General features: G+C 60.6%; 6 protein-coding genes and 1 long non-coding RNA gene across 10 annotated transcripts; 3 read left to right on the forward strand and 4 right to left on the reverse strand.

The window, feature by feature from the left end:
* The first annotated feature begins 4,363 nt into the window (after window positions 1-4,363).
* Window positions 4,364-12,898, forward strand: TRAPPC1 (trafficking protein particle complex subunit 1). 3 transcript variants are annotated; one of them, XM_080364474.1, is made up of 5 exons: window positions 4,364-4,449; window positions 5,943-6,041; window positions 7,104-7,174; window positions 9,352-9,490; window positions 12,399-12,898. In XM_080364474.1, the coding sequence occupies exons 2-5, from the start codon at window positions 5,943-5,945 to the stop codon at window positions 12,525-12,527; spliced, it is 438 nt and encodes a 145-aa protein (XP_080220600.1). In that variant the 5' UTR covers window positions 4,364-4,449; the 3' UTR covers window positions 12,528-12,898. The 3 variants fall into 3 exon arrangements, with proteins under 3 accessions (XP_080220600.1, XP_080220602.1, XP_080220601.1); XM_080364476.1 differs by having other exon boundaries at window positions 7,158-7,174; XM_080364475.1 differs by having other exon boundaries at window positions 4,378-4,457.
* A 1,123-nt stretch (window positions 12,899-14,021) lies between these two features.
* Window positions 14,022-29,794, reverse strand: GRK1 (G protein-coupled receptor kinase 1; the record flags this gene model as incomplete). The annotated part of the gene is made up of 8 exons (XM_080364472.1): window positions 14,022-14,314; window positions 16,276-16,477; window positions 17,578-17,702; window positions 18,135-18,218; window positions 19,196-19,353; window positions 21,450-21,577; window positions 24,352-24,638; window positions 29,245-29,794. 8 exons carry the CDS (start codon window positions 29,792-29,794, stop codon window positions 14,022-14,024), a joined length of 1,827 nt encoding a protein of 608 aa, XP_080220598.1.
* A 3,122-nt stretch (window positions 29,795-32,916) lies between these two features.
* ATP1B2 (ATPase Na+/K+ transporting subunit beta 2) lies at window positions 32,917-47,234 on the forward strand (the record flags this gene model as incomplete). 2 transcript variants are annotated; one of them, XM_080364479.1, is made up of 7 exons in its annotated part: window positions 32,917-33,028; window positions 35,313-35,441; window positions 38,095-38,199; window positions 40,295-40,503; window positions 41,997-42,053; window positions 45,206-45,304; window positions 45,874-47,234. In XM_080364479.1, 7 exons carry the CDS (start codon window positions 32,917-32,919, stop codon window positions 46,036-46,038), a joined length of 876 nt encoding a protein of 291 aa, XP_080220605.1. In that variant the 3' UTR covers window positions 46,039-47,234. The 2 variants fall into 2 exon arrangements, with proteins under 2 accessions (XP_080220605.1, XP_080220606.1); XM_080364480.1 differs by lacking the exon at window positions 38,095-38,199 and having other exon boundaries at window positions 32,931-33,028.
* A 4,212-nt stretch (window positions 47,235-51,446) lies between these two features.
* Window positions 51,447-102,721, reverse strand: CHD3 (chromodomain helicase DNA binding protein 3; the record flags this gene model as incomplete). The annotated part of the gene is given in 44 exon segments (XM_080364470.1): window positions 51,447-51,553; window positions 52,737-52,863; window positions 53,921-54,084; window positions 56,254-56,449; window positions 58,117-58,249; window positions 59,139-59,247; window positions 59,342-59,455; window positions 60,027-60,116; window positions 60,209-60,320; window positions 61,243-61,355; window positions 62,391-62,553; window positions 63,083-63,227; window positions 65,357-65,490; window positions 66,165-66,250; window positions 67,192-67,257; window positions 68,063-68,240; window positions 69,178-69,344; window positions 70,583-70,814; window positions 72,673-72,797; window positions 73,718-73,835; window positions 75,378-75,509; window positions 76,284-76,425; window positions 77,496-77,669; window positions 78,406-78,527; window positions 79,395-79,532; window positions 80,521-80,721; window positions 82,188-82,379; window positions 83,197-83,296; window positions 84,039-84,170; window positions 85,676-85,764; window positions 85,766-85,894; window positions 86,716-86,830; window positions 86,832-86,917; window positions 87,822-88,052; window positions 88,979-89,151; window positions 90,092-90,227; window positions 90,975-91,105; window positions 91,872-92,110; window positions 92,869-92,974; window positions 92,977-92,992; window positions 94,153-94,274; window positions 94,277-94,313; window positions 95,121-95,234; window positions 102,714-102,721. Coding segments are annotated over 43 exon segments (5,736 nt in total). The 5' UTR covers window positions 102,714-102,721.
* LOC308052395 (uncharacterized protein) lies at window positions 99,933-102,986 on the reverse strand (the record flags this gene model as incomplete). The annotated part of the gene is made up of 2 exons (XM_080364473.1): window positions 99,933-99,971; window positions 102,714-102,986. The coding sequence occupies 2 exons, from the start codon at window positions 102,984-102,986 to the stop codon at window positions 99,933-99,935; spliced, it is 312 nt and encodes a 103-aa protein (XP_080220599.1).
* A 3,588-nt stretch (window positions 102,987-106,574) lies between these two features.
* Window positions 106,575-114,270, reverse strand: LOC308052401. Its single transcript, XR_013923560.1, has 5 exons — window positions 114,169-114,270; window positions 113,182-113,258; window positions 109,281-109,484; window positions 107,938-108,149; window positions 106,575-106,650 (listed from the first exon to the last, which is right to left on the reverse strand). It is a non-coding gene; the product is annotated as an uncharacterized lncRNA (long non-coding RNA).
* A 1,132-nt stretch (window positions 114,271-115,402) lies between these two features.
* On the forward strand, window positions 115,403-119,226 carry NAA38 (N-alpha-acetyltransferase 38, NatC auxiliary subunit). The gene is made up of 3 exons (XM_080364481.1): window positions 115,403-115,441; window positions 117,205-117,370; window positions 118,690-119,226. The coding sequence occupies exons 1-3, from the start codon at window positions 115,409-115,411 to the stop codon at window positions 118,800-118,802; spliced, it is 312 nt and encodes a 103-aa protein (XP_080220607.1). The 5' UTR covers window positions 115,403-115,408; the 3' UTR covers window positions 118,803-119,226.
* Window positions 119,227-119,333: the final 107 nt, after the last annotated feature.

Genomic DNA, 119,333 nt, shown 5'->3' on the forward strand with positions numbered 1-119,333 from the left:
ATTATGGGAGATGTCACCACCACAGGAGACGTCATCATGGGAGATGTCACCATCATGGGAGATGTCACCATCATGGGAGATGCCACCACTGTAGGAGTCACCATCATGGGAGATGTCACCATAGGAAATGTCACCATGGGAGATGCCATCACTGTGGGAGATGTCACTGGTGGAGGTGCCAGCACTGTAGATGTCACCATCATGGGAGACGCCACCACGATGAGAGATGTCACCATGAGAAGACATGTCACCATGGGAGGTGTCACTATGGGAGATGTCACTGGAGGAGATGTCACCACCATGGGAGATGCCACCACCGTGGGAGATGCCACCACTGTGGGAGATGCCACCATGACAAGAGATGTCGCCATGAGAGATGATGTCACCTTGGAAGATGTCACCACTATGGACGACGTCTCTATTCTGAGAGATGCCATCATCGCGGGAGATGCCACCACTGTGGGAAATGTCACCGGAGATGCCACCACCATGGGATGTGACATTACAGGAGATGCCACCACTTGGGGAGACGATGACGATGTCACAGGAGGTGCCGCAATGCCAGGAAATGTTACCATGGGAGATGCCACCATGTCCAAAGCCACCACAGGTCCCATCCCTGTGGCTGGTGCCACCACAGGGCCACACGGTCATGGGGATGTTGGGGACGTCATTGTGGACATCATTGGGGCTGTTGGGGACCTTCAGGATGTTGGGGATGTCATTTGAGTCATTGGGGACGTCGTTGGGGTCGTTGGGACCATTGGGGACATCGTTGGGGTCATTGGGGCCATTGGGGACGTCGCTGTGGTCACTTGGGACATTGTTGGGGACGTTGTCGGGGACATTGGGGCCATTGGGGCCATCGTTGAGGACGTTGGGGACATCGTTGGGGACATTGGGGACATTGTTGGGGTCCTTGGGGACATTGTTGGGGACATTGGGGACATTGTTGGGGACATTGGAGATGTTGTTGGGGTCCTTGGGGACATCGTTGGGGACATTGGGGACATTGGGTCGGGGGGTCCTCACGCCCGGGGGGGTCCGGTGGCCTCGGGCGATGTCACCACGGTGGGACGGCGGGGACGATGTCACCATGGTGGGACGTCACCTGGGGGAGAGAGCGGGGGTCAGGGGGGCGCCTGGACGCCTGGGTCCCTTATGGGGTTCCCGGATGCCTGGGTCCCTTTTTGGAGGGTCCCCGGACACCTGGGGGGGGTCCTTGGATGCCTGGGATCCATATGGGGATCCCCGGACGCCTGGGTCCCTTATGGGGTTCCCGGACGCCTGGGTCCCATATGGGGGTCCTTGGATGCCTGGGTCCCATATGGGGATCCTCGGACGCCTGGGTCCCTTATGGGGTTCCCAGACGCCTGGGATCCATATGGGGGTCCCTGCATGCCTGGGTCCCTTTTGGAGGGTCCCCGGACGCCTGGGTCCCTTATGGGGTTCCCGGACGTCTGGGTCCCTTATGGAGGTCCTTGGATGCGTGGGTCCCATATGGGGATTCCCGGACGCCTGGGTCCCTTATAGGGTTCCCAGATGCCTGGGATCCATATGGGGGTCCCTGCATGCCTGGGTCCCTTTTGGAGGGTCCCCGGACGCCTGGGTCCCTTTTTGGAGGGTCCCCGGACTCCTGGGTCCCGTGTGGGGGTCCTTGGATGCCTGGGTCCCATCTGGGGATCCCCGGACGCCTGGGTCCCTTATGGGGTTCCTGGACACTTCGGTCCCTTATGGGGGTCCCCGGACGCCTGGGTCCTCACAAGGGGGGGAGGGGGCGGAGCCAGCTCAGCCCCTCCCCCTCCCTTTCCCATCATCCCCCGCGGCTTCTTTAATCCCTCCGGGGGGGTTAAAACCGGGATTATCCGCCCCTCCCCCACCCCCTTCCCCCCCGAGGCCACGTGCGGGGACGGGGTGGGGGGAGGGGAGGGGACACGTCACCCCCCCAATAATCCCCTCCCCCTCCCCCTCCCCCCCCCCCGGTTATTTCTGTCACCTTCATCCCCCGCGGACGGGTCACCCCGTGTGACACCAACGTTGTCACACACGCGTGTGAACGGGACACGTGTCGCACACACACGGGGGACAGGGACCCAGGCGTCCGGGAGGGACCCAGGCATCCGGGGGGGGACACTAATAGGGGAGCCTAATACCCCAATAAGGGACCCAGGTGTCCAGGAGGGACCCAGGCGTCCGGGAGAGGACCTTAATAGGGGACCCGAATATCCCAGAAAAGGACCCAGGCGTCCGGGAGGGACCCAGGTGTCCGGGGGACAGGGAACCTAACACCCCAATAAAGGACCCAGGTGTCCGGGTGGGGACCCTAAAAAGGGACCCAGGCATCCGGGAGGGACCCAGATATCTGGGAAAGGACCCAGGTGTCCGGGAGAGGACCTTAATAGGGGACCCTAATACCCCAGGAAGGGACCCAGGCGTCCGGGTGGGGACCCAGGCGTCCGGGAGGGGACACCAATAACTCAATAAGGGACCCAGGCATCCGGAAGGTCAGAACCCCAGGACTCCAATAGGGGACCCAGGCGTCCGGAGGGGGGAACCCCAATAGGGGACCCTAATGCACCAGGGAGGGACCCAGGCGTTCTGGTGGACGGAACCCCAGGACCCCAATAGGGGACACAGGTGTCTAGGAAGGGACCCAGGCGTCCGGGGTGGGGGACCCCAATAGGGAACCCTAATACCCCAAAAGAGGACCCAGGCGTCCAGGTGGGGACCTCAATACCGAAGAAGGGACCCAGGCATCCGGGAGGGGGGGACCCCAATAAGGGACTCACGTGTTTGGGAGGGGACATTAATAGGGGACCCAGGCATCCAGGGGGGGACCCCAATACCCCAGGAAGGGACCCAGGTGTCTGGGAGGGGACCCCAATAAGGGACCCAGGTGTTTGGGAAGGAACCCTAATAGGGGACCCAGGCATCCGGGGGGGGTGATACACACCTCAATAGAGGACCCAGGCGTCCGGGTGGGGACCCTAATACCCCGGGAAGGGACCCAGGCATCCCGGTGGGGACCCCAAAGGAGGACCCAGGCGTCCGGGAAGGGACCCCCTCAATAACCCAATAGGGGACCCAGGCGTCCAGGAGGGGACGCCCAATAACCCAATTGGGGACCCAGGCATTCGGGAAGGGACCCAGGTGTCCGGGTGGGGACCCCAAAGGAGGACCCAGGCATCCGGGAAGCGACCCCCCAAATAACCCAATAGGGGTCCTAGGCGTCCAGGAAGGGACCCAGGTGTCCGGGTGGGGACCCCCCAATAACCCAATAGGGGACCCAGGTGTCCGGGTGGGGACCCCAATGTGTGACCCTAATACCTCAGGAAGGGACCCAGGCGTCTAGGTGGGGACCCCAAAGGAGGACCCAGGCATCCGGGAAGGGACCCCCTCAATAACCCAATAGGGGTCCCAGGCGTCCAGGAAGGGACCCAGGTGTCCGGGTGGGGACCCCAATATGTGACCCGAATACCCCAGGAAGGGACCCAGGCGTCCGGGTGGGGACCCCCCAATAACCCAATAGGGGACCCAGGTGTCCGGGTGGGGACCCCAATATGTGACCCGAATACCCCAGGAAGGGACCCAGGCGTCCGGGTGGGGACCCCCCAATAACCCAATAGGGGACCCAGGTGTCCGGGTGGGGACCCCAATATGTGACCCAAATACCTCAGGAAGGGACCCAGGCGTCCGGGTGGGGACCCAGGCATCCGGGTGGGGGCCCAGGGGAGGGGTGGGGGGTCCCTTACCTGTCCCCAGGCCCCGCTGGGTGGGTGCTGGGGGGGGGGGAGGGTTGGGGGAGGGAGGATCCGTTGCCCCCCCCCAGACGCCTGGGTCCCCCCCGGACGCCTGGGTCCCCAGGGTGCCCCCACGGCCACCAGCTCCGTGTGCGGCCTGAGCCGGGGGGGGGGGCCCTAATCCCCCCCCCCAACCAGCCAACCAACCCCCCCCCATGTGGGTGTTAATCAGCTTAATGAGACGGGGATTGGGGGGGGTGGGGACAGACGGTGGCACCTGTCGGGGGGACATGGGGACAATGGGGGGGACACAGGGACCTCGCCCCCCGCCTTGTGTGATCCCGCCCCCCAATTCCCAGCAGAAGCCCCAAAATCGCCGTTTTCAGCCCTAAAATCGCTGATTTCAGCCCCCAAACGCCCCCGCCTGTCACTCAAGACCCGACCACGCCCCCTCAGCGCCCCGACCACGCCCCCTCGCTGCCAGACCACGCCCCCACGCAGGCAGCGCGCCAATCACCGCCCTGACCACATCGCCTCCTTGCGGCCGCCACGCCCCCCTCCGCTCGACCCCGCCCCCCCGAGGGCTACGCTCACGCCCCCTCCGTGTGACCACGCCCCTTCCAGCCCGACGCGGCCGCGGCGCCATGTTGGGTAGGGGCGGAAGCGAAAGCGGCGGCGGCGACGGGGCCGGGCGGAAGTGAGGGTGGAGGTGAGGAGGTGCGGGAACTGGGGGATACTGGGGGGATACTGGGGGAACTGGGAGGGGCTGGGGGGGTATTGGGAGCACTGGGAGATACTATTGGGCGCTGGGAGATACTGGGGGGCACTGGGATATACTGAGAGGCACTGGGATATACTGGGAGGTACTGGGGGGCACTGGGAGGTACTGGGGGACTCTGGAGGATACGGGGGGGTACTGGGATATGCTGAGGGGCACTGGGAGATACTGGGGGTCTCTGGAGGATACTGGGGGGTGCTGGGATATACTGGGAGGCACTGGGAGATACTGGGGGTCTCTGGAGGATACTGGGGGGTACTGGGATATACTGGGGGGCACTGGGAGATACTGGGGGACTCTGGAGGATACTGGGAGGCACTGGGATATACTGGGGGGCACTGGGAGATACTGGGGGTCTCTGGAGGATACTGGGGGGTACTGGGATATACTGGGGGGCACTGGGAGATACTGGGGGACTCTGGAGGATACTGGGGGGTACTGGGATATACTGGGGGGCACTGGGAGATACTGGGGGACTCTGGAGGATACTGGGGGGTACTGGGATATACTGGGGGGCACTGGGAGATACTGGGGGACTCTGGAGGATACTGGGGGGTACTGGGATATACTGGGGGGCACTGGGAGATACTGGGGGACTTTGGAGTATACTGGGAGGTACTGGGAGGCATAATGGGAGGCACTGGGAGATACTGGGGGACTCTGGAGGATACTGGGGGGTACTGGGATATACTGGGGGGCACTGGGAGTCGCTGGGGGGCACTGGGAGGCACTGGGAGATACTGGGAGGCACTGGGAGCTACTGGGGGACTTTGGAGGATACTGGGAGGTACTGGGATATACTGGGAGGCACTGGGAGGTACTGGGAGATACTGGGGGACTCTGGAGGATACTGGGAGGCACTGGGATATACTGGGGGGCACTGGGAGGCACTGGGAGATACTGGGGGACTCTGGAGGATACTGGGGGGTACTGGGATATACTGGGGTGCACTGGGAGGTACTGGGAGGTACTGGGAGATACTGGGAGGTACTGGGATATACTGGGGGACTCTGGAGGATACTGGGATATACTGGGAGGCACTGGGAGGTACTGGGGGACTCTGGAGGATACTGGGGGTAGTGGGATATACTGGGAGGCACTGGGAGGTACTGGGAGGTTCTGGGGGACACAGACTGGGGCATAATGGGAGGTATTGGGGGTGATGGTACTGGGAGCACTGGGAGGCAATGTCAGTGGATATACTGGGAGCAATGGGAATGGGGGGTACTGGGGGGCACTGGGAGGTATTGGGGGTGTTGGTACTGGGAGTGCTGGGGGATACTGGGAGCACTGGGACTGGGAGCACTGGGGGGCAATGTGAGTGGATATACTGGGAGCAATGGGAATGGGGGATACTGGGAGGTACTGGGGTGGACTGGGGGTGCTGGGACTGGTCCATACTGGTCCATACTGGTGTCTCGCAGATGACGATCCACAACCTGTACATCTTTGACCGGGGGGGGACGTGTCTGCACTACAGCGAGTGGCACCGGAGGAGGGGGACGGGGATCCCCCGGGAGGAGGTGACGGGGGGGACAGGGGGACATTGGGGGGGCAGGGGGACATTGGGGGGGTGGGGGGACATTGGGGGGGTGGGGGGGCAGGGGGGACAAGGGGACATTGGGGGGACAAGGGGGCATGGGGGGATATGGGGACATGGGACATGGGGACGTGACTTGGGTCACTGGGAGGGCTCTAGGACCCTGGGGTCCTAACCCTCCCCCTCGAGTGACCCCCAGGGTCCTAACCCCCCCCCCCGCCAAGTGACCCCCAGGGTCCTAAGACCCCCCCGAGTGACCCCCAGGGTCCTAAGACCCCCCCGAGTGACCCCCAGGGTCCTAAAGCCCCTCCCAGTGACCCCCAGGGTCCTAAAACCCCTCCCAGTGACCCCCAGGGTCCTAAAGCCCCCTGAATGACCCCCAGGGTCCTAAAACCCCTCCCAAGTGACCCCCAGGGTCCTAAAGCCCCTCCCAAGTGACCCCCAGGGTCCTAAAGCCCCCCAAGTGACCCCCAGGGTCCTAAATCCCCCCCCAAAGTGACCCCCAGGGTCCTAAACCCCCCCTCGCCAAGTGACCCCCAGGGTCCTAAACCCCCCCCCGCCAAGTGACCCCCAGGGTCCCAAAACACCCCTGAGTGATCCCCAGGGTCCTAAAATCCCCACAGTGACCTCCAGGGTCCTAAAGCCCCTTCCAGTGACCCCCAGGGTCCTAAAACCCCCTCCCAGTGACCCCCCCCCAGGGTCCTAAATCCCCTCCCAGTGATCCTCAGGGTCCTAAAACCCCTCCCAGTGACCCTCAGGGTCCTAAAGCCCCCTGAATGATCCCCAGGGTCCTAAACCCCCTCCCAGTGACCCCCCCCAGGGTCCTAAAACCCTCCCAGTGACCCCCAGGGTCCTAAAGCCCCCTGAATGACCCCCAGGGTCCTAAAGCCCCTCCCAGTGACCCACAGGGTCCTAGAGCCCCCCTGTCCCCATATCCCCCAGTGTCCCCCTGTCCCCCCAGTGTCCCCCTGTTCCCAAAATGTCCCCATGTCCCCCCAATGTCCCCATGTCCCCCCAATGTCCCCAATGTCCCTGATGTCCCCAGGAGTTCAAGCTCATGTTCGGGATGCTTTTCTCCCTCCGTTCCTTTGTGGCCAAGATGAGCCCAACCGACATGTATCCACTTTTTGGGGACCCCCCCCCCCGCATTGGATTTGGGGGTGTCCTCCCAATTGGGGGGACACCAGGGACTTGGGGGACCCCGGGGGTGTTGGGGACACAGAGGGGACGTCAAGGAATTGGGTCCCCAAAGGGGGATTTGGGGGAACCCCAAGGTTTTTCATCTTGGGGGTTTTGGGGGAGAATCCCATAGATATGGGGGGACCCTGGTGGTTTGGGGTGACCCTGTGGGTTTTGGGATGACCCTGGGGACTTGGGGGACCCCCTGTAGGTTTTGGGGTGACCCCCAGGGTTTAGGGGTCCTTGGGGAATTTGGGGGGGACCCCGTGAATTTGGGGCATCCCTGAAACATTTTGGGGGGTACCCCAAGGATTTGGGAGTTCCCTGAGGCATTTGGGTGGCTCTGGGGGGTTTGGGGGGGACCCCAGAGCTTTGGGGTGACCCTGTGGGTCTTGGGGTGTCCCCATGGGTTTAGGGGACCCCCTGTAGGTTTGGAGGCTCCTGTTGTTGGGATTCTTGGGGAATATTGGGGGGGGGACCCCAAAGATTTAGGGGGACCCCAAGGATTTGGGAGTTCCCTGAGGCATTTGGATGGCTCTGGGGGGTTTGGGGGGGACCCCAGAGCTTTGGGGTGACCGTGTGGGCTTTGGGGTGACCCCATGGGTTTGGGGGACCCCCTGTAGGTTTTGAGGTGACCCCCAGGGTTTATGGGTCTCTGAAATATTTGGAGGGGGGACCCCAAAGATTTAGGGGCACCCCAAGGCATTTGGAACATCCCTGAGGCACTTGGGGTGACCCTGTGGGTCTTGAGTTGACCCCATGGGTTTGGGGGACCCCCTGTGGGTCTTGGGTTGACCCCAGGGATTTGGGGGACCCCCTGTAGGTTTGGGGGCCCCTGTTTGTTGTTGGGGTTCTTGGGGAATATTGGGGGGATACCCCAAGGATTTGGGAGTTCCCTGAGGCATTTGGGTGGCTCTGGGGGGTTTGGGGGGGACCCCAGAGCTTTGGGGTTACCCTGTGGGCTTTGGGGTGACCCCATGGGTTTGGGGGACCCCCTGTAGGTTTGGGGGCCCCTGTTTGTTGTTGGAATTCTTGGGGAATATTGGGGGGATACCCCAAGGATTTGGGAGTTCCCTGAGGCATTTGGGTGGCTCTGGGGGGTTTGGGGGGAACCCCAGAGCTTTGGGGTGACCCTGTGGGCTTTGGGGTGACCCCATGGGTTTGGGGGACCCCCTGTAGGTTTTGAGGTGACCCCCAGGGTTTAGGGATCCCTGGGGAATATTGGAGGGGACCCCAAGGATTTGGGAGTTCCCTGAGGCATTTGGGTGGCTCTGGGGGGTTTGGGGGGGACCCCAGAGCTTTGGGGTGACCCTGTGAGTTTTGGGGTGACCCCAGGGATTTGGGGGACCCCCTGTAGGTTTGGGGGCCCCTGTTTGTTGTTGGGATTCTTGGGGAATATTGGGGGGATACCCCAAGGATTTGGGAGTTCCCTGAGGCATTTGGGCGGCTCTGGGGGGCTTGGGGGGGACCCCAGAGCTTTGGGGTGACCCTGTGGGCTTTGGGGTGACCCCATGGGTTTGGGGGACCCCCTGTAGGTTTGGGGGCCCCTGTTTGTTGTTGGGGTTCTTGGGGAATATTGGGGGGATACCCCAAGGATTTGGGAGTTCCCTGAGGCATTTGGGTGACTCTGGGGGGTTTGGGGGGGCCCTCAGAGCTTTGGGGTTACCCTGTGGGCTTTGGGGTGACCCCATAGATTTGGGGAACCCCCTGTAGGTTTTGGGGTGACTCCCAGGGTTTATGGGTCCCTGAAACATTTGGAGGGGGGACCCCAAGGATTTGGGAGTTCCCTGAGGCATTTGGGTGGCTCTGGGGGGTTTGGGGGGAACCCCAGAGCTTTGGGGTGACCATGTGGGCTTTGGGGTGACCCCATGGGTTTGGGGGACCCCCTGTAGGTTTTGAGGTGACCCCCAGGGTTTAGAGATCCCTGGGGAATATTGGGGGGGACCCCAAGGATTTGGGAGTTCCCTGAGGCATTTGGGTGGCTCTGGGGAGTTTGGGGGGGCCCTCAGAGCTTTGGGGTTACCCTGTGGGCTTTGGGGTGACCCCATGGATTTGGGGGACCCCCTGTGAGTTTTGGGGACCCCCCGTGTGCCGTTGGGGTCCTTAATACGCAGGCGGGACGGCTTCGTGTCCTTCCTCACCAGCAAGTACCGGCTCCATTACTACGAGACGCCCACGGGGCTGCGGTTGGTCCTCAATACGGACCCGGGGGTCACATCGGCCCGGGAGGCGTTACAGCACATCTACAGCCATGTGAGGGGACCCCCAAAACCCCCGGACCCCAAAAGAGTGCACCCCAAAAAGAGCCTGTACCCCCAAAGCCAAAAAGCTCCCCAAAAACAGGCACAAAATCTGCCCTCAAACTGGCCCTTGGGCACCAAAAACAGCCCAAAAATCAGCGTTTGGACCCAAAAATTAACCCCAAAATCAACCCCCCATCTACAGTCATGTGAGGGGACCCTAAAAAGGATGAACCCCAAAGATCTGCACCCAAAAATTGCCCTGAACCCCAAAAATCTGCACCCCCAAAAACAGGACATGAATCTGCCCCCAAATCAGCCCCTGGGCACCAAAAACAGCCCAAAAATCAGCGTTTGGACCCAAAAATTAACCCCAAAATCAACCCCACGTCTACAGTCATGTGGGGGGATCCTAAAAAGCATGAACCCCAAAGATGTGCACCCCAAAAGCACCTGTACCCCAAAACCAGGCCCAAAATAGGCCCCAAATCTGCCCTCAAACTGGCCCTTGGGCACCAAAACCAGCCCAAAAATCAGCGTTTGGACCCAAAAATTAACCCCAAAATCAACCCCCATATCTACAGGCATGTGGGGGGATCCTAAAAAGCATGAACCCCAATAATCTGCACCCAAAAATTGTCCTGAACCCCAAAAATCTGCACCCCCAAAAACAGGACATGAATCTGCCCCCAAATCAGCCCCTGGGCACCAAAAACAGCCCAAAAATCAGCGTTTGGACCCAAAAATTAACCCCAAAATCAACCCCACGTCTACAGTCATGTGGGGGGACCCTAAAAAACATGAACCCCAATAATCTGCACCCAAAAATTGCCCTGAACCCCAAAAATCTGCACCCCAAAGAACAGGCCTAAAAATCAGCCCTTGGGCACCAAAAACAGCCCAAAAATCAGCATTTGAACCCAAAAATCAGCCCCAAACCTGCCCCACATCTCCAGCCCTATGAGGGGACCCCAAAACCACCCGAACCCCCAAAATCTGCGCCTTGAATTGTCCTGAACCCCCCACATTTCACCCCAAAATCTTCTGACCCCAAACCCCCCAAAATCACCCCAAAAATCAGCCCCTGAGCCCCCAAATCTGCCCCGAGGCCTAAAATTGGGCCTGGACACTGGGGTCCCCCCAGGTGGGATTTTGGGGGGGTCTCTGGGTTCTGGGGGGGTCCCCAAAATCAGGGTCCCCTTGGGTGACATTTTGGGGGGGTCCCCAATATCAGGGTCCATTGAGGTGACATTTTGGGGGGGGTCTGTGGGTTCTGGGGGCGTCCCCAATATCAAGGTCCATTGAGGTGACATTTTGGGGGGGTCTCTGTGTTCTGGGGGGGTCCCCAATATCAGGGTCCCCTTGGGTGACATTTTGGGGGTGTCTCTGGGTTCTGGGGGGTCCCCAATATCAGGGTCCATTGAGGTGACATTTTGGGGGGGTCTCTGGGTTCTGGGGGGGTCCCCAATATCAGGGTCCCCTTGGGTGACATTTTGGGGGGTCCTTGGATTCTAGGGGAGGTCTCTGGGTTCTGGGAGGGTCCCCAATATCAGGGTCCCCCCAGGTGACATTTTGGGGGGTCTGTGGGTTCTGGGGGGGTCCCCAATATCAGAGTCCCCTTGGGTGACATTTTGGGGGGATCTCTGTATTCTGGGGGGGTCCCCAATATGAGCGTCCATTGAGGTGACATTTTAGGGGGTCTGTGAGTTCTGGGGGGGTCCCCAATATCAGGGTCCCCTTGGGTGACATTTTGGGGGGGTCCCCAATATCAGGGTCCATTGAGGTGACATTTTGGGGGGGTCTGTGGGTTCTGGGGGGGTCCCCAATATCAAGGTCCATTGAGGTGACATTTTGGGGGGGTCTCTGTGTTCTGGGGGGGTCCCCAATATCAGGGTCCCCTTGGGTGACATTTTGGGGGGGTCTCTGGGTTCTGGAGGGGTCCCCAATATCAGGGTCCCCTTGGGTGACATTTTGGGGGGTCCTTGGATTCTAGGGGAGGTCTCTGGGTTCTGGGAGGGTCCCCAATATCAGGGTCCCCCCAGGTGACATTTTGGGGGGTCTGTGGGTTCTGGGGGGGTCCCCAATATCAGAGTCCCCTTGGGTGACATTTTGGGGGGATCTCTGTATTCTGGGGGGGTCCCCAATATGAGCGTCCATTGAGGTGACATTTTAGGGGGTCTGTGAGTTCTGGGGGGGTCCCCAATATCAGGGTCCCCTTGGGTGACATTTTGGGGGGGTCCCCAATATCAGGGTCCATTGAGGTGACATTTTGGGGGGGTCTGTGGGTTCTGGGGGGGTCCCCAATATCAAGGTCCATTGAGGTGACATTTTGGGGGGGTCTCTGTGTTCTGGGGGGGTCCCCAATATCAGGGTCCCCTTGGGTGACATTTTGGGGGGGTCTCTGGGTTCTGGAGGGGTCCCCAATATCAGGGTCCCCTTGGGTGACATTTTGGGGGGTCCTTGGATTCTAGGGGGGGTCTCTGGGTTCTGGGAGGGTCCCCAATATCAGGGTCCCCCCAGGTGACATTTTGGGGGGTCTGTGGGTTCTGGGGGGGTCCCCAATATCAGGGTCCCCTTGGGTGACATTTTGGGGGGGTCTCTGTATTCTGGGGGGGTCCCCAATATGAGCGTCCATTGAGGTGACATTTTAGGGGGTCTGTGGGTTCTGGGGGGGTCCCCAATATCAAGGTCCCGTTGGGTGACATTTTGGGGCGTCTGTGGGTTCTGGGGAGTCCCCAATATCAGGATCCCCTTGGGTGACATTTTGGGGGGGTCTCTGGGTTCTGGGGGGGTCCCCAATATCAGGGTCCATTGAGGTGACATTTTGGGGGGTTCTCTGTATTCTGGGGGGGTCCCCGAAGTGACACAGGGGATCGGGGACCCCCCCAAGTGACATTTTTGGGGTGTCCCCCCCCCAACAGCTGTTTGTGGAGCTGGTGGTGAAGAACCCCCTGTGCCCCCCCCGGCAGCCGGTGCAGAGCGACCTGTTCCGCTCCCGCCTCGACGCCTTCATTCGGGGGCTCCCCTATTTCAACCCTCGCCCCACATGAACCCCAAAACCCCCCCATCGTGTCCCCCCGACTCCCCTGAACCCCCCTTGGGAGCCCCAAATCTCTGCGACCCCCCAAATTTCAATGGGACCCCCCAAAATGCGCTGCCCCCCCCTCCCCTTGTTCAGCTCCCACCTCAACACCTTCATTTGGGGCCTCCCCTAATTCAACGCCCCCCCCCAACTGAACCCCAAAACTTGAGGGGGGTCCCAATACACCCCTGAACCCCTCAGACACCCCTGAACCCCCCCTGGGAGGCCCAAATCTCTGCGACCCCCCAAATTTCAATGGGACCCCCCAAAATGCGCTGCCCCCCCCCGCCATGAACCCCAAACCCCCATGAACCTTCATTTGGGGGTTCCCCTATTTCAACCCCCCAAACCCCAAAACTTGGGGGGGGGGGTCCCCCCAAAACCCCCCAGGACCCCCAAACCTTGTCAGGGGGTCCCACCCCCCCCAAAAATTGAATAAAAAGGGTTTTGATGGTTTTGGGGTGTCCGGGATATTGGGGGACATGGGGGGGGGGTCCCCAAAATCAACACGGACCCACAACAACCACGATTTATTTATACACGGGGGGGGTCCCCCTTTTTTTTTTGGGGACCCCCCACAAGTGACAAGTGTAGGGGGTTAAATTGGGGGGACTCATGTTTTGGGACCCCCCCCCCTAACTTTTGGGGTGTCCCCCCAGCTTTCCCTGGTCGGGGGGGGGGGAATGTGTTGGCTTTTGGGGGGTCCCCCCACTTTCCAGCCCCCCCATACCCCAATTTTACCCCCCCCAATCCCATATATTCTATGGGGACCCCCTAATTTTGAGCCCCCCCACACCCCAATTTTGAGCTCCCCCCTTCCATATATTCAATGGGGACCCCCACATTTTACCCCACCCCCATTCCATATATTCTATAGGGACCCCCAATTTCCAGCCCCAACCCCCCCCCCTAATTTAGGGACCCCCCAGTATTAAACTTCCCCCCTATTCCCCAATTTAGGGCACCCCAATTTTAAGCCCCCCCCCCATTCCATATATTCAATAGGGACCCCCCAATTTGAGCCCCCACATCCATCTATTCAATGGGGACCCCCAATTGTAAGACCCCCCTCCCATACCCCAATTTAGGGACCCCCCCAATACCCCAATTTAGGGCACCTCAATTTTGCCCCCCCCCCCTATATTCTATAGGGACCCCCAATTTCCAGCCCCCCATACCCCAATTTTACCCCCCCCATTCCATATATTCAATGGGGACCCCCAATTGTGAGACCCCCCCATACCCCAATTTAGGGCACCCCAATTTTGCCCCCCTATTCCATCTATTCAATGGGACCCCCCCATACCCTAATGTAGGGGACCCCTTAATTCTGAGCACCCCCCCCATACCCCAATTTGGGGGTCCCCTACATCCAATCCCCCCCATTCCATATAATGTTGGGGTCCCCCAAACTTCAGCCCCCAACCCCCGCCCCCCCCTAGTTTTGGGGTCCCCCCCCCACTCAGAGCACAACACACGTCCCCGACTTCACCCCCCCCCCGGGGGCGCTATTGGGGTCCAGATCCGGGGGGAGGGTCCCGGGGGGTCCCCAAACGTTGAGCTCCCCGAACACCCCGGTTTCGATCAGCTCCTCCTGCCAGGGGATGGGGACGGTCCCGGTGGCGAAGGTCGCCCCGAAATCCGCGTCCCCCCCGTCTAGTTCCACCCCCCGCACGGTCGAGAACGCCCCCACGTCCCCCAGGTCCTTGGCGTAAACCCGGCGGGGGTCCGGGACGAACGGGGGGGGCACCAAACCTGGGGGGACATGTGAAAATGGGGGGTCCCCTAAGTCCCCCGTTGAGGGCCCCAAATCATCTCTTGAGCACCCAAAATCCAATGGAGACCCCAACTCTTGAGCACCCAACGCCCATTGGAGACCCCAACTCTTGAGCACCCAACGCCCATTGGGACCCACCTCTTGAGCACCCAACATACAATGGAGACCCCAACTCTTGAGCACCCAACGCTCATTGGCACCCAACTCTTGAGCACCCAATGGTCAATGAAGACCCCATCTCTTGACCACCCAACGCCCTTTGGAGACCCCAACTCTTGAGCACCCAAAGGTCATTGTAAACCCCATTGTTGAGCACCCAACGCCCATTGGGACCCAACTCTTGAGCACCCAACGCCCATTGGGACCCAACTCTTGAGCACCCAACATCCAATGGAGACGCCATCTCTTGAGCACCCAATGGTCAATGAAGACCCCAACTCTTGAGCACCCAACACCCATTGAGACCCCAACTCCTGAGCACCCAATGGTCAATGAAGACCCCAACTCTTGAGCACCCAACACTCATTGGGACCCAACTCTTGAGCACCCAACACCCATTGGGACCCAACTCTTGAGCACCCAACATACAATGGAGACCCCAACTCTTGAGCACCCAACGCTCATTGGAGACCCCAACTCTTGAGCACCCAATGGGCAATGAAGACCCAACTCTTGAGCACCCAACGCCCATTGGGACCCACCTCTTGAGCACCCAACATACAATGGAGACCCCAAATCTTGAGCACCCAATGCCCATTGGGACCCAACTCTTGAGCACCCAACATCCAATGGAGACGCCATCTCTTGAGCACCCAATGGTCAATGAAGACCCCATCTCTTGAGCACCCAACGCCCATTGGGACCCAACTCTTGAGCACCCAACGCCCATTGGGACCCAACTCTTGAGCACCCAACGCTCATTGGAGACCCCAACTCTTGAGCACCCAACGCCCATTGGAGACCCCAACTCTTGAGCACCCAACGCCCATTGGGACCCACCTCTTGAGCACCCAACATACAATGGAGACCCCAACTCTTGAGCACCCAACGCTCATTGGCACCCAACTCTTGAGCACCCAATGGTCAATGAAGACCCCATCTCTTGACCACCCAACGCCCTTTGGAGACCCCAACTCTTGAGCACCCAAAGGTCATTGTAAACCCCATTGTTGAGCACCCAACGCCCATTGGGACCCAACTCTTGAGCACCCAACGCCCATTGGGACCCAACTCTTGAGCACCCAACATCCAATGGAGACGCCATCTCTTGAGCACCCAATGGTCAATGAAGACCCCAACTCTTGAGCACCCAACACCCATTGAGACCCCAACTCCTGAGCACCCAATGGTCAATGAAGACCCCAACTCTTGAGCACCCAACACTCATTGGGACCCAACTCTTGAGCACCCAACACCCATTGGGACCCAACTCTTGAGCACCCAACATACAATGGAGACCCCAACTCTTGAGCACCCAACACCCATTGAGACCCCAACTCCTGAGCACCCAAAGGTCATTGTAGACCCCATTGTTGAGCACCCAACGCTCATTGAGACCCAACTCTTGAGCACCCAACACCCATTGGGACCCAACTCTTGAGCACCCAACATACAATGGAGACCCCAAATCTTGAGGACCCAGTGCCCATTGGAGACTCCAACTCCTGAACACCCAACGCTCATTGGGACCCAACTCTTGAGCACCCAATGGTCAATGAAGACCCCCACTCTTGACCACCCAAAGGTCATTGTAGACCCCATTGTTGAGCACCCAATGCCCATTGGGACTCAACTCTTGAGCACCCAAAGGTCATTGTAGACGCCATTGTTGAGCACCCAACGCCCATTGGGACCCCAACTCTTGAGCACCCCCCACCCATTGGACCCCCCTCACCCTCCCACCCCGTCCCCCCCTTGTTGGTCCCCGGGGTGGCGTTACCGGCCTCCAGTCTCCCCCAGTTGACGGCCCCGAACACGGGGTGGGCCTTGAGCTGGGCGCAGTCGTGGCCGCGGAAGCCGAGCCGGTCGCCGGGGTCCTTGGCCAGGAGCCCCTCGCACGCCGCCCGCGCTGCCGGGCCCACCCGCTCCGAGTAGGCGACGGCGTCGTGGAGGATGCGCCGCGTCACCTCCTTGTTCTCCACCTGCCGTTTGGGGGGGGTTTCTGGAGGGTCTTGGGGGTTCTAGAAGGTTCTTGGGGTCTCCTTGGGGTTCCTGGGGGTTCTGGAAGGGTCTTGAGGGGGTTCTTGGGGGGGGTTGAGTTGGTTCTTGGGGGTTCTGGAAGGTTCTTGGGGGGCTCCTGGAAGGTTCTTGGGTGGTTTTGAGGTGGTTCTTGGGGGTTCTAGAAGGTTCTTGGGTGGTTTTGAGGTGGTTCTTGGGGGTTACAGAAGGTTCTTGGGGGGTTCCAGAAGGTTCTTGGGGGTCTCTAGAAGGGTCTTGAGGGGGTTCTTGGGGGGCTTTGAGGTGGTTCTTGAGGGGGGTTGAGGTGGTTCTTGGGGTTCTGGAAGGTTCTTGGTGGGATCCTGGAAGGTTCTTGGGGGTTCTAGAAGGTTCTTGGGGTCTCCTTGGGGTTCTTGGGGGTTCTAGAAGGGTCTTGGGGGGTTTTGAGGGGGTTCTTGAGGGGGTTGAGGTGGTTCTTGGGGGTTCTAGAAGGTTCTTGGGGTCCTTGAGGGTTACTGGGATTACTGGGGGATACTGGGAGTCCCTGGGGGTTACTGGGGTTACTGGGGGCTACTGGTGGTTACTGGGATGATATTTGGGGAGTCCCTGGGGGTTACTGGGGTTACTGGGGGTTACTGGGAGTTACTGGGGTTACTAGGGGTTACTGGGAGTTACTGGGATGATACTTGGGGAGTCCCTGGGGGTTACTGTGGTTACTGGTGGTTACTGGTTGTTACTGGGGGTTACTGGGATGATACTTGGGGAGTCTCTGGGGGTTACTGGGAGTTACTGGGAAGTACTGGGATGATATGTGGGGAGTCCCTGGGGGTTACTGGGGGTTACTGGGAGTTACTGGGGTTACTGGGGGTTACTGGGGGATACTGGGATGATACTTGGGGAGTCCCTGGGGGTTACTGGGAGTTACTGGGGTTACTGGGAGTTACTGGGATGATATTTGGGGAGTCCCTAGGGGATACTGTGGGTTACTGAGGTTACTGGGAGTTACTGGGAAGTACTGGGATGATACGTGGGGAGTCCCTAGGGGATACTGGGGGATACTGGGGGTTACTGGGGTTACTGGGACCTTCTCCCCCCGCCGCCGGAAGGGGCCCTTGGCCTCCAGCATCTCGTAGAGCGTCACCCCCAGCGTGAAGTAATCGACGGCCCAATCGTATTCCTCGTCCTTCAGCACCTCGGGCGCCATGAACCCTGCAGGGACCCAGGCGTCCGGGAGGGACCCAGGCGTCCGGGAGGGATCCAGGAGTTCAGGGGGGGGACCCAGGTGTTCAGGAGGGGACCCAGGCATCCGGGAGGGACCCAGGAGTTCAGGAGGGGACCCAGGAGTCTGGGAGGGACCCAGGCGTCCGGGGGGGAAACCAGGTTTCCAGAAGGACCCAGGTGTCCAGGGGACCCAGGAGTTTGGGGGGACCCAGAAGTTCGGGAGGGACCCAGGAGTTCAGGAGGGGACCCAGGCGTCCGGGAGGGACCCAGGAGTTCAGGGGGGGACCCATGCATCCAGGAGGGACCCAGGTGTCCGGGAGGGACCTGGGAGTTCAGGGTGTGGGGGACCCAGGTGTTCAGGAGAGGACCCAGGCATCCGGGGGGGACCCAGGTGACCAGGGTGTCCCCCATGTCCCCTACCCGGGGTCCCGGCGTAGCCGCGGGTTTTGTTCTGTCCGTCCTTGAGCTCCACGGCCAGACCCATGTCAGACAGACGGACGTGGCCTGTGGCACCAGTATGCACCAGTAACCACCAGTATCCACCAGTAACCACCAGTATCCACCAGTAACCACCAGTATCTCCTGTGTACCTCCATGTCCCTCTATAGCCTTCTCTGTCCCTCCATGTCCCCCTGTCCCCATATCCCCCTGTCCCCATATCCCCATATCCACCTGTCCCCCTGTCCCCATGTCCCCCTGTCCCCCTGTCCCCATGTCCCCATATCCCCATATCCCCCTGTCCCCATGTCCCCATATCCCCCGTCCCCCTGTCCCCATATCCCCATATCCCCATGTCCCCCTGTCCCCATGTCCCCATATCCCCATATCCCCATGTCCCCCTGTCCCCATGTCCCCATATCCCCATATTCTCCTGTCCCCATATCCCCATGTCCCATTGTCCCCCTGTCCCCATTATCCCCATGTCCCCATATCCCCATGTCCCCATGTCCCCCTGTCCCCCTGTCCCCATATCCCCATGTCCCCATATCCCCATGTCCCCCTGTCCCCCTGTCCCTCTGTCCCCATGTCCCCCTGTCCCCATATCCCCATGTCCCCCTGTCCCCATGTCCCCATGTCCCCATATCCCCATGTCCCCATGTCCCCCTGTCCCCCTGTCCCCCTCCCCATATCTCCATGTCCCCATATCCCCCTGTCCTCATATCCCCATATCCCCATGTCCCCCTGTCCCCCTGTCCCCATATCCCCATGTCCCCATATCCCCATATCGCCCTGTCCCCACATCCCCCTGTCCCCATGTCCCTGTCCCCATGCCTCCTGTCCCCATATCCCCAATGTCCCCCATGTCCCCATATCCCCCCATCCCCATATGCCCATATCCCCCATCCCCACAGTGTCCCCACAATGTCCCCATGTCCCCCCATCCCCACAATGTCCCCATGTCCCCATATCCCCACAACGTCCCCATGTCCCCCCATCCCCACAACGTCCCCACAATGTCCCCACAATGTCCCCAGCGTCACCGGCGTCGTCCAGCAGGACGTTCTCTGGTTTCAGGTCGCGGTAGATGATGCGGTGCTGGTGCAGGTGCTCCAGACCCAGCAGGATTTGTGCCGTGTAGAACACGGCGCGCGGCTCCGCGAACCCGGGGTTCTCCTCGTCCACGTTGTAGATGTGGTACCTGACACGCCAACAACACGCTAAGGACACGCCAGGGACCTGGGGACACTTGGGGACACCTCGGGGACACCTTGGGGACACGTTTGGGACACTTGGGGACACCATGACTTGGGGGGAACCCAAGGGGTGGCCTCGTCCTTGTGGCCTCAATGTGGCATCTGGACATGCTAAGAACATTATAAGGACACGCTAAGGACACGCCAGGACTTGGGGACACCTGGGGACCCTTGGGGACTCTTGGGGACACTTGGGGACATCACGACTTGGGGGGGACTCAAGGGGTGGCCTCGTCCTCATGGCTTGAATGCGACATCTGGACATGCTAAGGACATGATAAGGACACGCTAAGGACACGCCAGGGCTTGGGGACACCTGGGGACCCTTGGGGACTCTTGGGGACACGTTGGGGACACTTGGGGACATCATGACTTGGGGGGAACCCAAGGGGTGGCCTTGTCCTCATGGCCTCAATATGGCATCTGGACACACTAAGGACATGATAAGGACACGCTAAGGACACGCCAGGACTTGGGGACACCTGGGGACACTTGGGGACTCTTGGGGACACACTGGGGACACTTGGGGACATCACAACTTGGGGGGAACCCAAGGGGTGGCCTTGTCCTCATGGCCTCAATGTGGCATCTGGACATGCTAAGAACATTATAAGGACACGCTAAGGACACGCCAGGACTTGGCGACACCTGGGGACCCTTGGGGACTCTTGGGGACACGCTGAGGACACTTGGGGACATCACGACTTGGGGGGGACTCAAGGGGTGGCCTCGTCCTCATGGCTTGAATGCGACATCTGGACATGCTAAGGACATGATAAGGACACGCTAAGGACACGCCAGGGCTTGGGGACACCTGGGGACACTTGGGGACACTTGGGGACATGTTGGGGATGCATTGGGGACACTTGGGGACATCATGACTTGGGGGGAACCCAAGGGGTGGCCTTGTCCTCATGGCCTCAATGTGGCATCTGGACACGCTAAGGACATGATAAGGACATGCTAAGGACACGCCAGGGCTTGGGGACACCTGGGGACCCTTGGGGACTCTTGGGGACACGTTGGGGACACTTGGGGACATCACGACTTGGGGGGAACCCAAGGGATGGCCTCGTCCTCATGGCCTCAATGTGGCATCTGGACACGCTAAGGACATGATAAGGACATGCTAAGGACACGCCAGGGCTTGGGGACACTTGGGGACACATTGGGGACATGTCAGGGACACCTGGGGACACTTGGGGACACATTGGAGACATGTCAGGGATATGTTAGGGACACATCGGGGACACGTCAGGGACACTTGGGGATACATTGGGGTCATTTGGGGACACATTGGGGACACACATATGACACATCGGGGACACTTGGGGACCCCTGGGAACACATCAGGGACACTTGGGGACCCTCAGGGACACTTGGAGACTTGGGGCTACATTGGGGACCTGTTGGGAACCCCTGGGGACCATTGGGGACACATTTGGGACCCTTGGGGGTACATTGGGGTCACTTGGGGACCATGAGGGACACATTGGGGATGCACATGTGACATATTGGGAACCCCTGGGGACACTTGGGGATATATTAGGGACACTTGGGGACACATTGGGGACACATCAGGGACACACATGTGACACATCGGGGTCACTTGGGGACCCTCAGAGACATATCGGGGCCACATTGGGGACCCCTGGAGACCCTTGGGGACACATTGAGGACACTTGGGGACACATCAGGGACACACATGTGACACATCAGGGTCACTTGGGGACACCTGGAGACCCTCAGAGACACAATGGGACCATATTGGGACCACATTGGGGACCTGTTGGGGACCCCTGGGGACCCTTGGGGACACATTGGGGACACTTGGGGACAGTTGGGGACCCTTGGGGACAGTTGGGGACACATCAGGGACACACATGTGACACAGCGGGGTCACATGGGGACCCTCAGAGACATATCGGGGCCATATTGGGGCCACACTGGGGACCTGTTGGGGACCCTTGGGGACCGTTGTGGACCCTTGGGGACCCTTGGGGACCCTTGGGGACAGTTGGGGACCGCGGGTGGCACGGACCTGAGGTCCCCGCCGTTCATGATCGTCATGACCAGGCAGAGGTCGCTCTTGGTCTGGAAGGCGCAGGCCAGCGAGACGATGAAGCGGCTGTGGACCCGGGCCAGGATGCGCTTCTCCACCAGCGCCGCCTGCGCCGCACACGGACACGGGATGGACACGGACACGGGATGGACACGGCACGTGACATGGGATGGACACGGGATGGACACGGACACGGGATGGACACGGCACGTGACATGAGATGGACACAGGATGGACACGGGATGGACACGAGATGGACACGGACACGGGATGGACACGGCACGTGACATGGGATGGACACGGCACGGACACGGACACGGCACGTGACATGGGATGCACACGGACACAGGATGGACACGGACACGGGACGGACACGGCACGGGACGGACACAAGACGGAAACGGACACGGCATGTGACACAGCACGGACACGGCACGGACACAGACACGGCACTGACACGGGATGAACACGGACACGGGATGGACACGGCACGGTGACACGGGACGGACACGGACACAGCACGGACATGGGATGGACACGGGATGGACAAGGGATGGACACGGGAGGGACACAGACACGGGGCGTGACACGGCACGGACACGGGATGGACACGGGACGGACACGAGACGGACACGGGATGGACACGGACACGGGATGGACACGGGATGGACACGGCACGGACACGGGACGGACACGGACACGACACGGACACGGCACGGACACGGCACGGACACGGACACGGCGTGTGACACAGGATGGACACGGGACGGACACGGGATGGACACGCGACGGACATGGGACGGACACGGACACGGGACGGACACGGGAAGGACACAGACACAGCACGTGACACGGGACGGACATGGGACGGTGACACGGGACGGACACGGCACGGACACGGACACGGGATGGACACGGACACAGGACGGACACGGGACAGACATGGGACGGACATGGGATGGATACGGCACGGACACGGCACGGACACGGACACGGCATGTGACATGGGACGGACATGGGACGGTGACACGGGACGGACATGGCACGGACACGGACACGGGACGGACACGGACATGGGACGGACACGGGATGGACACGGGACGGTGTGACGGTGACACGGGATGGACACGGCACGGTGACACGGGACGGACACGGGATGGACACGGGAAGGACACGGGACGGTGTGACAATGACGCGAGGTGGACATGGGACCACGTGACTGTGACACGGGATGGACATGGGATGGTGTGACAGTGACACAAGGTGGACACAGGCACGGGATGGTGATTTGGGGCCAGATTTGGGGACACGGGGCTGGATTCGGGGACACGGGGCTGGATTTGGGGACATAGGGATGGGTTTGGGGACACAGGGATAGATTTGGGCTCAGATTCAGGGACACAAGGCTGGATTTGGGGACACAGGGATGGATTTGGGACCAGATTTGGGGACACAGGGCTGGATTTGGGGACACGGGGATGGATTTGGGTCCAGATTCAGGGACACAGGGCTGGATTTGGGGACACAGGGCTGAATTTGGGACCAGGTTTGGGGACACAGGGATGGATTTGGGGCCAGATTTGGGGACACACGGCTGGATTTGGGACCAGATTTGGGAACATAGGGATGGATTTGGGCTCAGATTCAGGGACATAGTGCTGGATATGGGGACACGGGGCTGGATTTGGGACCAGATATAGGGACACAGGGCTGGATGTGGGACCAGATTCAGGGACATAGGGATGGATTTGGGGACACAGGGATGAATTTGGGGACACAGGGATGCATTTGGGACCAGAGTTGGGTACACAGGGCTGAATTTGGGGACACAGGGCTGGATTTGGGACCAGATATGGGGACACAGGGATGAATCTGGGGACACGGGGCCGGATTTGGGGCTCAGATTTGGGGACACAGGGCTGGATTTACAGCCCCAGGGATGGATTTGGGACCAGATTTGGGGACATACGGATGAATCTGGGGACACAGGGATAGATTTGGGACCAGATTTGGGGATACAGGGATGGATTTGGGGAAACAGGGATAGATTTGGGCTCAGATATGGGGACACAAAGCTGGATTTGGGGACACAGGGATGAATTTGGGGACACAGGGCTGGATTTGGGACCAGATTTGGGAACATAGGGATGGATTTGGGCTCAGATTCAGGGACATAGTGCTGGATATGGGGACACAGGGCTGGATTTGGGATCAGATTCAGGGACACAAGGCTGGATGTGGGACCAGATTCAGGGACATAGGGATGGATTTGGAGACACAGGGATAGATTTGGGGACATAGGGCTGGATTTGGGACCAGATATGGGGACACAGGGCTGGATTTGGGGCCACAGGGCTGGATTTGGGGCTCAGATTTGGGGCCACAGGGCTGGATTTGGGGACACAGGGCTGGATTTGGGGGCACAGGGCTGGATTTGGGACCAGATATGGGGACACAGGGCTGGATTTGGGGACACAGGGCTGGATTTGGGACCAGATATGGGGACACAGGGATGGATTTGGGGACACTGGGATGGATTTGGGGCTCAGATTTGGGGACACAGGGCTGGATTTGGGACCAGATTTGGGGACACAGCGATAGACTTGGGACCAGATTCGGAGACACAGGGCTGGATTTGGGACCAGATTCGGGGACACAGCGATAGACTTGGGACCAGATTTGGGGACACAGGGCTGGATTTGGGACCAGATTTGGGGACAAAGCGATAGATTTGGGACCAGATTCGGGGACACAGCGATAGACTTGGGACCAGATTTGGAGACACAGTGCTGGATTTGGGACCAGATTCGGGGACACAGCGATAGATCTGGGACCCCACGCACACCCCCCTTCCCGTCCCCGCGCGTCCCCGTGCCCCCACCTCGTATCCGCGCCGCTTCTTGAGCCTCTTCTTGTTGAGGCGCTTGTTGGCGTACATCTTGCCGGTGGCGCGGCGCTGGCAGGCGCACACCTCGCCGAAGCCGCCCTTGCCCAGCACGCGGAACTCGGCGAAGGCCTCGGCGCCCACCGGCTGCTCCTCCAGCCACTTGAACTGCACGAAGCGCCCGAACTCGGGGGACGCGCGGTACGGACCCCACGCCGCCGCCTCCAGGTGCTGCAGCAGCTCCCGGCGCGCCAGAGAGAAGTCGTGGGGGGACGCGGCGTCGCCTTTTTGGGGGGGATGGGGGGGTGACAGGGAGATGGGCGTGGGGAGAAGATATGGGGAGATGATGAGAATGTATCATGGACACCATTTGGGTGTCATGGCCGCCATTGGAACCATCTCAGCCGCCATTTCGGCCTCATGGCCTCCATGGAGGTATCATGGCCGCCATGGAGGTATTATGGCTGTCCTAGAGGTGTCATGGCCACCATTGGGGTGTCATGGCCGCCGTGGACGTGTCATGGCCACCACTGGGGTGTCATGGCCTCCCTGGAGGTATCATGGCCGCCCTGGAGGTATCATGGCCACCATTGGGGTGTCATGGCCGCCCTGGAGGTATCATGGCCACCATTGGGGTGTCATGGCCACCATTGAGGTGTCATGGCCACCCTGGAGGTGTCAGGGAGATGGGGGTGGGGAGAAGATATGAGGAGATGGTGAGAACGTATCACGGATGCCATTTGGGTGTCATGGCTGCCATTGGAACCATCTCAGCCGCCATTTCGGCCTCGTGGCCTCCCTGGAGGTATCATGGCTGCCATGGAGGTATCATGGCCGCCATGGAGGTATTATGGCCGCCCTAGAGGTGTCATGGCCACCATTGGGGTGTCATGGCCGCCCTGGAGGTATCATGGCCGCCCTGGAGATGTCATGGCCACCATTGGGGTGTCATTGCCACCATTGGGGTGTCATGGCCGCCCTGGAGGTATCATGGTTGCCCTGGAGGTATCATGGCCACCCTGGAGGTGTCATGGCCACCATTGGGGTGTCATGGCCGCCCTGGAGGTATCATGGCCGCCCTGGAGATGTCATGGCCACCATTGGGGTGTCATGGCCACCATTGGGGTGTCATGGCCGCCCTGGAGGTATCATGGCCAACACTGGAGTGTCATGGCCACCATTGGGGTGTCATGGCCACTCTGGAGGTATCATGGCCACCATTGGGGTGTCATGGCCACCTTGGAGGTGTCATGGCCGCCCTGGAGGTATCATGGCTGCCACTAGGCCTCACAGCAGCCATTTTGGCCTCACGGCCTCCCTGGAGGTATCATGGCCACCCTGGAGGTATCATGGCCACCATTGGAGTGTCATGGCCGCCCTGGAGGTGTCATGGCCACTCTGAAGGTATCATGGCCACCATTGGGGTGTCATGGCCGCCCTGGAGGTATCATGGTTGCCCTGGAGGTATCATGGCCACCCTGGAGGTGTCATGGCCGCCCTGGAGGTATCATGGCCACCATTAGGGTGTCATGGCCGCCCTGGAAGTATCATGGCTGCCCTGGAGGTATCATGGCTGCCATTGGGGTGTCATGGCCACCATTTTGGTCTCCTGGCCACCACTGGAACCATCATGGCCGCCATTTTGGCCTCACGGCCACCATGGAGTGTCATGGCGGCCATTTTGGCCTCTTGGCCACCATGGAGTGTCATGGCTGCCATTCTGTCTTCATGGCAGCCATTTTGTTCTCACGGCCACCACAGAGTGTCATGGCGGCCATTGTGGCCTCATGGCGGCCATTTTGGCCTCTTGGCCATCATGGAGTGTCATGGCGGCCATTTTGTTCTCACAGCCGCCCTCGAGGTATCATGGCCTCCCTGGAGGTGTCATGGCCGCCCTGGAGGTATCATGGCCACCATCAGATTCCTCATGGCGGCCATTTTGGCCTCATGGTGGCCATTTTGGCCTCTTGGCCACCATGGAGTGCCATGGCGGCCATTTTGTTCTCACGGCCACCACAGAGTGTCATGGCTGCCATTTTGGCCTCATGGCGGCCATTTTGGCCTCATGGCCACCACAAAGTGTCATGGTGGCCATTTTGGCCTCATGGCGGCCATTTTGGCCTCTTGGCCACCATGGAGTGTCATGGCGGCCATTTTGTTCTCACGGCCTCCCTGGAGGTGTCATGGCCGCCCTGGAGGTGTCATGGCCGCCACCAGATTCCTCATGGCGGCCATTTTGGCCTCATGGTGGCCGTTTTGGCCTCATGGCCACCAGGGAGTGTCATGGCGGCCATTTTGTTCTCACGGCCGCCCTGGAGGTATCATGGCCACCCTGGAGGTATCATGGCCACCACTGGGGTGTCATGGCCGCCATCAGATTCCTCATGGCTGCCATTCTGTCCTCATGGCAGCCATTTTGACTTCATGGCCACCATGGAGTGTCATGGCTGCCATTTTGGCCTCATGGCGGCCATTTTGACCTCATGGCCACCATGGAGTGCCATGGCGGCCATTTTGTTCTCACGACCTCCCTGGAGGTATCATGGCCGCCCTGGAGGTGTCATGGCCACCATCAGATTCCTCATGGCGGCCATTTTGGCCTCATGGTGGCTATTTTGGCCTCATGGCCACCAGGGAGTGTCATGGCGGCCATTTTGTTCTCACGGCCGCCCTGGAGGTATCATGGCCACCCTGGAGGTATCATGGCCACCACTGGGGTGTCATGGCCGCCATCAGATTCCTCATGGCTGCCATTCTGTCCTCATGGCAGCCATTTTGGCCTCATGGCCACCATGGAGTGTCATGGCTGCCATTTTGGCCTCATGGCGGCCATTTTGACCTCATGGCCACCATGGAGTGTCATGGCTGCCATTTTGGCCTCATGGCGGCCATTTTGACCTCATGACCACCATGGAGTGTCATGGTGGCCATTTTGTTCTCATGGCCTCCCAGGAGGTGTCATGGCCGCCCTGGAGGTGTCATGGCCACCACTAGATTCCTCATGGCGGCCATTTTGGCCTCATGGTGGCCATTTTGGCCTCTTGGCCACCATGGAGTGTCATGGAGGCCATTTTGGTGTCATGGCGGTCATTTTGGCCTCATGGCGGCCATTTTGGCCTCTTGGCCACCATAGAGTGTCATGGCGGCCATTTTGTTCTCACGGCCTCCCTGGAGGTGTCATGGCCGCCCTGGAGGTGTCATGGCCGCCACCAGACTCCTCATGGCGGCCATTTTGGCCTCATGGTGGCCATTTTGGCCTCTTGGCCACCATGGAGTGTCATGGAGGCCATTTTGGTGTCATGGCGGCCATTTTGGCCTCATGGCGGCCATTTTGGCCTCATGGCCACCATGGAGTGTCATGGCGGCCATTTTGTTCTCACGGCCTCCCTGGAGGTGTCATGGCCGCCCTGGAGGTGTCATGGCCGCCACCAGATTCCTCATGGCGGCCATTTTGGCCTCATGGTGGCCGTTTTGGCCTCATGGCCACCAGGGAGTGTCATGGCGGCCATTTTGTTCTCACGGCCGCCCTGGAGGTATCATGGCCACCCTGGAGGTATCATGGCCACCACTGGGGTGTCATGGTCGCCATCAGATTCCTCATGGCTGCCATTCTGTCCTCATGGCAGCCATTTTGACTTCATGGCCACCATGGAGTGTCATGGCGGCCATTTTGGCCTCATGGCGGCCATTTTGGCCTCTTGGCCACCATGGAGTGTCATGGCGGCCATTTTGTTCTCACGGCCTCCCTGGAGGTATCATGGCCGCCCTGGAGGTGTCATGGCCACCATCAGATTCCTCATGGCGGCCATTTTGGCCTCATGGTGGCCGTTTTGGCCTCATGGCCACCAGGGAGTGTCATGGCGGCCATTTCGTTCTCACGGCCGCCCTGGAGGTATCATGGCCACCCTGGAGGTATCATGGCCACCACTGGGGTGTCATGGCCGCCATCAGATTCCTCATGGCTGCCATTCTGTCCTCATGGCAGCCATTTTGACTTCATGGCCACCATGGAGTGTCATGGCGGCCATTTTGGTCTCATGGCGGCCATTTTGGCCTCTTGGCCACCATGGAGTGTCATGGTGGCCATTTTGTTCTCACGGCCTCCCTGGAGGTATCATGGCCGCCCTGGAGGTGTCATGGCCACCATCAGATTCCTCATGGAGGCCATTTTGGCCTCATGGCCACCATGGAGTGTCATGGCGGCCATTTTGTTCTCACGGCCGCCCTCGAGGTATCATGGCCACCCTGGAGGTATCATGGCCACCACTGGGGTGTCATGGCCGCCATCAGATTCCTCATGGCTGCCATTCTGTCCTCATGGCAGCCATTTTGACTTCATGGCCACCATGGAGTGTCATGGCTGCCATTCTGTCCTCATGGCGGCCATTTTGTTCTCACGGCCACCACAGAGTGTCATGGCTGCCATTTTGGTCTCATGGCGGCCATTTAGGCCTCTTGGCCACCATGGAGTGTCATGGCGGCCATATTGTTCTCACAGCCTCCCAGGAGGTATCATGGCCTCCCTGGAGGTATCATGGCCACCACTGGGGTGTCATGGCCGCCATCAGATTCTGTCCTCATGGCAGCCATTTTGGCCTCATGGCCACCATGGAGTGTCATGGCGGCCATTTTGTTCTCACGGCCTTCCTGGAGGTATCATGGCCACCCTGGAGGTATCATGGCCACCACTGGGGTGTCATGGCCGCCATCAGATTCTGTCCTCATGGCAGCCATTTTGGCCTCATGGCCACCATGGAGTGTCATGGCTGCCATTTTGGCCTCATGGCGGCCATTTTGACCTCATGGCCACCATGGAGTGTCATGGCGGCCATTTTGTTCTCACGGCCGCCCTGGAGGTATCATGGCCGCCATGATGGGCGCGTCGCTCACCTGCGGGCGCGGTGGCGGCGGCGCTGAGGAAGCCGCAGTGCTGGGCCCCTCCCGGCGTGAAGAAGCGATCGCGGATGGCGGCGGCCATGACACTCCGCTCCCCCTCCTCACAGCGCTCCAGCTCCTCCAGCTCCGCCCACAGCGCCCCGGCCGCAGCCAATCCCGGCTCTCCTTCCAAGAACCGCCGAAACAGCAGCTTCCCGATTGGCTGCTCCACGCACTGCCACCGGAAGGAAGTGTCCTCCCCAAGATGGCCGCCCCCACTCACGCCGCCATCTTGGGAACCGCCGCCATTTTGGGTCCCCCCGACGCCATTTTGGGCCCCGCCACCGCCGCCATCTTGCCCCCCGACGCCGCCATTTTGAGCGCCCCCGACGCCATTTTGGGCCCCCCCGGCCAATCGGGCGCGCAGGACCTGGCACTGGGAGATGTGGGGCAGGCGCAGGCGCTGCCGCCGGTCGCGGTTCGAGCCCCCGGCGCCGCCGCCGCCCCCCCGGGCCGACACGTAGGCCGAGTTGGCCACCACCGTCTCCAGGCCGCCGATGTCCATTCTGGGGGGGGACATGGGGGAAATGGGGGGGGTTGAGTGTCCATGCGACGCACGAGGGGGTTAATGGGGGTCTATGGGGCGGGGGGACCCTCGTGTAACACATGGGAGGGGTTAACGGGGGGGTGGGGGGACACGTGTGCGATGCACGAGGAGGATCCAATAGGGGGACGCACGTGTGACGCGGGGGGTGGTGTGAGGAGTTTGGGGATGGGGGCATTCCCGGATGCCTGGGTCCCTTTGTGGGGTCGGGGGTCCCAGACATCTGGGTCCCCCGTGGGGTTTAAAGGGAGAATGGGAGCTTCCCGGACACCTGGGTCCCTTTTTGGGGGCGGTTCCCGGACGCCTGGGTCCTTTTAGGGGTGGGGGGTCCCGGACGCCTGGGTCCCCCAAGGTCAAGGATCAGGGGTCTCCTGAATGCCTGAGACCCCTGTGGGGGGTTAAGGGAGAGTGGGGGGTCCCGGACGCCTGGGTCCTTTTAGGGGGGGGGTGGGGGGAAGGGGTGTGGGATTAACCCCAAGGTCATGGCTCTTAAAGGGCCAGCGCTATAATTAGCGGCCAAAGCGGCTTCTCGTGAATTAAGCGGCTTCGCACGAGTGACACCCCCCCACCCCGACTCCCCACTATCCCATAATGCACCGGGGCCGGGGGGGTGGTGGGGGGGTGGGAGAGACACACCAGCGCCCCCTGTAGGATGAAAATGGGGCCGCAAAGGATTCTGGGAGAAAACACCACCCCCTCATCCTCCCCCCCCCCCCCATCCCAAGGGGCTTTGGAGCAAAATGGGGGGGGAGGGACCCAGGCGTCCGGGTGAGCACAACCCCCCCCCCAACCAGGGGACCCAGGCATCCGGGAGACCCCATCCCTAAAGGGACCCAGGTGTCTGGGACCCCCCACTCCACCTTTAACCCCCACCAGGGGACCCAGGCATCCGGGACCACCCACCACCAGGGGACCCAGGAGTCTGGGAACCCCTCCTCTAAAGGGACCCAGGTGTCCGGGAGCCCCCTGACCCTTGACCCTTGGGGACCCAGGCATCCGGGACCTCCCCCAATTGACCCCAGGAAACCCAGGTATCCGGGACCCCCCCCTACTCTCCCTTTAACCCTCAACAGGGGACCCAGGTGTCCGGGAGACCCCACCCCTAAAAGGACCCCGGTGTTTGGGACAAACCCTCCCAAAGGGACCCAGGCATCCAGGAGACCCCCATTCTTGACCCCAGGGGACCAAGATGTTCAGGACCCCCCAATCTAAAGGGACCAAGGCATCCAGAAGACCCCTGACCCTTGACCCCAGGGGACCCAGGCATCCGGGAGACCTCCACCCCTAAAAGGACCCTGGCATCCGGGACCCCGCACCCTAAAGGGACCCAGGCGTCCGGGACACCCCCACTCTCCCTAACCCTCCCACAGGGGACCCAGGCATCCAGGAGACCCCACCCTCAAAGGGACCCAGGAGTCCGGGACCCCCCAAAGGGGACCCAGGCATCTGGGACCACCCACCCTAAAGGGACCCAGGCATCTGGGACCCCCCACCCTAAAGGGACCCAGGCATCAGGGAGCCCCCTGACCCTTGACCCCAGGGTACCGAGGCATCCGGGACCCCCCCCCCCCCCACTCCCCAAGACGGGGACCCAGGCGTTCGGGGACCCTTCAGCCCCCCCCCATCACCTGCTCGGCTCCGCTGTCCCCGGTGGGTCCCGGTGGCCCCGGGCCCGGATTAAGCCCCGCCCGGGATTAACCAAATCCCCCTGGGGGGGTGGAACCAGGGGGGGGACCCAGGCGTCCGGGGAGCCCCCCCTCCATTCACCACAGGGGACCCAGGCGTCCGGGAACTCCCCCAAGGGACTCAGGCGTCCGGGAACACCCCCCATTGACTCCGAGGGACCCAGGCGTCCGGGACACCCCCCACATTGACTATGGGGGACCCAGGCGTCCGGGACTCCCCCACATTGACTTCGGGGGACCCAAGCGTCCGGAGGACTCAGGCGTCCGAGGACCCCTCCCCACATCCACCATGGGGGACCCAGGCGTCCGGGACCCCCGACCTCCATTGCCTCCGAAGGACCCAGGTGTCCGGGATGTCACCCCTAAACTGTTCCCAGGGGACCCAGGAGTCCGGTCCCCCTTCTCCCTCCCTCCCCACTGTCCCCAGGGGACCCAGGCGTCCGGGGAGGGACCCAGGCGTCCGAGGGACCCAGGCGTCCGGGGGAAGGCGGGGGGGTTTGACTGGCGCTGCCCGGTGGGACGAGCCGTTACCGGGGAGCCCGGAGCGATCGGCCGGGAACGCCTGGGTCCCCCGGACGCCTGGGTCCCCCCCCGCCGGACGCCTGGGTCCTTCCCCGGACGCTTGGGTGCCCCCCCGAACTCCTGGGTCCCTCCTGAATTCCAGAGTCCCTTCAAACTTCTGTGACCCCTCCCGAACTCCTGGGTCCCTCCCGAAGTCCTAGGTGTCCCCCCCGGACGCCTGGGTCCCCTGCGGGTGGAGGAACGGAGTGGGGGGGTGTCTCCCCACATCATTGACCCCGAGTGACCTCACAGGCTCCGCCCCCTCTTTAAGCCCCGCCCCCTCATTAAGAAATAGGCGAGGAGTCCCCAGTGCTTCCAGTAACCGCCCAAATGATCCCCGGTGCTCCCAGTAACGTCCCCAGTAACCCCTAGTATCCCCCCCGCCCCCCTCTTCCCCGCGCGGGCCCTTTAAGACCCCCCCCTTTCCAAATCTCTCAATGGGAACCGGTGGGAACTGCCGCGGGACGCTCCGCCCCCCTCATTAGCATAAGTAGGCGGGGCGAGGTGGATCCAATGCGTTCAATTGGCCGGGGGCCGTGGCGACGCGCGGGGGCGTGGCGAATCGGCTTCACAGCGCCCTATTTGCATAAGGGGAGTGGCCAAGTGGCTTTGCAAGGCGCTGTTTGCATAAGGGGCGTGACCGAGCGGGAGTGGGCGTGGCCTCCGAGCCCATATAAGGCGGCGCGGCGGCGGCGGCTGCGAATCGAGGGTTCGAGTCCCAGCGCGGGCGGAGCGAAGCGAAGCGACACCGGCTTAATTTGGGGGGGGGTGTGACAGCGAATTGAGCGAGAGGGTGACACCGAATTAACGGGGGGGGTTACAGGGGAACCCCCCATCATGGCTCGGGACAAGGAGAAGCGGAGCTGCGGGCAAATCATGGCCGAATGGCGGGAGTTTATCTGGGACCCCCGGAGCCGCCAGTTCCTGGGGAGAACTGGGACCAGTTGGGGTAGGTCTGGGCGGGGAGGGGGTGGGGGGGGGGGATATTGGGGTTTCCCCTCTATAATTTTAAAGGGTGCAAATGGGGAAACACCCTTTGGGGTGCATAGAGACCCCCCTTGTTAAGCGGGGTGCAAAGTGCGCTCCTATAGGGGGCGCAATGATGGGGGGGGGGGCGGGATTTGGGGTCCCCGCTTATTTAAGGGGGGTTTAGGCAGATCCTATAGGGGGCAGTGCGGAGGGGACACCCCCATATGGCTCCAATAGGTGATTAATTTAGGGGGGGGTTATAGCCCCCCCCCCCCAAATATCGATGCAAAATGAGTGGGGGGGTTAAATAAAGCTCCCCCCCCCCATAATGTCAGGGGGTTCCCCGCTATGGGGGGGTTATTAGGGGGGGACAGGGGGTGGGTTTATATCCCCCCCCCCCCCATCTGTCGCGTTCCGGCCGCTTAAGTAGGTCATGGGCGGGGGGGGGAGGGGCGCGACGGGACCCCCCCGAGTGCGGGGGGTGACCCGCTAGGGGGCGGTTCTGCCCTTGGGTTTTACCCCTTTTTGGGGTGTTTTGTCCCATTTTGGGGGTATTTTTGCATTTTGGGGCATTTTCCCCCATATTTTACACCCCCCCGGGGCTGTTTCTTGTTCTTATAAAGTGAATTTTGGGGTCAATTTGGAACAATTTTGGGGCTTTTCACTCAGTAGGGGGCAGTTTATCGGTCTGTTTTACCCCCCTGGGGGTATTTTGTCCCAATTTGGGGCATTTTGTCCCATTTTGGGGCATTTTGTCCCATATTTTACACCCCCCCGGGGCTGTTTCTTGTCCTTATAAAGTGAATTTTGGGGTCAATTTGGAGCAATTTTGGGGCTTTTCACCCAGTAGGGGGCAGTTTATGGGTCTTTTTTATCCCCTTGGGGGTATTTTGTCCCATTTTGGGGCATTTTGTCGCATTTTGGGGCATTTTCCCCCATTTTTGTGCTATTTTCCCCCATATTTTACCCCTCCAGGGCTGTTTCTTGTTCTTATAAAGTGAATTTTGGGGTCAATTCGGAGCAATTTTGGGGCTTTTCACCCAATAGGAGGCAATTTATGGGTCTTTTTTACCCCCTTGTGGGTATTTTGTCCCATTTTTGGTGTGTTTTTCCCATTTTGGGGCATTTTCCCCCATTTTCCAGGCCTGATCCTGTTCTTCCAAATCTATTTATTTGGGGGTTTTCTTGCCATTTTTGACGCATTTTTGCCCCATTAACCTGAGAATTATAATTACTTTAATTATTATTATTGTCCCTGAGGGGTTATTTTGTGTTGGGGGCTGGTTTTTTGGGGTATTTTCCCCATTTTCCCCCATTTTCCAGGCCTGAACCTGCTGTCCTACCTGCTCTTCCAAATCAATACATTCTGAGGTTTTATTCCTATTTTTGTGGCATTTTTCCCCATTAACATGAAAATTATAATTCTTTTTAATTTCCTGGGCGGTTATTTTTGGTCAGGGGGGTCATTTTTGGGGGTATTTTCCCCTTTTTCCCCCATTTTCCCTCCATTTTCCAGGCCTGACCCCGCTCTTCTAAACTAATGTCTCTGACAGGATTTTGCTCATTTTTGAGGCATTTTTGACCCTAATGAGGGAAGTTTTTAATTATTATTATTATATTTTTGTTCCTGGGGGTTTATTTTGGTCCAAGAGCTGATTTTTTGGGGTATTTTCCCTCATTTTCCCTAATTTTCCCGCTTTTCCCCATCTTCCCGCCATTTTCCAGGCCTGACCCTACTCTTCTAAACTGGCTTTTCTGGGTGGATTTTGCCCATTTTTGAGGCATTTTTGGCCCTAAAGAGGAAAGTTTTCAATTTTTATGATTCTATATTTGTTCCTGGGGGTTTATTTTGGGGAGGGGGGTGTCATTTTTGGGGTGTTTTCCCCCCTTTTCCCCATTTTCCCGCCATTTTCCAAGCCTGACCCTACTCCTCTAAACCGACTTTTCTGGGCGGATTTTGCCCATTTTTGAGCCATTTTTGGCCCTAAAGAGGAAAGTTTTCAATTTTTATGATTCTATATTTGTTCCTGGGGGTTTATTTTGTGGGGGGGGTGTCATTTTTGGGGTGTTTTCCCCCCTTTTCCCCATTTTCCCGCCATTTTCCAAGCCTGACCCTACTCCTCTAAACCGACATTTCTGGGTGGATTTTGCCTATTTTTGAGGCATTTTTGGCCCTAACGAGGGAGGATTTTGAACTTTTTAACATGATTTCATCTCGACGGGTCGTTTTTTGGGGTGTTTTACGTGATTTTCCCCGTTTTCAGGGCTGATCCTGCTGTTCTACCTGGTGTTCTATGGCTTCCTGGCTGGACTCTTTGCTCTCACCATGTGGGTTTTGCTGCAAAGCGTCGACCCCCACAAACCCACCTACCAGGACCGGCTGCACACGCCTGGTGAGCGCACGGCTTGCACGAGGGTTTGCACGAGGGTTTGCACGAGGGGTCATTTGCACAAGGGTTTGCATGAATGAAACATAAAGGTTCACACGAGGGGGGGTTCCTTTGCACGAGGGTTTGCACGAGGATCCCTTTGCACGAGGGTTTGCACAAGGCATCTTTTGCACGAGGGTTTGCACAAGAGGTAACATGAGGGGTCTTTTGCACGAGGGTTTGCACAAGGGTTTGCACGAGGGGGCGTTTGCACAAGTGTTTGCACAGAGGAAACATAAAGGTTCACACAAGGGGGTTCCTTTGCACGAGGGTTTGCACGAGGATCCCTTTGCACGAGGGTTTGCACAAGGGGTAACATGAGGGGTCTTTTGCACGAGGGGTCGTTTGCACGAGGGTTTGCATGAAGGAAACATAAAGGTTCACACAAGGGGGGTCCTTTGCACGAGGGTTTGCACAAGGCATCTTTTGCACAAGGATTTGCACGAGGGGTCATTTGCACAAGTGTTTGCACAGAGGAAACATAAAGATTCACACAAGGGGAACACAAGATGGGGAAGGTCCTTTGCACGAGGGTTTGCATGAGGATCCCTTTGCACGAGGGTTTGCACAAGGAGTAACATGAGGAGTCTTTTGCACGAGGGTTTGCACGAGGGGTCGTTTGCATGAGGGTTTGCACGAAGGAAACGTAAAGGTTCACACAAGGGGAACACAAGGGGAGGAGGGGGGTCCTTTGCACGAGGGTTTGCACAAGGCATCTTTTGCACAAGGGTTTGCACAAGGGGTAACATGAGGGGTCTTTTGCACGAGGATCCCTTTGCACGAGGGTTTGCACTATGATTTGCACGAAGGTTTGCACAAGGGTTTGCACGAGGGGTCATTTGCACAAGTGTTTGCACAGAGGAAACGTAAAGGTTCACACAAAGGGGAAACACAAGGGGAGGAGGGGGGTCCTTTGCACGAGGGTTTGCACGAGGATCCCTTTGCACGAGGGTTTGCACAAGGCATCTTTTGCACAAGGGGTAGCATGAGGGGTCCTTTGCACGAGGGTTTGCACAAGGATCCCTTTGCAAAAGGGTTTGCACGAGGATCCCTTTGCACAAGTGGCAGCATGAGGGGTCTTTTGCATGAGGTTTTGCACAAGGATGCCTTTGCACAAGGATTTGCACGAGGCATCCTTTTGCACAAGGGGTAGCATGAGGGGTCTTTTGCACGAGGATCCCTTTGCACGAGGGTTTGCATGAGGTTCCCTTTGCATGAGGTTTTGCACGAGGATCCCTTTGCACAAGGGTTTGCATGAGGAACCCTTTGCACAAGGATTTGCACGAGGCATCTTCTGCACAAGGGGCAGCATGCAGGGTCTTTTGCACGAGGGAAACACAGGGATTTGCACAAAGAAGGCACAAGGAAGTCATTTGCACGAGGGTTTGCGCAAGGGGGTATTTGCACAAGGGGTCCTTTGCACGAGGTTTTGCACAAGAGGCTCTTTGCACGAGGGTTTGCACGAGGGAAATCCAAGGGGCCCGTTGCATGAGGGGTCGTTTGCACGAGGGGTGGCATGATGGCTCTTTCGCACGCGAGTTTGCACAAGGGCTTCTTGCACGTTGCTGCTCGTGTGACGGGTGCGCACGGGGCATGTCCTCGTGTGAGCCGTGTCCTTTCTCAAGGTCCCCGTGCGAGGTGTCTCCCCATGTAAGGAAGGCCCGTCCTCGTGCAAGGCGTGTCCCCGCACGAGGTCCCCATGCAAGGTGCGTCCTCGTGTGATGCGTGTCCTTGTGCAAGGCCCTCGTGTGAGCGCCATGCCAGCTGGGCCTCTGTGAGTGTCCTTGTGCAAATCGCACCATTGTGTGAGCCCTCGTGCAAGCCCCACCCCCATCCTCGTGCAACGCTTGTGCTCGTGCGACCCCGTCCTTTTGCAAGGTCCATGTGCAACACCCATCCTTGTGCAAATCCCATCCTCGTGCAACCCCCATCTTCGTGCAAATCCCATCCTTGTGCAAGGTCCGCGTGCAACCCTCATCCTCCTGTGAGCCCTTGTGCAACCCCCGTCCCCGTGCAAATCCCGTTCTCGTGCAAATCCTGTCCTTGTGCAAACCCTTGTGCAACCCCCATCCTCGTGCAAATCCCATTCTCGTGCAACCCCCCATCCTTGTGCAAGCTCTTGTGCAACCCCATCTCCGTGCAAGGCCCGTCCTTGTGCAACCCCCGTCCTTTTGCAAATCCTGTCCTTGTGCAAATCCAGTCCTCGTGCAACCCCCGTCCCCGTGTAACCCCCATCCCCGTGCAAAGCCCATCCTTGTAAAACCCCCATCCTCGTGCAACCCCTGTCCTCGTGCAAACCCTCGTGCAAATCCCATCCTTGTGCAAATCCCGTCCTTGTGCACGCCTTGTCCTTTTGCAACCCCCATCCTCGTGCAAGGGCCATCCTTGTGCACCCCCCATCCTCGTGCAAACCCTCGTGCAAATCCCGTCCTTGTGCACGCCTTGTCCTTTTGCAACCCCCGTCCTCGTGCAAGGACCATCCTTGTGCACCCCTATTCTCATGCAACCCCAATCCTCGTGCAAACCCTCGTGCAAGGGCCATCCTTGTGCACCCCCCATCCTCGTGCACCCCCCATCCTCGTGCAAACCCTCGTGCAAATCCCGTCCTGGTGCGCAGGGATGATGATCCGGCCCCGGGCCGAGGGTCTGGACGTCACGTTCAACGTCACCCAGAGCCAGACCTGGAGCCACCTCGTGCGCGGCCTCCACCAGTTCCTGGAGCGTGAGCAACTGGGAGCACTGGGGGGGACTGGGAGGGACTGGGAGGGAACTGGGGGGCAACTGGGGGGCAACTAGGGGGACTGGGAGGGGAATGGGAGGGACTGGGAGCAACTGGGGTGGAACTGGGAGGGACTGGGAAGGAACTGGGGGGCAACTGGGGGTCAACTGGGGGGAGTGGGAGGGGAATGGGAGGGACTAGGGGGGAACTGGGATGGAACTGGGGGTCAACTGGGGTGGAACTGGGAAGGACTTGGAGGGAACTGGGGGGCAACTGGGAGGGACTGGGAGGGAACTGGGAGGGAACTGGGGATCAACTGGGGTGGAACTGGGAGGGAACTGGGGGGGACTGGGAGGGAACTGGGGGGCAACTGGGGGGAGTGGGAGGGGAATGGGAGGGACTGGGGGGGAACTGGGGGCAACTGGGGTGGAACTGGGAGGGACTTGGAGGGACTGGGAAGGAACTGGGGGGCAACTGGGGGGAGAGGGAGGGGAATGGGAGGGACTGGGGGGGAACTGGGGGCAACTGGGGTGGAACTGGGAGGGACTGGGAAGGAACTGGGGGGCAACTGGGGGGAGTGGGAGGGGAATGGGAGGGACTAGGGGGGAACTGGGATGGAACTGGGGGTAAACTGGGGTGGAACTGGGAAGGACTGGGAGGGAACTGGGGGGCAACTGGGAGGGACTGGGAGGGAACTGGGGATCAACTGGGGTGGAACTGGGAGGGACTGGGAGGGAACTGGGGGGGACTGGGAGGGAACTGGGGGGCAACTGGGGGGAGTGGGAGGGGAATGGGAGGGACTGGGGGGGAACTGGGGGCAACTGGGGTGGAACTGGGAGGGACTGGGAGGGAACTGGGGGGCAACTGGGAGGGACTGGGAGGGAACTGGGAGGGAACTGGGGATCAACTGGGGTGGAACTGGGAGGGACTGGGAGGGAACTGGGGGGCAACTGGGGGGCAACTGGGGGGAGTGGGAGGGGAATGGGAGGGACTGAGGGGGAACTGGGGGCAACTGGGGTGGAACTGGGAGGGACTGGGAGGGAACTGGGGGGCAACTGGGGGGACTGAGGGGCAACTGGGAAGGACTGGGTGGCAACTGGGAGTGACTGGGGGGGACTGGGATGGCCCTAGTCCATACTGAGAGGCCTCAAATCCATACTGGGATGGCCCAAAATCATACTGGGATGACTCTAAACCCTACTGGGATAAAACCCTGGTTCGTACTGGGATGACCATTATTCATACTGGGAGGTACTGGGGTGACCAAAATGCATATTGGGAGGCACTGGGATGACCCTAATTCATACTGGGATGACCCAAAATCATACTGGGATGACCCTAACTCATACTGGGACAACCCAAATCTCTACTGGGAGGACCCAAATCTCTACTGGGATAACCCAAAATCATACTGGGGTGACCCAAACTCATACTGGGATGACTCAAACTCATACTGGGAGGGCTCTGGGAGTCTCCCAGTGCGTACTGGGAGTCACTGGTGTTACTGGTGCCCCCCCAGCATACAATGACAGTGTCCAGGCCGCCCTGGTCCATACTGGGATGGCCCAAAATCATACTGGGATGACCCCAAATCATACTGGGATGACCCAAACTCCTACTGGGAGGGCTCTGGGAGCCTCCCAGTGCGTACTGGGAGTCACTGGTGTTACTGGTGTCCCCCCAGTGTACAATGACAGCATCGAGGCCGCCCTAGTCCATACTGGGATGGCCCAAAATCATACTGGGATGACCTCAAATCATACTGGGATGACCCAAAATCATACTGGGATGACCCAAACTCCTACTGAGAGGGCTCTGGGAGTCTCCCAGTGCGTACTGGGAGTCACTGGTGTTACTGGTGCACCCCCAGCATACAACGACAGCGTCCAGGCTGTCCCGGTCCATACTGGGATGACCCAAACTCATACTGGGATGACCCAAAATCATACTGGGATGATCCTAACTCATACTGGGGCGACCCAAATCTCTACTGGGATGACCCAAAATCATACTGGGATGACCCAAACTCCTACTGGGAGGGCTCTGGGAGTCTCCCAGTGCGTACTGGGAGTCACTGGTGTTACTGGTGCACCCCCAGCATACAACGACAGCGTCCAGGCCGCCCGCAACGCCGCCTGCGTCCCCGGGCGCTACAACGAACAGCCCGACGACTCGGTGCCCAATTACCCTAAACGAGCCTGTCGCTTCAACCGGTCCATACTGGGACCCTGCGCCGGATTGGGACCGGGCGACGACACCTACGGCTACAGCACCGGCCGGCCCTGCGTCCTGCTCAAGGTCAACCGGGTGAGTCGCTGCTGGGAGCACTGGGAGCACTGGGAGGCACTGGGAGGCACTGGGAGGCACTGGGAGCATTGGGAGGCACTGGGAGGCACTGGGAGCATTGGGAGGGACGTATTTCAGTGTATTGGGGGCTCTTGTATTGATTTTAATGGGACTGGGAGGCACTGGGAAGGACTGGGATGGTCCCTGGGGAAGCGCTTGGCAATGAACTGTCATCATCTGTTGAACTGGGAGGCACTGGGAGGCACTGGGAGGCACTGGGAGCATTGGGAGGGACGTATTTCAGTGTATTGGGGGCTCTTGTATTGATTTTAATGGGACTGGGAGGCACTGGGAAGGACTGGGATGGTCCCTGGGGAAGCGCTTGGCAATGAACTGTCATCATCTGTTGAACTGGGAGGCACTGGGAGGCACTGGGAGGCACTGGGAGCACTGGGAGGGACATATTTCAGTGTATTGGGGGCTCTTGTATTGATTTTAATGGGACTGGGAGGCACTGGGAAGGACTGGGATGGTCACTGGGGAAGCGCTTGGCAATGAACTGTCATCATCTGTTGAACTGGGAGGCACTGGGAAGGACTGGGAGTTACTGGGAGCACTGGGGGGGACTGGGACGTTCAATTGTAAAGACTTACAGTGCTTTGTATTGGTTTTAATGGGACTGGGAAGGACTGGGAGGCACTGGGAGCACTGGGAGGCACTGGGAGCACTGGGAGGGACATATTTCAGTGTATTGGGGGCTCTTGTATTGATTTTAATGGGACTGGGAGGCACTGGGAAGGACTGGGACGGTCACTGGGGAAGCGCTTGGCAATGAACTGTCATCATCTGTTGAACTGGGAGGCACTGGGAAGGACTGGGAGTTACTGGGAGCACTGGGAGGCACTGGGAGCATTGGGAGGGACATATTTCAGTGTATTGGGGGCTCTTGTATTGATTTTAATGGGACTGGGAGGCACTGGGAAGGACTGGGAGTTACTGGGAGCACTGGGGGGGACTGAGACGTTCAATTGTAAAGACTTACAGTGCTTTGTATTGGTTTTAATGGGACTGGGAAGGACTGGGAGGCACTGGGAGCACTGGGAGGCACTGGGATGTTCCTTATTGCTGTGCTTTGCTTTATACTGATCCATACTGGTCTATACTGGGAGGAACTGGGGGTTTCCTTATTGCTGGGCCTTGATTTGCACTTGTCCATACTGGGCTGTACTGAGATAAACTGGCGATACTGGGAAGCACTGGGGGTTTCCTTATTGCTGGGCCTTGCTTCATACTGGTCCATACTGGTCTATACTGGGAGCCACTGGGATAAACTGGCGATACTGGGAAGCACTAATTGCTATGCCTTGCTTTGTACTGGTCCAAACTGGTCCGTACTGGCCCAAACTGGTGCAGACTGGCCCATACTGGTCTGTACTGGTTCATACTCGTCTGTACTGGTTCATACTGGTCTGTACTGGTCCATACTGGGCACTGACCCCCCCGTTCCCCCACAGGTCATTAATTTCTTCCCAGGGAGGAACAAGAGCATCAATGTCGAGTGTGCGGCGAAGGTGACACCCCAATGTCACCCAATGTCACCCCCAATGTCACCCCAGTGTCACCCCCATGTCCCCATGTCCCCCCAAGTGTCCTCTGCCCCCTCTAGAGTCCCCAGTGTCCCCTCATTGTCCCCAATGTCTCCCTTCTGTCCCCCCCCCCCAGTGTCACCTGTGTCCCCATTTGTGTTCCCATTTGTCCCCCCAGTGTCACTTGTGTCCCCATTTGTCCCCCACAATGTCCCCATGTCACTCTGGGTGTGGCCTCAAGGTCCTCTCAGTGTCCCCAATGTCCCCAACGTCCCCAAATGTCTCCCATTGTCCCCAATGTCCCCAGGGCCCCCCATGTCCCCAGAGCCCCCCATGCCCCAAATGACCCAAACGCCCCCAATGTCCCCCATGTCCCTCATGTCCTCAACATCCCAAATGTCCCCAGTGTCCCCGATGTCCCCATTGTTCCCAAATGTCCCCAAATGTCCCCAGTGCCCCAAATGTCCCCCATGTCCCCATTGTCCCCCATTGTCCCCAATGCTCCCAATGTCCCCGTTGTCCCCATTGTTCCCAATGTCCCCATTGTCCCCCATTGTCCCCCAATGTCCCCACTGACCCCAATTGTCCCCCATTGTCCCCCATTGTCCCCCATTGTCCCCAATGTCCCCATTGTCCCCCATTGTCCCCCATTGTCCCCAATGTCCCCAATGTCCCCATTGTCCCCCATTGTCCCCCATGTCCCCAATGCTCCCAATGTCCCCGTTGTCCCCATTGTCCCCATTGTTCCCAATGTCCCCATTGACCCCCATTGCCCCCCATTGTCCCCCATTGTCCCTCATGTCCCCAATGCTCCCAATGTCCCCGTTGTCCCCATTGTCCCCCATTGTCCCCCATGTCCCCATTGTCCCCCATTGTCCCCCATTGACTCCCATTGCCCCCCATTGTCCCCCATTGTCCCCAATGTCTCTCTGGTCTCTCCCCAGCGGCCCCGTGCGAAGGGCGACTCGGTAAGGGGTTGGGGGCAGCCCCAAAATCACCCGAATTCACCCCAAAATCCACCTAGTTGTCCCAAAATCTGCTAGAATCACCCCAAAATAGTCTCATTTCACCCCAAAATCCTGCTAGACATCCCAAAATAGCCAAGATTCACCCCAAAATCCTGCTAGACGTCCCAAAATAGCCAAGATTCACCCCCAAATCCTTCTAGATGTCCCAAAATAGCCAAGATTCACCCCCAAATCCTTCTAGATGACTCAAAATAGCCAAGATTCACCCCCAAATCCTTCCAGATGTCCCAAAATAGCCAAGATTCACCCCCAAATCCTTCCAGATGACTCAAAATAGCCAAGATTCACCCCAAAATCCTTCCAGATGTCCCAAAATAGCCAAGATTCACCCCCAAATCCTTCTAGATGACTCAAAATAGCCAAGATTCACCCCAAAATCCTACTAGATGTCCCAAAATGTGCTGGTTTCACCTCCCCCCACATCTGCTGGTTTTATGCCCAAAATGCTGCTGGGTTTCACCAAATCCACTCTTTTCACCCCAAAATTTACTGGTTTCACCCCCAAATTTACTGGTTTTGCCCCAAAATCCTGTTGTGTGTGTGTGTCCAAGGGGTCACTGATGTCACCTGTTGTCCCCCTGTCCCCATGTCCCCCTGTCCCCATGTTTCTCTCTCTCCCCCTTTGCCATCACAGGCACAATCGGACTCCAGTGTAAGGGGGGGGGACACTGGGCCAAACTGGGAGGCACTGGGATGGGGGGGGACCACTGGGGGTCCTGGGGGGATTTGGGGTGGGGGGGATCCCAGGGGGGTATTTGGGGTGGGGGTATTTAAGGGGGTTTATATGGGGGTAGATGGGACCGCCCTGAGGTATATGGGGTAGATGGGGCCGCCCTGGGTGTATATGGGGGTGTATATGGGGGTGTATATGGGGGTGTATATAGGGGTACCCTGGGGGCATATGGGTAGTATTTAGGATGGTCCCAAGAGGTATTTAAGGGACAGGTATACGGGGGCTTGGAGGGTATTTGGGAGTTAATTGGGGGGGTATTTGGGGTTCAGGGGGGTACTCAAAGGGGTTTAGATTGGGGTAGATGGGGGAGTCTGTGGGGTATATGGGATAGACAGTGCAGCCCTGTGGGATATATAGGTGCATATGGGGACACCCTGAGGGGATATGGGGTGTATTTAGGGTGGTCCAGAGGGGTATTTTAGGAGAGGGTATATGGGGGGTTTGGGGGGTATTTGGGGTTAATTGGAGGGGTATTTGGGGTTCGGGGGGGGAGGCATTTATGGGAGGTTTATATGGGGGTAGATGGGGCCGCCCTGGGTCTATATGTAGGTGGGGGGCGGTATTTGTAGGGGGTCCCGGGGGGGAATTTGAGGGGAGGTAAATGGGGGGGTTGGAGGGTGTTTGGGGGGAAATTCGGGGGGTCCCAAAGGGTTATTTGGGGTTCAGGGAGGGTATTTAAGGGGGTTTAAATGGGGGTAAACAGGGCAGCACTGGGGGGGGTGTCTATGGGGGTAGATGGGGTAGATTGGGCCGCCCTGAGTATATTGGGGTAGATGGGGCCACCCTGGAGGGATATGGGGTGTAATTAGGGTGGTATTTAAGGGAAGGGTATATGGGGGTCTTGGGGGCTATTTGGGCATCAATTGCCATATTTGGGGTTCAAGGAGGGTGATGGGGGGGGCGGGGGTGGGTATATGGAGGTAGGCGGTACAGCCCTATGGGGTATATGGGGTGGATGGGGCCGCCCTGAGAGTTTGGTGGGGCCACTTGGGGGGTGGGGAGGTGGTATTTAGGGTAGTCCTGAGATGTATCTAAGTGGGGAGGGTATATAGGGGGTATTTGGGTGTCAATTTGGGGGTTATTTGGGGTTCGGGGAGGGTATTTAAGGGGGTTTATAAGGGGGTTTATAAGGTTTATACCTACGGGGTATATGGTGTTATATGGGGTAGACGAGGCCACCCTGGGGGTATATGGCACTTATATGGGGGTAACGGGGCCAGCCTGGGTGGGGGGGTATTTAATGGGGTCGCTGTGGGGTATTTAAAGGGGCCCTGGGGGGTGGATTTTGAGGATGGGGGGGTCTAAGGGAGTAGTGGGGGGGTCGGTGGGGGTGTCCCCCCCAGGGGACAGGGGTGACCCTCCCATGTCCCCCCCAGCGGGAGGAGGACGCCGCCCTCCTGGGGCCCCTCCAGCTCTTCCCGCCCAACGGCTCCATCGACCTCATGTATTTCCCCTACTACGGCAAGAGAGTCCATGTGAGCCGGACGCCTGGGTCCGCCCCCAAATTCCTGGGGTCCCCTCCCCAACTCCTGGGTCCCCCCAACTCCTGGGTCCCCCCTCCAACTCCTGGGTCCCCCCCAAACTCCTGGGGTCCCCTCCCCAACTCCTGGGTCCCCCCAACTCCTGGGTCCCCCCCCAACTCCTAGGTCCCCCCCAAACTCCTGGGTCCCCCCCTGGAACTCCTGGGTCCCCCAAATTCCTTGATCCCCCCAAACTCCTGGGTCCCTCCCCGAACTCCTGGGTCCCCCCCAAACTCCTGGGTCCCCCCCCCCAACTCCTGGGTCCCTCCCGAACTCCTGGGGCCCCTCCCCGAACTCCTGGGTCCCCCCCGAACTCCTGGGTCCCTCCCGAACTCCTGGGTCCCTCCTGAACTCCTTGATCCCCCTGAACTCCTGGGTCCCTCCCCGAACTCCTGGGTCCCTCCCGAACTCCTGGGGCCCCTCCCCGAACTCCTGGGTCCCCCCCGAACTCCTGGGTCCCCTCCCGAACTCCTGGGTCCCTCCCCGAACTCCTGGGTCCCCCCGCGATGTCCTGTGTCCCCCAGGTGAACTACACGCAGCCCGTGGTGGCCGTTCTGTTCGCCAACGCCACGTCCAACATGGATCACTACGTGGAGTGTCGGCTCCGCGCCGAGGGGCTGCGGCCGCACGACGAGCGCGACAAGTTCGCCGGCCGCGTCGCCTTCCGCCTGCGCATCAACCGCGAATGAGCCCCAGCGCCCCCCCCTAAACCCCCCCCGTGCCCCCCACATCCCGATTACCCTTCCCAACCTCGCCCTTCCCGCCCAAAATGTCCCTTTGCCGCGGGAAAATCCGATTTGCCCCTAAAAAATCCTCATTATTCCACCCAAATTTCACCTAAAAATTTGTCAGTTTTCACCCCAAATTTCACCTAAAAATGTGTCAGTTTTCACCCCAAATTTCACCGAAAAAATCCGAATTTTCCCTTAAATTTCACCTTAAAAATACTTTTTTTTTGCCCCAAATTTCACCTAAAAATTGTAATTTTCCGCCAAATTTTGCCTAAAAAAATCCTCTAATTTTTTGCCCCAAATTTCACCTAAAAACTCCTAATTTTCCCCCGAATTTGATAATTTTACTCCAAATTTCACCTAAAAAATCTGAAATTTCCCCCCAAATTTCACCTTAAAAATCCTCATTTTCCACAATTTCACAATTTTTCCCCCAAATTTCACCTAAAAAAATCCTAATTTCCCCCGAATTTGACAATTTTCCCCCCAAATTTCACCTAAAAAATCTGAAATTTTCCCCCAAATTTCACCTAAAAAATCCTCATTTTTTTCCCCAAATTTCACCTAAAAAATAGCAATTTCTCCCCCAAATTTCACATTTTCCCCCCAATTTCACCTAAAAAATCCTCATTTTTCCCCTAATTCCACAATTTTTGCCTAAAAATTTTACCTAAAAATTCTCATTTTCCCCCCAAAATCACAATTCTCCCCCAAATTTCACCTAAAAAATCCTCATTTTTTGCCCCAAATTTCACCTATAAAATCCTAATTTTCACCTAAAAAAATCCTAATTTTCCCCCAAAATTTAACAATTTTCCACAAATTTCACCTAAAAAAATCCTCATTTTTTTCCCCAAATTTCACCTAAAAATCGTAATTTTCCCCCCAAAAACCACCTAAAAAATTTCCTAATTTTCCCCAAAATCTCACCTAAAAATTTTAATTTTTCCCCCAAATTTCACATTTCCCCCCAAATTTCACTCCAAAAACTGTAATTTTTTCCCCCAAATTTCACCTAAAAAAATTCCTCATTTCCTCCAAAATTTCACCTAAAAATTTTAATTTATCCCCAAATGTCACATTTTTCCCAAAAAAATTCACCTTAAAAATCATAATTTTTCCCCCAACTTTCACTTTAAAAATCGTAATTTTTCACCCCAAATTTCACCTAAAAAAATCCTCATTTCTGCCCAAATGTCACAATTTCCTCCCCCAAACTTCCCATTGTTCCCTCCCAAAAATCCCATTTTCCCCCCAAAACCCCCATTTCCCCCAAAAAATCCCATTTCCCCCCAATTTCCCCCCATTTCCCCCTCAATTTCCCCCCATTTCCTCCCATATCCCTCCACGCCGGGTCTAATTTCCCCCCCCTGCTCCTAATATAAGAATAATAAATGTACATAGATATTTTTATATTATTATAATTATTAAACGCTGCGCTAGGGTTTCCTCCCCAAAATGCTCGTGTTTCACCCCAAAATTTGGCCTTATTGGTCGCAGGGGGGATTCGGGGTGGGGGGGGGGCCAATATGGCCGCCATTGGTTGAACAGATTGGGAACAAGATGGCTGCCGTTGTTGAGTGGAAATGGAACAAGATGGCTGCCAATGGTTGAACAGATGGAGAGCAAAATGGCTGCCGTGGGATGGCTAGATAGTGAGCAAGATGGCCGCCATTGGTTGAACAGATTGGGAGCAAGATGGCCGCCATTGGCTGAGTGGAAATGGAACAAGATGGCCGCCAATGATTGAACAGATAGAAACCAAGATGGCCGCCACTGGGTGAATAGATTGTGAGCAAGAGGGCTGCCATTGGTCGAACAGATAAGGAACAAGATGGCTGCCATTGGTCAAGTGAAAAAGGAGCAAGATGGTGGCTGCCAATGGTTGAGTGGAAGAGGATCAAGATGTCCGCCATTCAAGATGGCTGCCCAACCAAGATGGCCATCAGGCCCTTCTATAGACCATGGGATTCAAGATGGCTGCCCAACCAAGATGGCCGCCAGACACTTCTATGGGCCATGGGATTCAAGATGGCTGCCCAATCAAGATGGCCGCCAGACACTTCTATAGGCCATAGGATTCAAGATGGCTGCCCAACCAAGATGGCCGCCTGCCTTTTCTATAGGCCATGGGATTCAAGATGGCTGCCCAATCAAGATGGCCGCCAGACACTTCTATAGGCCATGAGATTCAAGATGGCTGCCCAACCAAGATGGCTGCCAGACACTTCTATAGGCCATGGGATTCAAGATGGCTGCCCAACCAAGATGGCTGCCAGACACTTCTATAGGCCATGGGATTCAAGATGGCTGCCCAACCAAGATGGCCGCCTGCCTTTTCTATAGGCCATGGGATTCAAGATGGCTGCCCAACCAAGATGGCCGCCAGACACTTCTATAGGCCATAGGATTCAAGATGGCTGCCCAACCAAGATGGCCGCCAGGCACTTCTATAGGCCATGGGATTCAAGATGGCTGCCCAACCAAGATGGCCGCCAGACACTTCTATAGGCCATGGGATTCAAGATGGCTGCCCAACCAAGATGGCCGCCAGACACTTCTATAGGCCATGGGATTCAAGATGGCTGCCCAACCAAGATGGCCGCCAGGCACTTCTATAGGCTACGGGATTCAAGATGGCTGCCCAACCAAGATGGCCGCCTGCCTTTTCTATAGGCCATGGGATTCAAGATGGCTGCCCAATCAAGATGGCCGCCAGACACTTCTATAGGCCATGGGATTCAAGATGGCCACTCAGCTGGCGGCCATCTTGGTTGGGCAGCCATCTTGAATCCTGTAGCCTATAGGAGGGCCCGGCGGCCATCTTGGTTGGGCAGCCATCTTGAATCCTGTAGCCTATAGGAGGGCCCGGCGGCCATCTTGGTTGGGCAGCCATCTTGAATCCTATAGCCTATAGGAGGGCCCGGCGGCCATCTTGGTTGGGCAGCCATCTTGAATCCTATAGCCTATAGGAGGGCTCGGCGGCCATCTTGGTTGGGCAGCCATCTTGAATCCTATAGCCTATAGGAAGGCCCGGCGGCCATCTTGGCCCCCCTCTTTTTTTGGGGTGAATTTAGGGCTTTTTGGCTCCTCCGGGTGTTAATTTGGAGGCGGCCGAACCCTTTTTTGGGTGAATTTCCCCATTTTTGCCCATTTTTTCATTCCTGGGGCCTCTTGGGGCTGTTGGGCCCCTCCCCCCCCATCCCGGACGCCTGGGTCCCTCTTGTGATTGGGGGGGGGGAGGGGAGGTGGTAATTAGGCCACGGGTTGTTAATGAGCCTGACGAGCTCATTAGGCTGCCTGCCCGGACGCCTGGGTCCCTTTCACCCCCCACTTTTGGCAGAGGGACCCAGGCGTCCGGGAGGGACCCAGGCGTCCGGGAGGGGGCGGGGCCACGTTGATGACATCATGGGGGGGGAGGGGGTAGGAGAAAAACACCAAAATCCCCCCTGATTTGCCCCAAATTAACTCCACTAATTAACCCCTAATTAAGAGCCTCCCACTCCAATTAACGCAGCCCAATTAAAAAGGTCAGTAATTAACACCCCCCCATAACTTCCCCAATTAACAGCCCCCTAATTAATGACCCACAATTAACACCTCCCATTAATATCCCCCATTAAGATCCTCTGATAGACCCTCCCCAATTAACAAACCAATTAATAGCCCCAGTAGAGACCCCACTAATTAACACCCCATTAATAACCCTTAATAATGACCCTCAATTAACACCCCAATTAATGTTCCCTAATAGAGATCCCTCTAATTAACACCCCAATTAATCACCCATAATAATGACCCCCAATTAACAGCCCCAAATAATTAACCCCTCAGACTCCACTAATTAAGAATTTGCTGTAATTAATGTGCCAATTAATAACCATTAAGGCTATTAATTAATCATTAATTACAGAGCCCCAATTAAGAGTCTGTAATAACGATCCCCCTAATTACAACATCAATACAGAGCCCCTTTAATTAACAACCCCAATTAACAGCCCCTAATAGAGGATCCTAATTAACCACCCCCCAATTAACGACCCTCCCAAATTAACTCCCATTTAATAACCCTCATTCATTAACCCCCCCATTAATTAACCCCCATTAATTAACCCCTTTCATTAACCACCTGTAATCAACCCCTGCAAACACTCCTAATTATCATTTAATTAATTAAATCCCCCTTAATTAACACCCCCCCCCCCTCCATGACCCACATGGGTGGGTGGGGGAGGGAAAAATCCCCCCTGATCCGAGACAGATGGTGCCCCTCCCCCCCCCCCCCCCCCCCGAACTCCTGGGTCCCTCCCGGACGCCTGGGTCCCCCCCTCCCCTCCTCTCCCCTCCCCCTCCTGGGATGAGTTTCAAGGTCACATGAAGGTGACAGAGGAATTTTCCGGAGTATTAGTGGGACCCAGGAGTTCGGGAGGGACCCAGGAGTTCGTGGGGGACCAAGAAGTCTGGGGGGACACAGGAATTCAGGAGGGACCCAGGAGTTCGGGGGGGACCCAGGAGTTCGGGGGGGACCCAGGAGTTCAGGGAGGGACCCAGGAGTTCGGGGGGGACCCAGGCGTTCGGGGGGGGACCCAGGAGTTCAGGGGGGGACCCAGGAGTTGGGGGAGGGACCCATGAATTCGGGGGGACCCAGGAGTTCGGGGGGGGACCCAGGCGTTCGGGGGGGGGACCCAGGAGTTCAGGGGGGGACCCAGGAGTTTGGGAAGGGACCCAGGAGTTCGGGAGGGACCCAGGAGTTGGGGGAGGGACCCATGAATTCGGGGGGACCCAGGAGATCGGGGGGGACCCAGGAGTTCGGGGGGGACCCAGGAGTTTGGGGAGGGACCCAGGAGTTCAGGGAGGGACCCATGAATTCGGGAGGGACCCAGGCGTTCGGGGAGGGACCCAGGAGTTCGGGGGAGGGACCCAGGAGTTCGGACACATGTTGACAGGAACCGTTTTATTGAGCTGCGATTAAACACGTGCCCCATTTTGGGGGGGGAGGGGACACTGGGGGGGGGGGTTGGGGACACTTTGTGGGGGGGGGGGAGGGGACACCGGGGCCACCTTGGAGACACCGTTGTCCCCTCCCCCCCCATCCCCCCCCCCCCGGGGATATATATATATATATTCATATTTATAATTGCAGTGGTCCTCGTCACCCCCCCCACCCAAAAAAAAAGCGCCACCCCCACCCATGGGTGCTGCCCCCCCCCCTTTCCCCCCCTCCCCCCCCCTCCCCCAGCACCCATTTTTTGGGGTGAAACGAGGCATTTCTGGCAGTGGGGGCCCCACCAACCCCCCCCCAAAATGGGAGGGGGGGTGGGGGGGGGGGGATAGGGGGGTTTTGGGGACACCCCCCCCCCCCCGTTTTAGTCGTCGATACAAATCACCTCCCCCCCCCGCGGTTCTTTCTTCTCGGGGCCTTCGGCCTCGCGCTCCCGTTTCACCAGCACCGGGGGGGGGCCATTGGCGGCGGCTGTTGGGGGGGGGGAGAAGGGACCCAGGCGTCCGGGAGAAAGGGGGGGGTCAGGTACTGAACCCCTGAACCCCCCCATATTGACACCCAGGGACCCAGGCGTCCGGGATCCCCAGAAAGGGACCCAGGCGTCCGGGGACCCCTACCCCCCCCATAAAGGGACCCAGGCATCCGGGGACCCCTACCCCCCCCATAAAGGGACCCAGGAGTCCGGGAACCCCAAAAAGGGACCCAGGCATCCGGGGACCCCTACCCCCCCCATAAAGGGACCCAGGAGTCCAGGAACCCCAAAAAGGGACCCAGGCATCCGGGGACCCCTACCCCCCATAAAGGGACCCAAGAGTCCGGGAACCCCAAAAAGGGACCCAGGCGTCCGGGGTGGGGGGGTCAGGTACTGAACCTCTGAATCCTCCCCCTCCCACATTGACACCCACACCCAGGGACCCAGGCGTCCGGGAAGCCCAAAGGGACCCAGGCATGCCCCCCAACCATGGACCCAGGCGTCCGGGAACCCCAAAGGGACCCAGGCGTCCCCCCACCCATGGACCCAGGCATCCGGGAACCCCAAAGGGACCCAGGCGTGCCCCCACCCATGGACCCAGGCATCCGGGAACCCCAAAGGGACCCAGGCGTCCCCCCACCCATGGACCCAGGCGTCCGGGAACCCCAAAGGGACCCAGGCGTGCCCCCACCCATGGACCCAGGCGTCCGGGAACCCCAAAGGGACCCAGGCGTCCCCCCACCCATGGACCCAGGCATCCGGGAACCCCAAAGGGACCCAGGCGTGCCCCCACCCATGGACCCAGGCATCCGGGAACCCCAAAGGGACCCAGGCGTCCCCCCACCCATGGACCCAGGCATCCGGGAACCCCAAAGGGACCCAGGCGTGCCCCCCACCCATGGACCCAGGCGTCCGGGAACCCCAAAGGGACCCAGGCGTGCCCCCCACCCATGGACCCAGGCGTCCGGGAACCCCAAAGGGACCCAGGCGTCCCCCCCACCCATGGACCCAGGCATCCGGGAACCCCAAAGGGACCCAGGCGTGCCCCCACCCATGGACCCAGGCATCCGGGAACCCCAAAGGGACCCAGGCGTCCCCCCACCCATGGACCCAGGCATCCGGGAACCCCAAAGGGACCCAGGCGTGCCCCCCACCCATGGACCCAGGCGTCCGGGCGCTCACCGGTGATGAAGGACCCTGGTGGCATTTGGCTGTAGTTGGCGCCCCCGGGGGGGAGGGGTCCGGCCGGGGGGGTCCCAAAGGTGCCCCCGTAACTTTGGGGGGTGGCGTAAGGACCCGGCGGGAACGTCTGGGGTTGGGGGGGGGGGGGGACATGGGGGTCACCTCCTGTCCCCACTGTCACCTCCCCCAGGGCCACATTGTCCCCAAGTCTGAGCGATGGCCGGGGGAATGAACCCCCCCATTGACACCCAGGGACCCAGGCATCCGGGAACCCCCAAAAGGGACCCAGGAGTACCCCCACCCCCAGGGACCCAGGTGTCTGAGTGCCCCCCCACCCAAGACTGTCCCATATCCCAGTGATGTCCCCAAGTCCCAGTGATGTCCCCAAATCCCAGTGACGTCACCAAATCCCAGTGACGTCACCAAATCCCAGTGACGTCACCAAGTCCCAGTGATGTCCCCAAATCCCAGTGACGTCACCAAATCCCAGTGACGTCACCAAATCCCAGTGATGTCACCAAGTCCCAGTGATGTCCCCAAATCCCAGTGACGTCCCCAGGTCCGAATGATGTCCCCAAGTCCCATCAATGTCCCCAGGACCACAATGTCCCCAATGTCCCCCAGGGCTGGGATGTCCCCAGGTCCCAGTGATGTCCCCAAGTCCCATCAATGTCCCCAAGTCCCAATGATGTCCCCGAGTCCCATCAATGTCCCCAAGTCCCAGTGATGTCCCCAAGTCACAATGACATCCCCAAGTCCCAGTGATGTCCCCAAGTCCCAGTGATGTCCCCAAGTCCCATTAATGTCCCCAAGTCCCAATGACATCCCCAAGTCCCAATGATGTCCCCGAGTCCCATCAATGTCCCCAAGTCCCAGTGATGTCCCCAAGTCACAATGACGTCCCCAAGTCCCAATGACATCCCCAAGTCCCAATGACGTCCCCAAGTCCCTGTGATGTCCCCAAAGCCACAAATCCCCCAAGCCCCATCAATGCCCCCAGGGCCACAATGTCCCCAGTGTCCCCAATGTCCCCAGGTCCCAGTGATGTCTCCAAGTCCCATCAATGTCCCCAGGGCCACAATGTCCCCAGTGTCGCCAGGTCTCCTGGCTGTCCCCAAGTCCCACCAATGTCCCCAGGGCCACAATGTCCCCAATGTCGCCAGGTCCCCGCGCGGGTGACTCACGGGCGGGGGGTGGCTCTCGGTGCCCTTGCTGGCCAGGCGGCTGAGGATGCTGCGCTCCGACATCTGCAGGCGGGCGGCGATGGGCGGGATGCGCGACAGCGTGGCCGGCAGGCGCGTCACGTCCGCCTTCATGTCGCTCAGCAGCTCCTCCAGCTGGTTCAGCACTGGACAAAGGGGGCGGGGAGACACAAAAAGGGGCCGGGGGGGGGGTCCGTCAGCACTGGGGGACCCTCCTGAACCTACTCATAGGTTACTCATAGGTTACTCATTGGTTACTCATAGGCTACTCATAGGTTAATGGGGCTTACTTGGGTTCTATGGAGCAGGGAAGGGTTGGGAAATCAATGGTGAGCCATCCTGAGCCTACTCATAGGTTACTCATACACTACTCAGAGGTTACTCGGAGCTTGATTGGAGCTTATTTGGGTTCTACGGAGCAGGGAAGGGTTGGGAAATCAACAGGGAGCTGTCCCGAGCCTACTCGTATGTTATTCATACATTACTCAGAGGTTACTCGGAGCTCGATTGGAGCTTATTTGGGTTCTATGGAGCAGGGAAGGGTTGGGAAATTAACAGGGAGCTGTCCTGAGCCTACTCGTATGTTACTCATACATTACTCAGAGGTAAATTGGAGCTTACTCAGGCTATACGGAGCAGGGAGGGGTTGGAAAACCAATGGGGAGCCCTCCCGAGTCTACTCACAGGTTACTCATCAGTTAATTGGAGGTTAATTGGAGCTTACTCGGGCAATGCGAAGCGGGGAGAGGGTTGGGAAACCAATGGGGAGCCGTCCTGAGCCTACTCAGATTACTCAGAGCTTCCTCATAGGTTACTCAGAGCCTATTTGGGCTATGGGGAGTGGGGAGAGGGTGGGATACTCAATGGGGAACCATCCCTGGGGTTGCTCATGGGTTACTCATAGGCTGCTCATAGGTTATGCAGAGCTTGCTCAGAAGCTCCGCGGGCTATGGGGAACGGGGAGGGGGTGGGGAAGCAATGGGGAGTCCTCCCACACCTACTCGCAGGTTACTCAGAGGCTACTCAGGCTACGGGGAGCAGGGAAGGGAGAGGGAGGGGAAGGGGAAGCCTGAGGAGCTACTCAAGGGTTACTCCACCTACACACTGGGGGGTGTTTGACCCACTCCGGGATCCTCCTGACGCCCCCAGGGCTACTCGGCCAAGCCCATTTACTCAGGGTTTACTCTCTAGACACAGCAGAGATACTTCAGGTTTACTCCGGGGATACTCCTTAGACACTCTGGGTTTACTCCTTACAATCTGGGGACACTCGGGGGTCACTCCGGTGCCACAACTGGCGACGCCGTTCGATGCACCGGCGCTACTCGGGGTTTACTCATCAAACCCACCAGAGCTACTCGGGGGGGACACACAGGAGGATGCTGGGAAAACCGCGGGTCCTACTCCGGGGATACTCCATTCGTTCTCCCACTCCCAGCATGCACCGGGGCTGCTCCCACCGTCCTCCTTCCTCCCTACTCGGGGTTGGGGTCGGGAAGCGCCCGCGATGCAGCAGCGACTTACTCGGGGTTTACGCGACAGATACTCAGCGGACACAGCGCAAGCGCAAAGCGACAGAGGCCCCCGGCGCCCCCTGGAGCCCCGAGCTGCGCCCGCCTCCCTCTGGGCTTACTCTAAGGTTACTCTGAGCTTACTCAGAGGCCACTCACAGCTTACTCGGAGCTTACTCAGAGCTTATCCAGAAGCTACAGGGGAGCGGGAGTGGGGACTAATCAATGGGGAGTCATCTTGTGAATACACACAGGTTACTCCTCTGAGCTTACTCAGAGGTGACTCACAGGTTACTTGGGGCTTGCTCAGAGGTTACTCAGAGCTCCTTCAGAAGCTACAGGGAGTGGGGGGGGGGTGGTTACTCAATGGGGCACCGTCCCACGCCTACTCAGAGGTTATTCTGAGGCTACTCAGCGCTTACTCTGAGGCTACTCAGAGGTTACTCAGAGCTTATTCAGAACATACAGGGAGTGGGGATGTTGGTTACTCAATGGGGTTGTCCTGGGCCTACTCAGAGCTTACTCAGAGCTTACTCCGAGGTTACTCCGAGGTTACTCACACCCCCAAAACCCCCTCAGGGACCTCCGGCCGCTTCCCCGCCCCCCCCAGCGCCCTTGAAGACCCCCCCAAAAGCCAAAAAAGAAAAGCCCCCAAACCAAAAAAAAAAAGCCACGCAAAAGGATACACGGGGAGGCGGTTGGGAGGGCGAACCCCACTTTAATTGCATAAAGGGGGGTACAGAGGCAGCCGAGGGCGCTACAGGAGGGGGCGGCCGCGCCGGGGCCGGCGCCCCCGCCTCTTACCCTTGTGCAGGACGGCGTTCGCGGGTTTGTTGCCCGCCAGCGACTCCTTGGACAAGTGCTGGTGGCTCTCGGCCAGGCACTCGACCTCGGCGAAGCGCGAGTTGAGCGCCATGGCGGGGTGGCCGGGGTCCTGCGTCATGTTCAGGTAGGCGGCGCGGCGGAGCTGCTCCTCGATCACCAGCGCCTGCTCCAGGAGCTGCGGGGACAACGGGGACAGTGTGGGGGACGTGGGGACAAAGGGGGACGCGGGGGGAGGGCGGCTCGTGGAGGTCGCAGGGGGGGATGTTGAAGAAAAGGGACCCAGGCGTCCGGGTGGGCAAGTGGGAGGTCACAATGTGAGCGTGCACCATGACAAGGTCTGGAGGGGACCCAGGCGTCCGGGCACCCAATTGAGACCTCACAATGCAATCTCACACCACAACAAGGGCTGGAGGGGACCCAGGCATCCGGGTGCCCAACCAAGACCTCACAATGTGATCTCACACCACAACAAGGGCTGGAGGGGACCCAGGCGTCCGGGTGCCCAATTGTGAGGTCCCAATGTGACATCACACCACAACAAGGGCTGGAGGGGACCCAGGCGTCCGGGCGCCCCACTGTGACATCACAATGTGATCTCACACTGTAAGGTCAGGAGGGGACCCAGGCATCCGGGTGCCCAACCAAGACCTCACAATGCAATCTCACACCACAATAAGGGCTGGAGGGGACCCAGGCGTCCGGGCGCCCAATTGTGAGGTCCCAATGTGACATCACACCACAACAAGGGCTGGAGGGTGCCCCACTGTGACATCACAATGTGACCTCACACTGTAAGGGCTGGAGGGGACCCAGGCGTCCGGGCGCACAACCAAGACCTCACAATGTGATCTCACACCACAACAAGGGCTGAAGGGGACCCAGGCGTCCGGGCACCCAACCGAGACCTCACAATGCAATCTCACATCACAACAAGGTCAGGAGGGGACCCAGGCGTCCGGGCGCCGCACTGTGACATCACAATGCAATCTCACACCACAACAAGGTTTGGAGGGGACCCAGGCGTCCGGGCACTGCACTGTGACATCACAATGTGATCTCACACTGTAAGAGCTGGAGGGGACCCAGGCGTCCGGGTGCCCAATTGTGAGGTCCCAATGTGACATCACACCACAACAAGGGCTGGAGGGGACCCAGGCGTCCGGGTGCCGCGCTATGACATCACAATGCAATCTCACACTGTAAGGTCAGGAGGGGACCCAGGCGTCCGGGCGCCACACTGTGACATCACAATGCAATCTCACACCAAACCCCCGTGCAAATGCTCGTGCAACCGTGCAACCCCTTGTGCAAACCCCTGTGCAAACCCTCGTGCAAACCCTCGTGCAAATCCTTGTGCAAACCCTTGTGCAACCTCTTGTGCAACCCCCCATGCAAACCCCCGTGCAAACCCTCGTGTAAACCCTCATGTAAACCCTCGTGCAAGCCCTGCACAAACCCCCATGCAAACCCTTGTGCAAACCCCCATGTAAACCCTTGTGCAAACCCCCATGTAAATCCTTGTGCAACCCCTCGTGCAAACCCTTGTGCAACCCCTCGTGCAAATGCTGGTGCAAATGCCCGTGCAAATCCTTGTGCAAACCCTCGTGCAAACCCTCATGCAACCCCTTGTGCAAACCCCCGTGCACACCCTTGTGCAACCCCTCGTGCAAACCACCGTGCAAATGCTCGTGCAACCCCTCATGCAAATGCTTGTGCAAATCCCCATGAAAACCCTCGTGCAACCCCTTGTGCAAACCCTCGTGTAAACCCTCGTGCAAACCCTCGTGTAAACCCTCGTGCAAACCCTTGTGTGAGCCCTCGTGTAAACCCTCGTGCGCTCACCTTGAACCTCCGCGCCAGGAACTTGTTCTTCATCTCTAGGAAGTTCCCCTTGGCGGCCTCGCCCTTGAAGGGCTCGTTGAGCAGCGCGAAGGCGCCGTCGTTCTGCACGTCCGTCCAGCGCGCGTACCCGTGACTGACAGCTAAGGAATGTCACTGTCACCTGTGTCACCACCAGTGTCCCCACTGTCCCCAGCGGCCCCGTAAACAAGGGTTCAGGGGGACCCAGGCGTCCGGGAGGGACCCAGGAGTTCGGGAGGGACCCAGGAGTCCGGGAGGGGACCCAGGAGTCTGGGTGGGATCCAATGTCCCCAACATCCCTGTACCCGTGGCTGAGCTCTAAGGAATGTCATTGTCACCAGTGTCACTGTCACTGTGTCCCCAACATCCCAATGAATAAGGGTTCAGGGGGACCCAGGCGTCCGGGAGGGACCCAGGAGTCCGGGAGGGACCCAGGAGTCTGGGTGGGATCCAATGTCTCCAACATTCCCCGTACCCGTGACTGAGCACTAAGGAATGTCATTGTCACCTGAGTCACCATCATTGTGTCCCCACTGTCCCCAACGTCCCCGTAAACAAGGGGTCAGGGGGACCCAGGCGTCCGGGAGGGACCCAGGAGTTCGGGAGGGACCCAGGAGTCCGGGCAGGGATCTGATGTCTCCAACATCCCTTGTACCCATGGCTGAGCACTAATGAACATCATTGTCACCAGTGTCACCAGTGTCACTGTCACTGTGTCCCCGGTGTCCTCAGTGTTCCCCTCACCCCCATAACCAAGGGTTCAGGGGGACCCAGGCATCCGGGGGGGACCCAGGAGTTCGGGAGGGACCCAGGAGTCCTGGAAGGACACAGGAGACTGGGAAGGACCCAGGTGTTTGGGAGAGGACTCAGGCGTCCCGGGGGGAACCCAGGAGCCTGGGAGGGACCCAGGCGTGCGGGAGGGGACCCAGGAGTTTGGGAGGGACCCAGGCGTTCGGGAGTGGACCCAGGCATCCGGGGGGGGACCCAGGCGTTCGGGCGGATACAGGACGATCCCGGCCAGCAGCCAATAGTCGTGGCGCCGGTGCCAGATCTCATTGAGCTTCCCCGAGGAGATGGCGGCTCGTTCCTCGTTCTGCCACAGCGTGTGCAACTCTGTGGGGGTTCGGGGTGCAGGGGGGGGGCGTCAGGAGGGGGTGGGGACCCCCCCAAAGCGCCCCCCGGCCCGGCCCCCCTGGGTCCCGCTCACCCGTGAAGCCGCCGTCCGCGATGTTGAACATGAACCGCGGCTTCTCGGGCCGCTCGTCCCGCCGCCCGTTGGCGCGCGGCTCCGCTTTGGGCTCCTTCTCGGCTTTGGGGTCCTCTGCGCAGGGGTCGGTTTGGGGGGGTCAGTGATATGTTGGCACCTTCCCCCCCTTAGACCCCCCCAAACCACCCCCGGCTCCCTCCAGGAAGCCGGAAGCCATTGGAAGCTATTGGCAACCATCAGTAGGCTTCAGAGTGAACACGCCACAATTAAGAGCCCATTGCTCCATGTGCGCCCCTTTGGTTAAGCCCCGCCCCCTCTGCCTCGGCCACGCCCCTATAGGAAGCCAGAAGCCATTGGGAGCCATTGGAAGCCATTGCCAGCCATCAGTAGGCTTCAGAGTGAACACGCCACAATTAAGAGTCCATTGTTCCATGTGTGCCCCTTTGGTTAAGCCCCGCCCCCTCTGCTTTCGCCACACCCCTACAAGAAGACAAAAGCCATTGGGCGCCATTGGCAGCCATTGGTAGCCATTGGAAGCCATCAGTAGGCTTCAGAGTGAACGCGCCACAATTAAGAGCCCATCACTCCAGGTGCATTCCTTTGGTTAAGCCCCGCCCCCTGTGGCTTGGCCACGCCCCCGGGTGCCCCAGGCCCCACCCCCAGCCCAAGCCCCATCCCCCAGCACCTCGTTTTGGGTCCGTGTCCCCCCCGGGTCGCTCTCTGGGTTCGTCCTCAGGGGGTTTCTCGTCACCTTTGTCGGGTCCCTTGTCAGGTTCTATGGGGGGGGACGAGGACATTTGGGGGTCCCCCGGACGCCTGGGTCCCCCCCGGACGCCTGGGTCCCCGCGGGGCGGGGGAGCGGCTGACCTGGCGGGTCCCCTTCGGCCTCGGGGTTCGCGGGTCCCTCGTCGTCCCCCTTGTGCGGCCCCTCGGCCTCGCTGGTGGCGCTTGGGGACGGTGGCGCCTCGGGGACAGGAGCCTGGGGGGACACGGCGGGGACACGGGGTTGGCCCGGACGCCTGGGTCCTTCCTGAACTCCTGGGTCCCCCCCGGACGCCTGGGTTCCAACCCTGGACACCTGGGTCCCCCCCCGGACGCCTGGGTCCCCTTGAACTCCTGGGTCCCCCCAGGGCACCTGGGTTCCCCCAAATGCCTGGATCCCTCCCGGACGCCTGGGTCCCCCCCCGGACGCCTGGGTCCCTCCCAGACACCTGTGTCCCCGCCTTGGATGCCTGGGTCCCCCTGGACGCCTGGGTCCTCACCGGACATGTGGGTCCCCCCGGACGCCTGGGTTCCCCCCAGGGTGACAGTGACATACACGGGGGACAACGAGGGGGAGGGGAGGAGGTGGGGACATTGGGGACAGGATTGGGGACACCGGGAACATTGGGGACACTGGGGACAGGATTGGGGACACTGGGAACATTGGGGACACTGGGAACATTGGGGACACTGGGGATGGGATTGGGGACACTGGGAACATTGGGGACACTGGGAACATTGGGGACAGGATTGGGGACACTGGGAACATTGGGGACACTGGGAACATTGGGGACACTGGGGATGGGATTGGGGACACTGGGAACATTGGGGACACTGGGAACATTGGGCACAGGATTGGGGACACTGGGAACATTGGGGACACTGGGGATGGGATTGGGGACACTGGGAACATTGGGGACACTGGGAACATTGGGCACAGGATTGGGGACACTGGGAACATTGGGGACAACAGGGACGGGACTGGGGACAGGGATGCGAGAGATCTGGGGACGAGAACATGATTGGGGACAGGGACAGAGATGACGGAGTTGGGGACAGTGTTGGGGACGTTGTTGGGACAGTGTTGGGGACACTTGGGGACAGTGTTGGGGACACTGTGGGTTCACCCCGTCACCCACCTCAGTCTCCATCTTCTCGGTCCCTTTGGGCTCCTTGTCGTCCCTGCTGTCACCGTCGTCCCTGTCGGGGGGTGGCCCCGGAGGGTCCCCCCGCTCGCTGGGGGCTGGAGTGGCTGGGACAGGGGACACATCAAACATGGCCCCATGTCCCCCTGTCCCCATATGTCAGTGACCCCCAGGGTTCTAGAGCTCCCCAGTGACCCAAGTCATATCCCCCATCCCCATGTCCCCTTGTCCCCATATCCCCCTGTCCCCCTGTCCCCAAATCCCTGTCCCCATATCCCCCTGTCCCCATATCCCCCTGTCCCCCTGTCCCCAAATCCCTGTCCCCATATCCCCCTGTCCCCATATCCCCCTGTCCCCATATCCCCCTGTCCCCAAATCCCTGTCCCCATATCCCCCTGTCCCCATATCTCCATGTCCCCTGTCCCCCTGTCCCCAAATCCCTGTCCCCCTGTCCCCATATGTCCATGTCCCCTGTCCCCATATCCCCATGTCTCTGTCCCCATATCCCCATATCTCCATGTCCCCTGTCCCCCTGTCCCCAAATCCCTGTCCCCCTGTCCCCATATGTCCATGTCCCCATACCTCCATGTCCCCTGTCCCCATATCCCCATGTCTCTGTCCCCATATCCCCATATCCCCCTGTCCCCATATCTCCATGTCCCCCTGTCCCCATATCTCCATGTCCCCCTGTCCCCATGTCCCCAAATCCCTGTCCCCCTGTCCCCAAATCCCTGTCCCCCTGTCCCCATATCTCCATGTCCCCCTGTCCCCAAATCCCTGTCCCCATATCCCCCTGTCCCCATATCCCCCTGTCCCCATGTCCCCATATCCCCATGTCCCCCTGTCCTCATGTCCCCAAATCCCTGTACCCATGTCCCCATATCCCCATAACCCCATGTCCCCCTGTCCCCAAATCCCTGTCCCCATATCCCCATGTCCCCCTGTCCCCAGTCCCCATGTCCCCCTGTCCCCAAATCCCTGTCTCCATATCCCCCTGTCCCCATGTCCTCATATCCCCATGTCCCCCCTTGTCCCTATGTCCCCATGTCCCCATTTTCCCCCGTCCCCCTGTCCCCATATCTCCATGTCCCCTGTCCCCACGTCCCCCTGTCCCCCGTCCCGATGTCCCCCTGTCCCCGTACCGGGTGTGGGGGGCCGTGGGCTGGGGGGGCCGCTGTGTTCGGGGCTGGGGGGGCCGGTTCGTGCCGGGGACGACGCGCGGGACGAGCGTTTGGACTCCGGGCGCGACTCGGGCGGCAGCTCCGGGAGGCTCCAGCGCCCGTTGATGTGCTCGAACTCCTGCACCTGCGGACCCAGGCGTTCGGGAGGGACCCAGGAGTTCGGGGGGGGACCCAGGAGTTTGAGGGGGGACCCAGGAGTTCAGTGGGGGACCCAGGTGTTCGGGGTGGGGGGGACCCAGGTGTTCGGGGGGAATCCAGGAGTTCTGGGGGGGAACCTGGAGTTCAGGACGAACGCAGGAGTTCAGGAGGGACCCAGGAGTTCGGGAGGGACCCAGGAGTTCAGGGGGAACCCAGGTGTTCGGGGTACCAGAAGTTTGTGAGGGACTCAGAAGTTTGGGAGGGACCCAGGAGTTCGGGGGGGGACCCAGGAGTTCGGGGGGGGACCCAGGAGTTCGGGGGGGGACCCAGGCATCCAAAGAGCCTCAGGCATCCAAGGGAACTTGGGGGAACTCAGGAATTCGGGGGGGAACCCAAGTGTTTGTGTAGGGACCCAGGTATCCAGGAAGGGACCCAGGTATCCGGGGAGGGACCCAGGCGTCCGGGGAGGGACCCAGGCGTCCGGGGAGGGACCCAGGCGTCCGGGGGCACAGTACCTTCTTCTTGACGAGGGACATGACCCCGATGCGGGTCAGGACCTGCTGGCGCGACAGCCCCTCGCGTGGGACCCCGTCCGCGAAGGTCTCGGAGCCGTCAGCCCCCGGTTCGCACAGGTGACGCATGAACAGGGACACGTAGGCCCTGGGGACACCGACCGACACTGTCATTGTCACCCCCCCGGACGCCTGGGTCCCTCCCCGGACGCCTGGGTCCCCACTGAACTCCTGTGTTCTTCTTGCACACTTGGATCCCATTCCAAGTGTCCCTTGTCCCCACAGATCCCATCCCCAGGGTCCCTTGTTCCCAATATCCCTTGTCCCCAGTGTCCCCTGTCCCCCAGGTCCCTTAACCCATAGATCCCATCTCCAGTGTCCCTTGTCCCCAAGGTCCCTTGACCCATAGATCCCATCTCCAGTGTCCCTTGTCCCCAAGGTCCCTTGTCCCCACAGATCCCATCCCCAAGGTCCCTTGTTCCCAATATCCCTTGTCCCCAGTGTCTCCTTGTCCCCAAGGTCCCTTGACCCATAGATCCCATCTCCAGTGTCCCTTGTCCCCAAGGTCCCTTGTCCCCATAGATCCCATCTCCAGGGTCCCTTGTTCCCAATATCCCTTGTCCCCAGTGTCCCCTGTCCCCACGGTCCCTTGACCCATAGATCCCATCTGTAGTGTCCCTTGTCCTCAAGCTCCTTTGTCCCCATAGATCCCATCTCCAGTGTCCCTTGTCCCCAAGGTCCCTTGTCCCCATAGATCCCTTGTCCCCATAGATCCCATCCCCAGGGTCCCTTGTTCCCAATATACCTTGTCCCCAGTGTCCCATGTCCCCATAGATCCCATCTCCAGGGTCCTTGTCCCGATTGTCCCCACAGAACCTGTCTCTAGAGTCCCTTATTGTTCCCAGTGTCCCCAATGTCCTCTGTCCCTGACGTCTCCAATGTCCCAATGTCCCCATGTCCCCCTGTCCCCACATCCCCCTGTCTCCATGTCCCCATGTCCCTCTGTCCCAGTGCCATCAGCCATCCCCATGTCACCGCGCCGTGTCCTGGTTGTGCCGGTTCCAGCCGGAGCCGCCATCGCTCTGGCGAACCCTGTGCCGGAGCTCGACCCCCCGAGGGGACATTGGGGACACCCGGGGGTCACTGTGCGTCGGGGTGAGGGGGACACGGGGGCTCGGCCGCTCCCCAGGAACCCGACGGGGACGGCGCTCGGCTGAGTAAGGGCTCATCATGTGGCACCGTGGGGACAGGGGACATCGTGGGGACATCATGGAGATATGGGGATATGACTTGGGTCACTGGGAGGGCTTTAGGACCCTGGGGGTCACTCAAGGTCACTGGGGGGGCTTTAGGACCCTGGGGGTCATTGGGAGGGCTTTAGGACCCTGGGGTTTCACTCAGGGTCACTGGCGGGGCTTTAGGACCCTGGGGGTCACTGGGAGGGCTTTAGGACCCTGGTGGTCACTCAGGGTCACTGGTGGGGCTTTAGGACCCTGGGGGTCACTGGGGGGCCTTTAGGACCCTGGGGGTCACTCAGCATCACTGGTGGGGCTTTAGGACCCTGGAGGTGACTGGGGGGGCCTTAGGACCATGGGGGTCACTCAGCGTCACTGGCGGGGCTTTAGGACCCTGGGGGTCACTGGTGGGGCTTTAGGACCCTGGGGGTCACTCAAGATCACTGGCGGGGCTTTAGGACCCTGGGGGTCACTGGGGGGACTTTAGGACCCTGGGGGTCAGTCAGGGTCACTGGTGGGGCTTTAGGACCCTGGGGGTCACTGGGAGGGCTTTAGGACCCTGGGGGTCAGTCAGGGTCACCGGTGGGGCTTTAGGACCCTGGGGGTCACTGGGGGGATTTTAGGACCCTGTGGGTCCTGGGATATGGGGACACGGGGATACGGGGACACCATGGGGACACAGGACAATGGGACACACACATGGGCACCCCACATCTTGCCCCAACCATCCCTAATGTGATCACCTGTCCCCAGTGTCCCCACCTGTCCTGGTATCCCAATGTCCCCAACGCCCCCAACGTCCCCAATGTCCCCATTGCCCCCAATGACCCCCATGTCCCTAATGCCCCCAATGTTCCCAACGCCCTCAACGTCCCCAATGTCCCCACTGCTCTCAATGTCCCCAATGCCCCCAATGACCCCCCATGTCCCTAATGCCCCCAATGCCCCCAATGTCCCTGATGCCTCCAATGTCCCCAAGGTCCCCAATGTCCCCAAGGCCCCCAGTGACCCCAGTGTCCCCAATGTCCCCGCTGTCACCCACTTGAACTCCTTCTCGCTCTTCCCCCGCAGATCCCGCACCAACCACTGGGACGTGAAGGCGTCTTGGGGCGGCATCCCCCAGCGCATCACGGCGTTGAGGAACGCCTTGCGCTGCCGGGTGTTGAACCCCAACACCTGCGGGGACACGAGGGGACAAGGGGGGGACACGGTGTGACACCCCCAGTGTTGAAGAACACCTTGCGCTGCCGGGTGTTGAACCCCAATACTTGCGGGGACAGGGGGACTAGGGGGCAGGGGGGGGTCACAGTGATATGGGGACATGGGGACATGACTCGGGGCCAGCGGGGGGGCTCTAGGACCCTGGGAGCACCTCCAGGTCACTCAGGGTCACTGGGACATGGGGATATGGGGACAGGGGGACATAGGGACAGAGGGACAGGGGATATGGGGACATGGGGACAGGGGGATATGGGGATATAGGGATATAGGGACAGGGGGACATAGGGGCAGGGGATATGGGGACATAGGGACAGGGGGATATGGAGATATAGGGACAGGGGGACATAGGGACAGGGGATATGGCGGACATGGCGGATATGGGGATATGGGGATATAGGGACAGGGGGACATGGGGACAGGGGGACATGGGGACATGGGGACAGGGGGATATGGGGACATGGGGGATATGGGGATATGGGGACATAGGGACAGGGGGACATAGGGACAGGGGGACATGGGGGATATGGGGATATAGGGACAGGGGGCATGGGGGATATGGGGACATGGGGGACATGGGGATATAGGGACAGAGGGACATAGGGACAGGGGGACATGGGGTCAGGGGTCACCTCAATGTTGCCCCCTACGCGGGCCAGCAGTGGGGGGAGGGGTTTGTCCTTCTCGTTGCGCAGCTGCCGCTTGGACTGACGGCGGCCTGGGGGGAGGGGCAGGGTGGTCAGCACCCATCCCCCCCCCCATCCCCCCCGAACCCATCCCCCACCCTGACCCCCCACCCAGCACCTGTCCCCCCCATCCTGAACACCCCCCAACACCCCCCCCCCACCCCACCCCTCACCCAAGATGTGGGAGGGGGCTTGGGGACACCAGGGGACATGGAGGGGACACAATGGGGACATGGGGGGACTCAGGGACACATGGAGGGACATATACCGGGGCATATATGGGGACATGGGGATGTGACTCAGGGTCACCGGGGGGCTCTAGGATCCTGGGTGTCATTCAGGGTCACTGGGGGGCTCTAGGACCCTGGGAGTCACTGGGTGTCACTGGGGGGCTCTAGGACCCTGGGGGTTATTTGGGGTCACTGGGGGGGACTCTAGGACCCTGGGGGTCACTGGGTGTCACTGGGGGGGACTCTAGGACCCTGGGGGGGACTATGGGGCTCTAGGACCCTGGGGGTCACTGGGGGGGACTCTAGGACCCTGGGGGTCACTATGGGGCTCTAGGACCCTGGGGGTCACTGGGGGGGACTCTAGGACCCTGGGGGTCACTATGGGGCTCTAAGACCCTGGGGGTCACTGGGGGGGACTCTAGGACCCTGGGGGTCACTATGGGGCTCTAGGACCCTGGGGGTCACTGGGGGGGACTCTAGGACCCTGGGGGTCACTATGGGGCTCTAGGACCCTGGGGGTCACTGGGGGGGACTCTAGGACCCTGGGGGTCACTATGGGGCTCTAGGACCCTGGGGGTCACTGGGGGGGACTCTAGGACCCTGGGGTCACTATGGAGCTCTAACACTCTGGGGGTTACTTGGGGTCACTGGGACATGGGAACATGGGGACAGGGGGACATGGGGACACAGGTGACACGGGGACACGGGTGACACGGGTGACAGGGTTTCCCGCTGGCACTGACCCTCGGGCCGCTCGTCGAAATCCTCGTCCTCCTCCTCGGATCCCACCGAGTACTCGGACTGGTTGTCTGGGGAGAGCAGCACGGGCTCCTGGTCACACCAGTTCGGACCAGTGCCCTCCCAGTGCCCCCCCAGAGCCTCCCAGTGCCCCCCCAGTGTCCCCCAGTCCCTCCCAGTGCCCACCTTGGTCCTACTGGGCAGCCTCATTGTCATTGACCCACCTGTGCAGCCTCTTCCCCTTGACCAGGTTCTTCACCAGTCCCTCCCAGTACCTCCCAATGTCTCTCAGTGTCTCCCAGTCCCTCCCAGTTCATCCCAGTGCCCTCCCAGTTTGTCCCAGTCTCTCCCAGTACACACGCTGGTCCTCCTGGGTGGCCTCATTGTCATTGATCCCCCTATGCAGCTTCTTCCCCTCAACCAGGTTCTTCACCAGTCCCTCCCAGTCCCTTCCTAATGCCTCCCAGTCCCTACCAGTCTCTCCCAGTTCATCCCAGTGCCTCCCAGTTCATCCCAGTGCCCACCTTGGTCCTCCTGGGTATCATCATTGCAGTTGACCCACCTGTGAAACTCTTGACCATGTTCTGCACCAGTGACTCCCAGTGCCTCCCAATCCCTCCCAGTTCATCCCAGTGCCTCCCAGTCCCTTCTTAACGCCTCCCAGTTCATCCCAGTGTCTCCCAGTTCGTCCCAGTGCCTCCCAGTTCGTCCCAGTGCCTCCCAGTTCATGCTGGTGCCCACCTTGGTCCTCCTGGGTGGCCTCATTGTGGTTGGTCTGCTTGTGGAACCTCTTCCCCTTAACCAGGTTCTGCACCAGTGCCCTCCCTGTCCCTTCCTAATGCCTCCCAGTGCCTCCCAGTTCATCCCAGCGCCCACCTTGGTCCTCCTGGGCGGCGTCGTTGTAGTTGACCTGCTTGCGGACCCTCTTGCCCTTGCCCAGGTTGCGGGCCAGGTCCTCCTGCTGCTGCTCGTAGTGGTGCCGCAGCAGCTTCTCCCAGTAGTCGGGGTCCACGTTCTCCTCCTGCTTGATGATCTCGCGCTCGATCTCCTCGATCTGCAGACGCACGGACACGGTGGGACAGGGGGACACGGGGACAGGGGGATATGGGGACAGGGGGACACCAAGAGGTGGCCCCAGCGCCAGCAGCGCCGTGGTCGCCATCGTCGCCACCTCCATCAGGTTCATCAGCCCATCGCCTTCATCATCCCCATCTTCATCATCTTCATCATCTTCATCTCCATCATCCCCATCCTCATCATCCCCATCATCTTCATCATCTCCATCATCATCATCTCCATCATCCCCATCCTCATCATCCCCATCATCTTCATCATCCCCATCATCATCATCTCCATCATCCCCATCCTCATCATCCCCATCATCTTCATCATCTCCATCATCATCTCCATCATCCCCATCCTCATCATCCCCATCATCTTCATCATCTCCATCATCATCATCTCCATCATCCCCATCATCTTCATCATCTCCATCATCATCATCTCAATCATCCTCATCATCCCCATCCTCATCCCATCACCATCATCACCTCCATCATCCCCATCCTCACCATCTCCACCATCCCCATCATCCCTACCACCCCCAATCTCACCTCCATCCCCATCATCTCCATCATCCCCATCCTCATCTCATCATCATCATCTCCATCATCCTCATCATCCCCATCCTCATCCCATCACCATCATCATCTCCATCATCCTCATCACCCCCACCACCCCCAATCTCACCTCCATCTCCATCATCCTCATCATCCCCATCCTCATCTCATCATCATCTCCATCATCCTCATCATCCTCATCCTCATCCCATCACCACCATCACCTCCATCATCCCCATCCCCATCATCTCCACCACCCTCATCACCCCCACCACCCCCAATCTCACCTCCATCCCCATCATCTCCATCATCCCCAACTTCTCCACCACCCCCATTGTCCCCATTGTCTCCGTTGTCCCCGCGGTGTCCCACCTTGTCCTCCTCCCGCACGACGTACTGGGCCACCTTGAAGGAGCTGAGATACTCGTTCATGTTCTGCACGTCGGCGTCGTCGGTGGCGTCCTGGTTGCGGTCCAGCAGGCGCGCGATGGCCTCGTTGTCGTAGTGGATCACGCTGCTGTCCTCCTCCTTGTTGTCCCCTGCGCCGGTGACACGGCGGGTGACACGGGGGGTGACACAGCCGGGGACACCAAAACAGGGGAAACGGGGCCCAATGGGGCCCAACGGGATCCAATGAGATCCAATGGGGCTCAACACAACCCAACAAGACCCAACATGGCCAAACGTGACCCAAGGTGGCCCAACATGGCCCAACGTGACCCAACATGGCCCAACGTGACCCAACATGGCCCAACACAACCCAACAAGACCCAAGATGGTTCAATAAGGCCCAACAAAGCCCAACATGGCCCAACGTGGCCCAACAAGGCCCAAGGTGGCCCAACATGGTTCAACAAGGCCCAACATGACCCAACATGGCCCAACGTGGCCCAACATGGCCCAACAAGGCCCAACATGGCCCAACGTGGTTCAACAAAGCCCAACACAACCCAACATGGCCCAACATGGCCCAACGTGACCCAAGGTGGCCCAACATGGTTCAACAAAGCCCAACATGGCCCAACACGGCCCAACACAACCCAACAAGAGCCAACATGGTTCAACACGCCCCAACACAACCCAACATGGCCGAACATGACCCAACATGGCCCAATATGGCCCAACATGGCCCCACACGGCCCAACACAACCCAATAAGACCCAACATGGTTCAACACGCCCCAACACAACCCAACATGGCCAAACATGGCCCAACAAGGCCCAACATGGCCCAACATGGTTCAACAAAGCCCAACATGCCCCAACACGGCCCAACACGCCCCAACATGACCCAACAAGGCCCAACATGACCCAACACGACCCAACATGGCCAAACATGGCCCAACAAGGCCCAACATGGCCCAACATGGTTCAACAAAGCCCAACATGCCCCAATACGGCCCAACATGCCCCAACATGACCCAACAAGGCCCAACATGACCCAACAAGGCCCAACATGGCCCAACATGGCCAAACATGGTTCAACAAGGCCCAACATGGCCCAACATGGTCCAACAAGGCCCAACATGATCCAACATGGCCCAGCACAACTCAACAAGGCCCAACATGACCCAACAAGGCCCAACATGACCCAACAAGGCCCAACATGGTCCAACAAGGCCCAACATGATCCAACATGGCCCAGCACAACTCAACATGACCCAACAAGGCCCAACACGGCCCAACATGACCCAATAAGGCCCATCACAACCCAACACCACCCAACCCGACCCAGCATGGCCCGACGTGTCCCAGCCCGCCCCCATAGCCCCGCTGACCCTCGTTCTCGTCCTTGAAAAGCTCCTCGGTGCCGAACTTGAGGATGTCGTCCAGCTCCTGCTTGGACATGGAGCCGGCCTTGGAGCCCAGCCCCGGGCGCACCACCAGGTGCGTGAGCATCATCTTGCGCTTGGCCACCTGCGTGATCCGCTCCTCCACCGAGGCGCGCGTCACGAACCGGTAGATCATCACCTTGTTGGCCTGGCCGATGCGGTGCGCCCGGCTGAAGGCCTGCGGGACGGGGACAAGGGAGAGGGGACGTGGTGGTTGGGGACATGGTTGGGGACGTCAGAGAGGGGATGTGGTGGTGGGGACGTCAGAGAGGGGATGTGGTGGTGGGGACGTCGAGTGGGACGTGGTGGCTGGAGACATGGTTGGGGACATCAGAGAGGGGACATGGTGATGGGGACATCGGGTGGGATGTGGTGGTTGGGGACATGGTTGGGGACATCAGAGAGGGGACATGGTGATGGGGACATCGGGTGGGATGTGGTGGTTGGGGACATGGTTGGGGACATCAGAGAGGGGACGTCGGGTGGGACGTGGTGGTTGGGGACATGGTTGGGGACGTCAGAGAGGGGACATGGTGGTGGGGACGCTGGGTGGAACGTGGTGGTTGGGGACATGGTTGGGGACATCAGAGAGAGGACGTGGTGGTGGGGATGTCAGGTGGGACGTGCTGGCTGGGGACATGGTTGGGGACATCAGAGAGGGGGACGTTGGGTGGGACGTGGTGGTTGGGCACATGGTTGGGGACATCAGAGAGGGGACGTCGGGTGGGACGTGGTGGTTGGGCACATGGTTGGGGACATCAGATAGAGGACGTGGTGGTGGGGACATCAGGAAGGATATGGTGGTTGGGGACATGGTTGGGGACATCAGAGAGGGGATGTGGTGGTGGGGACGTCGGGTGGGACGTGGTGGTTGGGGACATCAGAGAGAGGACGTGGTGGTGGGGACATTGGGTGGGATGTGGTGGTTGGGGACATGGTTGGGGACGTCAGAGAGGGGATGTGGTGGTGGGGACGTTGGGTGGGACGTGGTGGTTGGGGACATCAGAGAGAGGACGTGGTGGTTGGGGATGTCAGGTGGGACGTGGTGGTGGGGACGTCGGGTGGGACGTGGTGGTTGGGGACATCAGAGAGAGGACGTGGTGGTGGGGACATTGGGTGGGATGTGGTGGTTGGGGACATGGTTGGGGACATCAGAGAGGGGATGTGGTGGTGGGGACATTGGGTGGGACATGGTGGTGGGGACACCAGGTGGGATGTGGTGGTTGGGGACATGGTTGGGGACATTGGGTGGGACATGGTGGTGGGGACACCAGGTGGGACGTGGTGGTTGGGGACATGGTTGGGGACGTCAGAGAGGGGATGTGGTGGTGGGGACGTTGGGTGGGACGTGGTGGTTGGGGACATGGTTGGGGACATCAGAGAGGGGACGTGGTGGTGGGGACATTGGGTGGGACATTGTGGTTGGGGACACAGTGAGAAGGACGTCAGAGCAGGGGTGGCTGGGGGTGACACTGGAGTGACACTGGGGTGACAGGTCCCCACCTGGATGTTGTTGTGGGGTAACATGGGGTGACACTGAGGTGACAGAGGGGTGATGGAGGGGGTGACGGGTCCCCACCTGGATGTCATTGTGGGGTGACATGGGGGGTGACATTGGGGTGACATGGGGGTGACATGGGGTGACACTGGGGTGACAGGCCCAGACCTGGATGTCGTTGTGGGGTGACATTAGGTAACACTGAGGTGACATTGAAGTGACACTGGGGTGACACTGGGTGATGTTGGGATGACACTGGGTCCCCACCTGGACGTCGTTGTGGGGTGACACGAGGGTGACATGGGGTGACATGGGGTGATGTTGGGGTGACACTGGGGTGCGGGTCCCCACCCGGATGTCGTTGTGGGGTGACACGGGGTGACATGGGGTGACACTGGGGTGACACTGGAGTGCGAGTCCCCACCTGGACGTTGTTGTGGGGTGACATGGGGGTGACATGGGGTGACATGGGGTGACACGGGTGACACTGGGTGACATTGGGGTGATACTGGGGTGACGTTGGGGTGCGGGTCCCCACCTGGATGTCATTGTGGGGGTTCCAGTCCGAGTCGAAGATGACGACGGTGTCGGCTGTCGCCAGGTTGATCCCGAGGCCCCCGGCCCGCGTGGACAGCAGGAAACAGAACTGCTGCGCCCCCGGCGCTGCCCCCCGGTGTCAGGGACCCCAAAACCAGACCCCCAGACCCCCAAAAACCCCCCCGGACCCAACACGGGACCCCTGAACCCCCCAGACACCCGGGTCCCTCCCGAACTCCTGGGTCCCCCCGAACTCCTGGGTCCCCCTCTGGACACCTGGGTCCCTCCCAGATGCGTGCATCCCCCCAAACTCCAGTGTTCCCCGGATGCCTGGGTCCCTCCCGAACTCCTGGGTCCCCCTGAACTCCTGGGTCCCCCCCTGAATTCCTGAGTCCCTCCCAGACACCTGGGTCCCCCCAAACTCCAGTGTTCCCTGGATGCCTGGGTCCCTCCCGAACTCTGGGGTCCCCCCGAACTCCTGGGTCCCCCTCTGGACACCTGGGTCCCTCCCAGATGCGTGGATCCCCTCAAACTCCAGTGTTCCCTGGATGCCTGGGTCCCTCCCGAACTCCTGGGTCCCCCTGAACTCCTGGGTCCCCCCCTGAATTCCTAGGTCCCTCCCAGACACCTGGGTCCCCCCAAACTTCAGTGTTCCCTGGATGCCTGGGTCCCTCCCGAACTCTGGGGTCCCCCCGAACTCCTGGGTCCCCCTCTGGACACCTGGGTCCCTCCCAGATGCGTGGATCCCCTCAAACTCCAGTGTTCCCCGGATGCCTGGGTCCCTCCCGAACTCTGGGTCCCCCCGAACTCTTGGGTCCTCCCTGAACTCCTGGGTCCCTCCCTGAACTCCTGGGTCCCTCCCGGACGCCTGGGTCCCCCCTGAACTCCTGGGTCCCCCCTGAACTCCAGTGTTCCCTGGAGGCCTGGGTCTCTTCCTGAACTCTTGGGTTCCCTCGAACTCCTGGGTCCCCCCTGAACTCTTGGGTCCCCCCAAACTTCTGTGTCCCCCGGACGCCTGGGTCCCTCCCGGACGCCTGGGTCCCTACCGTTGAAGCGGTCGATGGCCTCCTGGCGCAGGGCGCCCGTGATGCCGCCGTCGATCCGCTCGTACTTGTAACCCTCGTAGTCCAGGAAATCCTCCAGCAGGTCCAGCATCTTCGTCATCTGCGGGGTACTGGTTATACTGGGAGCACTGGGAGGGTGGGGGCACCTGCTACTGGTTATACTGGGAGCACTGGGAGGGTGGGGGCACCTGGTACTGGTTATACTGGGAGCAATGGGAGGGTGGGGGCACCTGCTACTGGTTATACTGGGAGCACTAGGAGGGTGGGGGCACCTGGTACTGGTTATACTGGGAGCACTGGGAGGGTGCGGGCACCTGCTACTGGTTATACTGGGAGCACTGGGAGGGTGGGGGCACCTGCTACTGGTTATACTGGGAGCAATGGGAGGGTGGGGGCACCTGCTACTGGTTATACTGGGAGCACTGGGAGGGTGGGGGCACCTGGTACTGGTTATACTGGGAGCACTGGGAGGGTGGGGGCACCTGCTACTGGTTATACTGGGAGGGTCTGGGGGCCTAGGGGTGGGATCGGTGGGTTCAGGGGGGCTGTGGGTGCCCTGGGGGGTCTGTGGGTGCTGTGGGTTTTGTGTGGGTGCTGGGGGGTCCCTGAGGGGTCCCCATTTCCCACCTGTGAGGAAATGAGCACCGGGTGGTTTTGGGGAGCTGTGGGTGCTGTGTGGGGTCTGTGGGTGCCCTGGGGGGGTTGTGGTGGTCTGTGGGTGCTGTGGGGGGGTCTGTGGGGTCTGTGGGTGCTGGAGTGTCCCTGGGGGGGTCCCAGGGGTCCCTGTTCCCCACCTGTGAGAAGATGAGCACCTGGTGATTTTGGGGGGCTATAGGCGCTGTGTGGGGTCTGTGGGTGCCCTCGGGGGGTTGTGGTGCTCTGTGGGTGCTGTGGGGGGGTCTGTGGGTGCTGAGGTGTCCCTGGGGGGGTCCCGGGGGTCCCTGTTCCCCACCTGTGAGAAGATGAGCACCTGGTGTTTTTGGGGGGCTATGGGCGCTGTGTGGGGTCTGTGGGTGCCCTGGGGGGGTTGTGGTAGTCTGTGGGTGCTGTGGGGGGGTTGTGAGGGTCTGTGGGTGCTGGGGTGTCCCTGAGGGGTCCCTGTTCCCCACCTGTGAAGAAATGAGCACCGGGTGGTTTTGGGGGGGCTGTGGGTGCTGTGTGGGGTCTGTAGGTGCCCTGGGGGGGTTGTGGTGGTCTGTGGGTGCTGTGGGGGGGTCCGTGGGTGCTGGGGTGTCCCTGGGGGGGTCCCGGGGGTCCCCGTTCCCCACCTGTGAGAAGATGAGCACCCAGTGGTTTTGGGGGGCTATGGGCGCTGTGTGGGGTCTGTGGGTGCCCTGGGGGGTTGTGGTGCTCTGTGGGTGCCCTGGGGGGGTTGTGGTGGTCTGTGGGTGCTATGGGGGTGTCTGTGGGTGCTGGGGTGTCCCTGGGGGGGTTCCGGGGGTCCCTGTTCCCCACCTGTGAGAAGATGAGCACCCGGTGTTTTTGGGGGGCTATGGGCGCTGTGTGGGGTCTGTGGGTGCCCTGGGGGGTTGTGGTGCTCTGTGGGTGCCCTGGGGGGGTTGTGGTGGTCTGTGGGTGCTATGGGGGTGTCTGTGGGTGCTGGGGTGTCCCTGGGGGGGTTCCGGGGGTCCCTGTTCCCCACCTGTGAGAAGATGAGCACCCGGTGGTTTTGCTCCTTGAGCTTCCGCAGCATCTTCTGCAGCAGCAGCAGTTTCCCCGAGGCCTTGATCAGCGCCCCCCCCTCGTACGCCCCGCTCGGCAGCTTCGGGGACTCCTGGGGACACACGTGTCACCTCCTGTCACCCACTGGGACCTCCTGTCACCCCCATATCCCCATGTCCCCCTGTCCACATAGCCCTGAAAACCCACCCAGGGCATCCCCAGGGTCCTAAAACCCATCCGGGGCATCCCCAGGGTCCTAAATCCCACCCGGAGCATCCCCAGGGTCCTAAACTCAGAGCATCCCCAGGGTCCTAAAACCCACCCGTGGAGCATCCCCAGGGTCCTAAACCCCCGCCTGGAGTATCCCCAGGGTCCTAAAACCCACCCAGGGCATCCCCAGGGTCCTAAACCCACCCCCCGGAGCATCCCCAGGGTCCTAAAACCCCCCACTGGAGCATCCCCAGGGTCCTAAAACCCACCCACAGCATCCCCAGGGTCCTAAAACCTACCCGGGGCATCCCCAGGGTCCTAAACTCCGCCCCCGGAGCACCCCCAGGGTCCTAAATCCCACCCTGGAGCATCCCCAGGGTCCTAAAACCCACCCGGAGCATCCCCAGAGTCCTTAAACCCACCCAGAGCATCCCCAGGGTCCTTAAAGCCACCCAGAGCATCCCCAGGGTCCTAAACCGCCCCCTGGAGCATCCCCAGGGTCCTAAAACACCCCCTGGAGCATCCCCAGGGTCCTAAACCCCCGCCTGGAGCATCCCCAGGGTCCTAAAACCCACCCAGAGCATCCCCAGTGGCCTAAAAACCATGTCCCAATATCCCCCTGTCCCCCAGTCCCCCTGTCCCCATGTCCCCCTGTCCCCAGTGTCCCCAGTCCCACCATGGCAGCCACTGGGAACAGGTAGGGGTGGTTGCAGCATTTCTTCAGGTCCATCATGATGTTGAGCAGCGACACCTGGTTCCCACCACCCCGCGAGTTCAGCGCCTCGAAGTTGCGCGTCAGGATGTACTTGTAGTATTTCCTGCAGACACAGCACGAACCCAGGCGTCCGGAGGGACCCAGGCGTCCGGGAACGGCCCCAACCCCCTTCTAGAGGACCCAGGCATCCGGGAACAGCCCCAACCCCCTTCTAGGGGACCCAGGCATCCGGGGAACCCCAGTTTGTGTCTCCATGGGGATGAGCTTCACCCAACGAGCTCCACCCAACGTTGACTCCTATAGACCCCAATATGTGGGTCTATCCTTCTCCCACGGACCCAGGCATCCGGGGGTCTCCCATGCCCCACCTGGGGGACCCAGGTGTCCAAGAGGTCTCCCCTTCCCCCTTCTAGAGGACCCAGGCATCCGGGAGACCCCAACACCCAGTTTGTGTCTCCATGGGGCTGAGCTTCACCCAACGAGCTCCAACCAACCAGCTCCACCCAACATTGACTCCTATAGACCCCAATATCTGGGTCTACCCTCATCCCATGGACCCAGGCGTCCGGGGGGTCTCCCCTTCCCCCTTCTAGAGGACCCAGGCATCCGGGAGACCCCAATACCTAGGAGACCCTGGGTTGTGTCTCCATGGGGCTGAGCTTCACCCAATGAGCTCCAACCAACCAACTCCACCCAACGTTGACTCCTACAGACCCCAATATCTGGGTCTACCCTCAACCCATGGACCCAGGCGTCCGGGGGGTCTCCCCTTCTCCCTTCTAGAGGACCCAGGTATCCGGGGGACCCCAATACCCACGAGACCCTGGGTTGTGTCTCCATGGGGCTGAGCTTCACCCAACGAGCTCCAACCAATCAACTCCACCCAACGTTGACTCCTATAGACCCCAATATCTGGGTCTACCCTCATCCCATGGACCCAAGCGTCCGGGGGGTCTCCCCTTCCCCCTTCTAGAGGACCCAGGCGTCCGGGGGACCCCAACACCCAGTTTGTGTCTCCATGGGGCTGAGCTTCACCCAACGAGATCCAACCAACCAGCTCCACCCAACGTTGACTCCTATAGACCCCAATATCTGGGTCTACCCTCATCCCATGGACCCAGGCGTCCGGGGGTCTCCCTCCCCCGCCCCGGGGACCCAGGCGTCCGGGCGTACTTCTGCATGGGGCTGAGCTCCACGCGCACGATGAGCTCGGTCTTGGCCGGCATGTTCTTGAACACGTCGGCCTTGAGGCGCCGCAGCATGTGGGGACCCAGCAGGTCGTGGAGCTTCTTGATCTGATCCTCCTTGGAGATGTCGGCAAACTCCTCCAGGAACCCCTCCAGATTGCTGGGGGGACACGGACGGGGACATGGGACATGGGGACATGCAGATATGGGGACAGGGGGATACGGGGACAGGGGGATATGGGGACAGGCGGGGACACGGGGATGGGGAGATATGGGGACATGGGGACAGGTGGGAACACGGGGATGGGGGGATATGGGGACAGGGGGATATGGGGATGGGCAGGGACAGGGGGATATGGAGATATGGGGACATGAGGACAGGGGCATATGGGGCCAAAGGGATATGGGGGCAGAGGGATATGGGGACATGGGACAGCAAGATATGGGGACAGAGGGACATGGGGACAGGGGGACATGGGGACATGGGGACATGAGGACAGGCGGACAGGGGGATATGGGGACAGGGGACATGGAGACGGGGACAGGAGTATATGGGGACAGAGGGATATGGGGACAGAGGGATATGGGGACAGAGGGATATGGGGACAGAGGGATATGGGGACATGGGGACAGGGAGACATGAGGACAGGGGGACATGAGAACAGGGGACAGGGGGATATGGGGACAGGGGGATACGGGGACAGGGGGATATGGGGACAGGGGGATATGGGGACAGGGGACATGGAGACAGCGGGACACGGGGATATGGGGACAGAGGGATATGGGGACATGGGACAGCAAGACATGGGGACAGGGGGACATGGGACATGGGGACACGGGGACAGGGGACACAGAAGGTGACACAGGAGGTGCCACGGGGACTCGGAGCCACTGACTTGAAGCGCTCGGGTGTGAGGAAGTTGAGCAGGTGGAAAAGCTCCTCCAGGTTGTTCTGCAGCGGCGTCCCCGTCAGCAGCAGCTTGTGCTCAATCTTGTACCCGTTCAGCACCCGGAAAAACTGCGGGGACACGGGGGTCACCCACGGACCCAGGCGTCCGGGAGAAACCCCCGACACCCCTCCAGGGCACCCAGGAACCCAGGCGTCCGGGAGAGACCCCTGAGACCCCTCTGGGGCACCCACAGACCCAGGCGTCCAGGAGAGACCCTTGAGACTCCTCCAGGGCACCCAGGAACCCAGGCATCCGGGAGAGACCCCTGAGACCCTTCTAGGACACCCAGGAACCCAGGCGTCCGGGAGAGACCCCTGACACCCCTCCAGGGCACCCAGGAACCCTGGTGTCTGGGAAACACCCCCCAATAGCACCCAGGGGACCCAGGCATCCGGGAGAGACCTCTGACCCCCCCCCCAACACCCCTCCAGGGCACCCATGGACCCAGGTGTCCGGGAGAGACCCCCAACACCCCTCCAGGGCACCCATGGACCCAGGCGTCCGGGAGAGACCCCGAGACCCCTCCAGGGCACCCAGGAACCCAGGCGTCCGGGAGAGACCCCTGACCGTGCCCCCCGAGACGCCTCCAGGGCACCCATGGACCCAAGTGTCTGGGCACCCCCCAAACAAGAAGGGACCCAGGCATTTGGGTGACCTCAACCATAAGGGACCCAGGCGTTCCGGCACCCCTTCCCAGAGCCCCACCCAGGGCTCTGGGCGCCCCCCAATATGTGGGTGCCCCCCCAGGGTTCTGGGTGCCCTCCCCCCTTCAACTGGTTAAACTGGGGGTGATGGAGCCTCATCCACCACCAGCCAAGAGCCTGTGGATGGAGCCCCTAGTGTCCCCCCCAAAAGGATCTGGGTGCACCCCCCAAATATGAGGGTGTCCCCCCCGATCTGTGGGTGCCCCCCCAGGGTTTTGGGGTCCCCCCCACCTTGCTCTGGTTGTTCTTGAGCCGATGCGCCTCGTCCACCACCAGACATGCCCAGCGGATGGAGCCCAGCGCCGCCTGGTCGATGGTCACCAGCTCGTAGGACGTGAGCAGCACGTGGAACTTCACCTGCGCCTCCCGCTGAACCCCAAAAATCACCATTGGGGGGGACCCCAAAACCTGGGGGGGACCCCAAAACACGGGGGGGGACCCCCAGACATAGGGGAGTGCCCAAAACCCAAGGGGGGTCCCAAAAACCCCCGCATGCAGCAACAGCACCCGACACCCCAACAGCCCCATGGAACTTCACCTGCACCTCCCGCTGAACCCCAAAAATCCCCCCTCCAAACAATGAGGGGGACCCCAAAACATGGGGGAGACACCCAAACATGGGTAGGGCCTCAGAACCCAGGGAGGGGGCCCAAAACCCAAAGGGACCCAGGCATCCCTCAAATGGACCCAGGCGTCCAGGTGCCTCCACCTTGTCCTTAAAGGGACCCAGGTGTCTGGGTGTCACCCCCCAACTCCCAAAGGGACCCAGGCATCCCCCAAAGGGACCCAGGTATCTGAGTGTCCCAAAGGGACCCAGGCGTCCTCCAAAGGGACCCAGGTGTTCCCCAAAGGGACCCAGGTATCTGAGTGTCCCAAAGGGACCCAGGCATCCCCCAAAGGGACCCAGGTATCTGAGTGTCCCAAAGGGACCCAGGCGTCCTCCAAAGGGACCCAGGTGTTCCCCAAAGGGACCCAGGTATCTGAGTGTCCCAAAGGGACCCAGGCATCCCCCAAAGGGACTCAGGTGTTCCCCAAAGGGACCCAGGTATCTGAGTGTCCCAAAGGGACCCAGGCATCCCCCAAAGGGACCCAGGTATCTGAGTGTCCCAAAGGGACCCAGGCGTTCCCCAGAGGGACCCAAGCATCCGGGAGTCCCAAAGGGACCCAGGTGTCCCTCAGAGGAACCTAGGCGTTCGGGTTCGCCCCCCTCCACCTGCTAAGGAACCCAGGCGTCCAGGTGTCCCAAAGGGACCCAGGCGTGCCCCAAGGGACCCAGGCGTGCCCCAGTGGCACCCAGGCATTCAAGCGCCCCAAAGGGACCCAGGTGTGCCCCGAGGGACCCAGGCGTCCGGCTCACCTTCATCTTGAAGGCTTTCTTGCCGCCCTTCATGGCGTTGTCGTCGAAGGAGAACTCGTTCTCGCGGATGATGGCCCTGCTGTCCTTGTCACCCGTGTAGGTGACGACGTAGAAGGCGGGCGCCCACATCTGGAACTCGCGCTCCCAGTTGATGATGGTGGAGAGGGGGGCGCTGACGAGGAACGGGCCCTTGGTGTGGCCCTGGGGGATAGTGGGGGACATGGGGACACGGGGACACGGGGCCCTTGGGGTGGCCCTGGGGGACAGTGGGGGACATGGGGACACGAGTTCCTTGGGAACGTGGGGACATGGGAACACGGGGCCCTTGGTGTGGCCCTGGGGGACAGTGGGGGACATGGGGACACGGGGCCCTTGGAAACATGGGGACATGGGGATATGGGGCCATGGGGACAGTGTGGGACAGAGGGTGGCACTAGGACCCAGTGGGTGACACCAGGACCCAGGGAGGTGGCACTAGGACCAAGCAGAAAACACCAGGACCCAGTGGGTGACACCAGGGACACAGGACCCAGGGAGGTGGCACTGGGACCAAAGAGGTGACACAGGACCCAGCAAGTGACACCAGGACCCAGGGAGGTGGCACTAGGACCCAGAGGGTGACACTGGGGCCACACAAGAAACACTAGGGCGAGGTGGCACTAGGACCCAGGGGGTGACACTGGACCCATGGAGGTGGCACTAGGACCCAGGGGGTGACACCAGCACCCATGAAGGTGGCATTAGGACCAAGTAGAAAACACCAGGACCCAGTGGGTGACACCAGGGACAAGGGGGTGACACCAGGGACAAGGGGGTGATGCAGGGCCCATGGAGGTGGCACTAGGACCCAGGGGGTGACACAGGACCCAGGCAAGCGGCACTAGGACCCAGGGGATGACACAAGACCCAGGCAAGCGGCACTAGGACCCAGGGGGTGACACAGGACCCAGGCAAGCGGCACTAGGACCCAGGGGATGACACAGGACCCAGGCAAGCAGCACTAGGACCCAAGAAGTGACACAGGACCCAGAGAAGTGGCACTAGGACCCAGGGGATGACACAGGACCCAGCAAGTGACACAGGACCCAGGGAGGTGGCACTAGGACCCAGGGGGTGACACTGGGGCCACATAAGAAACACTAGGGCCAGGTGGCACTAGGACCCAGTGGATGACACAGGACACAGGGAGGTGGCACTAGGACCCGGGGGTGACACCAGCACCCATGGAGGTGGCACTAGGACCAAGTAGAAAACACCAGGACCCAGTGGGTGACACCAGGGACAAGGAGGTGACACCAGGGACAAGGGGGTGATGCAGGGCCCATGGAGGTGGCACTAGGACCCAGGGGGTGACACAGGACCCAGGCAAGCGGCACTAGGACCCAGGAAGTGACACAGGACCCAGGGAGGTGGCACTAGGACCCAGGGGGTGACACAGGACCCAGGGAGGTGGCACTAGGACCCAGGGGGTGACACAGGACCCAGGCAAGCAGCACTAGGACCCAAGAAGTGACACAGGACCCAGGGAGGTGGCACTAGGACCCAGGGGATGACACAGGACCCAGCAAGCGGCACTAGGACCCAGGAAGTGACACAGGACCCAGGGAGGTGGCACCAGGGCCAAGGAGGTGACAGTAGGGCCAAGGGAGGTGACCCCAGCCCCTCACCTCCTTGTAGAGCGAGTAGAGGAAGACGATGGTCTGGATGGTCTTGCCCAGCCCCATCTCGTCGGCCAGGATGGTGTCGGTGCTCTGGGCCCAGGAGAAGCGCAGCCAGTTCAGCCCCTCCAGCTGGTACAGGTGCAGCGTCCCCCCCGTGGCCGTGATGAACCGCGGCTGCGTCTCGTACTTCACCGTGGGCTGTGGGGACAAGAGGACACGGTGGGTTGGGAGGGACCCAGGCGTCCGGGAGGGACCCAGGAGTCCAGGGGGGGGACCCAGGTGTCCAGGTGGTGAACCCCCACAAAGACCCCCAGGGATACTTAGAGACAGGGAACCCAGGCGTCTGGGAGGGACCCAGGTGTCTGGGTGGTGAACCCCCCCAAAGACCCCAGGGATACTAAGGGACAGGGGACCCAGGCGTCCAGGAGGGACCCAGGTATCTGGGGAGGACCCAGGAGTTCGGGGGGGGGACCCAGGCGTCCGGGTGGTGAACCTCCACAAAGACCCCCAGGGATACTAAGGGACAGGAGACTCAGGCGTCTGGGAGGGACCCAGGCGTCCGGGGGGACCCAGGTGTCCAGGAGGGACCCAGGCGTCCGGGTGGTGAACCCCCGCAAAGACCCCCAGGGATACTGAGGGACAGGAGACTCAGGCGTCTGGGAGGGACCCAGGCGTCCGGGGGATCCAGGTGTCCAGGAGGGACCTAGGCGTCCGGGTGGTGAACCCCCGCAAAGACCCCCAGGGATACTGAGGGACAGGAGACTCAGGCGTCTGGGAGGGACCCAGGCGTCCGGGGGGATCCAGGTGTCCAGGAGGGACCCAGGCGTCCGGGTGGTGAACCCCCGCAAAGACCCCCAGGGATACTGAGGGATAGGGGACCCAGGCGTCCAGAAGGGACCCAGGAGTTCAGGGGGAGATCCAGGAGTTCCGGGGGAGACCCAGGAGTTCGGGAGGGACCCAGGAGTTCGGGGGGGACCCAGGCGTCCGGAGGGGACCCAGGCGTCCGGGCACTCACGTCGTTGGTGGGGGAGTCGGGCGGCCCCTCCCCTGGTGTCTCCTTCTTCTTCTTCTTGTAGCGTCGGGGCTGGGCTGGGTCCTCCCCCATGAAAACCTCTCTGGGGACACCATGGGGAATGTCCCCATGTCCCCATATTCCCCTGTCCCCATATTCCCCTGTCCCCATGGCTCCCTGTCCCACCGGTGTCTCCAATGTCCTTGTGTCCCCATATCCCCCTGTCCCCATGGCCTCCAGTCCCGCCAGTGTCTCCAATGTCCCCTGTCCCCATATGCCCATCTCTACCTGTCCCCATGTCCCCAGCAGTCACCAGTGTCTCCAGTAGACCCATGTCCCTCTGTCCCCATGTCCCCCTGTCCCCAGCGGTCACCGGTGTCTCCAACAGACCCATGTCCCCCTGTCCCCATGTCCCCCTGTCCCCATGTCCCCATGTCCCCAGTGGTCACCGGTGTCTCCAACAGACCCATGTGCCCCTGTCTCCATATCCCCAGCGGTCACCGGTGTCTACAGTAGACCCCTGTCCCCATGTCCCCAGCAGTCACCAGTGTCTCCAATAGACCCGTGTCCCCCTGTCCCCATGTCCCCCTGTCCCCAGTGGTCACCGGTGTCTCCAGTAGACCCCTGTCCCCATGTCCCCATGTCCCCCTGTCCCCAGCGGTCACCGGTGTCTCCAGTAGACCCATGTCCCCCTGTCCCCATGTCCCCCTGTCCCCAGCAGTCACCGGTGTCTCCAATAGACCCGTGTCCCCCTGTCCCCATGTCCCCATGTCCCCAGCGGTCACCGGTGTCTCCAATAGACCCGTGTCCCCCTGTCCCCATGTCCCCATGTCCCCAGCGGTCACCGGTGTCTCCAGTAGGCCATCTTGTGCAGGTCGTAGTCCGGGATGGGCATCTCGTCGTCCTCCCAGGTGGCCTGGTCGTAGGGCAGGTCGCGCCACTTCACCAGGTAGTGGTACTGGCCCTTGCGGTCCACGCTGCGCACAACGTGTCACCGCCCGCGGGACAACGGGGACAACGGGGACCCAGGGGACAACAGGGACCCAGGGGGCAACAGGGACAACTGGGACAACAGGGACCCGGGGGACCCAGGGGACACCAGGGACAACTGGGGACACCAGGGACAATGGGCAGCAGGGGCCATGGGGGTCATTGGGATAATGGGTATCATGGGGACAATGGGGACATGGGGATCATGGGGACAAGGGACATCATGGGGACAACGGGGGTCGTGGGGACAAGGGGCATCATGGGGACAACGGGGGTCGTGGGGACAATGGGCAGCGTGGGGCCATGGGGGTCACTGGCATAATGGGCATTGTGGGGACAATGGGGGTCATGGGGGCAATGGGGACATGGGGGTCATGGGGACAAGGGACATCATGGGGACAATGGGGGTCGTGGGGACAATGGGCAGCGTGGGGACAATGGGGGTCGTGGGGACAATGGGCAGCGTGGGGCCATGTGGGTCATTGGGATAATGGGCATTGTGGGGACAATGGGGGTCATGGGGACAAGGGACATCATGGGGACAATAGGGGTCGTGGGGACAATGGGGGTCGTGGGGACAAGGCGGGTCATGGGGACAAGGCGGGTCATGGGGACAAGGGGGATAATGAGGGTCGTGGGGACAAGGAGGGTCATGGGGACAAGGGGGGTCATGGGGACAAGGGGGGTCATGGGGACAAGGGGGATAATGAGGGTCGTGGGGACAAGGAGGGTCATGGGGACAAGGGGGGTCATGGGGACAAGGGGGATAATGAGGGTCATGGGGACAAGGCAGGGGACGTGAGGGTGACAAGGGACATCACAGGAACCATGGACATTGTGGGGACACTGGGCAGCATGGGGACAATGGGGACAGGGCCACCCGACCAGGACACAGGGTCACCTGGGGACACAGGGTTACTTGGGGACAGGGACACACAGATGGGACATGGGGTCACTTGGGGACAAGGACATGCGGAGGGGAGAGGGGGTGACCCGGGGACAGGGACACAGGGTCACACGAGGACATAGGGTCACCTGGGGACACGGAGTCATTTGGGGACATGGGGCCGCCTGGGGACAGTGACACATGGAGGGGACAGGGGGTGACCTGAGGACAGTGCCCCACTGTTCCCAGTTAAGGGGCACCCATGGGTGCTGTGGGTGTCCAGGGCCACCCAATGGTGTCCAGATTGTCCCCACAGGTGCCACCAGTGTCCCCAAACCCCAGCCAGGTACTGACATCACCTGCTCCCTCCTAATTTAGAAAGGGGGCACACAGGGATTCCCCCATGGCACCCATGGGTGCTGGCTGACACCGGTGGGTGCTGGGGGGGTCAGGGGTGTCCTTAGAGGACCCAGGGGTGCCCAGAGTGTCCCCACAGGTGCCACCGGTGTCCCCAAACCCCACCCAGTTGCTCCCCACTACCCCACCCCCGTGCCACCCACCCCCTCCCCATTTGAGGGTCCCACAGCACCCATGGGTGCCCCCCACCTGTGGTTGATGATGCGATGCACCGTCATCCACTCGGGTTTGATGCCGTAGCGGTAGAATCGCTCCTCCATCCCCCCAAAAAGGGGGTCCCCTCCCGCCCCCCCACCGTTTCTCACTCTTGGGGTCGTCGTCACCGGAGCCGTAGTCGAGGGGGGGCGGCTCATCCATGTCGTTCTTGCGCTGGTAGTTGCGGTACATGACCAGGTGGAAGATCTCCAGCTGGGGGGGGGGACAGCGGGGGCACCCCAAATTAGAGGGGGGGGACAGCACCCCCATGTGGAGCCACTGGGAGGGATGGGGAGGAATAGGGGGGCTGCTCCCCCCCACCAGGATTGGGTACCCCTTAACTGGGTATACCAGGTCCCCCCAGTACTGGGTCCCCCCCAAAACTGGGAGTATGAAGCCCCCCAATAACAGGGGCCCCTCTAGGAGGTAAATGAGCCTCCCCCCAGCTTTGGGGACCCCCCCACGCCTGCAGCTCCTTGATCCAGGAGCAGCAACAGCCCCCCCAGACTGGGTATACCAAGCCTCCCCAGTACTGGGTTCCCCCAAACTGGGTGTATGAAGGCCCCCTATTATTAGGGTCTCTCAGCATGGTAAATGAGCCCCCCCCCCCGTCCTCACCCCAGTTTTGGGGACCCCCCTGTACCTGCAGCTCCTTGACACAGGAGCAGTAAAACAGCCCCCCCCAGACTCCCCCAGTACTAGGTCCCACAGAGACCAGGTATACCAGGCCTCCCCAGTACTAGGTTCCCCCCCCCAAACTGGATATATCAAGGCCCCCCAATAACGGGGCCCCCCTCAGGAGGTAAATGCCCCCCCCCCCTTGTTCCAGGGACCCCCCCGTACCTGCAGCTCCTTGACCCAGGAGCAGTAAAACAGCCCCCCCCGACTGGTTATACCAGGTCTCCCTATGCTGGGTATACCAGGCCTCCCAATCACTGGGTGCCCCCCAAACTGGATATATCAAGGCCCCCCAATAATGGGGCCCCCTCCAGGAGGTAAATGCCCCCCCCGTGGTTCTAGGGACCCCCCCGTACCTGCAGCTCCTTGACCCAGGAGCAGTGCCAGTAGGACAGTCCCACCCACTTGACGAAGAACTCGCGCTCCGAGCGGCCCTGCAGCGCCTGGGGGGGCCCGTCCTGGGGGGGTGCGGCCCCGGGGGGGGCCCCCACTGGGGGGGGGCGGCTCCCCCCACCGCCAGTACAGGATCTTCTGCACCCGCCCTTTCAGCACTGGGCACTGCGGGGACAGGGGACAGTGTCAGGGGGACATGGGGGACATAGGGGTCATGGGGGAACATGGGGGGACATGGGGACAAAGGGACATAGGGTCATGAGGGAACAGGGGGACAAAGGGACATGGGGGGGACACGGAGGGACAGGGGGACACAGGGACATGGGATCATGGGGACACGGTGGGGACACAAGGACAAAGGGAAATGGGGGGTGATCTCCAGGTCCTAGAGACCCCCCCAGTGACCCTGAGTGATCCCCAGGGTCCTAGAGACCCACCCATGGCCCCAAGTGACCCCCAGGGTCCTAGAGCCCCCCCCCCCCAGTGACCCTGAGTGATCCCCAGGGTCCTAGAGCCCCCCCCCAGTGACCCTGAGTGACCCCCAGGGTCCTAGAGACCCCCCAAGTGACCCTGAGTGACCCTCAGGGTCCTAGAGCCCCCTCCAGTGATCCTGAGTGATCCCCAGGGTCCTAGAGACACCCCCATGGCCCCAAGTGACCCCCAGGGTCCTAGAGCCCCCCCCCCCCAGTGACCCTGAGTGATCCCCAGGGTCCTAGAGCCCCCCGCCAGTGACCCTGAGTGATCTCCAGGGTCCTAGAGACCCCCCAGTGACCCTAAGTGATCCCCAGGGTCCTAGAGCCCCCCAGTGACCCCAGGGTCCTAGAAACCCCCCCAGTGACCCTGAGTGATCCCCAGGGTCCTAGAGACACCCCCATGGCCCCAAGTGATCCCCAGGGTCCTAGAGCCCCCCGCCAGTGACCCTGAGTGATCCCCAGGGTCCTAGTGTCCTCGTCAGTGACCCCCAGGGTCCTAGAGACACCCCAGTGACCCCAAGTCACGTCCCTATGTCCCCATGTCCCCCTGTGTCCTCACGTCCCCCACAACGTCCCCGTGTCCCCGTGTCCCTCACCGTGCAGCGGGGACACAGCCACTCCCCGTTGGGGACCTCGGGCAGGGGCGGGTTGAGGCAGTGGATGTGGTAGGAGGACACGCAGGCGTCGCAGCACAGCAGCTCCCCGCCGTCCTTGCACACGCGGCAATACTCCATGTGGTCGTCCTCCTCCTCCTTCTCGCCTTCCTCTTCTTCCTCCTCCTCCTCCTCCTCGTCGTCCTTTGCCTCCCACTGCACCCCCTCCTTCTCCTGGGGAGACACCCCAAAATTCAGGGGACCCCGTGGAGGGATTTAGGGATGGCACCCAGGGACACCCAAAGCTCCTGGGGACACCTGAACCCCCTGGAGACACCTTGGGGGACCCCAAACCCCCCCAGGACACCCCAAAACCCCCTCTAGGACCCCCCAAACTCCCCCCAAACCCCCCCTAGAGCCCCCAAACTCCCCCAGGACCTCCAACCCGCCCCCAGGACCCACCTATGTCCCCCCCAGTGCCACTAACGCAGTGGGGACAGCTCCAGCGTCCCTTAGCTTGGGAACCCCCAGAACACCCCAAAACCCCCTCTAGGGTCCCCAGGACCCCTCCATGTCCTCCCTGGTGCCACTGACACAGTGGGGACAGCTCCAGCATCCCTCAGCTTGGGGACCCCAAGGACACCCCAAACTCCCCCAAAACCCCCTCTAGAGCCCGCCCCCCCTTCCCCCAGGACACCCCAAAACCCCCTCTAAGGTCCCCCAAGCCCCCTGAGGACACCCCCGGTGCCACTGATGCAGTGGGGACAGCTCCAGCATCCCTCAGCTTTGGGACCCCCAAAACCCCATCTAGAGCCCCCAAAACCCCCCCAAAACCCCCTCTAGGGTCCCCCGAACCCCCTGAGAACACCCCCAGTGCCACTGATGCAGTGGGGACAGCTCCAGCATCCCTCAGCTTGGGGACCCCCAGGACCCCCAAAACCCCACCTAAGAGTCCCCAAACACCCCAAAAACCCCCTCTAGGGTCCCCAGGACCTCCCCAGGACCCCCGCGGTGTCACTGATGCAGTGGGGACAGCTCCAGCATCCCTCAGCTTGGGGACCCCCAGGACCCCCAAAACCCCACCTAGTGTCCCCAAACCCCCCAAAAACCCCCTCTAGGGTCCCCAGGACCCCCCCCAGGACCCCTGCGGTGTCACTGACGCAGTGGGGACAGCTCCAGCGCCCCTCGGGCGCGCGGTCCAGCTCGGGGTCCAGGCACACAAGGTGGTAGGCGCGGGGACACGTGTCGCACAGGATGATCTCCCCGCCCTGCTGGCAAACCTCGCAGTAGTCCTGGTGGTCCGTCTCGTAGCCGTCCCCTTCGTCATCGGGACCTGCGGGGACACGGAGGGGACTGTCACCTCCTGGGGACATGGGGGCAACGGGGGTAATGGGGACGTGGCGATGTGGGGATATGATTTGGGTCACTGAGGTGTGGGGCTCTAGGACCCTGGAGGTTGCTTGGGGTCACTGGGATATGGGGACATGGGGAGATGGGGACAGGGGGACATGGTGGGGATAGGGGGAGATGGGGACAGGGGGACATGGTGGGGACAGGGGGACACGACTTAGGGTCACTAGGAGGGCTCTAGGACCCTGTGGGTCACACAGGGTCACTGGGGGCGGCTCTAGGACCCTGTGGGTCACTCGGGGTCACTGGGATATGGGGACATGGGGAGATGGGGACAGGGGGACATGAGGACATGGTGGGGATAGGGGGAGATGGGGACAGGGGGACATGGTGGGGACAGGAGGACACGACTCAGGGTCACTAGGAGGGCTCTAGGACCCTGTGGGTCACACAGGGTCACTGGGGGCGGCTCTAGGACCTGGGGGTCACTCGGGGTCACTGGGACATGGGGACAGCGGGGGACAGGGGGATATAAGGACATGGGAACAGGAGGATATGGGGACAGGGCCACACTGGGAACACCGGGTGACACTGAGTGGTTGGGAGCTCTGGGACACCAGGGACATTGTCATTGGGGACACCAGAGGACAGGGACATGGGGAACCCCAAAACGCCACCACCGACACAGGGGGGACCCGGCGGGTGTGGAGACCCCGGGTGACACGTTGGGGACACATTGGGGGGGGTCTCACCATGCGCGGGGGCCGTGGGGCCGCGCTCCTGATTGGCGCAGGGGGCTGCAAGGAGATGGGGACGTCACCCGGTGTCCCCAGACTCGGGATGGGGGGGCGGTGGTGGCAGCCAGGGGATTGGGGACACTTGGGGACACCTGGGGACACTTGGGGACACTTGGGGACACTCACCCTTCTTCTTCTTGCGGCCGGGCCGTCCCCGTTTGAGCTTCTTGATGCGGTTTGGGGGGTCGGGGCGGGGGGGGGCACCCAGCACCCCCGGGCTCTCAGCGTCCGAATCCTCCTCGGCCTCCCCCGCGTCCTCACTCTGCTGGGGACAAGGGGACGTCGAGGACATGGGGGACACAGGGGACATGGGGGGACACAAGAGGGACAAAGGGACACAGTGGGATATGGCGGACGTGGGGACATGGGCGACAGGGGGGATAAAGGGACACGGAGGGACATAGAGGGACAAGGGGACATGGGGGGACAAGGGGACACATTGGGGGAAAAAAGGACATGGGGGGACATAGAGGGACAAGGGGACATGGGGGGACAAAGGGACACATTGGGGGGAAAAAGGGACATGGGGGGACATAGAGGGACAAGGGGACATGGGGGGACAAAGGGGAACGAGGGGCACAGGGACATGATGGGACAAAGGGATGTGGGCGACAAGGGGACACGGGGGGACAAAGGAACACAGGGGACAAAGGGGGACAAGGGGGGACAAGGGGACGTTGGGGGACATGGGGGGACAAAGGGGACAAAGGGGGACAAGGGGGGGACAAAGGGATGTGGGGGACAAGGGGACACGGGGGGACAAAGCAACACAGGGGACAAAGGGGGACAAGGAGGGGACAAAGGGGATGTGGGGGGACAAGGGGACGTTGGGGGACATGGGGGGGACAAAGGGGACAAAGCGGGACATGGGGGGACAAAGGGGGATGTGGGGACCAAAGGGTGGAGGGGACTGGGAGATACTGGGGCGGTTGTGGGCAGGGCCGTGGGGTGGGGGTGTCACCGCCTGGGGACAGTGGGGGCCATGGGGGACCCAGGCGTCCGGCCGTACCGAGCTGCTCTTCTTGCGCTTCCCACCCAGTACACCCAGTTTGATCTTGAGCGGCGCCATCTTCCTCCCCTTCATCCTCCTCTTCAGCTCCGGCACCCGCGGGCTCTTGCTGCGCTTCTTGTGGCCAGGGCCTGTGGGGACCCAGGAGTTCGGGGGGACCCAGGAGTTCGGGGGGGGGACCCATGTGTCTGGGTGGGACCCAAGAGATTGGGAGGGGACCCAGGAGTTCAGGGGGGGACCCAGGAGTCCGGGGAGGGGACCCAGGAGTTCAGGGGGAATCAGGAGTCCAGGGGGGGACCCAGGAGTCCAGGGGGGGGACCCAGGAGTTCAGGGGGAATCAGGAGTCCAGGGGGGGACCCAGGAGTTCAGGGGGGGGACCCAGGAGTCCAAGGGGGGACCCAGGAGTTCGGGGCGGGACCCAGGAGTTCGGGAGGGCCCTAGGTGTTCGGGGGGGGACCCAGGCATCCAAGAAGGACCCAGGTGTCCGGGAAGGACTGAGGAGTCCAGGAAGGGACCCAGGTGTCCGGGAAGGACCCAGGAGTACAGGAGGGGACACATGTCTGGGAGGGACCCAGGCGTCCAAGAGGGACCCAGGAGTTCGGGAGAGGACCCAGGTGTCCAGGAGAGGACTCAGGTGTTCAGGATGGACCCAGGCGTCCGGGTGGAACCCAGGAGCTTGGGAAGGACCCAGGAGTCCGGGAGAGGACCCGGGAGCTCGGGAGGGACCCAGGAGTCTGGGAGAGGACCCAGGAGCTTGGGAAGGACCCAGGAGTCCGGGAGGGGACCCAGGAGCTCGAGAGGGACCCAGGAGTCCGGGAGAGGACCCGGGAGCTCGGGAGGGACCCAGGAGTCCGGGAGGGGACCCAGGCGTCCGGGAGGGGACAGCCCCACACCCACCTTTGCCCTCCTTGGTCTTGGCCTTGCGCAGGGGTGGGGGCGGCGCCTCGGGGGCCACGTTGGCCACGGCGGCCGACACCTGCTCGGCCACGGCGGCGGCGGCGGCGGCGGCGGCGGCGGCCACGGCGGCGGCCGAGCCCTTGAAGGGGTTGTTGGCGCTGAACTCGCGCCACTTGGCGCCCAGGATGGTCATCATCTTGGACATGGGGATCTTGGGGTTCTTCTTGGCGATCAGAGGCCTGGGGGGGGCACACGAGGGTGCGTTGGGGTGCCTGGGAACCCAGGTGTCCGGGGGGAGCACCCAGGGACCCAGGCGTCTGGGGGGAGCACCCAGGGACCCAGGCATCCGGGGCACCAAGGGACCCAGTGATCCAGGGTACCCAGGGACCCAGGCATCCAGAGAGGGGCATTTAGGGACCCAGGTGTCCAGGGTACCCAGGGACCCAGGCATCCAGAGAGGGGCATTTAGGGACCCAGGTGTCCAGGGCAACAAGGGACCCAGGCGTCCGGGGAGGGGCACTTAGGGACCCAGGCATCTGGGGGGAGCACCAAGGGACCCAGGCGTCCAGGGCACCCAGGGACCCAGGTGTCTGGGGAGGGGCATTTAAGGACCCAGGTGTCCAGGGCACCCAGGGACCCAGGTGTCCGGGGAGGGGCATTTAAGGACCCAGGCATCCAGGGCACCCAGGGACCCAGGCGTCTGGGGAGGGACATTTAGGGACCCAGGCGTCCGGAGCACCAAGGGACCCAGGCGTCCGGGGCACCAAGGGACCCAGGCGTCCGGGAGAAGCAACCAGGAACCCAGACAGCCGGAGCACCAAGGGACTCAGGCGTCTGGGGAGGGGCATTTAGGGACCCAGGCGTCCGGGGCAACAAGGGACCCAGGTGTCCGGTATGGGGCACTTAGGAACAAGTATCCCAAGGGCCCCCCCCCAGCACCCCAGGGCGCCCCCCAGGACCCAGGGGGCCCCCCCCCAGCACCCCAGGGCGCCCCCACCTCATGAACTGGCTGAAGGCCTTGTAGTTGGTGAGCGTGTGATAATCCTCCTCGGTGAAAACGTGATCCACGTCCTCCAGGCCCCAGGCGCCCAGCAGCTGAGCGAGGACTTCTGCTCTACGGCCTGGGACAGGGACAGTGGGGACACGACAGGGACGGCGGGACATGGGGACATGGGACAGGGACAATGGGGACACGACAGGGACAGGGGGACAGGACAGGGACAGTGGGGACACGACAGGGACAGCGGGACATGGGGACATGGACAGGGACAATGGGGACAGGACAGAAACAGGGGGATATGGGGACATGGGACAGGGACAGTGGGGACACGACAGGGACGGCGGGACATGGGACAGGGACAATGGGGACACGACAGGGACAGGACAGGGACAGTGGGGACACGACAGGGACAGCGGGACATGGGGACATGGACAGGGACAATGGGGACAGGACAGAAACAGGGGGATATGGGGACATGGGACAGGGACAGTGGGGACACGACAGGGACAATGGGACATGGGGACATGGGACAGGGACAGTGGGGACACGACAGGGACAGTGGGGACATGGGACAAGGACAATGGGGACATGACAGGGACAATGGGACAGGACAGAAACAGGGGGATATGGGGACATGGGACAGGGACAGTGGGGACACGACAGGGACAACGGGACATGGGGACATGGGACAGGGACAGTGGGGACACGACAGGGACAGTGGGGACATGGGACAAGGGACAATGGGGACATGACAGGGACAGGGGGACATGTGGACATGGGACAGGGACAATGGGGACAGGACAGAAACAGGGGGATATGGGGACATGGGACAGGGACAATGGGGACACGACAGGGACAGGGAGACATGAGGACATGGGACAGGGATGATGGGGACACGACAGGGACAGGGGGACATGGGGACATGGGACGGGGACCATGGGGACAGGACAGGGACAGGGGGACATGGGGACATGGGACAGGGACAATGGGGACAGGACAGGGACAAGAGGAAGAACCAGGACGGGGACAGGGAGGGACAAGAAAGCGGCGGGAACAGGGACAGAGGGGACAGGGACACAGGTCACCTGCTGTGACCCCAAAACCCACTGTACCCCCCAAACCTCCATGTGTCCCCCATCACCTTCACTTTCTACCCCCCAGACCCCCCTGTACCCCCACTATGTGTCCCCCCCACCCACAGGTGCCCCCGTCACCTTCACTTTCTGCCCCTCTGTATCCCCCCCAAAATGTGTCCCCCCCACCCATGGGTGCCCCCGTCACCTTCACTTTCTGCCCCCCGTCCTCGTCGGACTTTTTCCGCCTCTTGGTCTTTTTCTCCTTGCGGTCGCGGTGTTTCCGGCGCCGTTTCCGGGGCCCCCCCGAGTCGCTGCCCCCGCTCTCGGAAACTCGTCCCGCTCCGACTCCAGCTCATCCTCAGACACCTGTGACAATCGGCACCGTTTGACACCCGTTTGTCACCCTTTGTCACCCGTTTGTCACCTACTGACACACTTTGTCACCCATTTGTCATCCAAAGGTTCATCACCCCACTTGTCAATCATTTGTCACCCTTTTGTCACTACTGACACACTTTGTCACCCATTTATCACCCAGAGGTTCATCACCCCACTTGTCAACCATTTGTCACCCTTTTGTCACCTACTGACACACTTTGTCACCCATTTGTCACCCAGAGGTTCATCACCCCACTTGTCAACCATTTGTCACCCTTTTGTCACCTACTGACACACTTTGTCACCCATTTGTCACCCAGAGGTTCATCACCCCACTTGTCAACCATTTGTCACATATTTGTCACCCAGAGGTTCATCACTCCAGTTGTCAACCATTTGTCACCCATTGTCACCTGTTTGTCCCCCATTTGTTGCACGTTGTCACACATTGTCACATATTGTCAAACACTAACACACATTATCATACATTGTCACCCATCTGTCACCCCATTTGTCCCCCATTTCTCACACGTCTGTCACCCATTTGTCACCCCATTGTGGACCCAATTGTCACCCATTTCGCACCGTGTTTGTCACCTGTTTGTGACCCATTTATCACCCACTTGTCACTCTGTTTATCACCCATTTGTCACCCCCTCCTGGGTCTGTCACCCCCACCAGACCCCATCACTGGGGTCAGGAGGACCCAGGCGTAAGGGAGGGGACCCAGGTGTCCAGGAGGGGACCCAGGCGTCCGGGCGGGCCCGATCCTGTTGTAGGGGAATGTGAACTCACCAGTTTTTTCCGTTTCCGGGGTTTTCCGGGTTTATTTTCCTTCTGTTTCCGGGGTCCCCGCTTCTTCTTGGGTAGCGCCCCCCTGCAGGCCGCGCAGCAGCTCGGGGTCACCATCTGTTGGGGGGGGACACGGGGATGGGACACGGCCCCATAGGGACACTGTGGCCACCACAGCCCCCCTATGGCCACCATGGCCCTCCTAGAGCCAACACATTCTCCCTATGGCCACCATGGCTCCCCCATGGTCACCATGTCCACCCATGGCCACTGTGACTCCCCCATGGCAACCATGGCCACCACATCTCCCCCATGGCCACCATGGCCTCCCCATGGCAAATACGTCCCACTCACGTCCCCCCATGGCCACTGTGACTTCCTGATGGCCACGATGGCCACCACATCTCCCCCATGGCCCCCCCATGGCCAATACGTCCCCCCACATGTCCTCCCATGGCCACTCTGACTTCCCCATGGCCACCGTGGCCCCCCATGGCAAATACGTCCCCACCCATGTCCCCCCATGGCCACTGTGACTTCCCGATGGCCACCATGGCCACTACATCTCCCCACGGCCACCATGGCCCCCCCATGGCCAATACGTCCCCCCACATGTCCTCCCATGGCCACCCTGACTTCCCCATGGCCACCGTGGCCACCACATCTCCCCCATGGCCACCATGGGCCCTCCATGGCCACTGTGCCTCTCCATGGTAACCATGGCCACCATATCCCCCTCATGTTTCCCCATGGCCACCATGACCCCCCCATGGCCACCATATTCCCTCCATGGCCACCACAACCCCACTATGGCCACCATGTCCCCCCCATGGCAACCATGGCCATCATATCACCCCCATAGCCACCATAGCCCCCCCCAAGGCCACCATGGCCATCATATCTCCCCCATAGACCACCATGGCCCCCCCCATCATCACCATGACCCCCTATGGCCACCGTGGCCACCACATCCCCCCCATGGCCACCATGACCCCCAATGTCTGCACCCATTGGGCCGACGGTTCCCACAGGGATGGACGGACGGACAGACAGACACACACACAACCTCTGGTGGCCATGGTGCAAAAAAGGGGGGGAAATGGGGGGATTTGGGGGAAATGGGGGGGAAATTGGGGGGAAATGGGGGGAGAATGATCAAAAAAAGGCCAAAATAAAAAGGTGAAAAAAAAAACGATAAAATGAATCAAAACTGAATTAATAAATTAAAACGGTTTTGCCTGATTTGGGCTTTTTTTCCATGTCCTCCCCCCATTGTTCTCGGGCGGGAAACAGCAAAAATAGGGGAGAAAAAAGCCAAAAACAGGCAAAAAAGTTTCAGCTGCGGGGGAGAAAGTGGAATTTCAGCTTAAATCAAATGAAATAATGGGCTTAAAATCTGAATTTGCCCATTTCCGAGCATTTTAGGGGAGCAAAACAGCAAAAACCTGAACAAGGTGAATCTGGGCCCAAAAATGCCCCAAAGAGCATCCAAACTCACCCTGTGCCCTGTCAGGACCCAACAGCCCAAACGACAACAACCTGTGTCCTATCAGGACCCAACACCCCAAACAACAACGACCTGTGTCCTGTCAGGACCCAACACCCAAACAACAACCACCTGTGTCCTGTCAGGACCCAACAGTCCAAACAACAACAACCTGTGTCCTGTCAGGACCCAAGAGCCCCAAACAACAACAACCTATGTCCTGTCAGGACCCAACAGCCCAAACAACAACAACCTGTGTCCTGTCAGGACCCAACAGCCCAAACAACAACCGACCCGTGTCCTGTCAGGACCCAACAGCCCAAACAACAACCACCTGAGTCCCGTCAGGACCCAACACCCCAAACGACAACGACCTGTGCCCTGTCAGGACCCAACAGTCCCAAACAACAACAACCTGTGTCCTGTCAGGACCCAACAGCCCAAACGACAACGACCTGTGTCCTGTCAGGACCCAACAGCTGAAACGACAACAACCTGTGTCCTGTCAGGACCCAACACCCCAAACAACCACACCAGGGGTGCAGAAACCTCATGAGTCCCTGTCAGGACCCCAACAGCCAAACAACAACGACCTGTGTCCTGTCAGGACCCAACAGCCGAAACAACAACAACCTGTGCCCTGTCAGGACCCAACACCCCAAACAACAACAACCTGTGTCCTGTCAGGACCCAAGAGCCCCAAACAACCACACCAGGGGTTCAACACCCCCCTGGGTCCTGTTAGGACCCAAGAGCCCCAAACAACAACAACCTGTGCCCTGTCAGGACCCAGGAGCCCCAAGCAACCACAACAGGGGGTGCAGAAACCTCATTGAGACCTGTGAGGACCCAACAGCCCAAACAACAACCTGTGTCCTGTCACGACCCAACAGCCCAAACGACAACAACCTGTGTCCTGTCACGACCCAACACCCCAAACAACAACAACCTGTGTCCTGTCAGGACCCAATAGCCCAAATGACAACAACCTGTGTCCTGTCAGGACCCAACACTCCAAACGACAACAACCTGTGTCCTGTCAAGACCCAACACCCCAAACAACAACAACCTGTGTCCTGTCAGGACCCAAGAGCCCAAACAACCTGTGACCTGTGCCCTGTCAGGACCCAACAGCCCAAATGACAACGATCTGTGCCCTGTCAGGACCCAACAGCCCCAAACAACAATGACCTGTGTCCTCTCACGACCCAACAGCCCAAACGACAACAACCTGTGTCCTGTCACAACCCAACACCCCAAACAACAACAACCTGTGTCCTGTCAGGACCCAACAGCCCAAACAACAACGACCTGTGTCCTGTCAGGACCCAACAGCCCAAACAACAACCACCTGTGTCCTGTCAGGACCCAACAGCCCAAACAACAACAACCCGTGTCCTGTGAGGACCCGACAGCCCAAATGACAACAACCTGTGTCCTGTCAGGACCCAACAGCCCAAACAACAACCACCTGTGTCCTGTCAGGACCCAACACCCCAAACAACCACACCAGGGGTGCAGAAACCTCATTGAGTCCTGTCAGGACCCAACAGCCCAAACAACAACAACCCGTGTCCTGTCACGACCCAACACCCCAAACAACAACCACCTGGGGGTGCACAAACCTCATTGAGTCCTGTCAGGACCCAACAGCCCAAACAACACCCACCTGTGCCCTGTCAGGACCCAACACCCCAACCAACCACACCAGGGGTTCAACACCCACCTGTGTCCTGTTAGGACCCAAGAGCCCCAAACAACAACAACCTGCGACCTGTCAGGACCCAAGAGCAACAACCACAACAGGGGATGTAGAAACCACATTGAGTCCTGTCAGAACTCAACACCCCAAACAACAACCACCTGTGTCCTGTCAGGACCCAACACCCCAACCAACCACACCAGGGTTCAACACCCACCTGTGTCCTGTTAGGACCCAAGAGCCCCAAACAACAACAACCTGCGACCTGTCAGGACCCAAGAGCAACAACCACAACAGGGGATGTAGAAACCACATTGAGTCCTGTCAGAACTCAACACCCCAAACAACAACCACCTGTGTCCTGTCAGGACCAACACCCCAACCAACCACACCAGGGGTTCAACACCCACCTGGGTCCTGTTAGGACCCAAGAGCCCCAAACAACAACAACCTGTGACCTGTCAGGACCCACCACCACCTCACCCCCCCCCCCCCCCGTCATTTTCCCGCCACCAGCCCATCCCCTCAGGCACCGCCCCCGGGGGGATCCCGCCCTTTGCGCGGGGAGGGGGGGGGGCACCCACGCGTGGGGCGACGGTGACACACACAGACACGGCTCTATGAAGCGCCCCCCGTCCCGTTTTGTGCCGTTTCTGTCCCGTTTTTGTGCCGTTTGTCCGTTTCTCCCCAGCCCGTTGTTTACAAACAGCGCGCGGGTGCCGCGTGCCCTCCCCCCCCCCCCCTCCCCCGAGCCGTCAATCAAAGCGCGCGGGAGGCGGGAAGCGCGCGAGGGGGCGCGGGAGGCGCGAGGCGGCGCCAGCGGCGGGAAAACGCGAAGGGGGGGGGGTGATAATTTAAAGGGGGGTAAAGTTGGGGGGGGTACAATAAAGTGGGGTGTCAATTGAAGTGGGGGGTGACTCGAAGGGGGGGTGAGGTGGGGGGGGGTGAAGTATTGGGGGGGGGGGACACGTGTGAGTGAAATGAAGAAATAAGATGAATTGAGTAGCTTCTGTTTGTCAGATAAATGGGGCTAAAAAGTGATGGGGGGGGGAGATTAAATGGGGGGTCCTGAAGTGATGGGGGGGTGAGGTATAATGGGGGGGGTGATGGGGGGGTGAGGTAAATGGGGGGGGGTGAAGTAATGGGGGGTGAAGTAATTGGGACTATAAACTAATGGGGGGGGTGAAGTGATGGGGGGGTGAAGTAATGGGGGGGGAGGTAATTTGGGCTATAAAGTGGGGGGGGGGTTGAGGTAAATGGGGCTATAAAGTGTGGGGGGGGTGAGGTAAATGGGGCTATAAAGTGTGGGGGGGGGAGAAGTATTGGGGGGGTGAGGTGATGGGGGGGTGAAGTGATGGGGGGGTTGAGGTAAATGGGGCTTTAATGTGGGGGGGTGATGTAAATAGGGCTATAAAGTGATGGGGGGGTTGAGGTAAATGGGGGGGTTGAGGTGAATGGGGGGGGTGATGGAGGGTGAGGTAATTTGGGCTATAAAGTGATGGGGGGGTTGAGGTAAATGTGGGGGGTGATGGGGGGGTGAGGTAAATGGGGCTATAGGGCTATAAAGTGATGGGGGGGTGAGATAAATGGGGGGGGGTGAAGTGATGGGGGGGTGAGGTAATTTGGGCTATAAAGTGATGGGGGGGTTGAGGTAAATGGGGGGGTCCTGAAGTGAGGAGGGGGTGAGGTAAATGGGGCTATAAAGTGTGGGGGGGGGAGAAGTATTGGGGGGGTGAGGTGATGGGGGGGGGTGAAGTGATGGGGGGGTTGAGGTAAATGGGGCTTTAATGTGGGGGGGGTGATGTAAATAGGGCTATAAAGTGATGGGGGGGTTGAGGTAAATGGGGGGGTCCTGAAGTGATGGGGGGGTTGAGGTAAATGGGGGGTTGAGGTAAATGGGGGGGTGATGGGGGGGGTTGAGGTAAATGGGGCTATAGGGCTATAAAGTGATGGGGGGGTTGAGGTAAATGGGGGGGGTGAGGTAAATGGGTGGGGGGGGGTAAAGTGATAGAGGGTGTGAAGTGACCTGGGGGGGTTTATGAGGTGACCGGGCGGGGGGGGGGGGGGTCGGAGGTGATGAGGGGGGGTCTGAGGTGACATGGGGGGGGGGGGGGAGGTGACCGGCGGTGCGTGAGGTGATGAGGGGGGGTCTGAGGTGACATGGGGGGGTCTGAGGGGTCTGAGGTGACATGGGGGGGGTCTGAGGTGATGAGGGGGGGTCTGAGGTGACATGATGGGGGGAGTGACTGAGGTGACATGGGGGGGGTCTACGGTGATGAGGGGGGGGTCTGAGGTGACATGGGGGGGAGTCTGAGGGGTCTGAGGTGACATGGGGGGGGTCTGAGGTGACGAGGGGGTGTGAGGTGACATGATTGGGGGGGGGGGGGGGGAGTGGTCTGAGGTGACATGGGGGGGGTCTGTCTAGGGGTTCCGAGGTGACATGGGGGGGGGGTCTGAGGGGTCTGAGGTGATGAGGGGCGGTCTGAGGTGACATGGGGGTGTGAGGTGACATGATGGGAGGGGGGGAGTGACTGAGGTGACATGGGAGGGTCTGAGGTGACGAGGGGGGGGTCTGAGGTGACATGGGGGGGGTCTGAGGTGACGAGGGGGGGTTCTGAGGTGACATGAGGAGGGTCTGAGGTGACATGGGGGGGTCTGAGGTGACATGGGGAGGGTCTGAGGTGACATGGGGGGGGTCTGAGGTGACATGGGGGGGTCTGAGGTGACATGGGGGGGTCTGAGGTGACACGGGGGGGTCTGAGGTGATGAGGGGGGGTCTGAGGTGACATGGGGGGGTCTGAGGGGTCTGAGGTGACACGGGGGGGTCTGAGGTGATGAGGGGGGGTCTGAGGGGGGGGTCTGAGGTGACATGGGGGGGCTCTGAGAGGTCTGAGGTGACGCGGGGCATGTCTGAGGGGTCTGAGGTGACATGGGGGGGGTGAGGTGACATGATGGGGGGGGAGTGTCTGAGGTGACATATGAGGGGGTCTGAGGGGTCTGAGGTGACATGGGGGGGTGTGAGGTGACATGGGGGGGCTCTGAGGTGACATGGGGGGGTCTGATGTGACGAGGGGGGGGTCTGGGGGGTCTGAGGTGACATGGGGGGGGTCTGATGTGATGAGGGGGTGGTCTGAGGGGTCTGAGGTGACGGGGGGGTCTGATGTGATGAGGGGGGGGTCTGAGGTGACATGGGGAGGGGTCTGAGGTGATGAGGGGGGTGTGAGGTGACATGGGGGTGTGGGGTGACATGAGGGGGGGGGAGTGTCTGAGGTGACATGGGAGGGGTGTGAGGTGATGAGGGAGGGTCTGAGGTGACATGGGGGGGTCTGAGGTGACATAGGGGCTGTGAGGTGACATGATGGGGGGGGGAGTGTCTGAGGTGACATGGGGGGGTCTGATGTGACGAGGCGGGGGGTCTGAGGTAACATGGGGGGGGGTCTGGGGGGTCTGAGGTGATGAGGGGGGGTGTGAGGTGACATGGGGGGGTCTGAGGTGACATAGGGGCTGTGAGGTGACATGATGGGGGGGGGAGTGTCTGAGGTGACATGGGGGGGGTCTGAGGGGTCTGAGGTGACATATGAGGGGGTCTGAGGTGACATGGGGGGGGTGTGAGGTGATGGGGGGGGGTCTGAGGTGACATGGGGGGGGTGTGAGGTGATAAGGGGGGGGTGTGAGGTGATGGGGGGGGGTCTGAGGTGACATGGGGGGGTGTGAGGTGATGAGGGGGGGTCTGAGGTGACATATGAGGGGTCTGAGGTGACATGGGGGGGGTGTGAGGTGATGAGGGGGGGTCTGAGGTGACATATGAGGGGGTCTGAGGTGACATGGGGGGGGTGTGAGGTGATGGGGGGGGTCTGAGGTGACATATGAGGGGGTCTGAGGTGACATGGGGGGGGTGTGAGGTGATGAGGGGGGGTCTGAGGTGACAATGAGGGGGTCTGAGGTGACATGGGGGGGGTGTGAGGTGATGGGGGGGGGGGTCTGAGGTGACATATGAGGGGGTCTGAGGTGACATGGGGGGGTGTGAGGTGACATGGGGGGGGTCTGAGGTGACATATGAGGGGGTCTGAGGTGACATGGGGGTGTGAGGTGATGGGGGGGGTCTGAGGTGAATATGAGGGGGTCTGAGGTGACATGGGGGGGGGTTGTGAGGTGATGGGGGGGGGGTCTGAGGTGACATGGCGGGGGGTGTGAGGTGATGAGGGGGGGTCTGAGGTGACATATGAGGGGGTCTGAGTGACATGGGGGGGGTGTGAGGTGATGGGGGGAGTCTGAGGTGACATATGAGGGGGTCTGAGGGTGACATGGGGGGGGTGTGAGGTGACCCGGGGAGGGGCGCTGAGGTGACCCGGGTGGGGGAGGGGGGGGGGGGGGTGGGGTGCGAGGTTCCGCGGGGGGTCCCGTTCACCTGCGTTGGTCTCGGTGGGCCCGGCGGGAGCGGCGGAGCGGCGGGGGGGGGCGGCGGCGGCAGCGGCGGCGGCGGCGCGGGCGGCGGGGGGAAGATGTCGGCGGGTCCGCGGTGCAGCGGCTGCAGGATCCCCCCGCTGGCGGCCAGCACGGCGGGCTCGTCCTCCTCCTCCTCCTCCTCGTCCTCTTCCTCCTCGTCCTCCTCATCCCCCTCCGCCTCGGACACCACCATCTCCTCCTCCTCCTCCTCGTCCTCCCTCAGAGGGGAAGCCATGGCGGGGCTGAGGGGGCAGAGCGGGCAGTGAGGCGGGCGGGAGGCGGAGGATGGATGGGATGGGATGGATGGGGATGGGGGTTGCGGGGGGGGGGGACCCTCCGCGTTCTCCCACCTCCCCCAACCCACCGCCCCGCGGCCCGGGGGGGGGTGGGGGGGCGGCGGGAACAGCGGGAACAGCGACACCCCCCCCCCTCAACACCCCCCCCCCCCCGCGGCGGGAAGCGCAGGGCTCGGTAACGCTCACCAAAAAACCCCCAAAAACCTTAAAAAAACCTTAAAAAATCCACTCTGAGCGTGTTGGGGGGGGGAGGCGTAGAGCGCGGAGGAAAATGGCCGCCTTGAATTTATTATGTTTTTTAAAAAATATATAGATTTTTAAGGCGGATTTGCCACCTTTCACACACCCCCCCCCCAGCGGGAAAATGGCCGCGCTGGTGTTATATATATTTTTAAATATATATATATTAAAGGCGGATTTTCAACTCGTTCCCCTCACCCCCCCGCGATAATGCCCGCGTTGAATTTATATATATATATTTTTTTTAAATATATATGTTTAAAAAGGCGGGTTTTCCACCTCCCCCCCCCCCCTAAAAAATGGCCGCCTCGGATTTATATATATATATATTTTTAAATATATGGTTTTAAAGGCGAATTTACCCCCCACCCTCCCCCCCCCGCACCTCAAAGCGCCACCTCGGGAGGAAAAAAACGATTAAAAAGACCAAAAAAAAGAACAAAAAAACAAATAAAAATAAAAGAAAAGGAGATGGGAGGAGAAATTATTAAAAAAAAGGCGGAAAATCCCCCCCCTCCCTTAAGAAAAAAGGCCAAAAAAAAGGCGCAAAATGGCCGGTTGAGGGGGGTTTTAAGTCTTCACACACACCTTTGTGAGGTAAAAAATGCTTAAAAAGGTCAAAATTGGAGAAAAACGCCTTAAAAATAAAAAAAAAACAAAAGGGGGGGGGGGAGGAGCGAAAGAATTAAAAATAATGATTGAAAGAAAAGATATTAAAAAATGATATGAAAAAAATCTTCCCCCCCCTCGTCGCCGTCACAGCGAGCGAATAATCATCGTTTTGCTTAATTATGATTGTTGCCGGGGGGGGTTTTTTGGGGGTAATTTGCTTCATTTGGTTGATTTTCGCCGTCTCTCCGCAGCTCGGCCGCAATTTGTCGGATTCTCGGTGCGGGGGGGGGACCCGAAACAGGAAGAATTTGCTGCATAAAACAAAGATGGCTGCGGTAAATTATATATTATTATTCTTTCTTTCTCTTTTACTTCCCCCCCCCCAATAACATATTTCGGGGGGGGGGGGCGGATTAATCACCACTCATGCTCAGTGTGACATCAGCATAAATTGTTAAAGCTTAACTAGTTCCATACTAGCGCTTTTTTATATGTATTTTCACCATTTTCAGCCAAATTCAAAAGGGGGGGGGGGGAAACACGCCAAAAAAGCACAAAAATAATAGGGTTTTTTTGCATTTTTGATTGTTTTTTGGTTCTTTCTCCCGTCGCTACTTGGAAATAGTTGAGCAGGGAGTGGTTTTATGGGTTGGGTTTGGGGGGGGGGTTTGGTATAAACTTGAGGCCACGGGGAGGGGGGGAGGACCAAAAAATGGCTAAAAAGTGGTAAAAATGCATTAAATTAACATTAAAATAAAGGTTAAATATATTTAAAAGGGGGGGGGGGATGGGGGTGAAAGAGACTTTGGGGGTGGGGGTGGAAGCGGCCGCCCCCCCCCCCCCCCATTTTGGTGCGAAATGAGGCGAACCGAGCGAGATTTGGAACAGGGGGAGTTTTTGGGGTGCGGAGGTGTGAAAAACGCCCTGAAAACGGGGAAAAATGACCCAAAAAGGAGGGAAAATAGCCCCAAAAGAAAGGAAAACACCCCAAAAAGGTGGCCCTAGGCCTCCCCCACAGTTTGGGGTATTTTGGGGCGTTTTTAACCTTTCTTAGGGCTTTTTGCCCCAAAATGCCCGTGGGGTGTGGGGGGCAGCGGGGTTGGCCCTGTGGGCCTTGTCCCCCCCCCCCCCCCCCCCAAATGGTGCGAAATGGGGGGGGGAAATACCCCAAAATGCTCCATGTTTGGCATTGGGTTTTTTTTCACTATTTTTTATCTGATTTGGGTTTTTTTTAATGTCATTTTTGGGGGGTTTTAACCCCATTTTGGGGGGTTTTAAAGCCAAATGGTTGTTGTGTTGCCTCTCACCCCCCCCCCCCCCCGGCTTCTGCAAACCCCCAAAATGAGGGAAAACATCCCGATTTTGGGGCAGGAATGACCCTCCCACCACAACCCCAGGCCCAAAAAACCCCTAAATCCCCCCAAATTGTTTCAAATTCCCCCAAATTGTCTTAAATCCCCCCCAAACCCCCCAAATTATCTCAAATACCCCAAACCCCCCCAAAATGTCCCTGACGGCTGTTTCGGGGTGCAGGTGTTGCCGGAGTCTGTGTGTCCCAGTGCAGACAGACAGGGGGACACCTGTGGAGCGAGGTGTCACCCGCACACTGTGTCACCCCCTGTAGCCCATGTCACCCGTTCCCTGTGTCACCCATACCCCGTGTCACCCCCTGTACCCCATTGTCACCCGCACCCCATGTCACCCACACCTTGTGCTACCTGCATCCCGTGTCACCTCAGGTTCCCCATGTCACCCCCATACCCTGTCACCCCCCATAACCCGTGTCACCCGCACACCATGTCACCCCTTGTACCCCCTGTTACCCCCCATAACCCGTGTCACCCACACCCCATGTCACACCCCATAACCTGTGTCACTCATTCCCCTTGTCACCCATACCCAGTGTCACCCCCTGTACCCCATGTCACCCGTACCCCATGTCACCTGCTCCATGTCACCCCCTGTACCCCATGTCACCCGTACCCCATGTCACCTGCTCCATGTCACCCCCCATACCCCATGTCACCCGTACCCCATGTCACCTGCTCCGTGTCACCCCCCCGTACCCCGTGTCACCCGTACCCCATGTCACCTGCTCCGTGTCACCCCCCCATACCCCGTGTCACCCGTACCCCAATGTCACCTGCCCCATGTCACCCCCATACCCCTTGTCACCCATTCCCCATGTCACCCCCATACCCCTTGTCACCCCCATAACCCCTTGTCACCCATTCCCCATGTCACCCCCTCCCTGTGTCACCCCCTGTTCCCCATGTCACCCCCAGCTCATCTCACACCCGCTCATGCCCTCAAGGTGCCGGTGACGCCGGTGACACCGGTGACAACCATGACACCCGCCGGCCCCTCCTCTCGGGGACACCCGCACGCGCGGGGACACCCGGGGTGTCAGGTCAGTGTGACGGGGACACGGGGACACCGTCTGTCTGTCCCACGTGACAGCGTAGCCGTGCCAGGGGACAAACAGCCGCACGCTGTCACCCGCCGGAAACACCCCCCGCGTCACCCGTGGGATCACCGAGGACCATGGGGGGGACGCAGGGTGACAACCCCCCTGTCACCTCCCCAGGGACCCAACACCCCAAAGAGGGTCCCCAAGTGTCCCCGTTTGTCACCCCCACCCCCCCCAGGCTCCGCTGAGGCTGTTTTTGGCAAAACCGGGTTTATTTCTGCTCCAAAAGTGACGGTTTGTACCCCAAAATTTGGGGGGACCCCCCGGTGTCACCGGCGTGGCTGCAAAGGGGGAGACGGGGGTGGCTTTGGGGGTGCAGGTTAGGGGGTGCAGGTTAGAGGGTGCTGGGAGGTGAAGGGTTTGGGGTGCTGGATTTGGGGGTGCAGGGAGGTCCATGTTTGGGGTTCAAGGTTTGGGGGTGCTGGATTTGAGGTGAAGGTTTTGGAGGTGCAGGTTTGGGGGTGCAGGTTTGGGGATGGGGGGTGCAGGGTTTGGGGGGTACAGTTTTGGGGTGCAGGTTTGGGGGTGCAGGTTTGGGGATGGGGGTGCAGGGTTTGGGGGTGCTGGATTTGAGGTGAATGTTTTGGGGTGCAGGAGTTCAGGGTGCAGGGTTTGGGGGTGCTGGGGGAGCACAGGTTTGGGGGTGCAGGGTTTGGGGGGTTGGGAGGACAGATTTGGGGGTGCTGGGGTGTGCAGATTGGGGGTGCAGGTTTGGGGTGCTGAGGGGGCACAGGTTTGGGGGTGCAGGTTTAGGGGTGCTGCGGGGTGCAGGGTTTTGGGGGTGCTGGGGGGTGCAGTTTTGGGGGTGCTGGGGGGTGCAGGTTTGGGGTGCTGGGGGGGTGCAGTATTTGGGGGGGCAGGTTTGGGGTTGCTGGGGGTGCAGGGTTTTGGGGGTGCTGGGAGGTGCAGGATTTGGGGGTGCAGGTTTGGGGGTCCTGGGGGGTGCAGGTTTGGGGTGCTGAGGGGGCACAGGTTTTGGGGTGCAGTATTTGAGGGTGCAGGGTTTTGGGGGTGCTGGGGGGTGCAGGGTTTGGGGGTGCAGGTTTGGGGGTGCTGGGGGGTGCAGGGCTTGGGGGTGCAGGTTTGGGGTGCTTGGGGGGTGCAGTATTTGGGGGGTGCAGGTTTGGGGTTCTGGGGGGGTGCAGTATTTGGGGGGGGCAGGTTTGGGGGTATTGGGGGGTACAGGGTTTGGGGGGTGCAGTATTTGGAGGTGCTGAGGGGGCACAGGTTTGGGGGTGCAGGTTTGGGGTGCTGGGGGGGTGCAGGGTTTGGGGTTCAGTATTTGGGGGTGCAGGGTTTTGGGGGTGCAGGTTTGGAGTGTTGGAGGGGTGCAGGTTTGGGGTGCTGGGGGGGTGCAGGGTTTGGGGTTCAGTATTTGGGGGTGCAGGGTTTTGGGGGTGCAGGGTTTTGGGGTGTTGGAGGGGGCACAGGTTTTGGGGTGCAGGTTTGGGGGTGCTGGGGGGGTGCAGGTTTAGGGGTGCAGGTTTGGGGTTCAGTATTTGGGGGTGCAGGGTTTTGGGGGTGCAGGGTTTTGGGGGTGCAGGGGGGTGCAGTTTTGGGGTCCCTACCCTACACCTCGACGAAGTCATCGGCGAAGTACAGCAGGATGGTGGGGGGGGAATCGTCACCGTCACCATCGTCACCATTGTCACCATCGGGGGGCGGGGGGGGCAGGTGTGGGGACACGGGGACCCCCCCGCAGCGCCACGCGTACCCCAAAACGTGGGCGTATCCAGGGCAGCGCCCCCTGCAGGAGCCCCCCCGCCTGCTCCCCACACACCTGCGGGGGGGCAGGACCCCCAAATGGGATGAGAGACCCCCCCAAAAATGAGGGGTCACCTCAGGGGACATGGGACCCTCACAAGGGACATGGGACACCCCCAAATGGGACAAGAGACCCCCCCCCCAAAATGAGGGGTCACCCCCAGGGGACATGGGACACCCCAAATGGGACAACAGACCCCCCCAAATGAGGGGTCACCCCAAAGGGACATGGAACACCCCCCAAGGGACATGGGACACCCCAAAATGGGATGAGAGACCCCCCCCAAATGAGGGGTCACCCCAGGGGACATGGGACACCCCAAAATGGGACATGGGACCCCCCAAAATGAGGGGTCACCCCAGGGGACATGGGACACCCCAAAATGGGACATGGGACCCCCCAAAATGAGGGGTCACCACCCCCAAAGGGACATGGGACACCCCCAAATGGGACAAGAGACCCCCCAAAATGAGGGGTCACCCCAGGGGACATGGGACACCCCCAAATGGGACAACAGATCCCCAAAATGAGGGGTCACCCCAAAGGGACATGGGACACCCCCAAATGGGACAAGAGACCCCCAAAATGAGGGGTCACCCCAAGGGGACATGGGACACCCCCAAATGGGACAAGAGACCCCCCAAAATGAGGGGTCACCCCAAAGGGACATGGGACACCCCCAAATGGGACAAGAGACCCCCCCCCAAAATGAGGGGTCACCCCCAGGGGACATGGGACCCCCCCAGGGGACATGGGACACCCCAAAATGGGACAACAGACCCCCCCCAAAATGAGGGGTCACCCCAAAGGGACATGGGACCCCCTCAAGGGACATGGGACACCCCAAAATGGGACATGGGACCCCCCAAATCAGGGGTCACCCCAGGGGACATGGGACCCACCCCAGGGGACATGGGACACCCCCAAATGGGACAAGAGCCCCCCCAAAATGAGAGGTCACCCCAAGGGGACATGGGACCCCCCCAAATGGGACAAGGGTACCCCAAGGGTCTCCTTGTCACCCCCCCTCAACCAGGGGACAGATTGGGGGTCCCCAATGTCCCCCCCATCCCTTCTATGTCACCCATGTCCCAATGTCCCCCTGTCCGCCTGTCTGTCCCCCTGTCCGCCTGTCTGTCCCGTCACCTCTATGACGATGTTGTCCCCCGTCAGGTTGTTCCTCAGCCGCAGGTGTCGGGGTGACCCCGTCACTGTCCCCACACACAACCGGGGGTCCCCCCACCACGGGGGGTCCCGGGGGGGCGCCCAGTCCGAGCGGGGTTCCGGGGGGGGGCCCCCCGGGGGGACACCCCGAACCAGCCCCGACTGCGGCTCCACGCGCTGCAGAGGCTGCGGGGACACCCCGAAATTGGGGACACCCAAAACGGGACACCCACCCTTGTCACACCCAAAATGGGACACCCCGAAATAGGGGACACCCCGAAATTGGGGACACCCCAAAACGGGACCCCCCCCTTGTCACACCCAAAATGGGGACACCCCGAAATTGGGGACACCCACCCTTGTCACACCCAAAATGGGACACCCCGAAATAGGGGACACCCCGAAATGGGGACACCCCAAAACGGGACCCTCCCCCCTTGTCACACCCAAAATGGGGACACCCCGAAATTGGGGACACCCCAAAATGGGACACCCACCCTTGTCACACCCAAAATGGGACACCCCGAAATTGGGGACACCCCGAAATGGGACACCCACCCTTGTCACACCCAAAATGGGACACCCCGAAATAGGGGACACCCCGAAATGGGGACACCCCAAAACGGGACCCCCTCCCCTTGTCACACCCAAAATGGGGACACCCCGAAATTGGGGACACCCACCCTTGTCACACCCAAAATGGGACACCCCGAAATAGGGGACACCCCGAAATGGGGACACCCCAAAACGGGACCCTCCCCCCTTGTCACACCCAAAATGGGGACACCCCGAAATTGGGGACACCCCAAAATGGGACACCCACCCTTGTCACACCCAAAATGGGACACCCCGAAATTGGGGACACCCCGAAATGGGACACCCACCCTTGTCACACCCAAAATGGGACACCCCGAAATAGGGGACACCCCGAAATGGGGACACCCCGAAATGGGACCCCCTCCCCTTGTCACACCCAAAATGGGGACACCCCGAAATTGGGGACACCCCGAAATTGGGACACCCCGAAACGGGACACCCACCCTTGTCACACCCAAAATGGGGACACCCCGAAATAGGGGACACCCCGAAATGGGGACACCCCAAAACGGGACCCCCCCCCCCTTGTCACACTCAAAATGGGGACACCCCGAAATTGGGACACCCACCCTTGTCACACCCAAAATGGGACACCCCGAAATTGGGGACACCCCGAAATTGGGGACACCCCGAAACGGGACCCCCCTCCCCTTGTCATACCCAAAATGGGGACACCCTGAAATAGGGGACACCCCGAAATTGGGGACACCCCGAAACGGGACACCCACTCTTGTCACACCCAAAATGGGACACCCCGAAATTGGGGACACCCCGAAATTGGGGACACCCCAAAATGGGACACCCACCCTTGTCACACCCAAAATGGGACACCCCGAAATAGGGGACACGCCGAAATTGGGGACACCCCAAAACAGGACCCCCCCCCCTTGTCACACCCAAAATGGGGACACCCCGAAATTGGGGACACCCCGAAACGGGACACCCACCCTTGTCACACCCAAAATGGGACACCCCGAAATTGGGGACACCCCGAAATTGGGGACACCCCGAAACGGGACCCCCCCCCTTGTCATACCCAAAATGGGGACACCCCGGAATTGGGGACACCCACCCTTGTCACACCCAAAATGGGACACCCCGAAATAGGGGACACCCCGAAATGGGGACACCCCAAAACGGGACCCTCCCCCCTTGTCACACCCAAAATGGGGACACCCCGAAATTGGGGACACCCCAAAATGGGACACCCACCCTTGTCACACCCAAAATGGGACACCCCGAAATTGGGGACACCCCGAAATGGGACACCCACCCTTGTCACACCCAAAATGGGACACCCCGAAATAGGGGACACCCCGAAATGGGGACACCCCAAAACGGGACCCCCTCCCCTTGTCACACCCAAAATGGGGACACCCCGAAATTGGGGACACCCCGAAATTGGGGACACCCCGAAACGGGACACCCACCCTTGTCACACCCAAAATGGGGACACCCCGAAATAGGGGACACCCCGAAATGGGGACACCCCAAAACGGGACCCCCCCCCCCTTGTCACACTCAAAATGGGGACACCCCGAAATTGGGGACACCCACCCTTGTCACACCCAAAATGGGACACCCCGAAATTGGGGACACCCCGAAATTGGGGACACCCCGAAACGGGACCCCCCTCCCCTTGTCATACCCAAAATGGGGACACCCTGAAATAGGGGACACCCCGAAATTGGGGACACCCCGAAACGGGACACCCACTCTTGTCACACCCAAAATGGGACACCCCGAAATTGGGGACACCCCGAAATTGGGGACACCCCAAAATGGGACACCCACCCTTGTCACACCCAAAATGGGACACCCCGAAATAGGGGACACGCCGAAATTGGGGACACCCCAAAACAGGACCCCCCCCCCTTGTCACACCCAAAATGGGGACACCCCGAAATTGGGGACACCCCGAAACGGGACACCCACCCTTGTCACACCCAAAATGGGACACCCCGAAATTGGGGACACCCCGAAATTGGGGACACCCCGAAACGGGACCCCCCCCCTTGTCATACCCAAAATGGGGACACCCCGGAATTGGGGACACCCCGGAATTGGGGACACCCCGAAACGGGACACCCACTCTTGTCACACCCAAAATGGGACACCCCGAAATTGGGGACACCCCGAAATTGGGGACACCCCGAAACGGGACCCCCCCCTTGTCATACCCAAAATGGGGACACCCCGAAATAGGGGACACCCCGAAATTGGGGACACCCACCCTTGTCACACCCAAAATGGGACACCCCGAAATTGGGGACACCCCGAAATTGGGGACACCCCAAAACGGGACCCCCCCCCCCCTTGTCACACTCAAAATGGGGACACCCCGAAATTGGGGACACCCACCCTTGTCACACCCAAAATGGGACACCCCGAAATTGGGGACACCCCGAAATGGGGACACCCCGAAACGGGACTCCCCCCCCCCTTGTCACACCCAAAATGGGGACACCCCGAAATTGAGGACACCCCGAAATTGGGGACACCCCGAAACGGGACACCCACCCTTGTCACACCCAAAATGGGACAACCCGAAATTGGGGATACCCCAAAATGGGAACACCCCCTTTGTCAAACCCCTAATGGGGACACCCTGAAATGGGGACACCCTGAAATTGGGGACACCCCAAAATGGGAACACCCCCTTTGTCAAACCCCTAATGGGGACACCCTGAAATGGGGACACCCTGAAATTGGGGACACCCCAAAATGGGGACACCCTGAAATTGGGGACACCCTGAAATGGGGACACCCCGAAATTGGGGACACCCCCCTTGTCACACCCAAGATGGGACACCCCGAAATTGGGGACACCCTGAAATGGGAACACCCTCCTTGTCACACACCCAATGGGGACACCCCAAAATGGGACACCCCCCTTGTCACACACCCAATGGGGACACCCTGAAATGGGACACCCCAAAATTGGGGACACCCTGAAATGGGACACCCCAAAATGGGACACCTCAAAATGGGGAACACCCCAAAATGGGACACCCCCCTTGTCACACCCAAGATGGGACACCCCAAAATTGGGGACACCCTCCTTGTCACACACCCAATGGGGACACCCTGAAATGGGACACCCCGAAATTGGGATACCCCCCCCAAAATGGGGACACCCCCCTTGTCACACCCAAAATGGGGACACCTTGAAATGGGACACCCTGAAATTGGGACACCCCACAATGGGGACACCCCCCAATGGGGGACACCCCAAAATTGGGGACACCCCCACAATAGGGACACCCCCCCCGCCCCCCCAACTTACGTCTCCGGTCTGGGGGTCGAACCAGTGGCTGACGTCACTTCCGGCGGCATCCAGGAGGGGGCGGGGCTCAGGGTCCCCTGCGAGGGGGGAGGTGGGATGGGCGGGGCGTGGGGTGACCCCGCCCCCAATGGGGACCTGTGACCACCTCCCCCCCGGTCCCTATAGCCCCTCCGAGCCCCTATAGACCCCAATATCCCCCCCCAACCCCCCTTAGCCCCTCCCATACCCCTCTTAGCCACTATAGCCCCCCCATATGCTCCCCTTAGCCCCCCCAAACCCCCATAGCCCCCCAGACCCCATAGACCCCCCAATCCCCATAGACCCCCCAATTCCCATAGACCCCTCAAACCCCCATAACCCCCAATCCCCATAGACCCCTCAAACCCCTATAGCCCCCCGTTTACCCCTTATAGCCCCCCATATCCTCCCCCCAGCCCCTATAACCCCCCCATGCCCCCCCCAAACCCCCACAGCCCCCCTTAGCCACCCCCATAGCTCCCCTATAGCCCCCCGATATCCATCCCCCAAGCCGCCATAGCCCCCCCAAACCCTTATACACCCCCCCATACCCCCCGCAGACCCCATAGCCCCCTCATATCCTCCCCCCAGCCCCTATAACCCCCCCATACCCCCCCCAAAGCCCATAGGCCCCCCATAGCCACCCCCATAGCTCCCCTATAGCCCCACGATATCCATCCCCCAAGCCGCCATAGCCCCCCCAAACCCTTATACACCCCCCTCAGCGCCCCTCCCAAACCCCATAGCCCCCCCATATCCTCTCCGCATCCCCTATAGCCCCCCCATGCCCCCCCCAAACCCCACAGCCAGCCCCCCATAGCCACCCCATAGCTCCCCTATAGCCCCACGATATCCATCCCCCAAGCCGCCATAGCCCCCCTAAACCCTTATACACCCCCCTCAGCGCCCCCCCCAGACCCCATAGCCCCCCCATATCCTCCCTATAGCCCCCCAAACCCCGTTCCTCACCCGGTCGGAGCCGCAGGACGCGCCCCCGGGCGCTGACCCAGCGCAGCCGCGCCCGCGCCGCCACCTCCCGCCGCCGCAGCAACTGCGCCTGCGCGCCGCCCGTCGCCATGGACACCGCGTCCGTCTCCACGGCAACCGCGCCGGAAGCGCCAGTCCACCCCCCTCCCACTACGCCACGCCACCCGTCGCCACGGCAACAGCGAGCGTCGCCGTGGCAACCGCGCCGGAAGCGGCCCCTTCGCTACGCCACGCCGCCCGTCGCCATAGCAACGGCGCCGGAGGGAGGCGTACTCACTGCGCAGGCGCAGGCGGGAGGGGGCGGAGCCAAGAGCCCGAGAGGGAGCGGCAGGACCCGAAAAAGCCCAACAAGAGCCTATTGTTCCCCTTAGAACCGGAATCCTCATGATTATTACCAACATTTCTTGTTATTATTGGATCTGCGAGGCTTTTTTCACGCAAAAAGCAGCGAACAACAACAAAAAAGTGAAAGGGGTGGGTTGCGATCGCAAATATTTTTGTTCTAAAGGGAATAGAAGGCTCAATATGCACCGAGAGAACCGATAGAGCCCGATAAATCCCGAACAGGACCCAACAGAGTCCGATAAATCCCGAAGGAGCCCGAACAGAGTCCGATAAATCCCGAATGAACCCGAACAGGGATCGATAGAGTCCGATAAATCCCGAAGGAGCCCGAACAGGGATCGATAGAGTCCGATAAATCCCGAAGGAGCCCGAACAGGACCCGATAAATCCCGAATGAACCCGAACAGGACCCGACAGGGTCCGATAAATCCCGAAGGAGCCCGAACAGGGATCGATAGAGTCCGATAAATCCCGAAGGAGCCCGAACAGGGATCGATAGAGTCCGATAAATCCCGAATGAACCCGAACAGGGATCGATAGAGTCCGATAAATCCCGAAGGAGCCCGAACAGGGATCGACAGGGTCCGATAAATCCCGAAGGAGCCCGAACAGGACCCGAGAGTTTCCGATAAATCCCGAAGGAGCCCGAACAGGACCCGAGAGTTTCCGATAAATCCCGAAGGAACCCGAAGGAGCCCGAACCAGTGCCCGCCCCCGTCTCCATGGCGACGCCGCCTCATTCCCGCCCTTTCCGCGCCGCGGGGCACGCTGGGACATGTAGTCCATGTCAAGCCGGCGCCGCGGGGGCTGCTGGGAGTTGTGGTCCGTGCGCAGGCGCAGACGGCGCCGCGGGGGCTGCTGGGAAGGGGACGGCGCCATGGCGGAGCCGGGCGGCGGGCGGGGCCTGGCGGTGAGTGCGGGATTTGGGAGGTTTTGGGGGGTTTTGGGGGGTTTTGGGGTGTTTAGGGGGGCTGGGGGGGTGCAGAATGGGGGAGACTGTAGGGACTGAGGGGGATGTGGGAGGTGCTGGGGCGGGGGGGTCGCTATAGGCGCTATAGGAAACTATAGGGGGGACTGGGGAGGGTTGTGGAGGGGCTAAGGGGGTTCTATAGGGGTTATGGGGGCGCTATAGGGGCTGGGGGGGTATGGGGGGGTTTATAGGGGGTAAGGGGGCGCATAGGGGGCCATAGGAGTTATGGGGGGATATAGGGGATGGGGGGGCTAAGGGTGTTCTATAGGGATTATGGGGGTGCTATAGGGGCTGGAGGGGTATGGGGGGTCTGTAGGGGCTGAGGGGTATTGGGGGCGCTATAGGGGCTAAGGGGGGGGTATGGGGCTCTATAGGGGCTGGGGGGGTATGGGGGGTTTTATAGTGGGTAAGGGGGTGCATAGGGGGTTCTATAGGAGCTATGGGGGGATATAGGGGAGGGGGGGGGCTAAGGGTGTTCTATAGGGGTTATGGGGGGCTCTGTAGGGCTAAGAGGGGGATATGGGGCTCTATAGGGTCTGGGGGGTATTGGGGGCGCTATAGGGGCTAAGGGGGGGTCATGGCGTCTCTATAGGGTCTGGGGGGTATGGGGGGGTTTATAGGGGGTAAGGGGGGGGTATGGGGGCTCTATAGGGTCTGGGGGGTCCCACGGTTGACCCCCCACCCCGAGCTGTGACACCCACGGGTGACCCCCCCCCTCGAGCTGTGACATCCACGGGTGCCCCCCCTGAACTGTGACACCCACAGGTGACACCCACGGGTGACACCCACGGGTGAACCCCCCCCCCAAGCCGTGACACCCACGGGTGATCCCCCCCACGAGTGACCCCCCCCCCCCCCCAAGCTGTGACACCCACGGGTGATCCCCCCCACGAGTGACCCCCCCCCCCCCCCCCCCCGAGCTGTGACACCCACGGGTGATCCCCCCCACGAGTGACCCCCCCCCCTGGAGCTGTGACACCCACGGGTGTCCCTCCCCTCCACGGGTGACCCCCCCCCCCCCCGAGCTGTGACACCCACGGGTGATCCCCCCACGAGTGACCCCCCCCCCCCCCCCCAGCTGTGACACCCACGGGTGATCCCCCCCACGAGTGACCCCCCCCCCCCCCCGAGCTGTGACACCCACGGGTGATCCCCCCCACGAGTGACCCCCCCCCCCCCGAGCTGTGACACCCACGGGTGACCCCCCCACGGGTGCCCCCCTCCCCGAGCTGTGACACCCACGGGTGACCCCCCCACGGGTGCCCCCCCCCCCCCGGAGCTGTGACACCCACGGGTGTCCCTCCCCCCCACGGGTGACCCCCCCCCCCCCCGAGCTGTGACACCCACGGGTGACCCCCCCACGGGTGCCCCCCCCCCCCCCCCCCCCCCCCCCCGGAGCCGTGACACCCACGGGTGTCCCTCCCCCCCACGGGTGACCCCACCCCCCCACCCCGAGCAGTGACACCCATGGGTGACCCCCCCCGAGCTGTGACACCCACAGGTGATCCCTCTGAGCTGTGACACCCACGGGTGCCACCCCCCCCCCCCCCCTCCAAGCTGTGACACCCACGGGTGACACCCACGGGTGACCCCCCATCCCGAGCCGTGACACCCACAGGTGACCCATGGGTGACCCCCCCCCCGAGCCGTGACCCCCACGGGTGACCCCCACGGGTGACCCCCCACGGGTGCCCCCCCCGCAGGATCCCGGGGGGGCCGGGGGGGGGCCGTCGCCGCCTGGAGTCGCTGCTGAACCGCAGCCTGCGCATCCGCATGTCGGACGGACGACGCTGGTGGGCGCCTTCCTGTGCACCGACCGCGCCGCCAACGTCATCCTGGGCTCCGCGCAGGAGTTCCTCAAGGCCTCGGGTACGGGGGGGCGCGGGGGGGGGCGGGGGGGCCATATGGGGGTCATATGGGGTGAGGTGTTGGGGGGCGATGAGATATTGGGGGGTCGTTTGGGAGAACGAGCTATAGATGGACCATTGTGGTCAATGGAGCCCTGGGGTCAGCACAGGAGATCATGGGGGTCATGGAGGGTCAGAGGGGTCATGGGGGGGGCGGGGGGGTCGTGGGGGTCATGGAGGGATTATGGGGGGACCATATGGGGTGAGGTGTTGGGGGGCGATGAGATATTGGGGGGTCGTTTGGGGAAATGATGGGTGGATGGACCATTGTGGGCAATGGAGTCCTGGGCTCCGCGCAGGAGTTCCTCAAGGCCTCGGGTACGGGGGGGCGCGGGGGGGCCATAGGGGGGCCATATGGGGGTCGTATGGGATGAGGTGTTGGGGGGCCATGGGATGTTGGGGGGTCGTTTGGGGGAATGATGGGTGGATGGACCATTGTGGTCAATGGCATCCTGGGGTCAACATGGGAGATACTGGGGGTCATGGGGGGTTGGGGGGGTCATGGGGCGTCAGAGGGGTCATGGGGGTCGGGGAGTTATGGGGGGGCCATATGGGGGTCATATGGGGTGAGGTGTTGGGGGGCCATGGGATATTGGGGGGTCGTTTGGGGGAATGAGCTATAAGAATGGACCATTGTGGTCAATGGTGTCCTGGGGTCAGCACGGGAGATACTGGGGGTGTCAGGTATGGGGGGGTCATGGGAGGGATGTGGGGGTCGGGGGGGTTGTGAGGGGGTCATGGGGGGTGAGGTGTTGGGGGGCCATGGGATATTGGGGGGTCGTTTGGGGGAATGAGCTATAGATGGACCATTGTGGTCAATGGAGCCCTGGGGTCAGTACAGGAGATACTGGGGGTGTCAGGTATGGGGGGGTCATGGGGTCCTCCCAGGGGGGTCCATGTCCCCATGGGGGGGGTCCCTGACCCCCTGTGTCCCCCATGGGGGGTCCTGACCCCATGTGCCCCCCCTGGGGGTCTCCGTGTCCCCATGGGGGGTCCCTGACCCCATGTCCCCTTTTGGGGGTCTCCGTGTCCCCATGGGGGGGTCCCTGACCCCATGTCCCCTTTTGGGGGTCTCCGTGTCCCCTTTTGGGGGGCTCCATGTCTCCATGGGGGGGGTCCCTGACCCTGTGTCCCCTCCCAGGGGTCTCCATGTCCCCTCTGGGTGTCCCTGACCCCATGTCCCCCCTCTTGTGGGGGTCCATGTCCCCCCCATGGGAGTCTCGGTGTCCCCATGGGGGGTCCCTGACCCCGTGCCCCCCCGGGGGTCCCTGTGCCCCCCAGACGCGTTCCCGGGCAGCGAGCCGCGGGTGCTGGGCCTGGCCATGGTCCCCGGGCACCACATCGTGTCCATCGAGGTGGAGCGGGACAGCGCGGGGGGGCCCCCCTACTCCTGACCCCCCCACGGAGCCCCCACGGAGCCCCCACGGACCCCCCGGATGGACGCGACACCCTCATGGACCCCCATGGACCCCCCCAATGGACCCAACGCCCCCATGGACCCCCATGGACCCCCCGGATGGACCCGACACCCCCACGGACCCCCTGGATGGACCCGACACCCCCATGGACCCCCCCAATGGACCCAACGCCCCCATGGACCCCCATGGACCCCCCGGATGGACCCAACACCCCCATGGACCCCCAGATGGACGCGACACCCCCATGGACCCCCACATAGACCCCCCGGATGGACCCGACACCCCCACGGACCCCCTGGATGGACCCGACACCCCCATGGACCCCCATGGACCCCCCCCCAATGGACCCAACGCCCCCATGGACCCCCCAGATGGACCCGACACCCCCATGGACCCCCACATAGACCCCCCGGATGGACCCGACACCCCCATGGACCCGACACCCCCACGGACCCCCCATGGACCCCCCGATGGACGTGACACCCCCATGGACCCCCATGGACCCCC

This window comes from Nesoenas mayeri (genome assembly GCF_963082525.1).
Source record: "Nesoenas mayeri genome assembly, contig: SCAFFOLD_97, whole genome shotgun sequence".
NCBI classification, from domain to species: Eukaryota; Metazoa; Chordata; class Aves; order Columbiformes; family Columbidae; genus Nesoenas; species Nesoenas mayeri.

Bases quoted from the DNA above. Each gene is read 5' to 3' on its own strand.
- TRAPPC1 (XM_080364474.1), top strand. From the start codon at position 5,943: ATGACGATCCACAACCTGTACATCTTTGACCGGGGGGGGACGTGTCTG. The intron at 6,042-7,103 runs GTGACGGGGGGG...TGATGTCCCCAG, and splicing joins CGGGGATCCCCCGGGAGGAG to GAGTTCAAGCTCATGTTCGG. The intron at 7,175-9,351 runs GTATCCACTTTT...CTTAATACGCAG, and splicing joins AAGATGAGCCCAACCGACAT to GCGGGACGGCTTCGTGTCCT.
- NAA38 (XM_080364481.1), top strand. From the start codon at position 115,409: ATGGCGGAGCCGGGCGGCGGGCGGGGCCTGGCG. The intron at 115,442-117,204 runs GTGAGTGCGGGA...CCCCCCCCGCAG, and splicing joins GCGGCGGGCGGGGCCTGGCG to GATCCCGGGGGGGCCGGGGG. The intron at 117,371-118,689 runs GTACGGGGGGGC...TGTGCCCCCCAG, and splicing joins GGAGTTCCTCAAGGCCTCGG to ACGCGTTCCCGGGCAGCGAG.